At 42.2% G+C, this 144179-nt stretch overlaps 1 protein-coding gene and 1 long non-coding RNA gene across 8 annotated transcripts; both read right to left on the bottom strand.

Annotated features, from left to right (window-relative positions):
• Positions 1 to 39954: 39954 nt before the first annotated feature.
• On the bottom strand, positions 39955 to 95002 carry ZNF462 (zinc finger protein 462). 3 transcript variants are annotated; one of them, XM_052776452.1, is made up of 12 exons: positions 94747 to 95002; positions 88667 to 94155; positions 87629 to 87793; positions 85761 to 86035; positions 82535 to 82653; positions 78139 to 78330; positions 61901 to 62165; positions 57263 to 57399; positions 51523 to 51746; positions 49001 to 49133; positions 43901 to 44015; positions 39955 to 42655 (listed from the first exon to the last, which is right to left on the bottom strand). In XM_052776452.1, the coding sequence occupies exons 1-12, from the start codon at positions 94964 to 94966 to the stop codon at positions 42454 to 42456; spliced, it is 7536 nt and encodes a 2511-aa protein (XP_052632412.1). In that variant the 5' UTR covers positions 94967 to 95002; the 3' UTR covers positions 39955 to 42453. The 3 variants fall into 3 exon arrangements, with proteins under 3 accessions (XP_052632412.1, XP_052632413.1, XP_052632414.1); XM_052776453.1 differs by having other exon boundaries at positions 85761 to 85864; XM_052776454.1 differs by lacking the exon at positions 78139 to 78330.
• A 12876-nt stretch (positions 95003 to 107878) lies between these two features.
• Positions 107879 to 123449, bottom strand: LOC128137396 (uncharacterized). 5 transcript variants are annotated; one of them, XR_008233685.1, is made up of 7 exons: positions 121966 to 123447; positions 121358 to 121447; positions 121015 to 121266; positions 118124 to 119635; positions 112331 to 112911; positions 111226 to 111481; positions 107879 to 110044 (listed from the first exon to the last, which is right to left on the bottom strand). It is a non-coding gene; the product is annotated as an uncharacterized LOC128137396 (long non-coding RNA). The 5 variants fall into 5 exon arrangements; XR_008233684.1 differs by having other exon boundaries at positions 107882 to 111481; positions 121966 to 122035; positions 122286 to 123449; XR_008233682.1 differs by having other exon boundaries at positions 107882 to 109621; positions 109811 to 111481; positions 121966 to 123445.
• Between the last annotated feature and the right edge of the window lie 20730 nt (positions 123450 to 144179).

Below are 144179 nucleotides of genomic sequence, written 5' to 3'. Positions count from 1 at the left end.
AAAAATCAATGTTGTGCTACTTTGGTCTGCATTTTATAAGGAAAAAACCCCACACCCCTTTACTCATGGAAGTTTTTCCTTGCTTTTTCAAAAGCAACGCCACCACACACCAGTGATTGGGATTGTACTGAGACAGGACAACTGCGCACAGTGTTTCACTGTGTTGACAAAGACAGTAGGGAGCAAACATGCACAAGGGGAGTATCTTCCCTGTGAATAAGTTGTAGGGACTTTGTTCAGGAAGTCAGCAAGTCAGTTTCAGAGTGAGCCTGATTCTCACTTTTAAACTAGTTCCCCCTCCTCATCTCACCCTGGTGCAGACCTGAAGAGACCCTCAGGGATGGTGAGAATTGCATTGATCTTGAATGAAGAACCCACCAAAAGATTTGAGCCTCCTGTGGTGGGCTGACCTTGGCTGGCCAACAGGTGCCCACAAAGATGTTCTATCACTCCGCCTCCTCAAGTGGACAGGGGGAGAAAAATATGACAAAAAGCTCATGGGTCGAGATAAGGACAGGGAGATCACTTAACACCTACCATCATGGGCAAAACAGACTCAGCTTGGGGAAATCAATTTAATTTATTGCCAATTAAACAGAGTAGGACAATAAGAAAGAAGAACAAAACTAAAAACACCTTCCCCCCACCCCTCCCTTCTTCCCAGGTTCAGCTTCACTCCCGGTTTTCTCTACCTCCTCCCCTCTCAAGCAGTGCAGGGGGACGGGGAATGGGAGTTGCGGTCAGTTCATCACGTGTTGTCTCTGCTGCTCCTTCCTCCTCACGCTCTTCCCCTGCTCCAGCGTGGGGTCCCACCCATGGGACACAGTCATCCATGAACTTCTCCAACGTGGGTCCTTTCTACGAGCTGCAGTCCTTCAGGAACAAACTGCTCCAGCGTGGGTCCCCCCTGTGACCTGCCAGAAAACCTCCTGTTCATGGGCCTCAGTTCCTGCCAGGAGCCTGCTCCAGCGTGGCCTCTCCATGGGCTGCAGCTTCCTTCAGGGCACATCCACCTGCTCCAGCATGGGGTCCACCATTGGCTGCAGGGGGACAGCCTGCTTCACCGTGGTCTTCCCCACGGGCTGCAGGGGAATCTCTGCTCTGGCGCCTGGACCACCTCCTCCCGCTCCTTCTTCACTGACCTTGGTGTCTGCAGGGTTGTTTCTCTGGCATTTTCTCATTCTTCTCTCACAGATGCTGTTGCACAGCATTTCTTAGCCTTTCTGAAATATGTTATCACAGAGACACTACCAACATTGCTGATCTGCTCAGCTTTGGCCAGTGGTGGGTCCATCTTGGAGCCGGCTCTGTCCAACATGGGGACAGTTTCTGGTGTCTTCTCACAGAAACCATCGCTGCAGCCTGCCATCCACCGCCGCTACCAAAACCTTGACACAGAAACCAAATACACCTACTCTTAATGCTTCCAGTTTCTGTGATACTTATCCTAAAGATCTTCCCAAGTATAACCAGTCTACCTTCCTACTAATATCCTTTGTCAGATGTCTCTCTGTAGGTGCTAGGGCCTCCAAATTTAACCACCCATAGAAAATAGTCCATTTAAAAAAAATAAATAAAAGAGAAGAAAAGCAAAATTCTAGTCCTATTAATTGCAGAGGGAAAAAGATTGAAAATCATAATTCAGGTGATCACAAAAAATCCCAGCCCGTGTTACTCACTAAGCTAGAGACGTTAGCTGATGACCTGCCCCAAAACCTTCCAAGTCCCAGTCTGTCATTCTATTCGTCTTCTTGTATTTCCTGCATTGCCTACAAATGATCACTAAAAGTAGTAAACAGTCAAGAGAAAATGGGCTTGGAATATTGAGAGGCCACAAAGGAAAGAAAAAAAGCCTGAGAGTTTATATTTCTGTTTTAAATGTGATAATTCAAGATCTTGCACCAAATTGGGACAATTACATCTTTTCCTCTAAAAAAACAACAAAACCTCCAACTCACAGACTGATCAAATAGCTCAGGAAAAGACAGATGGTATTCTCTGCCATCGCAGTTAATAATATGCTGTCAAGCCTAACAACAGTAAACAGCTCCAGCATCAAGGCCAGCAGGATTTCTAGTAAACCTCTGGATGCAAAACAAAGTATATCAGGACAAGTGCCCCGCTTTCTGTCACTGGGCTACTTCCCAGCTGCTGCCTGTTAGGGGTGCCCCCCCGCCATGATTCACATGTAGTGAAGATGTGACCCTTTCACCGTTTTATTCCTTTTGAGCTTTTTTGGAACATGAATGCAAAGAAGCTTATCATTCCAGATTGGGAAAACTGCCTGTTTATACCGCCATGACTTAGAAAGTCTTTAAGTCACGGATTAATGGCACAGCTCAAGGCAATGCAGTGGAGTGGTTTTGGTGTTCATGGCCCATGTGGCCGTGCAGACCTCTTCCTTTGCATTGGTCATGCTTAACAGCACAAGCCCTACCCTGATATGCATATGTGACTTTTGGTCAGGTGAATAGCAAAGCCAACAAGCTTCAAAGAAGCGTCAAACAGGAAAAAAGAGCTGACATGGGGCTTCTGCTTTCCACTGAGGGGCACAACCAGTACTCATGCTGTTAAGCCTCCAGGGAGACATGCTCTTTGCTATGTTCAGCTCTTCATTGACTGTGCAAAATCCAGAGATGTGTTTGAACGGAGCGAAGATTTAAGGGGAGGAGAATAATTTTTTTATTCTTTTTGTCTTCTGGAAATTACAGATGTATCTCCCAACCTTTACCTGTATTACCTGTACAGGTTTACACTTCTCCAGCTGTGTGCTGTATCACATTGGGAACAAAGAGCACAGTGGAAAGCATCTTTCTGTCCACCCATGGAGATCTGTGCTATGATGAAACCTGTAAAACCAGTAAGTGACTGTAATGTAATGCAGGCTAGGGTAGCAGGACTGAGAAATCCTGCTTTATATTAAAAGCTCTTCAGGGCAGCATGCTTCTCTTTGCGCAAGGGTGTAAAGGGCTCATCCCGGTGATCCCGTTGTATTGTGTGGGACCTTCAGATAATGCTGCCATAAAGATAATGAGTGGTTTTCATTCTAGTTCTGTCCTCTTCAAACAAACAGCTAGGAAACCTGGAAAAAAAAAAAAAAGCTAAAAAAAAAAGGAGACAGAAAACCCACTGTAAATCTGGGAAGTTATGCTGAAGTAAGGCAAGGATGAAACAGCTCTGTCAGAGCAAAAGCAAGTTCAACTGGCATGCTCCTTTTGAGGCTCCCCCAGACCTAACCAGGTCTCCCTTCCACCTACCACATGGGCAGACCTTCCCAACCACATGGCTAGGAGAAAGGATGAGATAATCTGCTCTACCTCAGCCAGATGAGAAGAGCCTGCACATAGAGCAGCTTTCCTGCAGAGCAGAGAGGTAGACAGGGTTCAGTAGGTCTCACCACAAACATACCTAAGTTTAACAGCAAAATGAAATCTCTTAGCCCAAACATGCACAGCCAGGCTCCAGCCTCAGTGTCTTTCTTGAGGGTTGCCTTCCCTAAACTCCATGGGGTTTTTGCATGGATAATTTCAGTGACCTTCAGCACAGGGCAATCCGTCAAAATCCAATGTAGTGTAATGCTCCCTGTGTCTTTGCTGTCCTTAAATGTACTTCCTTTCTGCTACACTTCTATTTCAATATTTTGTTGCTAATTTCTGTTCAAACAGTAACAGAATAAAAAGTGGCACTTGGAATGCACAAGGAAAAAACCCAAACAAGATCCTTAAAATGGACAAATCCAACATCAGCATTAAAAATCTCTGTGGATGGAGGTTTCTATGGGTTTTTTTTATGAGGATTTAAATAGAAAATACTTCAAATATATGAGGGTGGGACTTCTTTTGCTACTCAAGCAACAGAACTTTGTCTCCTTCTGTGTACAGATCAGATTTTCTTCCTGTGATATTTGAAGTTACCATTGTCTCATAACCATCCTGATGAATGCAGTAGCCTACTAGCAAAATCATATCAGCCATAATCAAACCACCTTGAGTATCTGTCCTCTTTGCATTTTCACAAGAGGCATGATTAAGTTTAATTTCTCTTTTTTTCTCCTTTTCTGGGTGTGAGTGACTTCTAGGGAGAGAGTTGGCTAAGCCTGCTGTGTGGGTAACCCTTCCTGATTTTTTTTGGTAGGAACATTGGAGGTTTAAGAGCACAGCAAATTGCTGTTAAATGCTGCCCTTGTTAGTGCTTGGGAGAAGCGGGGCTGGGAGGAAAACAGTGGTGTGTAGGTCTGTGATCTGAATACTACTGAAAGTCTGCCGGGGCAGATTCACACCTGGTGCATGGCATCTGTTTGATGCGTGAAGGGCACTGAGTGTGCCGAACCCTGCTCCCAGCTCACCTTCCCACGGCCCATGAGGGAGGGCTAAAAGACGTGTGCCTGTTTAATGCGCACACAAGAAGCCCAAGGGGAGCTGGGGAATAAGTCTTCAGTTACACAGAGGTTTGCTGTATGGTGCAGAGGAATACACTACTCTCCATGACTCAACAAAATAGAAATAGAAAATGGATGGGAATTGCAGCAAGAGATTTGGGAGTGACATAATGGGAAACAAGGGGAGAGAAAGAGCAGAAATCATGGGAACTGATTTTTTTTTAAAAAAAGGGTTATGGTAGGTGTGGAGGAGCAGTACAGAGAAATATGCACTGGGAGCAGTCCTGATCTGTTGAGTCTGCTGTGAGACAGGGGGACAAGAAGGTATCTGCTGGTCCTCCCTGGGCCTGTTTTTAGATTTATACAAACCAATGGAGGTGCATGTGTTTATCCATGCCTGTCTGTCTGAACAGTATGGCTACAGCGGGATTACAACTACCCTAAACAAGTTCCTCAAAACTCCTGCCAAAGCAGGAGCACCTCACCTCCTACTGAAGCTAGACTGAGTCTCAGTGGACTGCTTTGGATGCAAGGGAAAGGGGACCCAACCCTCAGGTCCCAAAGGAATGATTGCATATCAGCATTTTAGGGCAGGATTATCACTTCTGTGCACACCAGATCTGAAGCATGCCTGTAAAAACCACAGAGAGGAACAATTTTCAAACACTGCAGAAGGGAAGCAAGCAGACTCAAATATTAGAAATAGCTGTACACCACAGAGCTATAGCAAGTCATCTGTCGCACGCCCCAATGGCATGAGGAAACGGTGAAGGCACAGCCAGGCACCAGTCTCCGTCATAACCTCAGCTCTGCAGGCACGTGGAGTGAGGACCCCACACCAGCTCTCACCCCAAAGCTTGAATGCAGGACCATTGTGGCCAGGAAGGGCAAATGGCTGAGGTCATACAAATGCTCCAAAAAGGCCATGTAAATATTTTGTTCAAGGAGGCATACACCTTGCTTGAGCCAGGAGGGCTGGAGTTGGCAGGCAGTAACAGCTTCCTACTGCAGATCTGTCTGGGATGCTCTAACACAGTAGGACAGTGGAAAAGCACTATTTCTCTGCAGCAAGCAAAGCAGGAGACACACAACAGCCATCCACCAGCAGCATCCAGGGCTCCACCACAGGTCTGCTCCAAGCCAAGCCTCAAAAGAAGAGGGTAGAAGTTTCTCATGCTGTCCAACTTGGTCTCAGCACCCTCCTCACCACAACTTGCTGGGAAGGGAAGGGAAGGGAAGGGAAGGGAAGGGAAGGGAAGGGAAGGGAAGGGAAGGGAAGGGAAGGGAAGGGAAGGGAAGGGAAGGGAAGGGAAGGGAAGGGAAGGGAAGGGAAGGGAAGGGAAGGGAAGGGAAGGGAAGGGAAGGGAAGGGAAGGGAAGGGAAGGGAAGGGAAGGGAAGGGAAGGGAAGGGAAGGGAAGGGAAGGGAAGGGAAGGGAAGGGAAGGGAAGGGAAGGGAAGGGAAGGGAAGGGAAGGGAAGGGAAGGGAAGGGAAGGGAGAAAAATGGGAGGGGAGAGGAGGAGAGGACTATATAAGACAGACCCAGTGCTCACCAGCATTTGCCCAGGATTCTTGAGTTATATCTTGAGGATCACTAATTGCCAGGGATGGTTCATCTGCACCATCTCATGTGTCAAAATGGTCTCTCCACAGTGTAAGTAAGTACCTGACAAACAAGAGGTCATTGTGCAGAGTGCTGAGCCTCTCCTGCTGCAAACTCTGCCATTTTGACACCAACATGAATTATGAAAACACTCCTGAGGTGACCTCCTTACCTGTGCTCAGCTTCATTATCAATCTTCATTGGTAGAGGAATAGGAAACTTGGAAATTCATTTGTAAAATTCCCACAGGTTGTTGCTGATCCATTCAAAGTGATGTTTTGATCAATCAGTCCAATGATTAGGACAGGAATACATGAGTGGGTACTCAAAGGGTTAAACTGCCTGAGAGTCATATGCTTAGCAGGCAGCTTGGGTAAAAGTGAATTCCCTCTCCAAACAGAGTTTTCCCAAGCTTTTGTTTCCTACAGGACAAAAAAGGAGTGAGCGGAGTTGGGAGAGTGATGTAGGCTGGGCAGGGTGGAATAAAGAGGTGAAGGCTGGGAGGCTGCCACTGAACCACCCCCAGCATCTTCTTCCAGATGTCAAGAGACTTCGGGGTTGAGGACTGAGAAACGTGGCATGATTAACCCCTGGTGTTGGAAAGCAGGAGCTGCCACCCAGGGAGCACAGGCTGACCTGAGGGTTTTGCGTATGGCTCTGAGCAACTGCTTGATTCCTGAAAAGGAAGCTCCTGCACAGACACCAAGAGCCCCCAGCATTCTGGTGGCACATTGCATGGAAACAACAACAAAGCAAAAGGGGACAGGGATTAAAACCAAGCAAGCCAGAGATTCCCAGTGTCTGAATCACAAGTTTAACATCCAGTCTGCATTATTATTTTGTAAATCGCAGGCAGCAAGTCTTGGCCCAGATGGTGTTCCTCCTCCCAGTCTCATTTGTACACTGGGAGTGAGGCTCGGAGAGCAGGGCTGTCCTGTTTCGTCCTCTAATCCCCAGGACACTGTTCCTACAGCCTCTGGACTGTGTGAGGAGGCCAGGTGGTGGACCTGAGGTTGTGGTGGGGTGGTGGATGGAGCCAGGGTGAGCCCAGGGGAGGCAAAAGCACAGGCGTGGTGGGGTGAGAAGGCATGCTGGACGATGGCTCTGGGGACAAATACGAGAGCCAGCCCTGTGCTTTTGACACTTCTTGATTCCAGAGAGAGACAGGGAAAATTGCTTCAGGAAAGTCTCTCTCCTGCACGAGATTTCCTCCTACTGTTTATCCTGGGGTGTGACATGATCCTGTCCTGCGCTAAGATCATCTACACACATTGAAGAGGAAGAGGTGGGCAGGACAGCTTTTAAACCGACCAGAGAAAAAAACGTTGGAGTTCAGTAAGTGCCTTCTAATTTTGGTCCTTTAGAAAAATGAATCCAAAGGATGTAAAGAGATTTTCAAATGCCATGAGTTTCAGCCTGACTTTGGTGTCACTGAAGTCAGCAGGAATTTTACTCCTGATTAACAATGTGAACAGAATAAAGTCGGGACTGAGCAAACCCCACCTTTACAGAGCAGTATTGTTCCTTCCCTCCTGAGCCGAGCAGAGGCATGTTTCAGATAATCAGCCAGAAAGCCTGTGTTTAATGTCAGCCAAAGCGGGGAAAGTATTAGAAGCCTCATAGAAACCCTGGGATGTAACACTGAAACAGGAGGCTGTGTTGAGTGAGGGATGAAAAGATAAACAGGGCAAAGGCAGTGTTCACAGGGACTCTGACAAAGAAAGATAGAAGGAGGGAAAGAGAGAGCAGGAAAGCTTGGGGAACAAAAGGATGGACTCTGCTGTTACCCGTACTGAAACAAATCCTGCTGAAGTCTGTGACAACTGAGTGTATCTCCCTGGGAGCAAATTTGGGGAGGATGGGAACACTTGCCTTTTTTGTTTATCACAGGGGAATGTATTTATGCACCTATTAGGTGTCATAGCTGGGCCACACAGATCTGGGTGCAGCAAATAAGTGCTCTGTCCCAAAATGGAAAAAAAATAAAACCCAAGAAGTGCCCATTGTCAAACCAAAAGGTTGATAGTAGGAAGACCAAATTGTATACACCCTAAAAAAGTAGTGACACTTTCTGACTTAACGTCTATTACTGTAAGATGTCCACAGCCACGTTGCATTAGATGTTTACTCCAATACTAACATTGAACAGTAATTAAAAGAAATAAAATCCAGAGAAGAAAATGCACTGCTTGCCTCTCTCCTTTATATTTGTAGTGGTGAATAGACCTCTAGTGGCAACAGTAAAAATATCCTATCGAGTATAAATAAGTTCTTGGGTAAGAAAATATGCTGTAGATAAAAAAACATCTGAACAAAGGTGAAAGTGAGGAACAGGTACCTTGAGTAATCAAACATAAGATTTTTGCTTGTGAATAACAACGTCATAATTATCTCTGTGTGCTATTAATTGTCCAGTGGTCTTTGCTGGTTTTGAGCTAACAGATGTTCGTTCAGAGCGAACAATGTTCGTTGTGAAAAACAGTGGAAAGTTTCCTCCTAATAGCTGTCATTCATTTTGTGCCTCTTATAATTATTTTTTTGCACAATTTCATCGAGATTAGCTTTTGTTCTTGAAGCTGAAATCTATACCTTTGAAATATGAAAGAGTCTGAAACAGTGCAGAAAATCAGCAAAGATTCAATCCATATTCAGGGCAGTGGGTCAGCATTGCAGAGCTGCCCAGCTGAAAGATTTTGCATACTCTATAAACCCAGAAGAATGAATTGAGGAAAGGTTAAGATAGAAATCTATGTAAAAAGACTTTTACCTCCAACTACTTCTTCTTGCCTATCATTGCAGTAACACATGAGTTTCTCATCAGGAACAGGATTGGCCTATGAATTCATGTCATTTATGGCACTTCTTTGAAGGTAGGCAGTTTATGTGTCCTTTCCAAAAGAGAATCAGAAATTTAAAATCCTAAATCCTATTCATTTTCAATAAGGCACTAGATTCCCAAGAGGTTGAGTTAGCTTTGAAAATGGCAGTGAAGCACCTGAGAGTTTCTGTTTAAACCTCCAACCATCAAAAGTCCATGTTTTGCAACTAAAGAAGAAACACAAGGATTAGAAGAGCACTGTTACAGCAAGAGCATGTGTGGGTTAGGAAAGGGAGGCAGAGTGAAAAGCAAATAGGAAGGGAAGATGGAGAAAGATAATCTAACAGAGATGTAAATACAACTATATATATGTATACACGTACTCTAAATGAAGTGTCCATTTGTGCTGATTTGGCTATATGCCAGGGGATATTGTCTATCACTAATATGAATCACAGATCTCTGCTTTGCTTAAAACCAACATTTTTAGGGTCAGATTACAAACTGCCTCACACATAGTCCTGAAGAAAAGCTCATGCACAGGCCTCTCTAAGCTGTAGTAGGCTGGTGTCTTCAGAAGTGACTAACTGGTCTCCCCACCCTGCTTGTTAATGGTACTGGAACAGGGTGGAGTAGGTGGGAATCAGGTCCTCAGGGCTTTGTGGACAACAGCACAGAGAGTTTTGGACCACAGGGGAGCCCTCATCACTGTTCCTCCAGCTTTTCCTCCTCAAGGTCCCTGGCTGGGTTTCTGGCATCTTCTTCTGTTCAGCTACAAAATCTTTGAATGTCAGAGGTTTTATGTCTGGTACTGACCTCAAAAAACAGATCCCCACCTGAAATAAGGCTCCTTTGTGCTACCAAAGCAGCAAAAAGCAGCCATCTAATAACAGAAGAATAGGCCCAGATTGTCTCCATCAGATTACTAATTGAGATGCTGTGAGAGGTCTGTACTGCAGCATGAACAAATCTTGAAGAAACTGTAATAAGCCCAGCTCTGCATAATACTGCTGTGCTTCCATGGCAGTATCTCAGTACCTCATGCCTTTCATTTTCCTTTTGTTTTCACTGAGATGGGGTAGCAGCAATATTCTTTTTCTCAGGTGGGGAGCTGCTGCACCAAAGGACCAAACAGCCTCATGTGAAAGACCCACAGGTGGAGCAGAGAGCTGAGCTGAGGGGGTGGGTCTGCCCTCGTCCACCAGTGCCACTGTCCTCCCCAATGAGCACCCCAGCCAGAGCCAGAGAGGCATCAGCCACCTGTGGTGGAAGCACCTCCACTTGCAGCTGGATTATGTAAGCATGGTTCCTCAAGCCAGTGAATGGCTACTTGGGAAAATATTTGCATGCTTGAATTGCAGACACGGTCCTGCACAGTATCCTTTCACAGGAGTGGAAGTTTGGTGGTGGTGCCTCTGTCCACGCCCAATAAAGTGCATGAGCTGGATCTCTTTTGGCATGGGAACCAGTGCTAAAATGGGGCAAGCATCTGGGTCCCTAAGTGCTGTTAGCTCAGTTCATCCAGCTGTAGACACAAGGAGTCAGTCTACGCTTTCATTTTAGAGAGGTCAGGTTGCCTTTGCAGCTAGAAAGAGCTAGAAGTCTCTCTCCTTAGTTTTTTCCTCACAGGAGAATAAATCCAGACAGTGTAACCTTGCCCTTTAAAATTTCCTTATGCTTTTTCTTTTGTCTTTTCTGCTGGAAGTTAATATCGCACTTGTCATCCTTGCTGGTGTCTTCTCCCAGGCAATATTCTGGTAGCAGAGCTAGCAGAACCTAAGAGCAGGCAGCCCAGCTCAGCTGCAGTGAGTGCTGCAATACGTGCAACAACAGGCTGCTCTTCTCTTCAGCATGGTTTTTCCTTTTCTGGCCCCTTTTTGCTACTTCTGCAGCCCGAAGGGGTGGGAGTGGAGCATGGCTGCCCTGATAGTGACACCTGAGGGACAGCAAGGTCTCTCAGCAGGCACTGAGCCCCATGTCTCCCTCCTCCTTGTTGGGGGCCAAGTCAGGGAGGATGGGTCTGCACTCATGGGATATCGGGAGTTGGCCAGGGCTCTGCTGGCACCTGACCCATAGGCATCTCCATCCACCTTTGCATGTCCGTCCAGCCAGGGCAGCTCACAGTGCCCATCTGGCCACATGGCACGTGTGTCAGGACTGGCACTTAGCTTAACCCTAGTCCAGTTCTTCTTGAGTCTGGATGCTTGTGCTTTATCGTTGGTCTCCAGTCTTGCTTTTCTGCTCAAGTTATCGCAGCAACAATGGGTCTCCCTCCTCTGTCATGCTGCATTTATTTGAATACCTGCTAGGGGATGACTGCAAGGGAAATAATAGCATGTTCTGGCTTAACTTTGGATACGAGTTCACTCTTTGACCTCAAGGGATCCACATCATGTGCATACGTACGCCAGCCAGAGCGCTGTCACACTCTGAAGGCTGCTGTTCTTCTTCCTCTTACCTCTAACTGTGTCACTATTGATTAATCAATAAAGTAGCCCAGATGGTCCTTAAACTGAGAACGTGGCCTCATGGTGCTAGGCCCCGTACAAAGTGCTGTGCTTCCCTGAATGAGCTCGAAGCAGAGGTGTGGATGAGTGCCTTACAGAGCTGGATTTCAGGCTGAGAGCACTTCATAGAGCCACACAGAAAATCGAGTTTGGAGCCCAAAACCAGTTGTCCTAGTACAGAGCTTGTGGCCGCAAACCTCTTCTTTTACAAAACAAAGAGAATGGACGAGGTTGGTTGAAAGAGCAGAATGAGGACAAGCATTTTCCAGCACCTTTCAGTAAGATTTTTCATGGATAGGACCTCTAACAGAATAAATCTTTCAGGAGCTAATTCTCTCTACTCCCACCCTGATGCAAACTGGGAATGACATAATGCTGTGGGCAGTGGGGGCACACTGGGAGAGCCCAGCTCCAGGTAGCGATAAAACGATCCCTATCCATGGGTATTTTCAAGACCTTCCTGGCATGTATTAGGTAATGTGAAACTGCTGTCATAGCTGTCATTATCCAAACTCAGAAAAGACATCAAAGAGGAGAAGCTGAGTGGACAGCCTGCCTCAGCCGCAGAAAAGGCTCTTTCTCAGAGGGGGTGAGAAACGCATCTGGGCAGGTCTGAGGAAACTCACATGGCCTGCTGCTCTTGCTTTGCAGAGGGGATGGTTTTGAATAGTTTGAAGGATGTGGTGCAGATTGAATGCTCATTTCTTGCTGTCGCAAAGTTATTATTAGGCAATGTGCTCTACTGGGTGGAGCTTATCTCTCCCACCCCATCACTGAAAATGCAAAACCTAGTCAACCAAAGCTTTTAGGTCTGCAGCACAGAGCAGTTTAAGATGTAACTCACTAGGAAGGAGATTTTTTAGGAGGAGGAGGAGGAGAGGGAGATCAAGCAAAATGAAGCCTACTTTTGTTCCACTACTGCCTAAACATCACATTTTGATTTCTCATGTCAAAATGACGTCTGTTACCAAAACTCTTTCTGCTTATTTATTTGCTTTCAAAACTCAAGTCTCAGCTGAAAAGAAATGTTTTCATTCAACCCTAAAGATTTTGTTGTCTCTGAACAATTTTTCCCCACTACTTTTTGTTTTATAAGGGAACAGTCAAACAAGAGTTTTAAAAATTGTCACATGGCCAGTAAAACTGAAATAAGTGTAAAGACCTCTTTTTCACAAAGTTCAAGGCTTAGCAAACTTTCATATAGATAAGATACTGCAAGTTTCAGCATCTCTTGTCCTCTCCCTATCTTTAACTGCATAGCTTATTGGCATATGTTAAAATGCACATGGAAGAGCTGCAGATTCAACAGTGCCAAAGTGATGTAGGAGGATAAGCCCCACTGAGTGTCAGTGGGAGCTCAGAACATCAAAGCCTTCTTCAGAATTTTTAAACCTTGATTTAAATCTGCACCTACCTGACTAAATGTTATGTGGCCCTCCTCACTTCAGAAATGTAGTTGTAACAAAATGAGAAAATAACCCCTCCTTTTCACTACATGCTGTCTGTCTTGCAATATGTCTATTATGTACATATATAGTGCACATCAAACATCATTGCAGGGTTGGTGGTGTCAGATACATCACCATATGTATCTCCAATACCCATATCAGGGTTCTGAGACCTATTTAGGTTTCCAGCTTCTTCAGAAATGTTATAAAGAAATAAGCAAAGAGGTTACCAAGCTTCTCACAGAAACACCCTTTTTGGTATTTGTTTGCTGATAAAAGTTTACTAAACCCACTAGTGTTCATAAACTACTGAAGTCCATGTTTGCACTGTAATAATAATTAAAACATCACCAATGGGAATCTGGCCCTGGGTGAACAAATCCTTGTATGACAATTAATGTAGTAGTGAGGTTTGCTCCTAGAAACAATTAAGATATAATTGGATGAGTTGATCCAGAAAGCATATGGTTTATTTATAAGGAGGCGGAGGGGGAAGCAGCTACTTTCAACATGGCACAAATTAGAGCATGAGAATAGACTACATTACTGCACTCTAATTAATTGAACAGTTTAATGTCTATTTTTAATTTTGTTTTTATCACAGGGAGAAAATTGCCTAATCATATGATTTCACAGCCTCATTTTCACCTCCACAACTCCTTGTGCGGCCAGATGATGCCACCCTCAAATAGATCACAAAGCAACCCTTCATTTGTTGCATGCAACACTGCCACCACTACCTCCCTTCTCCTTGTGGCTTCGTTTGCATGGGGCCAGCTTCTCCTAGCACTGAAATAAGTTAATGCAAGGTAGAGCTCATCACATGGTGACAGGTGTATGGTTTGGCAGCACACAAGAGAGCTAGAGCTGTTGGAGGTAACTTAAAGGATGCCCTGAGGACAGCCAGCTACTGGATTACCCACTAAGCTTTCCTCCTCTCTGCCCAGCCAAAAGTCATCTCCAAAAAGCTGACAGGAAGAATAGCCTGGGGATTAACCTGCTCTTCTGGGAGAGACCCCAGTTCAGCTCTTTTGCTATGCCACGGGCATCCCTCCTGGCTGAGGGCTGGATTCACTGATTACCTTCTGCACTATCCATTGACTATAAAGTGAGGTGACCATGTTAGACTATTCGAAATCCAAAGTTAGGCTAAGATCTGTTTCATCTAGGTCCATTACATTATTTTCTTATATATGAAATCGAAGGCAAAGCATTTCCCTCTTCCCAGCAGTTTCTGAGACTGACAAATTGAAAGAAAGCTCATGATGTACACAAACTCTATGACAATAGGGGCTGTAAAAACACAAGCAAGAAGAAGATAGGTAAGGTCTCCAAGATGCCTTAGATAATTTGCTTGAGGATTGCATACATCCAGAAAGGATGAGGAGGTCCAATGAAAACACCTGTAGTTCCAGTGCTGGGAGGTGACTGACGCTGTGCAAAGACAGTATTAAAGCATGGCTGTAGTGTGAAAAGTGCTGGTCTAAATGACCTCCTAGACTTCCTCCCACCTGTGCTTGGACCTCTTGAATTTAAGAACAGTCTTTTCTTTTGGGCCTGGCAGTTACCCAAAATAGGGCAATACCATTCATAGTGTAAAAACACTCATACTCTTGCAAGAATGAGCAATCAAGCAATACCCCAAATCCCACAGTGAATAATGGTCTGAAAATGAAAGGTAGCTTTCACTGAGAAGAACAAGATGAGCTCACAACACCTGGAAGAGTCTTTATGTTCATGATGGGCAGAAAATAACTGGATTCAAAGAAATTCCCCCCTCTTTGATGTCATCACTCCAGCAAGAAAATGAACTGGTATCGTGAGAAGTTAGGCCTACACCACTGCTGTGGATCAGAGCAGCAGAAGCCTGGTGGCCTCCATCCTAGTCAGTATGCACTGGTTTGTGTCAACAGTGCATAGAGCTAGAAACTGCTGGAGGAGACAAGCTGCATTCGTATTGTGCTGACTTTGGCTGACTGGTATCTCCTGATACCTGACTCAGTACCAGAAGAGCAACCAGAGGTGTGAACAGTAGTGCATTTTGACACTGGGCACTTCAGCTACTGCTTCCTGAATCTAAGGCAATTTTCCAATTGAAAGAAGCACTTACTGTCTCAGTCCTTACTAGAGCCTAAAGAAAACTTTGGATTACTGCAAACAAAAAATTAGATAGAACCTATTTGTCTGTCATGTATTTTTAACTGCTTCTGTCTCCTGCACAGGGTACAATGTAAGGAGGTTATGAAGAGTTAGCTATGCTGGCACCAAACATTTTCCCAAGCAACACCATCAGTTACAGCTTCAGTGCAGTTTTCCAGCCTGGGTTGTTTAAAAGGACAGAAGTCTTGCCTACATGCTTTCCAGGGGTGCTTATTTACAAGCCCAGCAGAGGCAAATTCCAGCATACATCAAAAATGTGATTCTTGAAACATCTGGATGCCTGCAAGATACACTTAATAGAGTCAGTATCCCATTGGAAATCAGGGTTTAATTACTATTGCATCAAGAAAAAAAGCCACCTTTATATATAATTCAGAGCTGAATCAACAACACAGTCTCAGGCTGGCAGGGTAAACTGGATCATCTATAACTTGGTGCATTCTGTTAAAAAAGTGAGATTAAAACATAGGTACCACTGCTTGAAGAAGTTCTGAACTTGAGCAAACTAGTTCAAGTCCTGAAAAAGTTGGAGGTTTCTTACATAACAAATCATCAGCTAAAAGAATCAGCAATAAATAGGTGTCTTAGGCCATATCTTTGGCTGGTAGAACACGCAGACACATCCATTATCACCTTTTCTTTTTTATACGAGCCCTTCCACCTCTGGCTGTTGCAATAAGAATGGATTCAAGAATCAAAGGAATTCATAGGAGCAGTGGGGAACATAAAGCCCTGTATTATACATATGAAATACTCGTGGTAACAGATAGTCTTGGGCAGTCTGTGTAATTATTGGTGAATATTATAGGAAGTTTTGGATCACTGACAAGTAGTAAAAGAAAGTGAAGGAATGACACTTTTAAAGTTTTGTCCCTTTTCAATGCCGAGTGAGTCACTGTACTCTGGCAGTCTATGAAAGTCGCATTCCTGGTTATATTGCTTGGTGAAGAAGACATTCCTAATGTCTTTAGTGAGGTTGGTGAGACCCAAAGCCAGCGTGGAACCTCAGCTATAAGCCAGGCCTGCATCTAAACTCTGTCTCCTTTCCTTACACAAATCTCTGTTCCTATGATGGATGTCTGAAATCAGCATTTTCCTGCATGAGGCAGAACTGAGACATCTTTGCGTGCCTCCTTTTAGGGAAAAGTTATTCAGTGAAACAGATTACCTCAGCATAATAAAAAGTCAATCATCTGCAACAATATTCACGTAAAGACTGTGTTCAACATTTTACTATTCAATATTTTTATTGATTTGAGGGACTTGAAAGCAATTTCAAGAAAAATGTGAATCTATTGCAGTAAATGCAGAGGAGAATGAGAGTGTGATTGAAAGGCTGGAAATCATGACCTGCAAAGACAGACTGAAAGCGTTGGTGGTTGTTCAGCTCGGAGGAGACCAAAGGGAGCAGTCCTCAGCTATGTCCTAGGCTGCTCTGAGGAAGAATGGAGTAACATGTTTTCCACTTCCATTGCAGATGGGACACAAAATTATGCTGTGAATTGCAGGAAAAGGCCTTTATCTCTGGCTTCAGGAAACAAACATTCAAACAGCAGGAATAGCTGAGCCCTAGAATATATGTATCACACCTCCACCTCTGGAGAGATGGAAGAAAAGATTAGACAAACATCCATCTTGGATAACTTGGGCAAGGCTGAACCAGCCTTGAGGCACAGTGATGGAGCAGATACCTCTTCCAGGCCTGTATTCTGTGCTTTCCTGTTTACAAATTGACTTTTTAAATAAATCGCCTTCATCAGAAGATTATTTTAGTCTTAGCTGTATGAATGGGTTACTGACACTCAGATTCACTTCCTCCTTTTTTTCTCAGGCTCATTTGTGGATTTCACATTGCAGACAACCTGAGAGCAGACTTTTCTATCTGTCTGATCACTGCAAGTGTGTCCCTTGTTTGGAGACTGACACAGCTGAAGATGGTGGCCTCAGAGCATGACACATGCTCACAATATATAAGGTGGATGTATTCTGAAGTCTACAAGATCAATCATCACATGGTGACATTACTTCTGCTTAATGAGTTGCTCGGTGTCAGCCTAACCCACAGTAAAAACAAAAGTGAGAGAAGACATCTGCTGTGAGGAGTCTAAGCTGGCCAGCCTGACCCCTCTGCTGGAACAAGCCAAGCATGCTCAGCTGTGAGCTACCACAAGCTCAGCTGGTACGAGGCAGCATCTCCTCAAGCCATGGCTGGTCACATGCTTGAGCCCCAACTATCCTGATGTTACCTCCCCAACTCTATTTACTCATGAAGAGCTTAAAAACCTTGGGGCAGCCGGGTTTGGAAAGATCACACCCCTCTCAACCCTTCAGTGCTGGAGGTCTACATGAAGGCAGAGCTCTAAATTTCACTTATGTTTAGTAGCAGTTAATTTCTAATTAATGAGCCTCTATTCCCCTCTCTAAATATCCTCACATATTTCAACTCCTACTCCCAGGTTTTTTGAGTCTAGTAACTGGGAGTGCCCAACTCGGAAATTACGGGCTTGCTTGCCAACTGCAGGGAAATCAGTGTGAAATCAATAGTTTGAAGCCCTGTGGACTGTGTTCCTGCAATGGATCATTTCCTCTGTGCTGGGCATTCAGATGCAAGATCACACATGGTAATTTAGATAAGAAGGAACTTTGCAACAGGGCCATGTGATAAGAGGATCCAGAAACCAGTGCTGAGGGGACAAGAAGGTTCAGAAGAAGGAAGGGGTAGGAGGAATTTCCTGTTGAACACACAGACACATACACACACACACAGAAAAAAACCCAAAATAGCTGCCTGAAACCCACAAAACATATGGCTTACCCAAAAGCTGATATTCACTTTTACTATTCCTTATGTGACAGGAGGGATGGATGCATATATTGTATGGAAGGATGGCAAACCATCACCCTATCCAAAGGCATTGCTGTTAACGGAAAGATACTTATCCACATCAGTAGTCGTGGTGTTTTTAAGGGCTTGATCTGATTTGTGGCAATTGTTGGATAGGAAAACTTCTGTTCCATCCATCAGTCTGTGTGGATAAGGGCCCACATCCTTAGCTGCTGTCCAAAAGCAGCGTAGCTCATGATCGTCTGTACAGATATGCTTCCCCAACACAAATCTTAGCTGCCTGCCAGCAAAGTTCCCTAACTCTAATTTTGGACTACAGATAGGAGAAACATTCCCAAAAGTGTTGCTGTGGCACTTGGATCAAAATGAGTGTTATCAGGGGAAGGGGGAGGAGGAATCAAACAGCTTTTTTCCTAGCATCTCTTTTTTCTCCTTATCTTTTTGCCTCACAGCCTAAAAAGTTGTAGTTAGAATATGTTTTGGGGGTTTTTTTAAAGAAAAAGATAAGCAGGAAAAAAACACTCCAAAACACTAGCCCAAAAAGCAGAGCAAACATTCTGCTTTGAGATTTTCTTCAGGAAAGAAGTTTGTAGGAAACCACCTTTTTCAGTTCAGAAAAGCATCCAACAATCCCTTCTTTCCCTCCAAATAGAACGTTTCTCATAGCCAATTGTTGTCATGTTTAAAGCAACTTGAAAAACACAGCAGCTATCAAGAACTACCCCAAATGTGTTATTTCTTCTTAAGAATTTCAAAACTCTGAAGTTCTTCTTACACCGCATTTGATACTATCACTATTACTTCATTTCTCTGGCAATAGCACCTAGCAACCTCAGTCATTTTGGCAGATGTTATGCAAACATATAGGTCCATTTACACTTTTTGCATGTCAGCCACTGAGCTCTTCTTTTATTGCTGGGACTTATTTGCATAGCTGGTTACTGTTACTATGCCACCTACCTTTCAGACACCCTTGTCTCAGCCAGATGTCTCCGAAAGCTTGTCTAAGTATAAGCAAGCCAAGACTTGGTTGAATCTCTCTTCAAACTGTCGTACTCCCCAAGACAGTTTTTTTTCTTGCCTCTGGGCTGCCCCTTTTCAAAATTGGATGTACCAAAGCAGATAGATCAAGAGAGCTCAGTTCTTTCTAAGTGCTTGCTGGGCAGTATGTCATTTATATTCTCCTCACTTTTAGAAACCCTTCTCAGGGCTTTGTTTGCTTTTCAACTGCTGCCAAACATTGTCCAGATGGTCTTAATGTCACATCACTGTAGGTCTTTTATTTTCTAGTCTGTGCTCTGTTTTGTCCTTCCTTCCAAGCTAATGTCTCTAGGACTATTTTTGGCCCCTTACTTCATTTCCTCTCCCTTCTGTACATCAAGCTGGGTGAGTCACACTCATCCGTCCAGGAAATCTCATTTATTACCCCAATTGTTTTGGGCTGAAAGGAGGAGAAGAGCAGTCATGTCCAGACAACTTTGTTTGTGCTACCCCAAAGTGGCTCACCAAGGGTTTAGGTACTTAACACCAACTAGTTACTCTGCACACACACAAGGCTGCCCTAAGGCATGTAACAGCACTGACTGCACCTCCAGGAATGTGCTTTGGAGAGGGAGCATCTTGCCAGGACCCTGCAGTTATCACATGCTGCTGTATTTTTTAACAGTACCAGGAGATCCAATTCTCACCTATACACACATGCAAAAGGTAGCCATGTATGCCAACAGAAGACAGTATACAAATGTTGAAGTGCAAACATTCAGCTGATATTGCTCCACATGCAGACCAAATAAAGAAAGATGCACACAATCTTTGGATCTTAAATTCAGACAAGTGGACAATTTGCTTCAGCATTTTCCTTACCAGCATGATCATTAGAAACCTTCATTTCCCTTCTTCTTCTTACTTTCTCTCCTGTATTACAAGGAACTATCCACTCTAAGTATAACTCCACCATAACGATTCCTTTTCCATTCCTTTGGTCCCATTCCCATTTTCAGGGAAGAAAAGTTTTATGACTTTTACTACTTCCTTCCAAATTCTGAGATACCATTTTTCCAAACCTATTGCTTTCATCATTGTCCTTAGTTTTGATGCTGCCCTGTCTGCTCAGTTTTAAAACCAAATCCTATCTAAATATCACATTCCTCCAGAATAGGCAGCTCATTCTCTGGGATGCTACCATCAATATCAGCAAACATGAAGGCAAAGAAGTTATTTAAGCCTCAAGAAACAGCTACTCCCACTCTTCAGAGGTGCAGTAGAGGAGACTTGTGGGTTTTGGAAACAAGGCTGTGCATGGTGGCAACCTAAAGTTGTAGACCCATTTTCAACCCTTAGTTTAACAAACCTGATTCATGAAGGGAGTGAGAAAGATTTCTGATTTAAGAAAGAAGAGTCTGTGTTCTGCCTCTCTTGAGGAAGGACAATGTCAGGTAGGTCTCTCAATTGTTTGCTATCAAGCTCTGAGTAACCAGTGCCACACTCTACCCCCAGCCTCTAGTAACTGAAATGTCAGGTACAATGACTGGTACTTATCATCTGAACTTGTTCCTACTCCATAAATCCATGAATTGAGACAAAATGGCGGAAGGATGATGCAGTTCTTCATTTAATACAATCAATACAGTGTGAAACAATACTCAGCACCTGAAGCTGTGGATGCCTTGTCGAATTTTGATAGCCAGATGGGGTGAATTGGTGTATCCTGGAGAAAGTCTAATGCTCTGCAAGTTTAAACTCTGGGAAGATGGGGCCCATTTGTGTAACTGAGACCAAACTTGTCATCCCTCTTGTTGTTAGCTGGTCTATTGCACTGTAACCAGTTGTGTGAGAGATGTCAGGTTTGCTGAATCAAGCAGTTGGGTGCAGTTCAGAGATGTTCAAACCAGTGCCAACCAACTTCATTCTGGCATTGGAATAACCCCATCAGTGTCATACCCAAGATAGCACAACTACGGGAGCTGAAAACACTTTGTAAATGGAAGAGTTGATTGATAGCACCTCAGGAGTCCCCATATTGTGTTCAATTGCCAGTAGACTTCGTAAGACACAGAGCCAAATTCTCGCACTGCATACCTACTGGTGTAGACAAAATCCCCTCTAATTCCAGAGAAATTACTTTGGAGCCACATACTGCCATGTTAGACAGTTCCCAAGAGGAGAACTTGGTGTTTGCTCCCTCGCCCAGCTCCAGAATTACAAAACCAGCTCACAAGCACTGCAAAAGTTTCAATGGGGAAACAGCCTTTGTGAAGAATGTGAAGAATGAGAGTGAAACTCTTAAAAGTCACACAGCACCTTGCCTGCCCACCAAGATGAAGATCTGGGACCTAACAGCTTGAACCACAGAGATGGCCACAGGAGCTTATCAAAGCCATATTTAAAGCAGAGATATATTTTACAAAATTTAACTTAAAGGAAGTGCAAAAATATATACTTTAAAAAAAAAAAAATCTCTCCAATCCCACCCCCATTTCTCAACAGGTTGTGAATGGTGGGGGAGTACAGTGATATAGGTTGGGGACTGCAGAAACCAAAATCCCCAGGCACAAAAATTGGCCTTGCACTTATTGCTCCCTCTGTCTGTAACACAGCTTTCATTTCTAGAAAGCAGAGGCAACTATCCTGACAACTTTGGTAAAATTCTTAAACTCCAGAAATAGTACTGTTTGGCACTTGGAGCCTCATTCAGGGTCCTGGATCCAACCATACTGGATTCTGTGCCAAGGTTGCAGACAGCCCCACCTACGGAAAGCATCAGTATCAGTGCAAGTGTTCAACACTAGAAAGGCACATATAGACGGGGAAGAGTACAGAAACAACAAATCCACTGGTCAATGTAGGTCAGACAGTGATCTCAGCACGGCAGAAACCCAAGCACTCTGAAGTGGGTTTTAGAAGACTCTGTGGCAAAAAATGTTTAAGGAAGCATTTGGAGGAGAAGAGGGGGCAGTTTTGCAGGCAGTGCAGCAAGTGGGAAAGGTATGGGAGAAAGCACTAAGGTGCCTGTTTAAAAGCCCCCCAATCAGGAGTGTGTGCTGAATGCGGTGTTCAGCAGAACCTGAGAGCCAGGGGAAGCAGCAGTCTTGTGTCTGATGCTAGGGAGAAAAAGCAGCTAATGAAAAGGTGCAAAGACAGCTAAATAGCTAAACAGTCGCTGCAGCAATGGTCAGGACAGAAATTAATAAGGCAAAGTAGTGTTTGTTAAGGTCAGAGAAATGTTTTGGTAGTAATTGACACACAAGATTTTTATTTGCATGGGTGGGTAGAAAAGGCTGATTTTTTTGAGGTGTTATGCAGACTGAATAGGAAAAGTCAGAGCACGGCCTAAATGCACAAGTCTGGTGAGAATCCCAAATCAAAAATACTGATGAACGGTTTTCCCCCCACACTAATAACAATAATAATAATAATAGTTATTATTATTGTTCTTGTTGTTATTTCATCAGTTATAATGGTTACATTTATTCTCCATCTGTCAGGCAGCTGCTGCAGAGCAGGGATCCTCTGTGTATATATAGCTACTTTTGTGACCCAAGTAATTATAGAAATACTTCAGAGTTTTTTTATTCCCTGGGCACCAAGGAGATGACATCCCTGAAACAGCAGGATACAGGTTTGGTCTGTGACTGTGGATCATCGCTAGATTGTTTCCTGAGCTCCTGTCACCACCCTGTAAAGATTAATGTGAGTGGAACGGTAAGCAGAGTTTTCCTCTCAGACCCTCCACTTCTGCTGCTCACAAAGGAGGATGGACACATCCCACGTGATCTTAGCACTTGAGGTAGAGCACACAAGCCTGGCAGGTGAGAAATAAGGGACATGTCATTGCATGTTGATGCACAGTGGATTGGGAGGTCACCAGCAAACTGAGCATGCAACTCCACAGTGCACTTTTCCAGGCACTTTTGAGAACAGTCGTACTTCAACACGGCAAGGCTGACCCTTGGTCAGGGACATCTCTTTGTCAAGAAGTACTCATTTCTTGTTTTCACACCAGCTAGAAGCAGAATACAATGCAAGTGCTACCATTGTCCTACCATGCGTTGAATTCTTTGTGTCAAGTTGCACTCAACCTCAGAAGGCAATGCTCAGACACGGTTGAGTCCATACTACTCATTCCACTTCACATATAGATGCTCAGCACCATTACATGAGGTCCCTTAGCTTAGCAGAAACGCCAGTGGTACTCTATGCTTTTGAAATGATGTATGTAGCGAGTTCCTGAAAGATGCTCAGTTTTTTGCACTCCAGATACCAGGAGCAACAACTCCCAGACCTTCACAGATTTATAAGCCACAATTCACTTCACTGCAATCACTGTTAGAAACATTAAAGAGCTAGATCTAGCTTGCTATTTATAGAACGACATCTGAGCACTTTCCAAATCACTGAAAAAGCTCAAGGCTGACTCATTTTGTTACTGGAACCAAAGGATGGAATTTCAAAGTACCTGACCATGCAAATCTGCACCCCTGCATATCTGACAGGGCAGCAAAGGGTAGCGTGTGCCTCTGGCCAGATTCTTGGGGGACACAAAGTGAAGCAAATCCATCAGAATCAATAGAGAGGTGCTGATTTATGCCAGTGGAAGAGCTGATGCCTTGGGGGAACTTCACAAATGCTTTAGTCACGCATTCCAGTTCATCAAGAAATTTTTCTTGCAGGGACACTGCAAGATGCATGTATGTGCACGTGTGAAGTTAGCAAAGTCTGTTTTTTTAAATCTTTTTTCTGCCACTGGGTGGGAATAGCTTTATCCAGGCTGCTTATGGACTGTATGGCAGCTATTAAAACACTAGGTCTTCCCCACCTAGTTCCATGCTCTGGTGTTCATGACCCCTACTAAGCCTGTACCTGCAGGGCCCTCACCTTTCTCATTTTTCCCTGCCCAATGCATCTTCTTAACATTGTGTCCTGCACCACCTACATGCCATATCACTGTCATGCAGCACTTTTCTTGGAAATGCCTCAGGCACCACAGAACATGATATAGAACAAAAAATTCATGCCACAGCTGCACACAACAGAGTTCAGCAGCTCCACTGTCACTGCCATACGTTGGGAAATATCATTCAGGAGGTGTCCTTCCATTACATTAGTTTTTCTCTTTTTGCAACACCTTTTTAGTAGTACTCAGGGTTTTACTGTATTTATTCAATCTTCCTGGAGGTAATTTGACAGAACTCAACATATTTTTCTGCACCAGCATGAAGTGCTAGAGGAGGCAAGAGCTGACCAGTGTGAGTAAGGAAGGACATGCTGACAAAACTTTTGGGGTTTTTTTCAGTCTCCTTCACTGAGAGGAACAGGCCACAGACATGCATTTGAGCAAGACAGGTGTCATTGCAAGGGAGTGTTACAGTTCTGGGCACCGTGTGATCCTCAACCTTTCCTGAACTAAGCAAACCTCTGTGTAACAAGAAAGACTATTGAAGTAGCGCAAGTCCACTGACAGCTGAAAACTCTGTTTATTGCCCTTAGTTATATCTCTGGCAAGGCACACAGAGAGGAAGAGACTTCCATTTTTCAGGCAGGATCTGGTGGTAGGAGACAGTAGGGAAAGAAGACAACTACTGTGTGGGATGATTACATGTCTTAAGGCATGCTCCAGGTCCCTGACACATCAGTATTTTTCAGCAAGATAGTGTGAAGTGCATGCACTTCTTCAGGATCCACTGTTTGTGTAACTCCCTGGTATCCCTCCTGGGCTTCAGAAGGTGAGAAACCGAGCCTAGTGAGGTCATGGAAAAACACCAGGGAAACATTGCCTGACATGCCCTGCCTTTCCTCAGCCTGTGCTGTTTCTGTAATCCTGACCTCATCCCTTTCTCTGGTGTCCAGCCTGGATCCAGAGATGGTAACAGAAGCTTGTCATCTCAGTTGTCCTCCACTTTACCAAGCTTCAGAGGAGTTGTCAGTATGAAGGCACTGACTCCTTGCCTCCTCTGCTGCTGTGGCTGAGACGCCATCAACCTTTAGAGCCCCCTTCTCCCTGCACCTTCACTCCAGGCCCACAGGGATGAGATAACATGGCTAAAGCCATGTGCCTCCTGTTCACTCTGCTCCCATCAGACCCCCGCCCTCTGCTCTACCTTTAACAGAAATTGTTAGAACACAGATTCCTACCGCAGAGTATCTGTTTCACTTTAATTAAGTCTCCAGTTGTTAAAGGGTATCAAGTGTCCCCTGCACCGAGACAGGCAGATTTGTGGGACTCGGTGAAACAGGAATGCGCAAAACCAAACAGGGCTGTTTGGTCGGGGATAGGTGAGAGTACAGTCAGCAAGGACCTGCTTAGATTAGGCTGCCCGCTGCCCTGGCAGGGATACTTTGCCCTGCAGGCTGCGACAACTTCAGGGAGGCTTCAGCGAGGGGAGGCACAGAATTTTGGGTCCCAATTATTACAGGCACAAGGCAAAAAGCGATCAGACCCTGCCAGCCTGTCGTGCCCCTCCCCAGTTCTCCCCACAGAAAGGACAGGAGGCCTCTGGGACCATGCCTACAGCAGGCAGTGGGAAAGAGAAACTGGAGTCCCCAGCCAAGCCGACAGCAGGTGCCAAACTCCAGGGAAAGAGAGACGGCAGCTCTGTGGCAGGTCTGAGCAGGCAGCTCTCCCCAGCCAAGGACCCTGCCAGCCCAGGCGGCCGGTGTGGATGTGGGGGTGACGTGCCACACATCCACAGAGTGAATCCTTCGGACTGCTCTTAATCCTCCGCCACCTTGAGATGGAGCTTTGGCTCCTCACATGTGCTGACGAACAGCTGGAGCCTGGGAAAAGGTGACAGGGTCCCTCCCTCCCAAAGAGGAGAAAGGAAACAGTGTGTTTAAATCAAAATTAAAATCTTCCATTTCAAATTGAACTTTTAGCAGTGTACTGTTTCTAAACAAAGGCCATCCCTTTCAGGACTTCAAACAATTGAAACCAATTGTTTTGATTCGCAAGGAGATTCCAGCCAGACCAATGCTCTTGCATGGCAGGTTTTGCATTCATTGAATCAGCACCTCCCAGCAGAAAACCTTGCCTTTGGAAAGTTTCCAACCATCTCTGCTTTGGAAACAGTGCTTTGGGCAAATCACACTACCACATCAACACTGAATCATAGTTTAGATGGAGATAGAAACCTAGAGGATTTCCAGAGCAAGCTGTTTCACCACACCCTTCATGCAAAGTCTTTTTTCCACTTCCAGTTCTTGCAAAGGGCAATGAGCATTGCTGTAAGTGTTTGCATTGTTGCTCTCTGCCAAATTAACATGATCACTCTCACCACAACAGGAGCTTTTAGGTAATGCTAATTACTTGCAAGAAACAATTTTAGAAGCACTAAAGCCAACCAGGATAAATGGTATAACTCCAGTGAAAAACTCTACTCCAACAAACAAGCTTAAATTGTAAATTTTGTGAAAATGCCAGATTATCAGATACTCCCAAGTTTTGTAAAAGCAAGTTACTTTCAGCACATATATCATTGCTCTTTGCTCTTTCATACATCATTTCACGGTCACTGTTGTATCAGAAGGTAGGTAGTGAGAAGTAAGCGAAGAACCACCTAAAATACCAGTCCACGTTGTGAACCAGGTTTACACAGACCATTTGATGACCACCTGCTTTTCAAAAGTCACTCTTTGCCTGCCTTGAACCTCCTAAAAAATTTACTTTCACCACATTCCTGCTATGTAGGATAGCATTGTCCCCACTGACTTAAACGCAAATCATGGTGTGGTGTAGAAGACTGAACACAGTTCATCTGAACCTTAGCCCCAAGCCTGACCTTTAAGACGGTCTTCCCTCTTTCAGTTGCGTGTGGCAAGTCTCGATATATCATCATCAGTGGGAAATATGTAACTGCACCGCTGAAAATAACTGGGAGACATGTAGGTAACTGAGACAATGCAGAACTGCCAGAACCATGGCAGCTGCTGAGGGCAGCTTTACAGTTTGACATTATGCACATCCAGGTAAATGATTATTTTTATATGCATTTTCCTGTGGGCACAAGAACAAGCACAAATACACAAGGAATTTTTTATTATTATCACTTTGTGGAGAAAGTATTGAAAGCTCCATTTCACCAGGGACTGTTTCTGGAAGGGGAAGAAAACTGATGGAGTCTCCCTCCCAAAATCTCTAAAGTGGGTTAAACGAAGACATTCCTTCAAAAATGTTAAATCTACCATGATAATACAGGGAAATACACAACCCCTTTCCTGCCAGAACCTCGTTTAAATTAGCTTTTCCAAACTTTTCTAAAAGCTTCTATTAGCTTTCAGCAACAATAACAGGAGCCTAAACACTGCAGACAAAGTACTTTCTCCATGCTGAACAGTTGAAGAAAAAAAAAAAAGAAAAGAAAGAGAATGGGGAAAGCAGTGGAGCACCAAGGCTCTCCCTGTTTCTGTGGGGGTAGATCCTCATGCTTGGTCCGAGTGCCTCGTGGCTTCAGCAAAACTTTGGATCAAGCTCTGAACTTTGTCAAACAGCTTTTTGGTTGGTCTCAGCCTGTGCTGCTTCATTCAGGCTTCAGCACCCTGTAGGAGAAAGCACTTTCCTTGCTGCTTTGTGCTGAGTGACTTCCTACAGCTTCATTCAAGCTGGAGCAGCATAGCCCTGAGCCTCTGCTGAAACACGCAGTGCTGCATAAGGGGGTGAGTTTCCTAAGTCTTGTTAAAATCAATGTCTCAATATCATCCAGCCTGCCTGGAAAGTTTTGGCCAAGCTTCATCACTAAGATAGGATGAAATATACCATCTTGTAGTGGAAATATTAATTCGTTACTGTTTCTGAAGTGTATTGAACATGAAAATATTTCATGTTATTGTATCTCTGTCTTTTCTTATCTGCAACATGGGCTTTCTGGCCCCCCTGTCTACCCCAACCAATATTTTATATAAACCTGGAGTGCAGAGCCTGCACTGACATCTTAGAGGATGAGCCAAGTGACTATCATTCAAATATTTATTTCATGAGAAGTTAGAACATTTTGCACTTTCCTCCACAACTCTTTCAAAAGCAGTTCATTTATTCTTGCTGGAAGAGTGCCATTGTTCATCTGATGCTAAAGATAGGGCTTTGCTGTTTTCTTTTAAGTCAGCGATTGGAGGGTGGAGAGCAAAGAGGGAGTTAAGCTTTATTATGCTGCCTTGTCAAAAGGATACAACATTATGCAAAAGGAATGATGTGGAACAAAAAATTGCTTTCTTTTCCATGCACTCTCTCTCACTGGCATACAGATTTCAAATTATATTCTTCCTTCGCTTTGTCCGGTAGGTTGGAATTCAGATGGCCATGTCAATTAAATGGCAGGCACTTTGTGCACCTTGCTGCCTCAGTCATTTAGGAAGCAGCAATCAGTTTTCTGTTGCCCCAAAACTTCCAGATTAATGGGGCAGGAGGATGGTGGTGTTTGTCTGGTTTTAAATCTATCTTAAATATGCATTTGATCTCTTTAGCATTGAAGCCTGTAGTCTGGAATGAACAATACTCCCTCAGAGTAAAGACAGGCAGAGCGTTACATCCACAGAAGGGTAAGTAAGTGGGGCACAGGGGCACTAAGTGATTTGCCTGGGCTCACACTGAGATTGCATGGAGAAGCAGGGACTCCGGCTTACAGCTTCCCTATCTTTAAACTGGAGGCAAACACGGAGGGACTGTGATCTACCAAGAGAAAAGAGGACAGCCAGTTTCTTTTCTCTGTGGCTTCACAGGATTAAACCAGAAAACACTGAGTGATACCCCTCCTGATTTGTTTTTCTCGCAATGTGTACCTACCTCCCAGCTGCTCGCCTCACTGCAGCATGTTGTGCAGCAGGATCATTTTATAGCCAATAAAGTGTTTCTTCATGTGTGTTTATCATCCTTGAAAGTGGAATCCCTCATGGCTGAACGTCGCTTGCACGGTGCGCAGTGGGGAACGCGTGGCAGACTCCCAGCGAATTCCAGCGTTGAACGTGATTAGCTTCCTTGTACCTCTGAGGAATAGTACCAGGAAATTGCTAACACTGTAAATTGTCTCAAATATGCACTTACTAAAGCCTTTAAAGAGCAATTACTGTATGTTAACTGAACACCAATCAACTGTAAAAACAGCAGTTATGTGGATTTAATAGGTATATAAAGGAGAAAATCTCACCACCCTGTGATTAATTCTAAATCACATAAAAAGTGTAACTTGTACACTTATTGCTTATTAATACATAAAACATGTACAGCATGTTAAAACATTTAATTAGCACTTAAATAACAGGCTAAAAGTTAACTATCAAATTATTACTAAAATACTGTTGAGCTCTTCATTAACCATGTGAGACAACCCCCCAACATGCAGTGCTTAGGTCATTCTAGCAACTACGTGCTTTCAGTTATCCGTCAGTGATTTTATATCAGCTGTGTCCCATGCTCTGTCAGGAACAATGATATATTATCTAGTTTCACTGTCTCCAGAATCACCTTTCTTACAATACAGGACATTCCCGAGAAAGCCAGAAGACAAAGAAGGGACAGCAGGAAGAGATGCTCCTGAGCAAGGTCTTCAGCTCTCATTTCCATGAAGCTGTGTTTAAAAATCTGGCCAGTAGAAGATATGTTAATAGCAATTCTCAATGTGGAGAACTTCATCAGTAGCTATAAGCATCTCGGGAGAGACAGGAGAGTAAATCTGCAGCAAAGGTTCTCACATGGAAGAGGAGATCAGTGGTAAATGACAACGGGGTTGTGGCAGAGGCCAGGGACGAAGGGAGCCAAAACTAGAGAGCTGGAGGCCTCCAGCATCGCCAGGAGGAGAGCAAGTGACTAAATATTACAACAGGAGTTTGAAAAAGTAGAAGAAGGGGGGGGGGGGGGGGAGGTGCACCTTAGACTTGACCTGCAGTCAAAATGGATGTTTACTAGGGATCCCAGAAGGAAGGAAAATAATAGCTGGTATATGCCATTGGGAACTTCATCCAATCAGGCAGTCTGTTGACAGAAGGAAACCAGAACGTAGAATTACCCTTTGTTTAGTCTAAATCAGCTGCCAGTATGCACATACACCACATGAAAGGTGAAACCTGAACATGTTCCCAGAACGTCTTCCTGAAAAAGCCATCTGCTGCCCAAGCTAATGTTACCACCCTCCCCATCACAATGAGTTTTGAAAGGATAAATTCCATTTTCCAGGCAAGATAACATCCTCACCTCAGCAACATAGCTTCAGGCTGCCAAGTGCAGTCAAGAGACTGGTTTCTTCACAAGGCTATCAGCTATTGCATGCAAACTCACAGAAAAGGCACAGGTGTAGAGGGGTTTGCATGCAGCCAGCACAGCCCATCACTCTTGTGGGTTTGTGAAGGGCCGTGGACTTGCACCACAGCTTCAGAGAAAAGGAGGGATTGCTAATGGCCAGCACAGACAAAGGCAGAGCTGCCAGCAAGCTGGACAAGTTATTGGAGGGAGACCTGTGCTGTTGTGCTTCTCCGCTTGCAGAAGGAGGTGGTAGAGGAAGGACACCCAACCAGCCCCCTGACTTCTGTGGGACAGATGTGAAAGTGTTTGTTCAAGAAGCAGGGCCAACAAGAGGAGGCCATCTCTTGGCCTCAGACACGAAGATGCATCGTTGCTTCTCACCAGAGTGGGTAGAAAAGCCTCCCTTTCCTCAGAAGTATCATTTAGCAGACCCCATGGAGGTGGGCAGATCTGTTCCCCCTCAGAAAAAGGATGTCCACTCACTAACTTGGCCTAAATTCTTTGACTATATTTGATTGCATTTTTACTCAACTTGATTGTAAATCTGAATTTATGGTACCCCAACAGCTTTAAAGATATGTCATGCAGAAATTAAAAAATTTTGTGCCTTTCACACAAAAAGGTTTAACTTAAAGCAAATATTTAACTTAAAGCATTTTCCCTCTTGTTACAACTATATCTGTGCACTTACCAAGAGGACAGATTTAAATGTGAGCAGTTGTGGGTCCAAGAGATGGATAGCTCCTTGTGGTGGGTTGACCTTGGCTGGCCAACAGGTGCCCACAAAGATGTTCTATCACTCCGCCTCCTCAAGTGGACAGGGGGAGAAAAATATGACAAAAAGCTCATGGGTCGAGATAAGGACAGGGAGATCACTTAACACCTACCATCATGGGCAAAACAGACTCAGCTTGGGGAAATCAATTTAATTTATTGCCAATTAAACAGAGTAGGACAATAAGAAAGAAGAACAAAACTAAAAACACCTTCCCCCCACCCCTCCCTTCTTCCCAGGTTCAGCTTCACTCCCGGTTTTCTCTACCTCCTCCCCTCTCAAGCAGTGCAGGGGGACGGGGAATGGGAGTTGCGGTCAGTTCATCACGTGTTGTCTCTGCTGCTCCTTCCTCCTCACGCTCTTCCCCTGCTCCAGCGTGGGGTCCCACCCATGGGACACAGTCATCCATGAACTTCTCCAACGTGGGTCCTTTCTACGAGCTGCAGTCCTTCAGGAACAAACTGCTCCAGCGTGGGTCCCCCCTGTGACCTGCCAGAAAACCTCCTGTTCATGGGCCTCAGTTCCTGCCAGGAGCCTGCTCCAGCGTGGCCTCTCCATGGGCTGCAGCTTCCTTCAGGGCACATCCACCTGCTCCAGCATGGGGTCCACCATTGGCTGCAGGGGGACAGCCTGCTTCACCGTGGTCTTCCCCACGGGCTGCAGGGGAATCTCTGCTCTGGCGCCTGGACCACCTCCTCCCGCTCCTTCTTCACTGACCTTGGTGTCTGCAGGGTTGTTTCTCTGGCATTTTCTCATTCTTCTCTCACAGATGCTGTTGCACAGCATTTCTTAGCCTTTCTGAAATATGTTATCACAGAGACACTACCAACATTGCTGATCTGCTCAGCTTTGGCCAGTGGTGGGTCCATCTTGGAGCCGGCTCTGTCCAACATGGGGACAGTTTCTGGTGTCTTCTTACAGAAGCCATCCCTGTAGCCTCCCTCAGTACCAAAACCTTGCCACATAAACCAAATACACTCCTAATCTCTGGAAACTGAAACATGTCTTCAATAACCATCAGCAAGAGTACCAGCAATCCTGATATCATCTAACCTGTAAAGTAACTAATTTCTGTCCTTACCAAGTGTTTGGACAATATGAAGCTGCTGAAAGTAAACAAATATTTTGTGGAAGGAACATATTTCTCCTCTATCCTGCACCTGAACATGTCTTGAAAGTCACTGGAGAGAAGTGGATCTTCTTACTCTATGACACAGCATGTCAGGTCTTCTTTCTTCAGGGGGTTTTATTCTTGGCCTGGCATTTGTTTCCTAGTTCTGAGGTGGGTTTAGTGTCCTTCTACACACAGGAGAGGACATTCAGTGCATTTTTCAGGTATGAACCAGTTTTATGGTTAGCTTAGTTTGGCTAACCATAGCCAGGAGCCAGGATCCAGCTCCATGATGCAGACAGCCCCTTCTGGTTTTACATTCTTATTCTGGTAAAAGAGAAGGGAATGTCTTCAGGCTAAGGCCGTGGACAAGGACCTAACTTACCAGAATTTATTTTCTGGTTATGATAGACTTCCCCAGGACAACATCATTTCCTTCACTTCCTATACCAGTTCTCCATCTAGCAAATGGAGACATTAAAACCTTCTGCTCCTACAGTAAGCCATGACTTGTTTTTCCCTTAGATGGTAAGATTTTTGGTGAAGGGTTTGTGCTCTGTTCATATTACAGCAAGCACTACAAAAGTACTTGTGTGATGTGCCGCCTTTATGCTATTGTCATGTACAAAAAGATTAGTGTCTTGTTCCATTTTTTATTCCATCCTCTGCCTATAAATTACGCTCTTTGAGAAAGCATTAATGACAAAGGATACTAGCATAAAATTCTAACGGGCTCTTGCTCAAATTATGACTACCATTAGTGAAAAGAAATATGAGAATTAAAATAATTTAAATATTTAATTAACAACAGAAGCCTTGCTAGTGCTATGGATCCTCCATGAAGGGGACCTTGAAATGGTGGTAGGAGACATTTATAAATAGTTTTAAGCCCTTCTCTCTCACTGGAATATAAACAGGAATTAAGGTTTAGGAATTTTGAATGCAAGTTTGTACAACTCTTCCTGCTTTGAGCAGACGCAAAGTCTAGACATTATCGTTTTAGTGAATGTTATTCACGACACAGGGAAGTTAGTTAAGAGAGGAGTATCACTACCTTTAAAAGAAAGAAGTCCAAGCCTGAAATTGGACACAATCTGGACTAATTGAAGCCATGCTGGTAACCTGCTGTTGAAGAAGCAAATAAGATTCCTCACTGCTCACAAACAGCTAAAGTTGTCTGGAAAACTTTGTGCAGAACAAAACAGTCCAGCAATGAAACAGCTGCACAGAGAAGTTATTTAGGAACCATCAATTTAGATGTTCAGATTAGAGATAGATCTGAGCCACGAAGTTTTGATCAGGATTCAGACATGCTGTAAGTAAGTTTTCAGTCTGACCTGCCATGGGGACTGGGCAGTATTGAGCTCCTGACTTCTCCAAAGCTTATGCACAATTTGGATCTGAGAGGATAGCTTGCTCCTAGCTCCAGCTCTCAGAGGTCAGACACCTCAGTGCTGAAAAGAAGTACTTGCATTGCACCTCACTTCATCCTCTGTGCTGAGGTCTGTGAGGAAAAGCACTATGATGTCAGCATGGGTGGTAGGTAGTTACAGATAACGCCGTGGACAGAAAAAAAATTAGGAAGTGAGCTTGTACCATGACTCTTTGGGTTTGCATATTCCTTTTTCTATCATTAGCTTTCAGATGACATTAGACATCTGGAAAATATAAGCATAATGGCCAGGTTTGAGATACTTAAGTTATCTTAATAAAAAGGCAACCCACCTACATGGGCATAAGAACAAACCATGAACTGGAGTTCTTGTTATTTGCAGAAAGTATGACTAAAACACAGAATCAGTCAGTAAACTCTCATAACTCAGTCAGAAACTCACTTGAGTTCTAGAGAACAGCTCATCTGTATTACACCCTTGCTATTACATTTACAGCCTTTGCTAGTGTTCGTATTAAGATGGAGCTCTCTGAAATCGAATCTGAACATTCTAATTGAGAAATCTTGGAGGCTTATCTTATTCAAGGTTCCCATTTCATATGAAAAATCAAAATTATCACCTCTTCCCTGAGCAGTTTAACCACCTGTGTGCACGGCACTTTTCCATTGCTAACTCATGGTGGTACCTGATCATACTTCTACTTGAATGCAGAGTGTATAATCACAGAGTTTGCTCTCAAGGATGACATTGAGGAGGAGGTCTACTTTTGTTCCCAGGCAAAGACCAAAAGATCTGCAGCAGATGACTGAAGTCCTCTGCTCCAGGTGAATGGGGGCTCCCCATGAAAAGCAACTCTTCCATGTCTGCAGTCGGAAAGAAGTGCCAGGAGATCCTGTTGATCGCCAGCACACCTATAATACAAACTCCAATTTTAAGTCCTGAACTCACACCTCCTGCAATGGTAAGCATGATTTCTAGATGTTTTCAAAACCACTCAGATGCCAACAGGCCCCCTGAGACTTCTAAAAATCCCACGCTGCTGTTATGAATGTTGAAAGGCAAGGAGGCTGCCAAGGAAGTAATGCATTTGCTTACTTTTGCCACCATGTGTGTAATCATCATATTGGTTTGGAGAGCCTTAGCCCTTATTCCTCTTTTCCGTCTCACTCTAAGGCTCTCCCAGACTGCACAGTGTCCCTGGGAACACTCCATTTGATAAAAAGTAATGGGAAAAGAGCATCTCCTTGTCAGCTTTCCAATTAAATTACATGGAAAGAAATCTAAGTTACAGCATGAATTCCTGCAGAATGAGGTCCTAATTGCTAAACATTTACGTTAAATGGAATAAACAACAACATATATTTAATCTGATGATAAGAATATAATTATATTTTTGTTGCTGCTGTTAATTGAGTAAATTACATGGAATATGCTATCTACATCCGATCACCTGTCCTTCCTGCTTTTGGTGAATAGGACAGAAGACCAACCAGTTCCTCAGAGAAGGATCAGACATGTTTAAATTCATTCACCCCCAAGAAGCTTTTTTCTGCAACTGAGCCAAAAAAGCACACATCCTGTTTGCACCTCCCCTCCAGAGCAGATCGTAAGGACTGATGAAGGCAAGCACAAAGATACTCTTTTGACTGCCAGATGGATTATGTCTGGTCCCAACCAAAGCCTAGCAGACAACTCTGTTTTCTTGCCTTGCTGTATGCTCCTCCCTTCCAGGCAGGGATGGTGTCTGTATAGTCTCAGTCTTGCATGTACATGAGGCTGGGTTTCCTTTAGCACAAACAACCATGATAATGTTCTCAGTCTCCTAATGCAATAGCCCAACTTCTACCAGATCCAGTATGGCCAGAGTTTGTTGTCTGGTTACTAGCAGTAATCCTGCAATGGAAGGTGGAAGAGGTGATTACAGGAGCAGGTGAGGAACAGGGGAAGCAAATCTCATTTTCTAACCTGTTTTCCAGGAGGAGACTCCTATAGTAATAGGAAGAAATACCCTGCAGCTGCAGCAAGATGGCTCAAAGACCTTACTTTCTGCAGGCAACATGCTTTTAGTGCTATTTAATTACCTTTGAGAAACCAAATCCTTTCTACTTCTGAACGACTATTTTTACTTAAATCTTGTGGTTTCAACAATCACATACCTGAGGTCCTGAACAGTCTAAGCAGAGGAAAACATTTTCTCTGGAAATAACACATCAAAGACTCATTGCTTTATGGAGCTTGCCTTCTAATTATCTACTGGTTCATACAGACCAAAACTACCACTCCTTTTACTGCAGCATCTCTGCTAGAAGTCTTTCGTGACTTCAATCTAAATGATTCCACAAAGACTTGAAGCATCATTTGGCCCAGTAGCTTAATATGATTTCCTTCAGTTGCAGAGAGAAGTTGAAATTTCAGTCCAACATTTTCAACACAAGCTAAATTAATTTGAGGCATAGCTGGTAAACATATTTCTCTCTTTAAACACTACTGAGAGCACAACAGAACAGCTGCAAAGAGACACATTTCACTTAGATTTGGAAGTCATGCATGTACAGTTGGCTAGTCTGAGCTAAGTTCTTCATTAATAGAAGTGTAAACTCAATAAAGAATTCAAGAATCAAGCTGAGGCATATTTGCTTTTACACCAACTATTCAAAGAGGCAAATTATTTGAGAAGAGAAGCATGTCTCTTCTCATTCCAGCAGCTAACTTCATTTTTTTCTAAGCATCCTAGCTGAAATGAATCAATTGGATTTCTTGACAGATTATTTTATGTACATGAAAAACACATTTTATGAACAACGTAAGAATAACAGAGATAACACAACTAACTTAGGAAGCATTTCTTTTTAGGAGAATAAAATAACAATTTTTTTTTAACACAAAAGTATTTTACCTGTCAGTTCTCATCAGAGAAACCAAGAGTTCAGTAAAATTTAAAATGGAATTGGTAGCAAAAGTAGTGTAACTTTTATTACTATAACATAAAATGAATATGAAATAGGTAGGGCTCCTTCTGCTTCTGTGCATAAAGCTATCATCAAAACAGATTAAGATGAGACTTTCACTAGGGACAGATTATTCCCTTCCTGCTCACCATGGGATTTCCTGCTTTTTCTTCAGGAGTCAAGACACTGAACTAGACAGGGAACAGACCTGATCTGATCAATTCCCACATTCTGCTAGAAAAAAACAGATCTCAAATGCAGTAAAAGAAAAGCCAATAGTGCTACCTGACACTTAGCTGCACTCTCCGTCTGTTGCTACACAATGGAGTGCATTGCATGAGAAGTTACTTTATTTTGCTTATTTTCCATGCTGTTTTCCTCATTTTTTTTCTAAGTTGACAGAACTTTGTATTGGATTCCTCCAGCTGTAACAAGCAAGAATACTGGCTCCATCACAAAAGCAAAGCAAAAACAAAACCCCACCACACTGACACTATTTTGTTGGGTATATTTGACTTGATTTGTAGCATATTGTGGGAGTGCTGGAGAAAACGAATTGTAGAATTGAAGTCAGAACTAATTAAATAGTTTGGGCCAAGATGAAATGCAGGAATACAGATCGGTATCTTCTCCTACATGATAGCCATTTTCTACATCTAAGAGCTGGTTGGTGCTGTCCCCTGCTAATGATGCATATAAACCCATAGAGAAAGCCTGATAAAATTTGCTTTGATCTTGCTAAGACATCATTGCCTTGGGTACATTATATGTCACTAAGCATGCATTTAGACGGAAGGCATGCCTTTTGGTCAAAAATGATTGGACATAGAACAGACAGAAATGCTGGTCAGAGAAGAGTCTATGAGTCAGTGAGCACTTACTTAAAGTAGTTCACACTTCACCAAAACCATGGACTTGCAAAAAGTCAGAGACAAGCTGGAGATATCGAAGGTTAAGACAACCCTGAAGAAATAGGAAAATTGGAATTTGAAATAGGAAATGGGCCTGGGAGGTAGTTCTGGAGGTCTGTGGTCCAACCTCTTGCCAAAAGCAGGTTTATTGCTAACACTAGACCAGGTCAGTCATGGCTTTGTCTGTATGAGTCCAAAAAACCACCAACAGTGAAGACATCACATGCTCATGGGTTGACCTGCCCCAGTGCTGCACCGCTCTCCCAACAGAAAAGCTATCCTGTTGTCTTACCAGAATGTCTTCTCCCTTTAGAGCCACACACATATATGTCCTGCATGTCCAATGAATCATGCTTCCTTCTCTCCCTCTACCCCTGCAAAATATGTGCTGTACTTCCACACACGGGTAAGCAACTGCAAATGGAGCAGGAAAGATAATGCCTTCAGCTAGACTTTCCAAACCTCAGCTGATCCAAATAGGCATAGCTTGCTTTACCAAGACTTTGGCCAGGATGCTTGCTCTTTGACTTATGCCACTCAGCCCCACCTTTGGTTCACAGAGTGTTTGCACCCATCCATTTATCTGAGGACAGTTTGGTATGTGACAGATGAGAAGGCAATAAAAGGTTTACAAGCTGCATCCTGGAAGGACTGTAGCCTTCAAGGCTAAACTTTGTACTCCAGACTGCTCAAACCGAAATCCCTGTTTCCAGCAGTGGCTGGTGTGGGGGGCATGGAATTAACCATGCTGCAAAGAAAGAAAGAAAGGTTTCTCTAACATCTTACACCTATCTTGGACTAAAACATTCCCTTTTCCAAAATCTTCTTACCCAGAATCATTTCCTATTCAGTAATCTTGTTGCTTTGGAGCCAGACGTCTGGCTTTCATGATGGAAAAGTCCTGCATTATCACAAAAATATTGAAGAAAGACTTCAAGGTGAGGAAGAGTGGAGAAACTTGGGGCAGTTTTCATTGAAATGTACTGAACAATTGCAACTGTATTTAGATATTTTCTTGAAGCCAGGAGATTGACTTTTGCTGCTTAAGTTCACATGAAGTCTTCTGTGCAGCACCAGTTTCCAAAATAACTGAGCCACAAGTATCAACATTTCACATAGCCCCTATCACTTCGCAAAGAGTGGACTTTCCACTGGAAACCCTACAGTTCCGGACTATAATCCTTACTTACCATGACCCTGTCAATCCTCAGTGTTGGTCTCTGAGTCACAGGGTAACCCCAACTGCTCAACTCTTCTCCAGGGAGGTTGTGTGTTTGCAAGGGAGGGAGATAGCGGTCTCCCTTCCCATAGCAACTCCTGCAAAGCCTTTGCACTGGTGTGAATAGGAAAGCAAGATCTTTGCATGGAGAGCATTCAGGCACTGTACCTCTAGACCGAAAGAAAATGCCAGCAGTCAGCTAGCAATAACGTGGCAAACATTTACCCAGACTTCTTAAGAAAAGGAAGGACAATGAGCCTGGGAATACAGTGTGTGCAGAACATCAGTTGTCCCACAGCACAAATGCTCCCTGTGAAGCCCAGGACTCCCAGTTAAAAGAAAGGGAATTGTCCGGCAAAGCAGAGAAGTAAAGTCAGCAAAGGATCATGTTGGTAACTCTTTCCTTTGCCTTTTCCCTCCCACTCCCTTGTTATATTTCAATTCAGCACAGGAATCTCAAGGCAGGTGATCCAGTCACATTCAGCCAGAAACCTAAAACTGGGACGATCGAGGGTGTTGGTTCGAAGTCACACAATCCTGCCACTGAGGTGAACGGGATAATGCACTGTAATACTCTAGAAATCATCCCAAATTCTTGCATTACATCAGTTATGTAATTCTTGTTAGTGATGTACCACTGAGCAACCCTTTCCCTTTTTAAATTGGTCGAAGTGCAGGTTACCTCTGGGCTAGAACATACAACATGCAGATTATTTGTAGGTCTCCCTCATGAACAAATGTTTCCAGACACTGCTGAAAAAAGGCAATGTCTAACAGACTAAAATGCATCCTCCCCTCCCCCCTTTTTTTTCCTCTGTAAACATAGGATCAGGAAATTAGTATTTTAACAGAGAAATATTTTGACTCCTAGGGACAAAGGTGGAAGAATGTAAAGCTATCAGGTGATTCAAGCTTCCATACTGTTTAACATCATACACATTCAGTTGAGATCCAGTTCCAGTACAATCAAAAAGCTACTTACACTGGAAACAGGATCTGACCAAAACACACCCAGAAAAAAAAAACCTGACATCTTCTGAATGTGCATTTAAATATCTATATTTAAGCAAAGAAAGATTCCAAGACAACCCCACAAGTATAATTTTAAGTTTTCAGTGGAGAAAGAGGAAAAAATAATGCCTCCTGCTCCATCTTACTGGGTGTATATTCGACTCTAATTTAAGTACAGCCTCAATGCTGGATCCAGTAGGTCATTGGATATTGGAGCATACAGTATCCCAACTCACAAAGAGACTGAGTTGCTAATCCAAATACCAGCCTGTCTACATCTATTTTGATCTTTCAAGACAGCTTGCAAAATTCCTTCATTTCTATGTTTGTGTTCAGGAGTCAGCAGACCTTGGCAGTGTGCCCTTGACCTCTAATGGATGTTGGGCTGGTGGATATTCAAGGTATTCTTTGGGGAGGTGGTAGACCCTAGACCTGTGTAAGCTTGGGGAAGTTACTCCCCCCAACCTGTAAATCCAAAGTTCTCAGTGAAATAGGGGAGGAAAGGGTGCTTTGCTCCCTCCCAGAGCTGCCAGTTGCACAACCAGTAACTTTTACAGACCCATCATCAGAGTAGCCAATACAAAACTACACACACACAAGCACACACTCTTAAAAAGTTTTTATTAATTTTCATTGTTTTTTTTTTTAAAAAAAACAAACCCGTCAGTGCAACAGTTCAGTATCCCCTTCCTATCCCCCATCAGTAAGCAGTAATTTTAAAATCAGGAAATACCGAGTGCTGAAGCCAATGGGTTAGCATTTTGCTATTATTTCCTTCTGTCAAACTCTGAAAAAGTCCTCTGTATAAATTAAACAATGAAAAAAATGTTATTTTCAATTCTATGTCATTACAGTCAACAGAATCATAATAATGCATCTATGTGTGTCCACAATATATCAGGTATACATTTTTGGGAAAAGAAAAAAAGGAAAAAAAATATGACATTCTAGGCTTGTTAAAAGGATAATGGTCCCATATTTTTTATTAACAGGTTAGCAAAACAAAATCCAATGGATTACAATATTTACATGTTATTTGAAAAATAAAGTAGTGATAAAAGCATGTCACAATCATTATTTCTTTTTTTTTTTTTTCTTTTTCATTTTTGGTAGCCATTACAAACACCCAATCCAGGTATGGAACTGTTTAAATACATTTGAAATGAGGCCAATTAAAAACAAATACAGACACAAAATGTGTATTTATACTTGTCCCTCCAATGTGTTTTTCCATGACGTTCCCTCCCTACTTCAAAAAACAAAATAAAAAAAAGCCAACAAAAAAATCAAAAGAATCCCCCTAACACACAACTGATGAATCCCCAAAAGCAAAACACCATGCTTCTCAAGTAGCACTTATTCCACAAATGCAACATTTTTGCCATCAATTTTATGTGAAGCTCTCTAGGACACCGTTTCCTCAGCAGCTTCCTATTTTCCCCCCTCCCCCTCCCACAGATCCCCCCCAAAACAAAAAAAACAAACAAAGACACATGCATTTCTAAAACTAGGTTTCAGTCAAGTACTTTCTACTTTTTGGAAAGAAACTCTTTTTTTTTTTTTTGTTCACAATCAGAACATACCACAGGCACCAGATCCTGTATTCATTGCTCAGGCAAAAGTCCTGTTGAGTTTGGTAGGCTTTCCACCCAAGAAGTAGTGCAGGATCAGCCACTTAGGTATGCAGGTTCCTATTCATTCTACACTGCTCCCCTCATGCTAAAAGCTAAGGAGGAGGGGAAAAACTTAGCAACTCCATCTGGAATCGAGTAAAAGTAGTTCTCCAGGCTCAATGTCGTATGTAACTATTTCACCTCCGCTTGCAAAAGATGTGTTAACAGACACCCCTCCCTCCCACCACACCAAAACAAAAAGAAAACACGCACACCACAGACGGAAGAAAAAAAGGCAGCCAATCTTAAGGAAAAGTTACTGGTGTGAGACTGATAGATGTTAGTATGACAAGCAACAGAATGGTTATGAGGACCTATGTGTTTGGCCCGCGAGCTGCATAGCTGTGCCGTAAGTTTGGTTCTTTAGTTTTTTAAAAAAAAGTTAAAACTTCTTTGTTATTTCCATATGTTTAAAATTAACAACAACAAAAAGTTCTATTCACAAGATCTAGTCTCCTTTCCCTGTCCCCCCCCTTGAAAAGAAATAACTCATTTTACATGAGAAACTTAATTGTGCTGTATTTGTAACACCTCAGGCTGATAGAAAATAAACATGTGGCAAACAAAACCGCACAATCAGTCACATGAAATCTATCAAATCCTAAAATTATAACTGAATACTAACAAACAGCTTACCTGGAATAAAGGATGACAATTCACAAACAGTTATCTAGGAATTAAAGTCTCTCTCTCTTTTTTTGTTTTTTTTTTTACTAAAATAATTAAAAAAATCACAGTATTTTAAGAAATAAAACCCACACTGGGATTTTAAGCACAATTTGTTTTCCTTTCTTTAAAACTTTTTTTCTTCCTCCATTCACCACCTTGCCCAGCAGTCTCTCTACATTTAACCACAACAATGACAGGTAGTACTGACAAATGCAGAGATCTCCCTTGGTTAATTGAGGTACTAGGAAACAGGTGACTGTTTTAAGCAAAGCAGTTTCTGTTTTGTTTTTGTTTTCCTTTTTTTTTTTTTTCCTCTTTTTTTTTCTTTTGTAAAGCAGTTGCGTTCAGTCTGGAAAAGCGTTATGTATTAAAACTAGAAAAACGCACACAAATTTGTGCGTTGAAAAGTTGTCCCCCCCACTTCTTCCATGCTCACGATGCTTCCATTCACAAACAATCCAAGTCTCCACTGCAAAGCACGATGTGTAATGTAGGAATACGGGGAGTTGCTTCATTAGTCCAACATGAATATAACTTCCCATTGTCAAGATCCAGAAGAAAAGATGCAGTGATGTAATGGAGCCACTTATTCCATCACTTAAATAACTTTAATATACACACACTCACACAGGTACCAGTGCTTTGAAAATAGATCATTCAGTCCTAAAAGCAGCTTTATTTCTTCCTTCTGCCCACCCCACCCACCCACCCCACCCCGTTCATCACTGTTCAAGTACGTTGATTAGAATCACACCAAATGCTTATTCGTTTTTGGCCTCCGAGTTGTCTTGGAGAGGTTTGTCAGCAGCTACCACACTGACTGCTGTTTCACTGTTGTGGGAATAGTCCACCACCATTTTCTCAATGACTTCTTTTTCTTCTGGCAGTGTGCTAACAGTTTCTTCTACATCCTCCTTTGGCTGGCTGTCCTCACTGGTCCTGTGCTTGCTTTCGTTCAGTGCCCTGGAAAGCCAAGCAACAGAAAACAGAAACACTTACAGTCAATATGGAGAACAGCAAAGCCAATCTGTGCGTATCACACAAGAGAGAAAAACAGATCACTTTCTAAAAAGGTAGACGCAAGCAGCCACACCACTGCCACCTCATGCTCAAAAGGAGAGGCAGTGGAATGAAGCTTACCTACCAGTGGGACCCACGACATTCTAGCTTTGAAACCAAATCTTTATTTGCTCTACACTGGGACAGATAGAAGATGCGAGGGAAGAACTACAATTGTGACTTTTAAAATTTTATTCTCCTTTTCCCAGTCCCTTGTAAACAAGACTTACAAGGCACCAAACAAAGGCACAGGAAAAGAGTACTTTTCCCAAAGAGTTAATGATCCAATAAAAATTTTTATAGGTTGCAACATTTCAAGTACTTGTATTTAGGCAGACAAGATTAAGGGTAAAAGAAGTAATATTTCTCATCCCATCACAGTTAACCTACAATATTGTATTTAAATGTCTTCCACATGTCAGCAACCTTGAATGAAATCTACTCTTTGAAGAAACTCTGGTCAGCAAAGAGATCTCTGCTACAGGCGAGATCTTCATTAGAAGAAGGAAAATGATTCTTCCAGAGATGCCTATCTTATCTGTGATGCGTATTATGCCAGTGTGCAAACTGCTATAGAAAGGCAAAGATCTTCACTATGAAGATGAACTAGTGAACTTCACTGTGCACATTTTAGGAGGAGTTCATTCAGATTGATTTTACTTCCCTTGAAGGTCCTGACATTTCTCTGCACATAATTCTTCGCACTGTTATGCAAGTTTAGCTGCAAGCATGCAAAAGAGATATAACAATAAAGGGGAAAAAAACCCCAGTTCCTTTGTAGAACATTCCATCTAATTTTCTGCCATTTTTATGCTGCTCTGCTGGCAGGCAAAATCAACAGTACGCTTAGATAAAATTAATCCTGGCCAAGTGGTATTCATCTTGGCACAATGTTAAATTTTAGAATCACAGTTAAACCCTACAGTCTACAGCCACCCTGGGCAGCAGAGTTAAAAAGGATGAACAGGACTTCCCATGCAGAGACATCTGATGACTGTATCCACACTTGTGAGAGACAGAATTGTTCTTCATAGAACTGTGTTTGCCTTCATCACAGGGCTTTTTGAGAGGCAAGGAATGGGGTGCAAGGAACGCACAGAGATCTACTGTTACTATGGCTGTTTGGCAAAGGAATGTAAACCAACTTACATGCCATGTCTCAGCACATGTCGCTCCCACTCAGAGCCTTCCATAAATGATCGGCCACAGAACTCGCATGGGAAGCGTTTCTCTGGAGCACCACTATCAGGAAACATCATGGGATCTGGAAAAAGACAGCATAGCCCATGAATTCAGAAGTGCCAGGGCAAGAAGGGACCACTGTGATCCTGCTCTGATCCCCTCTGCTGCACCTTCTCATCCCTGAGAAGCAAAAGACTTACCTATCAATTACCTGTGTTTGTGAAAATGCAACTCCCCCAAAGCAAACTGACACTAAAAGCGACAAATCCCATCCTAAGTCTTAAATCATCACTGCAAATAAGGGTAATGAGTTACTACTCCCTGTTCCTCTATTTCAACAAACGAAGAGACTGTGGAGTTTTAATTCAAAACCAAAACTGAGAAGTTTAGGGCTGAAATGGCTTGAAAGCAAAATAAAAAACCCACTAAAGCCCATCTATAATTCTTTAATTCGTAGTACAAATTTTAGGAAACAAAGACTTCGTATATTTAATGTGATCCTCATAATAATTAGATATCCCTTCATCATGAAGGCTTGTGGGTTAAGTCCTGCATCTTAACTGCATAGGTGTTTCATCTCATCCTAATCTTTTATACATTGGGACCTCATTTGCAGAAGTGTCAAGCACCTAGTAATACAAGAGAATTCACTGGCAGCTCAGGGATCGGTATTTCTGAAAGCCAAGCTCCATGTGAACACAGCCAGCTTTAACAAAAGATGAAACATTTTCTCACAAATTAAGAAGATCACCACATAAGCCATTAAAAATAATTGCATGGACTATCTCACTTGATTCTTTTGCTGGAAATGAGACAGCACCATCTGCTCAGAACATTAATTCCTTAGCAGGGATTATCTTAAGCAAGAAATCAACAGAATGTCTTTCTGACTCCTCCCAAACTACATAAAAGAAAAGGGATTTTGCTTCATTTTGGTTCTGATCTCTGCTTGCTTGATTTCTTCACTCTCAGATTTACTCTGTTCAAGATCAGCCTATGAACTTAAAATTGCCCACACATTCTCTATCATCCATATGTAAGTCCTGTAAATGTATTTTTGTGACACACTTCTCACTAGCCTTTACTAAAGTTCTATATGGAATGGTTCTTAACATAAGTTTTTGCCTCTTATCCCTGAAAGAAAAAAAACCACTTTGTATTTCTTACTGTCAGTGATTTATTATGTGGTTAAATATCACAAAGCAAGGTGCTGTGTCAAGAGGAACACCAGAAAGTAAGTCAATGCCATTAGTTCAGTTTACATTTGGATTTTAATACCTTATGTGTGGTACAAATCTATAAACACACTGCAACACACAGACTAGTTATGGTACAGGGACAAATATTTATGGAAGGTAAAAGTTTTAGAGGCAAATGCTGCTGTTCTGTACAAGAACATACCTACTGTATAGTACACAATAGGAAGTTTATTCTGGGCCTCTGCAGAGAGGAGATATGCAACATAGAGGCTGTTTTGCTTAAATAGGGAGGAGTTAGGGTGGTTCAGCCTGGAGAGGAGAAGGCTCTGGGGAGACCTTGTTGCAGCATTTCAATTCTTAAAGGGGGCTTCTGAGAAAGATGGGGAGAGACTTTTTACCAAGGGCCTGGAGTGACAGGACAAGGGGTAATGGTTTTAAACTAAAAGAGGGTAGGTTTAGATTGGACATAAGGAAGAAATTTTTTAAGATGAGGGTGTTGAGACACTGGAACGGATTGCCCAGGGAAGGTGTGGATGCCCCATCATTAGAAGTGTTCAAGATCAGGTTGGATGGGTCTTGAAGCAACATGATTTAGTGAAAGATGTCTCTGCCCATGGCAGGGGGGTTGGACTGTATGATCTTTAAAGGTCCCTTCCAACCCAAACTAGTCCATGATTTATACTTGCAACTCCCATTAAGATTAGCAAGTGCTAGTCTAGTCAATCCATCACCTCTTCAGAACACACTATCGTGTTCACCCTACCGCACGATCAGTTTTGTTCCTAGGGCTGTGAATTTGGATGGCTTCTCTGGAGCAGTATCAGAAGCTGCCCTTCTCTGAGACCTGCAGAAGAGAAGTAACAGACTGCACAGACACCTGACCTCTTTGCGGTTTTCCTGCATCACACATACAAGCACTCATGGACATTTATTTTTGTCTGCTGTGGAAAAACACCTCTTGATTCCAACTTCTGCTAAAACCAAGACATAAAGATCAGTAAAGACAGGCAGTCCCTCTGGGATGCAGGGCCTACAAGGGGGAGCTGTTCTTTCCACGGTGTATGCCAGAGACCCTCTTTTCTCTCCCTCATCTTCTTCCTCCCAGGTCAATATATTTTCTACCGTCCTTTACCAGCAGCCAATGACTCCCTTCCTCTCCCATCCAAGATAGCAGTTCAGCTCTGCTGAACTCTGCTGCTCAGCTCTGCCTGTTCACACGGGCAATAGTCCTTCTTTGGTCCACTATCCAACCGCCCATTTGGAGAAACAACACACTGTTTGAACCTGCAGTACTGCACATACCAGCCAGAACTCAAAGTGGCGAATGTAGGCAGCTGTTTGACTCACGGAAAGAAATCCTGATTCTGCCAAAGTCACAGACTTCAGAGGGTTCAGACAGCATTTGATTCCAGATACTTGGAGCACACAGAGGCACTCTCAGCAAATCCCACTTCCTGCTAACACCACAAAGGCTAGAATTGTCAAAAGCACCCGAGTGGCATACAGGATTACACAGTCTGATGTGGTTTGAAAGCTGTGACAGCATTAGACACTGTGACAGGCTATTTAAAACCATAGGTCTGGTCCTCTGCTAACAGGGCAAACCATTTCTGTGTTAGAACTGTCTTCTGAAAATCCATAGGGAGATGTCAGCATGCAACTCAGCATCCAACCATGCCTTCAGTTCCTGTCTCACCGGGACATTTTCCAAAAGCGTACCTTGCATCTTGCACCTTATAGTGGTAATCCACAACTTGTTGAGAAAAATATAATCAATACAACTGGATCTTTTCTAAATACCCTTGCTATACTAGGCATAATGGTTTTCTGCATTTTCTACCTATTTTACTATAATATATTACAAATGGTAACAGATTAAAAAGAAGAAATAACAATGGTGAAACATTGACCCTACAGGCCAATCAGGAAAGAATAACTGCAAAGCAAACTTGAAAATATGCATGATTTTTTTAGACTGGTCAACTGAACAAGCGCCCAGAAATCATTTTAGCCAGTCACAGATTTAAAAAACACAGATAAGGTGAAAAAAGTACAAAATAAAAATTAGAATTATGAAGATACTATCCCTTGCTTAACTATTGATCACATGAAACATGGGGATAACACTTATCTATTATCCCTGCAAATTTAGATCTCCAGCATAGAAGGTGGTATTTTTACATTTTCACAGTGTAACCTAAAGCCAATTTAAACAATGAACTTCACCTTGGGCTGTCCCCCTCCCCATGGTGCATTTACAGGGATTTGTAAGCTTGGCAGATAGCACCTTCTTCTCCTTGGTCTAGATGCCATGGCTTGCAAGGTCACTTCAGCACCTGTGTTTGTATGTAATGCTAAGGTAATCCTCACAAGGACAGCATGACTCTTCATCCCCTGCTAGCTGTGGGTCTATACAAAATATTAATCAGCCTGCTACATCTGCAGCTAAGGTGAGCTGCTCCTTTAGTCAAATCATTACACAATCATTGGTCCAGCCATGAAGCTCTGAGGGTCGAAGCTGTCCCCAAACAGACACCCAAGCATGTTTGCACATGAGTTACTAATGTTGAACTCTGAAATGCACATAAAACAAACATCCCTTTAGGTCATCCTCTGATTTTTCTGCTGCTCTTGTGAAGGATATTTTTCATTAAAACATAAATGGTTTCCTATCCAACTCGCTTCCTTTCTCATTTAAATAAAAGCTATCACTAACCACACTTGAAGTGAAGTGCTGGTGATAAGCGCAGACTGAATTTATGCTGCAGGGACACTAAACAAAAGCCAAGACACTGGGGTCTTGCTATGAAAAGGTAAAAGCATGATCTGAGCCCCTCCTGTTCTGTAAAGAACCTGTGAACCCAATTGGAATTTTTCAACGTCTGAAAATATGTAGGGAGACATGTTTTCTTTTGTGAACTCACTCCTGAGTGAGTTTGAAAGCTTAAAATTCAGGAGGAAAAAGGTAAACATGCTGGTGTACCTTTAGTTAAAGTACATAGAACTTGGCTAACTGCGGTCATCAGCATCAAGAGGGTGGGTGACCCCAGCAACCTGACATTCAGACATCACAGGCCTAAGGATGTTAGAGTTGTGAACATACTGCATTTGACTGATGAACTGTGCACGAGAGCAGACTAGACAACACACAGTTTACACCAGATACTGCAATAACCTGATTTTCATGGGGGAAGGTTCTTGGAAGGGAAGGACAAGAAACCTTTAGTTCAATTTACAGAGATCTTACTTTTTCCCTGCTGATCTAACTTCAACCAAACCAAAAGCATGAGCAAGCACATGGCCTAGCCTTGCTGAAGTCAGTGGGACTAGTCTTAAATATGAATTTAGGCAGATATTTAAATACACAATAGCACAGGTGGGGCATGGACCTACCCTGGCTCCAGAGCTGCCAACTGCAGCAACTGCAACAGGACTGACACTGACAAGGAATGCTGGACACAGTTAAAAACAGACCCCTTCATCCCTTGCTTGAACAATGCCAAGTGAAAAGCTGAAAATTAGTTACCAAAACAGAAAATCTGACAGACCACTAAAATACTCCACTTATGTAGTTTTCCAAGCCCTTATAGATGTTATCTGCATGGGCAGAGAAGTCACAGATGCGATCTGTGTTTTCTCATAGTACGTATTTTCCAAACAGACAGAAAACTTGTAATAAGGATTAGAAACACAAGATTTCCCAGGAGCATCAGTGTCTTCACAAAAGCCCCATTCTGCTCCTGCTGGCATGCCTGTATGGCTCTACAGGAATGTGCTATAGAGTCAACAGCTGACCTTGCTTGGTGGGACTGGTAGGGCATGTTGCAGTGCCAAAAAAAAAAAGAAAAGAAAAAAGGGCTGCACTGACCTCTCTCTTCAATCTTGGGGCTTAACTCTTCTTCTTTTTCTTCTTCATCACTGCTGGAACTCTCTGTTTTCCCCTTCATTTGTTCCAACTGGTCCAAGTTAACCCGTCCAACCAGCTCAAAATTACGACTCACCTTTGAAAGAAACACTTTTGTCAGCAATCAGCACAATCAGTAGCTAATCAGAAAAATCATCACATATGCAGAACAAAATCGAGTACACCCCAACGCCTGCTCAGCTAGACGTGACATGCAGTCACCTAATCAAATTAACACACATTTCTTTTCAATGATAGTGATTCTTCTTTTGCTGTTTATTTTGCATTTCTCATTTTTGGTTTTCAAAAATTAATGACATTCAGTAAACCCCTCTCGTTTCTTCCTGGTTTTGATGTGTTAAAAAAAAATATCCAAGAAATGCAAAACGCTTTAAGTTGTATCCTCTTTTTATGGGACCATTCAATGGCTGTGATCAAACACTGCTATTGCACGTCCACATTGAAGGAAAATTCTTTGTGACTGGTTCATTCAGCTTCATTCATGAAAGGATGGGTCTTTTACTAAGCACACGGCTGCTGTGTGCCACATACACTTTCACTCATTAATAACAGATTAATTTTCATTATGAAGGGCTGCAAAGTGCTTTGCAAACTGATACACAGACTATAATGGGAACACTTCACCCAGCAGTCAAATTCAGCTAACCCTAGGGTGAAATGCACCAGCTACTTAACAGCTCACAGCAGCAGTATGAAAGGAGCAGCTTAGGGCATGGAATTCAGGAACTCCACCACATCCAACAGAAACAGCAGAGGAGCACTCCAGATTTACAGCAGAGGCAGAGCATGGAGCATGACACTAGGGCTAGTATTTGTTGGATGAGAAGCGCCCTCTGAGCTCATTGATTACTGCAGGGAAGGATTTTGGATTCATCTTTCATGCAAAGAGACAGCCCTCCAGCAGCACAGGCACTCAGCCACAGAGGCAGACAGGATGGAGATGGAGGAATGAGCGCAGTACAACACCTCCTGCAAGATGCTGAATGAAATATCAACACCCACTAACTATTTTTTATCCCTCTGTGGGAAAGGGAATGTGAATAAACCTAAGGAGCATGTGAATTAGACTGTAGTATACCTTCAAATAGCAAACTATCCTAAATGCAGTGGTGTGCAGATTCCTAGCACTACTCTGTACAGACAGCTGTGATGAGGTTCTCTGACTTAACACGTTACCCACTGAGATTTAAACAAACAAGACCACATGCAAGGCTCTTAATTCAATGCAGCTCATGCACAGGAACTCTTTAAGGTGCAATGTATCAGTTGGGTATCTGAGCCCAGAACTTGGACACAAATTAGAGAGATATAAATTACCAAAGAGAAATGGGGAAAAGATACCCTAAACTACTGGCACTGTCACTGCAGGTCCAGATTGGAAGGGAGAGCTAAGGGAATCATCTTCCCAGCCTGATGCACTGTGTCTAAAGAATGAGAACTAGTGCCTCCTGGATATGCCAGGTGCCTAGCTGTGGTGACTAGGAGACGTGGAGCATCTCATGTACCATGAGAAATGCAGAAGATTTTCCAGAAGTAATAAAGAGGGCAGATAAGCATAGCAGGCCAACATAAGTTTACAGAGTTTGTTTTTATAAGACAGCCAAATATTTTTTAAGCATGAAAAGTTTTGCTGGGACTGCTGCTGCTGTCAGCATAAATGTATTTGGCTGTAAGGGAAGTGTCATTCAGTCAATGAAGTAGGAGTGAGTTTTTAGCAGGGACCTGGGCAGCTCAGCTCCAACAGGTGGAGGCATATAGCTGCGTGCCCTGGAAATGTGACAAGGAAGCACTCTAAGAAATACTCCAAAACACATCTCAGTTCTAGAACTTAAGTGTCTCTCAGCTACACAGCTCACAGTTGCAGAAATTCAAAGCTAACAGTCTGTGGAAAGCCTCTAATGACTTCTCAAAGACTGGATCAGGTCTGCACTCAGGCACTCCACAAAAACTCCAAAGCAATCTTAACTTAGGACCTGGTTATACTTGCTGTTTATCTTTCCCTTGTTAAATGTAAAAGGCGATGTATTGCCCTCTTTGTTATTAAAAAATGCATGGCATGTCACGCTGCTGAAGTTGCCAGAGCAATCTTATGTTTGGAATCTCCTGTCTTTTAGAGGGGCTGAATCACACAGCCCTGATATTGATTCACAACCCTTTTTTTTCTCTCTTTAAATAAACCTAGCATAAAGTGCCTCTTCCAGATAATCATACTCTGCATACAACAGTCTGCCAATTCTGATCAATCTGAACAGCTTTAGAAACCGTCAATTTTGAGTTTCTAAAGAAAAAAAGAAATAATAGAAAACAATGGAATTGAAGCCCAACAAGGGATTAGTTTCCAAGATTTGGGGAGGGAGAGAAAAAAATCCAACAGCAAGTTGGCTACTCAGAGTTGACATGCAAGTAAACTAATACAGCATTTGCAAAGAGTAGATTGCTACAGATTAAAACTGTTTGGATGTTACCTTGTGCTCATCTCGAAGGTGAGCGTCCAGCTCCTCTGTGTGTTTGGTCTCATAGTAGCAGAGTTGGCATTTGTAAGGTTTCAGTTCATTGTGCTTCTCTATGTGCTGCTGCAAGCTCTCATCACTGGAGCAGGTAAAGGTACACTTATCACAGCGGAAAACAACTCCCTGCAAGTACTTTGACAGTTTGGAACGGCAGACTTCAATGGGAACGACCCGCTCTTCTGTAGGGACAGGACAACATTCACTTAACAAATTTTATGAAATATCAGTCCCACATGCCAACAGTTTGGGCACTACCACCCACACAGGGAATAGGGTCTGTTATATGGGTAGGCAGTCCATCTATAAAGGAATGGGAGCTAAGCTGGACCAACACAAAAACCACAAGACAACAATTCTTCGTCCAATGACAGGGTTATTCCTCCAAGGCTACAAATGCAGGTGTCCTCAAAAATGTAACTGCTTATTGGGTGAAGAGGATGGGAATGGAGGTTTGGGGACAAATAAAACTCCATCTGTGAGTCAGAGTAGCAGAGCCTGGGAATACAAAAGCAACCATAAATCAGCCAGACCGGAAGTCCATTTTCATTCAGTACTTGACAACAGCCAGGAACTGCTGCTAGAAATGTAATAAACAGGGAAGCTGCAGGGTGCTTCCCAATGCATCACCCTGCTGGCTCTATAAAAATTGTAGCTGGTATCCTCACCATCACATCTAAAGCTACTCTCTGGGGACTGAGAGGGTAAGCAAGGCAGCACCTTTCCCTGGAAGGGGCTGTGCAGTTCAGCCAGGGGCAGAAACTTCCCAGCACACCCACAGCTTTCAGAAAGCTCAGATTCAGAATGCACACATGATGTACTGAAAATGCTCTTGCTGAGTTTTTAAACTCTCCACTTCTCAAACAAAGCACTGACATTTAACAGAACAGCAATTAATTTCAGTAATTTGACAGAGCCAGAATCCAATGTGTGTAACACTCATCCACTGTGGTTCCCCGAGCTGTGCACACAAGGGAAACCCCAAATTTGATCCTTCAGCTGAGGGTGACCAGAAGATCCTCATTATGAGCTTTTGTTACTCAACTGGCCTTTTGAACTAGAACACTGAAATTTAGTATTGTTACTCCTTATGGACTGCAAATTAAAGGAGGAGTTTGTTTCTCCTCGTGCAGGTTCATCCCTCATGACAGACTAAAACAAACAAATGAAAAAACCATGCCTGAATCTCAGATGGTAGACATGAAGGCTAGGGGAATGCCAGACGTGGCAATCCATATATGGATCTGAGCCAATGGGCGTTTTTCTTTAGTGAGGAGGGTAATATCACATCCAAAGACAACTACAGAAATACAAACTCCCTTAGGGTTTCTGGAAGGTGGCAAAAGCTCCACTGTTCATTCACTTTTGGCCAATCCACATGTTACCAATGCTCACAAGACTTTTTTTACAGCCCAACAAAATATTGCATCCTGCTCAGCTTCTCCCTGAACACAAAAGTTATCCTATCTCATAACTTCCTCTTTGGCTACTTCAAAAAGCAGCAGTTTTTCCCAAAGCCATGCCTTAAAAAAAACCCCTGTGGACTTGTAAATTTTTCTACACCAACAATAACTTCTCTAGCTATAAAGACACCAAGTTGTGGCTGTTCAGGGTGGGAAAAGGGGAGGGGAGAATAGGGTCTAAGAGACCACAGAATTTAAAGCTGTGATTCTGGGGTCATAAGAAGACTTTTTACAAGGTGGTTGTAGCTGTGTGCTTTTGAACGCACTGAAATAAGTGACACAGCTGGTTTCAAAATTGAAAAAGTCAAGTGAAGTTTTCAAAAAGAGAAATACTAATTAAAATATTTGAAAATTCACTTTTGCTCTAGTACCTGGCATAGATTAAAAAAGCTCCAACATGGGATGGTATAAAACTTTTTATCTACCAGTGTAGAGTAATGCAGCATTCCCTAATTCACATTAGCAAACCCTATTATCTCACAATCACACACACACTCCCCAAATCAAAGGCAGCACAGTAACATGAGAAGAGCAAAATAAACATCAATTCTAGCCTGAAGGATTTCACTTCCAGGGGATGATTTAAAACTTTTACATGATGTATTCATGTCAGTGAGCTTCCTGCAAGCAAAGACTCTGGAACTTGCAGGGTTATTTGGATCCAGAACCTCCTATTTTGTAAGGTGATGCTCTCATCTCCAGCTTGCCCCTACAAAGCTCTGTTTATTTAATTACTCATTTAGAATGCACTTATCATACCTGGGCAACTGACAAACTGACAAGCAAACCATAAAGCCCCACAGACAAATTGAAAGAGGTAGCTTCTTCATCTATGTGTAGACTTCTTCAAAGTTCAGCAGTGTCTAAACAAAGACTACTGTATACGCCTCACAAAAAGATGTCCTGAATTGTGGAACTTAGCAAGAGGTGTAATTAAGAAACAACAATAAAATAAACACCAAAAAGCATCATCTTGGTTTAAGAAACCAAATCCTTCCATTAGACTGAAATATTCAGGCTAATTGTAATGCAGATCAGGGATTAAATTGAAAGGCCATTAATGCACTAGGTATTTGCAATACAGTAGCTCAAAGCAGACATGTTTTTTTGCTCGAGGCATAAAAGAACCCATGACTCTATCAGTCCTTAGTTGTAAAGAAAAATCTTTACTCAGCAACACACCACAGCATATACAAGTTATTTCCTTCCCTTAAAGGAAAACCAAGTACAAAAACCTAGTTCTACTATCTAGACACAGATCAATTATTTGGTCATGTTGGGTGTTTGAAAATCTGCATTTTTGCCTGCAAATCCAAGCTACAGTAACAGAACATGTAGCATTTGCATTCCAGCAGCCAAAAGCAAGCACAGCACAAGGTTCTGCATGTATCAATGAAGCTGTGTGTACAAGGGATGCCAGAAACAACCACGTGCAAGGAATCAGGATATGTAGCAATGAAGCTTTTGGGGAGGTAGGTGAATTTGAAAATTTGACTTTTTTATCTTAAAGTTACTACTTATTCAAGAGAAGCGTGTGTGATTTCTCTTAAATGGAAGAACAAAATCACTATGTGTACCATGAAGAGAATAAAATGATTGGTAAAAGAAGAAAAAATAATGCCCCAAGGATTTTAAAGTAGACCCAATAGTGATCTTGGTAAGTTGCATTCAGCCCTGGAAAATACCAATGTGTTCCAAAATGTGTGATGGGAATGCTACTGAAGGGATAATGAAAACTAATTGCATTGTCCAGACTAAATTAAAGGCCAGCACCTCTGTGCTGGCCACAGAGCAAGCATTCACTGTCTCCTCTGTATCTCCTCTCCCCAGGCTCACCTGTCACAAAGGTCAGGAAGAACTCGAGAGCCAGACTTACTCTCTTCACATTACCTGCCCCTAGCTATGTCAGTTGCCTGCTACAGGCCACCTGTAATGAGTCTGTGCTCCATCTGTACCCACAGAAGGGATGGTGAACTGCTTTTACACGGATGAGGAATAGGTGATACATGGAAGAAGGCTCTTGGAAGCTTTCTGTTTGCCCTCATTCTTAATGGCAAGCAAATTCCTTGCTTAATTTTTTCTCACTAGGCATTCAGGCTTCTAGCTGATAATGCTTTAGCCCTGTAAAACACGGCTTCCATAGCCATTCATTAAGAGGCATATACTCTCCATTTCAAGCACGTGCTGTTTCATCAAGGATTAGGGGTGCAGCAACTTAGAAGTAATGTAAGAGTCATGCATCTGTAAACATGCCTTTTTACACAGGAGGAACATTAACTATGAATGGATCAAAACTTTCACTCTTGATTTTACACACTGCACCACTCCATCTACCTCAAAACTAAGTTTCTTGGACCACAGCTCAGGGCTATGCCCTTGTTTTACCAATGCAATGGCTATAAAAGAGGAAGGCTATTTATCTCAGACTACATTCACCATCCCTTAGTCTCTCTTTCAGTGCATGTTAAATCTAATTGTCTGCTTCGCCTGCCACACAATTAAACACAACAGTAAAGGGCTTTTTTAGCTAGATATATGCACCAGGAAGAACTTTAAGGAAGGACCCTACTTCCTTTACTGCCTGGATGCTTGACACCAGAGAAAACCCTTGTCCATTCCTCAGTGGCCTCTGAGATTCTTTATCAGCTATAATCCCATTTGCATTAAAACTTCTTGTACTCTGTTTTACCTCTCCCAACGCTTTAGTGGGTATACCGTTATGTCCTTTGCTATCAGCTTTGTTTCAGCAGCACAAAGGCTCAAGGTTGGTTTGTGCAACTGAAGCAACAGCTCTGCAAAAGAACAGACCCACAGTGTCACTCAGGAGGTAACCACCTCCTTCCAATGCTGTACAGGCAGTACAGCTCCTTGAGCTCTTGAAGTGCTCTTCTACTTCAGCAACTGGACATTCCCAGTGTCAAGTCTATGCATAATGGAAAATACCCTAACTAAGCCCATCCAGTTCTCCCTCAGCCTGTATGTATGTATTGTAAAGGTCTGGCAGTGTCCACTGGAGCCCTGGCACAACCGCAAAACAAAGCACACCTCGGCAGCACTTGGAACCGCACAGTCCTCTGCACAGGGGTTAACTAAACCCTCCTCTCCTCTACAGTGAGCTAATTCTGGAGTATGCCCTGAAGCTGGGTGAAATCCAACATAGCAACACCTTCAAAGACAGGAAGTAAAAGCTAAAGCATCTACAAAAGCCTTACAACCAAATAAGGCAGCTTTGTAATGTGCTTTCTGAATCATGGCAGGTCATTTTTCCCAGATGCTCCCTCTGAATAGCCCTGCTAGCAGATAGAAGTTTGTACGAACTCTGCCAGCCTCACTGCTTTGGTACAAGTTGGTTTAAGCTACCAACACTGAAAAGTGGTATGTTACAAGGCATTACGATAGCGCTTGTCACACCAGGATCTCCTCCAGGAAAAAGATGGCACGCAAAACTTGTGTTTGCTCACCACCAATACCCTACTGTGAAACTCGGCCCAACCTGCAAACAGGCAGAGTGCCATCCCAACACATGGCTTTAGATTTCAGCAGCCAACAGACCATCTACAAGCATCAAGTGTGATAGCTACGGGCAAGAATCCCAGCCCAGAGAGCCCAAACAGCTGTCTCTTCTGAGCTAGCAAGCCTGCAGTTAATAGAATATAGAAATCCCTAATCCCGCTTTTAGCTGGCTTTAAAGAAGGGAGAGGTGGAGATAGAAAAGGAGTCTTAAAGAAAACCAAAAATTTTATAATTCTTATTTTGATCCTAAGAATGCTGAAGAGAAAAAAATCAAGCAAGTAATCAAGAGATATTTTGGGGCCTCTGATTAGTTGATATACCTTGTCACAGAGTTTATGATAGTAAGGCCTTTATGATAACAAGCACATAAGCAGGAAACAACTGTGGCCTAGATCAGAGCTGTAAATTAGGGCCTCTTGCTAAACAGGTGTTTGATGACTGTTAACCTCTCTAGAGAAAAAGCTTAAAAACAATTTTAAATCTGCCCTGTTTCAGCACTGGCTAACTTTGAATTTTACAGGAGATAAATAAGATGCATCATTTAGAAATGAAACAAAAGATACTCAAGGGCTGATGACTTATTTAACGTACTTGTCCTCATGTACAGAGGGGAAAATTTAATGATGTACAGAGGGGAAAACTTAATGAAACCAGTCTGAAAGACAAGGGCGTTGTTCAGCATTCCCCTCATCAGATACAGACACATACGGCGATATTGTTACCTCTGTGCAGAACTATATGGTCAATCATGTTGCGTTTATATTTGGTATGATATAGGCAAAGAGGACAGCGAAGGTCTTTGGGTCCTTCCTCAGGAACTGCCGAATGCCCAGCTTCCACGTGCATAGTAAAAGCAGATCTGTGAAACAGGAGGGAGAGATGGAAGCAGTCAGAAGAGGTGTGCAGGGAACGATGAAGTGTCACAGCTCTATAAGGGACGTGTTGTGTAAAATGGTACAGATACCACTCAGTCTTGTCTTCACAGTGCCACATGGCATTTCAGCGGGGCTACTCACATGAGTAACACATGAGCAGAGGTATTTGCAGGCTTGTATCCTCAAGTAACAAACATTCACTCTGACAAGATATTCTTTTGCACGGGTTGCTCTATAGTCACATTGCTATAGTTAAGATAGCAAAAGAATTCCCATCATTCATGGTCATTATTTGTCTTCAGGATGAAATATTCAGTGTACCTTCTCTGGCAAAGATTAAATTTTTAGCAAGTTGAACAATATCTACTGTTCTGCACTTGCAGAGGTGAGGACAGACTTATTTCTGGAGGCAGATAACATCCTTAACCACCTCTGTCTTTGTAGGACAAGCCCAAAACCAGCTAAAATCTTTAGATTTGGGATACAAACCAGACTTGCGTTCACAGTGAGTTTGGCACTGAGTAGTTAAATTTTAAAGCATCAGCTATAAGGATCTGAAAACCCAAGATTAAGAATACTCTAGTTATTAATGTGGAGGAATGAATGAATACTCCACAGTACTTTTGAACAAAAAATTTCTTGCTGGCATTACATTGGCTGCATACTTAAAAGTTGCAAGAGACATGCACACAGAGGAAATTAACTGTACACCAATTTAACCACAAGCTCAACTACTGAAATAAGAGGTGTCTGTAAACTTGGGGCACTTGGTCATTTTTTCCTAAAGCAGTGGTAAAGCTTGCAAAAGCTAAGGAGCTTGCCACATTGAACTAGAGTTAGAAGTCTCTTTGAAGTTCTTCAAGACTGTTAGCTTGACACAAAGCAATTTCCTAACACAACTGGCTTTGGGCCCAGTTCAGTGATCACTGAATTCTACAGGTGTATTTCTATCAAGTTCAGTGAGTGCTTTCATGCATTTAAGCTTCTATGGTAAGTTGAAGAGGGGATTGGTATGTGGTTTTTTTGCCCCCTCCCCCCTTTTTTTAAAGACAAAAAACATGCTGTGTTTCTAAAAGAAGCAAGACTTAAACCCTGAATGTTTGAGACACCACATGACACCGCTACTCCCTTATGCAACTATGAACGTGTGTAAATGTTGCTTGATTTAAGATGATTTCATTTCATTTCAGGTAGAAGAAAATGGCACTCGCAAGACACAAACAGAATGAACAGACCTGACAATTGCTGGTAATCTTTAAGACAGACAGCAATCAGGATATAAAGCACAAGCAGCAAATTTTACCATAGAGGCAGCAAGGGGCTGAAGCAACAGAGGCTAGAGGCATGAAACTAGAGGTTGCTCTTGTTTGGACTCTCTCAGGTTTGTGCTCAACATTTTCTTCAACAGAACCCCTCCCCTTTACCCAGTCATACTGCTTACTGTGACCAGTCTCCTAAGAACTTAACAAGTCTGAGACCTCAAATTCAGCTGAGGGTGTTATGCTCGAGGGTCCAGCATATCAGGAAGAAATGATGAACAGCATAGGTGCACAGGCCTTTATTTTCCTTACGGAACAGCAGCTAAAAACACACACACGAACACACACAGCACCGAGTTTTTAAATTTTGCACATCTAATTGGATTTCTGAAATGTCTCTATATGCTGTCAGATATACTAGAGAATGCTTTGCGTTTCAGCTAGATAGATGGTGGGAGAAATAAAATTACATGAGAGAGGTTTTTTTCAGAAAGGTGATATAAATTCTCCTGTCTCTGGAGGACACTTGATTGTTCCATGCTTCATATCGATTGCACCAGAAAATTACCTTATTTTTGTAGAGAAGATTTGCACACCTGAGGATAAGGATAGCCCTCTAATTGCCTAAGCCAAGGAGGAATTACTACCTGTACCATTTCCTCCAGCAAGTAAATTGCCGCCCCACTGGACCTGTTGTTCGTGAACAGAAGGACTTGTGGGTGATGTGATGGTTGGAGGCCATATTGGGCACAGTGATCATGAAATGGTAAGAGTTTTCGATTCCTGGAGAAGTAAGGAGAGGGTCAGCAGAACTGCCACCTTGGACTTTCAGAGGGCAGACTTTGGCCTGTTTAGGGGCCTGGTTGACAGAGTCCCTTGGGAGGCAGTCCTGAAGGGCAAAGGAGTCCAGGTAGGCTGGACATTCTTCAAGAAGGAAATCTTAAAAGGAGCAGGAGCAGGAGCAGGAGCAGGAGCAGGCTGTCCCCAGGTGCCAAAAGGTGAACCAGCAGGGAAGAAGACCAGCCTGGCTGAACAGAGAGCTTTGGCTGGAACTCAGGATAAAAAGAGAGTTTATGACCTTTGGAAGAAGGGGCAGGCAACTCAGGAGGGCTACAAGGATGTTGTGATGTTATGCAGGGAGAAAATTAGAAGGGCCAAAGCCCAACTAGAACTTAATCTGGCTACTGCTATAGAATACAATAAAAAATGTTTCTATAAATACATTAGCAACAAAAGGAGGGATAAGGAGACTCTCCATGCTTTATTGGATGTAGGGGGAAACATAGTGACAAAGGATGAGGAAAAGGCTGAGGTACTTAATGCCTTCTTTGCCTCAGTGTTTAACAGTAAGAGCAGTTGTTCTCCAGGTACCCAGTCCCCTGAGCTGGAAAACAGTGAAAGGGAGAAGAATGAAGCCCCCATAATCCAAGGGGAAACAGTTAGTGACCTTCTACGGCACTTAGACACACCCTAGTCTATGGGACTGGATAGGATCCATCCAAGGGTACTGAGGGAGCTGGCAGAAGTGCTCACCAAGCCACTTTGCATCATTTATCAGCAGTCCTGGCTAACTGGGGAGGTCCCAGTTGACTGGAAGTTAGCAAATGTGATGCTCATCTACAAGAAGGGCTGGAAGGAGGATCTGGGGAACTACAGGCCTGTCAGTCTGAGCTCAGTGTCGGGGAAGGTTATGGAGCAGATTGTCTTGAGTGCCATCATGCGGCATGTACAGGACAACCAGGGGATCAGGCCCAGTCAGCATGGGTTTATGAAAGGCAGATCCTGCTTGACTAACCTGATCTCATTCTATGACAAGGTGACCCACTTAGTAGATGAGGGAAAGACTTTGGATGTTGTTTACCTAGACTTTAGTAAAGCCTTTTGACACTGTTTCCCACAGCATTCTCCTGGAGAAACTGGCTCATGGCTTGGATGGGTGTACTCTTCCACTGGGTGAAAAACTGGCTGGATGGCCTGGCCCAAAGAGTTGTGGTGAATGGATTTAAAGCCAAATGGTGGCTGGTCACAAGTGGTGTTCCCCAGGGTTCAGTACTGGGGCCAGTTCTGTTTAATGTCTTTATCAATGATCTGGATGAGGGGATCAAGTGCACCCTCAGTAAGTTTGCAGATGACACCAAGTTGGGCGGGAGTGTTGATCTGCATGAGGGTAGGAAGGCTTTGCAGAGGGATCTGGACAGACTGGATTGATGGGCCGAGGCCAACTGTATGAGGTTCAACAAGGCCAAGTGCCGGGTCCTGCACTTGGGTCACAACAATCCCATGCAATGCTGCAGGCTTGGGGAAGAGTGGCTGGAAAGCTGCCTGGCAGAAAAAGACCTGGGGATGTGGTTGACAGCCGGCTGAATATGAGCCAAGAAGGCCAATGGCATCCTGGCTTGTATCAGAAATAGTGTGGCCAGCAGGACTGGGGAAGTGATTGTCCCTTTGTACTTGGTGAGGCCACACCTCAAATACTGTGTTCAGTTTTGGGCCCCTCACTACAAGAAAGACATTGAGGTGCTGGAGTGTGTCCGAAGAAGGGCAATGAAGCTGGTGAAGGGTCTAGAGCACAAGTGTTATGAGAAGCAGCTGATGGAACTGGGGTTGTTTAGCCTGGAGAAAAGGCAGCTGATGGGAGACCTTATTGCTCTCTACAACTACCTGAAAGGAGGCTGTAGTGAGGTGGGTGTCTGTCTCTTCTCCCAAGTAACAAGCAACAGGACAAGAGGAAATGGCCTCAAGTTGCGCCAGGGGAGGTTTAGGCTGGATATTAGGAAAAATTTCTTCACTGAAAGGGTTGTCAGACATTGGAGCAGGCTGCCCAGGGAAGTGGTTGAGTCACCATCCCTAGAGGTATTTAAAAAACATGTAGGTGTGGCACTTGGGGACACGGTTTAGTGGTGGACTTGGCAGTGTTACGTTAACAGTTGGACTTGATGATCTTAAAGGTCTTTTCCAACCTAAATGATTCTATGATTCTAAAACCTACTGTAAGGACTTACTGTGCTTTCGTCTGCAGCAGATGGTACCAGCTGTTGTAGGAGAGAGGAAAATGGATTACATGGATGCTGCTGTGATCTGGCATGGCATTTCCTATGTTCCTCTCCCTGGTCAGCAGTGGCCATGTTTCTGTTAGCTACAGCCAGCTCTCAAAGATCTCAGAAGTCTTTTCAAGTGCTAAAAAACCCCTTATGAGTTCAGTTTATCTGTTTTGCACAGTACTTACTTAAAGCCTGTATAAAAGGAACAATCTTTGCACTTGAAGAGCTTCTTCCCTCCGTGTTTGTCACGGTAGTGACGCCGAATGCTCTGTATGTAACCCGAGGAGAATTCACAAAATTCACAGTTAAGGATGGCTTCTGTTTTTTCCACTCCTGCAGCACTCCCGGAAAGTGGGATTGGGCTGATGTTGTTGTTGTTCCTGGCCAAAGCTGCAGACTGGTAGTGGTTCAACTGCTGCTGAACATCAGGAGGCTCAGAGTATGAAGAGTCTGTAGAAAAACAAGAGGGAAGTTGTTATTCCAGGTGGATCAACAAATCCAAAAATGTTTGAGGCCTGCTCCAGCACCTATTGGTTTTTAGAGGGGTTGATCAAGATGTTGGTTATGAAATCCGCCGACAGCTTTCTGAAGGGATTAAGAAAAAGAGGTGTAGCACTTCTTAATCTAATCTAATGTGTATTCTACAATTTAAAAGGTGATCAGTATAAATTATGGTCTTTAGATCTGATTTGGGGAGGAAAGAAAGTGACAGATTTAAATTTAAAGTAGTCTAAAAAGAAGTCTGGTTTTAAGACACTTTTAATTTGTGAAGGTAAAGCACATTAATCATACTGCCAAGTGTTTATGTGTTTGGTGCATAAATCAGACCAGATACTCTCAAATGTCTTATGCCAGTTTACACCAGATGAAGGTACAGCACAGGATACACATAAATAGCCTACCTAAAAGGGAAAAGAAAAAAAAAAAAAAAAGAAAGGAAAAATAAATGGATACTTTTCCCTACTCATTCATGGAATTATTTGAGAAACCCACATCAAAAGTTAACTTTAGTGAAATGATACAATTTTACTTTGTCACATTTGAAGCAGTCTTCACAAAAAGTAAATTCAAGTTCTCCTATCTGATGATGTTTGAAATGAAATCATTGGAAAAAAAGATATTTAATCATAAATTCCAGTAAAGCAAACTTCTAAACCACATTTCCTTAGAAGCTGCTAAGTTTTGCTATACTGAGAAAGAGATCTCTTTATACAGATATACCTGTATAGACGCATCCCTTCTAAAACCCAGCAGAACTGTGTCACACCATTTTAATGGCATGTGGAGAAACACAGTCGAGATGTCTCAGTACTGAAACTGAAAGCTATAATACTTTAGTTGGACCCCTCCAAAAAGGAGCGGGGGAGGGTGGTGTTGAACCTTTACCAACACACTGCTTGAATGTGGAGGTTAGGAATTCATCTGCTTTGTCCTATATAACCCACAGCTGCCCATGAATGACACAAATGAAAGCAGATGAATAAAGCACAGATGAATTTCAGTGTAACTTTCCTGAAAAGAAGACAAAAGGCTCTTTTCTTAAGCTTTCTGGAAGAAGGGAGGGAGTAAAGGGGGGGGGAGAACGGAGTCGGGATACAGACTGTACCAGCCACCTCCCGCTTTGATGGGTACTTCATTTTCCAAAGCTTAATTCCCCGAGGCTAGATATGTAGGAATTCTCTAACAGAGGTACTTGTGGGAACTTAACACCATCCATTCTAACCAATTAGTACAGAGAAACAAAAGGCAAACAGGCCTATACAGCACTCAGTGTGGGGACTTCTCCACCTGCCTTCAAAAGAGTAAAATGCTTGCTTTCTTTTCTCACTACCACAGAAGGGGGTTATACATGCCTGAGAAATGAAAAACAAACTAAAAACACAACAACAAAAACCAAAGACACAAACAAAACACAAGCAGGAGATAAATGTCTTCAGGCTCCCCTGGCTTCATCACCAGGTGTGTAGCAAAGACAAAGGCAGAGACATGAAAGATTCTGGTAAAATGAATGAAATACTTTTTGTTTTTCCTATCCAAGCCTCATGAACTGAGGCTAGATTACAGTGAAGCATTTATCATCTCTCATTTCCACCACTTCTACAGCAGGTTTGCTAACCATGAGGGCTCACAGTGAGCTCCACCCGTTCAAATGTCAAGGCTTTCTTTTCCTTGTGTTTGAAACAGGCTCCCCATTTCCTTTACTTTGGCACACGAACAGGCCTGAGGAGCTGTAAACTTCTGCAGAAGTCTCTTCTCCCTCAAAGGCAGCAACTGTGCTCTCACCCTCTTTTGGAACTGGACCTTGAGGCCCAAAATGGTGCATGGTTCAGAGCTTGCATATCTGCAGCCTGGTGTCTGGGCTACCAGGTTCAGTATTTAGGAAAGCTAAAGCCCTGATAGAATTAAATCTGGCCAGGGACATCAAAGGCAACAAGAAAAGCTTCTGTAGGTACATCACTGATAAAAGGGAAAATGTGGGCCTTCTCTGGAAGGAAATGGGAGACCTGGTTACCCAGGACATGGAGTAGGCTGAGGTACTCAACGATTTTTTTGCCTCAGTCTTCACTGGCACGTGCTCCAGCCACACCGCTCAAGTCGCAGAAGGCAAAGGCAGGGACTGGGAGAATGAAGAACTGCCCACTGTAGGAGAAGATCAGGTTCAAGACCATCTAAGGAACCTGAAGGTGCACATGTCCATAGGACCTGATGAGGTGCATCCACAGATCCTCAGGGAACTGGCAGATGAAGTGGCTAAGCCACTATCCACCACATTTGAGAAGTTGTGGCAGTCTGAGGAAGTTGCCACTGACTGGAAAAGGGGAAACATCATGCACTTTTAAAAAGGGAAAAAAGGAAGACCCAGGGATCTACAGGCCTGTCAGTCATACCTCTGTGCCCTGCAAGATCATAGAGCAGATCCTCCTGGAAACTATGCTAAGGCACATGGAAAATAAGGAGGTGACTGGTGACAGCCAACATGGCTTCACTAAGTGGAAATTGTGCCTGATAAATTTGGTGGCCATCTACGATGGGGTTACAGCATTGGTGGATAAGGGAAGAGCAACGGATGTCATCTACCTGGACTTACGCAAAGCGTTTGACACTGTCCCACATGACATCCTTGTCTCTAAATTGGCGAGACACGGATCTGATGAGTGGACCACTCAGTGGATAAGGAATAGGCTGGATGGTCGCACTCAAAAGAGTTGCAGTCAATGACTGGATGTCCAAGTGGAGACCAGTGACAAGTGGTGTTCCTCAGGGGTCAGTACTGGAACCCATGTCAGTGACATGGACAGTGGGATCGAGTGCACCCTCAGCAAGTCTGCTGACAACACCAAGCTGCGTGGTGCAGTCGACACGTTGGAGGGAAGGGATGCTATCCAGAGGGACCTTGACAGGCTTGAGAGGTGGGCCTGTATGAACCTCATGAAGTTCAATAAGGCCATGTGCAAGGTCCTGAACATGGGTTGGGGCAATCCTAAACACAGATACAGGCTGGGTGACGACTGGATTGAGAGCAGCATTGCAGAGAAGGACTTGGGGCTACTAGTGGATGAAAAACTTAACATGAGCCAGCAATGTGTGCTTGCAGCCCAGAAAGCCAATCGCATTCTGGACTGCATCAAAAGAAGTGTGACCAGAAGGCTGAAGGAGGTGATTCTCCCCCTCTGCTCTCATGAGACCCTACCTGCAGTACTGTGTTCAGCTCTGGGGCCCCAAACATAAGAAGGACATGGACCTGTTGGAGCAGGTCCAGAGGAGGGCCACAAAGATGATCAGGGGGCTGGAGCACCTCCCCTATGAAGACAGGCTGAGAGAGTTAAGGTTGTTTAGCCTGGAGAAGAGAAGATCCTGGGGAGACCTTATAGCAGCCTTCCAGTACTTAAAGGAGGCCTACATGAAAGATGGGGAAGGACTCTTTATCAGGGAGTGTAGTGATAGGACAAGGGGTAACAGTTTTAAACTGAGAGAGGGCAGATTTAGATTAGATATTAAGAAAAAATTCTTTCCTGTGAGGGTGGTGAGACACTGGAACAGGTTGCCCTGAGAAGTTGTGGACACCCCATCCCTGGAAGTGTTCAAGGCCAGGTTGGATGGGGCTTTAAGCAACCTGGTCTAGTGGAAGGTGTCCCTGCCCATGGCAGGGGGGTTGGAACTAGATGATCTTTAAGGTTTCTTCCAACCCAAACCATTCTATGATTCTAGGATTCTATGAAAACCAGTGAAAGCAGTGGAAAGATAGCAACTGACTTGAGTTTGCTTCCAAACATGCGTTTTAGCACACAGCACAGAATGAACTGCCAGCAAATAAGAAACAGATGGTGGGGTTGAGGTTTTGGATTTCTTTATTTATTTTTCAAAAGCAGTACCTGAGAGAAGGACTAGGGAAGCAAATCCACAGTACAGAGCAACAGCACTGCCTTAAACTGGCAGAGCACTCCTACATGGGCACCTCCTCTACTCCCAATAGCTCTGCATGTACTTCAGTGCTGGGCTGACTTAAGTTGGTGACCAAATATTATAAGAGCCTTCGCATTTATACAAGCCTTGAGCTGCTGTGCAGCAAACTGCTGAACACCTTCTGGCAGTGTTGCTGCAACAAGATGCCTCGATGAAAGAGTGGAGAATGAAGGAGGAAGAGAGCAGAGCTTTTCCCTCAGAACTGACCAACAGCTGAGTCATGGCTGTACACAATTCAAGTTCCACCTCAGCCTTTTTTCTGCACCTCAAACACAAAGGGTTGGGAGCACTCCGGGAAAGTTTTACAACCTTGGCCTGGAGCAGGAAGAGGGTCTAGCCATCCATGTCTGAAAAAAGTAAAATGGCCTTAGAAGCCTACATCAAAGTCCAAAAGCAGAAGAAAGACATTAAAAGAAGCAAAGGGAGTTAAGAGAATTAGTATTCAGTAATGTAAAACACGAAGGCAAAGAGAAAACATGAAGGGGAAGAAAATGAAGAAAAATGAAACACCAGGAAGTACTGATTATAGGTTAAGGAAAAAAATGGCATTTTTTCCTTTGAACAGCCTCGAGGCAGCACAAGAAAATAAAGCATGCTCATATATGTAATGCAAGGAAAGAAAAAGGAATAATTAGCCCTGACTGATTTAAAACAATCAAACAAAAAAAACCCACACCAAAACCACCTGAGATCTGTTTTTAAAAGTAATTTTATCCAAAATGAATGGAAGGACTTCACCGTGCAACTCCAAAAGCAAGGTAACTCATGGGATGATCTGACATAAAAGGAAGGACACCTACAGTCATGCCAAGAGGCAAAAATTAACAGTAATTGATGTAGTCAAAAAAGGAAGAACAGTACCAATGCTGCAAATCTCAATTTTGAGATTTCACATATCACATCTACCTACAGACTACCTGCACAGGAAGAATAACAAGGCTAGCTAGTAGTGTAAACCCTGCCAGCACCTACAGATCTAAAAGGCCACAGAAACTACACTCAGTATACAACAGCATTGTCAGATCCAAATGCGGAAATGACTAGTTGAAAGGAAAGCAGTAGAAATGAATGTCCACATGATGACTCATCAGCACAGCCATACCTAAATTACTACTGTGTGCTGGTAATAATACATAAGTCTCATAGTGTCTCTGCATGGGGTGAAGAGAGACAGCATTTCCAGAGTGCCTAAAACACTTAAATGCCTGGTAAGTGATGTTGCCACCCTGAAAACTTTATTCAGAGTACAGACACAAAGACTGGCACAATGAGTCTGTCAACAATACTGGAAGTTACTAGCTCATCCAAAAAAGCATTCACAGTCTCCACTACAATGCAATACAATGCAATCATGAAGATGCAGCTTGACACATACCTGCATACCTTGGGTTCATGCACTGGGGAAAAATATACAATGAAAATGTACTACAGAAGCAAAATGAAAATCAAAGTTTTCATGGATCCTCTGCAGCATGTAACATGTTTCAGATACCTAAAAGAAGAAAAACTTGGGATCTTTTCAGAAGAAAAGAGTAACTAAAGATTCTGATCTGGATACATAAGTTTACTCAGAAATTAAATGATGTTTTAGTTATTTGTAGGTATTTTCAGAGCTATTGATGAACATGTAGGCAATGGCAAAACACACTAAAACAATACACCTAAATCAAACAACAGACCAGAAATATGCCTGGACACGTCTAGGTAAGAGACACTAAGCAGCAGTTGAGAAACCAGAGGAAAAAGTACCTATTAAAGGAAAGAAATCAGACCATTGCTTCATCCTTTTAGGGTGAACAGAACCAGACACTTCTAATACAACCATTTGCATGCCTGCACAGTGAGGGACAGGGATGGGGGGAGAAACACTGTTCAGCAAAAGCAACTCTTTGATTACACTGGAAAGTGAGCTTATTGCATGTGCAAACTACTAATAATTGAATAGCTTTATGGCCAGAAGGAGACAGTGGGAGAAAAAAATGAAGATGTCATGCTTTCCTGGTACATCCACATGGAAACATCAACCAAAGTCAAAAAGAGATCAGCATTTGTATGACAAATGAAACTGGGAAAGGGGATGTTTGGCTCCTGAGATAAGAAAAAAACCAAAGAGAAGGTACAAATAACAAGTGCTTAAAAACGCTCGGGGGGGGGGGGGGGGGAATGCAGTAACAATACAGGCCTAGGACATTATGGATCTGTGAGAAAATGTACTAAAGACAGTAAAAGGAAAATATTTGGAATGCTACTTAATTTTCTCTGAATTTATTCACATAAAGCGAAGATTCCTATGAAGAACAACAGAAAAATTCCAAGGCATAAGATAAGTCTGAGTGGCACTTATGACATTTAGGAACATAATCCCTTCTGAAATTCAATAGGACTCAAAATTACAAACTCACTGAGTGGTAGGATAGCATATAGTCATGAATGGCAACAGCTTGAAAAGTGGGAAGGTGGCAAAGCAGGGTGTCATACAAAGATTGTCAAGACTACACACATTTGTTCACTTTATGCCATGCAGCACTGACCTGGAAGGAAGAATATGTGGGAGGGTGAAATGTTCTGGCAATAAATTAAGCTGAGGGGAGGGGAAGATAGAGAAGACTAAGATTCAGAGGGATGCAACAAAACATTAATGAAGAAGCTTAGGGAACCATACAGTACAAGGAAATTTTATTCACTTCATGTTTAAAAACAGAATATGAACCTACTTCTCTACCCATATTCTGATTTCTACTAAAGAACCTTTACATTGCTAGGATGTTGTGAATGAGATGTAACAGAAACAAACTTTGTGTCATTGTTTGCACACTCCAAAACACAAAAGAAAAGAGTCATCACAGAGGAAAGAAAATAAAACCCTGGAATAAAATTGCCATTTAAAGGATTTACACCAAAAAAAAAACCCCAACCCAAAAACCTTGTTGGAGGAATTTATTTCAGCATTATCTGTAAAGGCCATTTCTTGGATCATTTTGGACCAGCTTTTTGAGAAAGATATTACATATATGTCTAAGACTCAGAAGAGGGCAACCGGAAAGATAGATGGACTATGCAAACTTGTTTATTCAAAAGAGGTGAGAAACTATATCGATGTTTCTTTATAACTTTGAATTCCCTTTTGAGCTATGTGCACACACCTATCTCTGAATGGAACTGAGACAGGATATATGCTATGCAGCTTCTTGTACTAACATCAAAATCATTTCAAAGGGACATAAATTTCATCTAAGAAGAAGAAAATAATAAGTAATTTTATCTTCTGAATTCCTTTACACAGAGAGTTTCATACTGCTGCCTATTGAAGAATCTTGGAGTTGAGATCAAGGAGAGAGTGGCTATAATACTCTGTGTAACAGATGCAAAGGAAACCAGTAGGAATATTAGGACTTAGGAAGGACTAACACAATTGATGAAGTAAGTTACACCATATTATTTCCATCAGAAGAGAAGGGTTGGTCCAAGAGCTCCCCATGCCCTCCTGGTTTTGAGTATCCAGCACTACCAGTAATTCCTATTAGCATTAGCTTTCGAGACAGGCACAAATGTTCATGAACACTGCCTGAATCATTACCCTGCTCTGCTAAAGCTGTGATTTGGAAGGATCCGGTTTAGGGGTCAGGAAACACTTCATCATATAGCCATTTAATTTCTTGCTATCCCTTCTCTTCATCTGTCCTCCCCACAACAAAATTTCTTTCCTGGCTTCAATGCAATTTAACTTTCCTACAGCTCTTTAGGTGGCTTGGCCAATTACTAGTCACATTTAGGCTGCAAACAACCCTCTCATTATAAACTAGGCTCTTTCAGTAGCTGCTTTACCACTTGCAACTTTGCAACATCAGTGCGAAGCCACTAGAACTTTCTAACCCCACCAGTTGCTTTGCTCATTGCTGTTTTTGCTTGCAACACAGAGATGATGTATGGGGACTGCATTGTGTTTCTGTTGCTCTGGCATTCGTGTTATTTCACCTCTGTTAGTCATGTTTCAACCCTATATTCTTATCATTTGTTATTCAAGGAATAAAATTCCATTGTCTAAATACAGGGTGGCGCTTAAACCCAAGAATTCTGATACATGTCAAACACTGGGATGTCCATGTGCTTATATATTTCCATAAAATGCATAAAATAAAAAGTTGCCTCAGTATTCCGTATTCTGTTGAGCTAAACTCAAACCTCATAAATGGAAGTGAACTTACAGAAGAGAGGAACACAAACAGATCTGCAAATAGCTTTAGCAAGACACTGATTTAACCAATCTGCCAAAAGGACTTACTGGTAACAGGTTCTCTTGTGAATTTACAAAGATTTCCTACTTCAATTGATTCTTCACTCAGACAGTAATCTACAGAGGAATTTTTTTTTTTTTTTGGCACCAGTAACTGAACCATTGTCATGCTATTATGCTCCATGATTTCCTTCTCATTTTTAAGGGTAATTCATCAGATATTTTTCAGGAGCACTCCACATTTTCTTCTCTATTGCTCTGGCCCTCTAAGTATTTGTATTAATACAAACACACAGCCACAAACAAACATCCTGCTGTCACCTAAATGCTCACTTGCATCTAAGCTTGCAATGAAGAGGGGAAAGAAATCCAGCTTTGTCAAGTGCTACACTTTTGCTTTCTGCTGTAAAACTGGCCCTAAAATTACAGTGACAATATATGGGTACTGTGGATCCATTCTAATCATAGAGCTCAGGAACTTGTAATTTGTTCTGGAGACCTCCAGCATACATCTTGACATTATTATTATTATTATTATTATTATTACTACTACTACTACTACTACTACCACCACCACCACCACCACCACCACCACCACCGCCAGAAAGGCCTCATCTCTATCACCACCTCTGAGGTCAGATTACTTTGGGCAGTGTTTTCAAGCATTGGTACCGAAATGTAGTAACAATGTCTCTTAAAGAAGAAATAAACCCAGCTATTTTAATGTCAAACTTTGGGCTGTCAACCATGATGATGATGACATATGTCCATTTCAACAGAGCTAAAATGAGCAAAGGAGTTTTACCTCTCTGTCAAGTACCAAATCCCTCTAGCAGGTTTTAGATCAGTGGAAAGTAACTGAAGTCTCAGGGACTGGGAGAATATCAGCTTACACAAGAAGGCTACTAGCATGTGGGAACGATAGCCTGCAGAAACGCTCTCTTGCACAGCATTGGTCAAGTCATACCACATATCCCTTCACAGCAATAGCATCCTTTTTTACTCTGTATAGAGTGATCACAAATTCCAGGGACAGCAGTAGTATGTGACACCTAAGACAGCATCACCTACCACTTTGTGCCCTATCTTGAACATAAAAATCAAGAGTCAAAAGAAACCAAAAACCTCAGGAAAAAAACCCAACAGGAGTCTAGATATGCTTCTTTCTTTCCGCTGTGGGTGTAATCAGGTCATTTCTGTATGCCCGGAAGGAATCCAGAAGATGTTTCTTCCTTCACTTATTACTTGATCCACCCAAACAACTTATTCTGTCTTCTCTCTACCCTAGTCAAGTCTTTCAGTATCACAGCAATCCCATCACAGCAGGCTGGCCAAATCCATACAAAGACTGACAGCAACCTTCTCCCAGCTGCATGAGTTCCTGTCTCTACCCTGTTGAATCTCAATTTTGCCTTTACCCTTTCAGTTCAAGCACAAAAAGCTCAGGACCAGAAAAAAGCACAATGAACAGCACATTGATACCCCTCTGAGCACAGCCAGTAACAGAATAAACATCTCCCTCTGTTCCACCAGGCACAAAACTGTTCTCAACACGCTGTAGGAAAAGGCCAAAAGCCAAACAACTATACACCAGTGGAAGACAGCTGCACAGAACAAGGTCATCCCCAGTGCCCTAGGTCCTTGAAACAGTGAGGAGTTTGTTCAGTAAACTTAGAGGTGAACAAGTCCTGCACTTGTTCTACCAGTCCCTGCCAATCTGATGCAGGAGAAAAGTTCCCATCTGATCCAACATCTGATAATTAGTTTAACGCTGCTCACAAGAAGTAAGACGCACCAACAAGTACCAAGAGTTTTAACAAGCACTGGCAGGCAGTGTGGCTACTGGCAGCACCCCTGGGAAGGAAAGATAGGCAAACTCTGAGGGGAAAGCAGAAACGTGCTCTAAGTTAGAGAAAGAAGGAACACGGCTGGGGTAAAAAAAGCAGCCTGCAAGGAAGAAGCGTTAATCTGATACTTCAGCGTGAGCATGCAGCATCATTCCTATGGGGCACAATAGCAGGGAAACAGGCAGAGCAAGTAGGCAGCTCTTTGCAGCCTGACTGTAACTACAAAAGCAGAGACTTCTTCTGTTCTGCAGTATGCAGATCACCATCTTGCATCCTTAACATGAATGCTATCCTTCCAACTCACCTTGCAATTAAAGCAATTAGGTATTGAAGCTTTGCCTGAATTTGCCCTGTAGTCACTACTGGCTCTCTGCCTCCCCAGTCAAAACAACAGTCAAATAAAGGGTCTCAGACAAAGAAAAGGGTGTCGTGTCGTCCCCCCCCAAAAAAACCAACCCACCAAGCCCCAAACTAAATACAAAGAACAGGCTATTCTGCTCCAACACAAGGTTTCCGGGCTGTGAGGGCTCTGACTGTTGTCATCTTCCCCAAACAGCAGCAGCCATAAAACATAAAGACACAGTAGCAACAAGAGAGAAACAGCACCAAAGGTGAAGAGACAAGTCTTAGGAACTTTCTGCCCTGATTGGAAGGTTAGAAAAATATCCGTTATCAAGAGCAACAGTGCACATCAATAGAAATAAACAAGTCAGCCACAAACTATGGTAGGGATTAAAAAAAAACACAACAGCAGCAGTATGTCTGAGCATATAGAAAGTTTGCATCTCTTCTGAAAGGTGGAAGGAAGAGGGAGATGTTTAGCTCTAGGGCTGAGTGGATCACTGTAACAATCCTGCCTCACTGGCACCAGCTGAGAGGATTTTGTGGAAGAGGCTCCTTGCTTCCCACTGTTCCGATAGTACATGAAATGGCTTTAGCAAACTTGCTAAAGGCCCTCTGCACCCCTCAGGATTTCAGCTGTCAAGCAGCACAAAAGACACACATCCTGATTATGCATTATCCACTTTAAAAATTGTACAGAAATGGGAAGGGATTTACAGTTCTTAAACAACAGTCCCAGAAGCAGAACTTAGTCAAGCAGTTTTGTACCCAGCCTAGCTCTGGCAAAGCAAGCAGATGTATTTATATTTCAGTCTCTAGATGAGGCAAAGTTCTTTTCCACTGGCAAAGGCTAAAGTTCAGAAAAAGCTGGAACAGGGCACTGGGTGTTTCACTTAGCAGTTTGCAATGCATTTGCTGCTGCAAGTAATTAAATCTAATGTAGATGTTGACATACCATGTACTGGGAAACTCAAAAAATCTTCTAGTTCTGACCCTGCATGTGTTTTGTGATGTGTGCTGGTATTAATGATAGATCCCGTCTGGTTTGCACAACAGTGAAAAGCATGATTATTGAGCTTCAAGGGCACACACAAAGTGTGCTGCTTTCTACACTCCAAGAACTGGTTACCACTATAAAGGAATGGTTTTGTACAATAGCAGCATGACTGAGAAGACATTGAAAGCCGCATCCAGGTCTGTCTAGTCTATCACTTGCACTTTACTGTTCTGTTTTTACAATTCAATATTCTTAATCAGTAAAATTAAAAAACTATTATTTTGAATTACTGCACATAGTCACGATACAAATGAATTTATGAGGCTCCAAATCTGCCAGCCATATGCGTAAAGAGTAGTACTTTGCTCTACAACGCAGTTAGGCCAAAGGGGTTATTTTCACAAAATAAAGAGCTACTCAAAAAAGTAGTAGTACTAGCCAGGGCAATTTAGGGCAAGTATTTTACATGCTCCCAAGAAGCTTTTGCTGAGGCTGAAGTCATAACACAGAACTGTTTATCAGTCTACTGAGTCATTCTGCCTTATGGGCTTTATGACAATAGGTCGCACTCATGGATTTCTCCAGTTTATAAGAGGAAGGCAGTCCACCACCACCACAGCCCTTGAATACAAGCAAACATGCGTAACACCAGTGCTTACACAAACGTCTGTTACCATGTGCTTTCTCCTTAGCTGATGATCACTTTGCAGGTAACACCTGTTGCTATTGTTCCTATTCCTGTTTTCTACTCTTCAATCACACAATTTTTGTGTCTGCCTTGCTTCCAGCTCTTCCTTATTGAAGAAAGAGACCGTAGTCCTCTATTGTTATGCCTTGACAATGCAGATTATGGGATTCCATTGCCTTGCACTCAAGTCAATAGGAACAGAGCTGACCCTGCACAGTGCAACACTGGAAACCCTTATCTGTGACACATACTGCCCCATAGGATGACAGTATCATCAATAAATCCATACAACCCTTCTGAGCAGAGATTAACATGAATCTAAGTTCTGATTTTCACAAAGACTGTGAAAGAACACGGAAACAGATCTTGCTAGGGCATTCACCCAATCCTCCTAACAGCTTGTAATATTTCAATTTACACTGAATTTTTACTGTGTAAGTTCTCAAAAGTGTTAAGCCACATTTCTGTCTAAAGGGCAAATAAGTAAATCCAAACAAACAAAAAAGCCAACCACACAAATGCAAATAAATAGTCAAACATCACCACTTCTTTCTTGCAAGAGGAAAAATACCTGTAAACTATGGGGAGAGCAAAAGAACATTTTACCACAATGGCAACCTTATCATTTCAAAAGAGTTGGACACCACAAACCATTCAGTGCCCCTGTGCTATGCAAAATCGAGAAAAGTTGCACTGGTGATCAATATTTGCTGGTATTTTGTAGCTGTTTGTAAGACCCCGTCCCCCCCAAAACATCATCACCCCACCCCCTAAAAAAACCTGAGTCCTTTACCTCTAGTCAGATTAGGATACAATGAACACACGTTGCTTACATATGAAAATATTGCCAAACACACAAAGAGAGGCAGGATACAAAGAGCAGCATCTTCCAATGATGCCTCTGTAAGAAAGCCTTCTCTGCTAACTCACCGAGACTGTCACAGTCACCTTCTTACATTACTGCCTTGAGAGAGGCATACAAGCACTAAAGTGGTTGTTGTGCTTTCTAATGATAATGAGGTTGCCAGGGATGGGCCTACCTAAAATGTTCAGCATCTCCACTTTAACTTCACTTCCATGAAAAGTATACCAAGCACCCAAAACATCTCCAGGACATACAGCTGAATGCTTCAGATACACTTGCTGCTACCAACACAGAACTAAAAGAGATGAGTCACAAAAATTTAAATATATTCGCATCTTTTAATGAATGGATCAATCTATAAGAACAAAAGAAACGTTCTAAGGGAGGCCCCTCAGGGAACAATTTCTGCAGAAAAAAAGAAACATCAGCAGAAGTTCCACTGGGCTGTTGTCCCAGAACAGTTCTATTCAGACATGCACTCTGCTATTACAATTCAGTACCCTTTTCCATCTTCTCCATTTTTACAGGGCTCAACAATTGGCAAGATAAGTTCTGCTAGCTCCTCAAATCTCTGCAAGTCATCCTGCTTTATTTCCTATTCCAACCACAATATTATCCACAGACAAGAACAGACCCCTTCTGCAACCATTTCAATTATACTAGCCTGCTGCATACCTACCAACCTACAAAACAAGTTCATAACAATGTGAGGCAACCTTTTGTCTGCCTTTCACTCCAGCCCTAATTCAATTTTGCATCCCCAGTGAATTAACTTGATCACAGCCCACACTGCAGGTTATTTATACATACCAACACAGGCAAGATTCAACTATGCCACACCATGTTAGCCCCACTTAATACTGGCTCCAGCTAGACAGTATAGTGCCTGTCACACAGACCTGCATTTCCTTTTATCGGGACCAGTCTTTTATCCAGCCCTATGTATCACCTGCAACTTGCAGGCCTAGGCCACAGAGACACTGATTTATTCCCTTCTAAAAACAAAAAATAAATTATGTCATAAGAGAAGCCACCATTAACTTGATCTGCAGCCAACCTCCTAATGTAAAAAAAATTCCTTAAAACAGGTTATTCCTTCCTCAAGCAATGCTGAAAAAGTTAACATGATTATTGTAACACCTGTACTCATCTGGCTAGCTCCCCAGTGGGTGGCTTCTATTATTATCAAAGTGACTTAGCCATTAACCCTGTTTAAAGATGATCAAGCTAATTGGGACAAATTCTGCCTTGGTTTCAGGCTGCAATACAGATGTAGGTAACAGAGTCAACCTCATGACATGCTTTTGTTAATAGAGTCATCATTTTATGTATTTTTAGGAGGAGTTCCTAAAGGCTGTAAAATTATCTTCTACAGAGATCTGCACTCCAATTTTAACTTCACTAATCATGACTTTGAGCTCTGGGAATAAGCAAAAAAAGGAGTAAATGAACCATCCTTCCCAAATTCAAATATTGTCCTTCTGTATCTCTCAACAAACCATTGCTACCAAAAAATTGCTAACTCACAGGAAAGACTAGGACAGCCACTGAAAATTATTTTCCACTTTTTAGTCAGTAATGGAACATTTTTTTTAAAAAGCAATAAAAAAGCAGCAGAATACATCACAATATGTACTCTACTTGTTGGATTAGTTTAAGCTAGCATTAGCAAAAATAAAAGCTCAGTTAGTAAGTCTTCATTGCACTGTTCCAGACATCCTTTGACAAAAGGTAGTCTGAGAGCAGCTGGTCAAAATCTTTTTATAAGATTCTGATTCTGATCCCAGAAGTGACTTGCTGAACCACAAAAACATTATTCACGTCTCTCTTTTTCTTCAATAAATTATTTCTATGCTGATTACTTTTTTCTTTAAATTACTTTCTGACATTTTTCTGAACTTACTTCTTATCTTTCACTCTTTCTCCTTTCACACTTTTTTCTGTTGAGAAAGGAAAGAAGGGAAGATGGGAGACCAAAAATGCTACAAAATGATTACTGATAATATTTACCTCCCATCCGTAGTTCACCAGTAACCCAAGCGAAACAGCAACAAGAAAAAACTCTAAGAACCTCTCAAATTTCTGGAAAAAAGTGGGGGTTTTTTTGCCTCTTCTAATATGCCTTCCATCCATCCCAGTTTCTTGAACACCTGCAGGTCTGAACCTTTTATTTATAGTCACCTACATTCTCCTCCCATGTCAATGCAACTCATCCAGGAATTAAGATTTTTTTCCCCAAAGACCAGCTCTTTTCTTCGTTGGCAGGAAGTGACACCCAAAACGTGCCTCATAAGCTACCATTTAAAAGGCCTTAACACGTGCTGTGATACCACACACCACCTCTTCTATGAGTCTGCATTTTCTCTGTTAAGTGTTCCTTCCTCTGCTGCTTTCCAAATATCTTCTGCATACTCCTCCAGCACAAAGGGATTAACAGCTTTCAAAGAAAGCATGGAAAAGAAAACGGTTCTCAGATTCTCCTTCCTGCAGATGCAGCTTAATATCTGCAGGTACTTTTGGTGCCCTCTGTAGCAAGGACAGGAAGAATAATTATGTTTACTATCATTACAGGTTCACATTTTAAGCTTAATCACATGGTTTCACTGAAGTGCTCTACTAACAAGATAAAGGGGTGTTTTTCAGGAGCATGGATGGAATTAGACGATCCCTTTCCCACTGGCTATCACTAGAAGCCCTGCCTTTGACAATTTTCTACAATTTAAATCTCTGCTAAGAAGTAAAGCCAGCATTGACATATTCCAAAGTCAACTGGTGACAGGACAAGTTAATGTAGTATGAACTGGTGAGCATCTAAAGCAGGTCATGCCCTACAACACCATGTTTACTCTTGTTTTTGATGCAACTTCTGTTTTTCTTAATGATCAAATTAATCTGCTTTTTGGGCAAGCTGCCTACTGTAAGTTTTTTTGTAATAAAAATATTAAGTGGCACCTTAGACAAATTCTTGCTCTGAGGCACCTCTTACCATTAGAGTCCTCCACTTCTTCAGCAGGAGTGTGGTTCTTGGAGGTGTGGTGGGCGTGTGAGGCTGCAAGGTTGACAATGCGGGGTCTTGGTAGTGTCAGTGCTTTCCCATGCACTTTCAAGGAGTGCTCTTTCAGCTGGCTGATTGTCATGGTGGAAAATGAGCAGGAGGAACATTTGTAGGCATGTTCACCTGGGTGAGCGAAATACAGGCAAGTCATCAGCTCACAAAAGAAACAAAATGGGGCCCCCATACTTCTCTTACTGAACTCGGCAGTAAAATTCCCATGGACTCTTCAGCGAAAGACTGATCCCAAAGAGAACAAGCTGTGTGCATCTCCTTTTTGGAGCAGTCTGGAGTCTGCGGGTACAGGCACCTGCTTTGGACCAAAGTATCGCTTTCTGACAACTGCAGATCCTTGTAAAGTGACGGATGCCAAAAAACAGAGACCAGACTCTTAGCATGCCTGTGTTGCATGATATGAGAAGAAAACAGACTCTGGGATGAAAATGGAATCACTTAACTACAGCACTTCCAAATTTCTTTGGGAGCACAGCAACTAGAGAGGGTGAAGTCATCTGTTTCTGCATGCAGCACATCCAGCATCATTATTAATGAAGCAAGAAGGACACTACAAAATGCTAACAAAGGTCCCTCCAAAAAAAAAAGGGGGGGGGGGCAGGATTTACATTTGGGAAAGGTCACATTTTCCTTATGAAAAACCTGCCATTAGGCAGAGGTAATCTTCATAGAACTGGTAACCAGGTCAAGGTTGGTTTACTACAAGAAGTGAACATGGTAATACCAAGAACAGTGCGTATCTGTAAGGCTATGTGAAAGTGTGTTATGAAAAAGCACTAAAAGAAGTGAAAGAACAGAAGTAATGAACAGTAGTGAATTTAATTTTTAATACATTCTGAGCCATACAGACAGCAAACAAGGGGAAACAAATCCTGAGACAAGATTTGTTTTGCATTAAGCATGGAGGCAATTGGAACACAAAGTGAAACTGTCCCAACACAAACAACGTGATATTATACAGGTGCCAAGTTATTGTTTTGGAAGTGCCACTTCCATGTACAGGAGTAACACCGGCCACGTATGAGTTGTACATAAAGTGCCAAAAGTAATATAGGAGTGAAATATTCATGAATAGTAACAGAAGAACAAGAATTCTGGTAATGAATGAAGCAGAACATGTTTTTCATCTCTCAACAAATTTAGCAGACAAGGTTCTCAAACAGCATTGTTTCTAACACCGGAAATAAGTGAACCAAAAGAGAATGTGAAAACATACATATTGCAGCAAGTCAGAGTAAGCACACCTGAAAAGATTAGCAACCATCCTACATAAAAACAACTCCCGCCCCTCTCTTCCAGAAAAACTATGCTAATCATGGGGACACAATACAAACTCTTAAAAAGCCTCTTTTGGTACATCTGAAAAAGAACAGATCACTTAGAGTCTGAAATGGTGAAACAAGAAATTGTCCCACATGTTTTTTCAAATGACATTCCTCACCTGCATATCATATCAATTATATATTACCTTTTTACAAATAGAAGAAAACATTTTTGGGTACCACGTACAACAAGTTGCTCAATGGAACAGGATAGTATAAGGACAAAAGAAACTCCAAGGTATAAGATACCAGTGAGATACAGATACAGACTTTCATGTTTTGTCAGTATAAGAGATTCCTGGACGACAGTAGGCACCAACCGTTAACTTAAAAGCACCACAAGACATTAAAGCAAATATAGGATGAATACACATTAAGCAGCCTAGACACAACTAATAAATATACCCACTATTCAGCCATAACAGTTCAGGTGGACATCAGCATGAAAGGATGTGTTTGATTGCAGAGGAAAGGCTACAGTTTGGCTTAACAGAAGCCTTCTGCACTTTTTTGACTGCTAGCTTTGCATTTCATAAAATGATTATATTAATACACATACAAATAAATAAATCTAAAAATTTACGTAGTGGGTCCCAACACCCAATATGTACTCAAACCATTATGTTCCAGATGACACAGAAAATGAGGAGGGCCAGTACTGTCTCACAATCATCCATTTTGTGCATGCAGCACCTCCAGTGTCATTACTAATGAAGCAAGGGCACTAGAAGATGCCAACAAAGGCCCCTCAAAAAATATAAGAAAAAAACCCAAAAGAACAGGTGAAAAAGTTCAGATGAAAACAACAGACAGCCCATTTAGAGATGCTGTAAACTGTTCTGATCCATGCCAAAGGAGATGGCAGATGAAAAACAAATGCCAGAAACACTGACTGGTACCAGCTGTTAGGCAAGAACACATTTTATAGTCCATTGAATTTTGACCCATCCCCAGAAAATGAGGGAGAGAGGCAGACTGTAAAAGACTTCAGGATTCAGGATTTTATTGAATTTTAAAGATCTCCAGGAGACTTCAGAAAAATTCAAGGGGATTGAAGTTTCCACTGCTAAATAAACTGATAATGAGATGATTGACAGGAGACAAAAAATGGTAACAAAAGAGAGGTTCAGAGAACCACCGTGTTATTGAAAAACTGGGGAGTCTGAGGAAACGTCTTCATAACACGTTTATTCAGTAGTATATATTTCTGAAAGATTGACTCAAAACACAGCAAAGCAAAGCTCTGACTGAAAAACATACAACCAGTTTTTCTGTGGTGTGAATATTCATTTGGTAGAAATGGACTGAGGGAGAAACAAATCATAAGCCTTTGGAAACCCTATTACACAAGTCATTGTGCAAGCACTATCTAGGCAACCATGAAATTGTGTTCTTGTATGATGCAAAACATGGTCCTTCAAGGAGTGTCCACTAATCGAGTTCAAGAGCATGAATTCATAATAAATAAATCAAGGACTTACATGAAGAAGAGTGTGAAGTAAATATTAGTTGCATGCTAACTTTGGCTCTAAAAATCTGGCAGGTTCAAACAAGGTAACACAAAGTAGCCCAACTATACAATAGCATAAAGAAAACATTATTTTATGGTTGGCGAAGATAAAGAACCATGTCACCTCCATACAGGATGTGGGACTCTGTAAACTGGAACTGCTGCATACAGTTGGATTTCCTAGAAGGGACAGAATGGCATGGTCCCATACAAAAGTAGGTTGGCAAAAATTAAACTAATCCACAATACCCATGCAAGTACAGAAAAGGGTCCTGGCACAAGCTCTGTGAAATCCAAAATCAATACAGGAAACAAAGTACAAGCGACCATCAATCCCTCCTACATTTTTGTAGATGAAAGGTGCGTTTGGATCAATGTTGACAATTACCTTTTTTTTAATCAGCAGACAGCTATAAATTCCTCCTGCCTTTCTTCCCCATTTTCCCATCTTCCTCCTCCACCCCAACCTGAGTATATGACATAGCATAGACAAATAATAAAGGAAGGAACATACTTCTAGCCCTTTTGTCATCTGTTTCAGGAGTTTCTACATGCAAGTTTTTAAGAACTGGGCTAGTTTGCAGTTTTTTAGATTGGTCAATATTATGTTATTTGCACCAGAGTGCATGTTTGGACTGTGGTTTGAGGGTTGATTTTTTGTCCTTTTAATCAAAAAGATGCAATTGTGGAGCCAGTGGGTTTTGACTCCAACCTTCTGATAACCTTTCAATGCATGATGTGTGACGGTGCCAAGAGTCTAGGGCCAAGGAATAAAGATGAGAAAATTCTGAATCTCACACTTTTTAATAATCAAAGGTGCAACAATTTGAGGTGACCTATCCTGTATGGCACATCACCTTCCCAATTCCTGTTCATCAGAAGCATGTCTCTTTGCTTGCTTGTATGGATTCCGTACTGCAATACAGAGATTTGCAAGACAAATTTCCATGTACGATAATGGAATTGTGCCATTCTCAGCCTGCTGCAGAAAGACCCGACTCCCAAAGTTTGCAGTGTTTTGTTTTAATATGAAAGCCAGTGTAAGAGTCTACCAAAACCAAGATGCAATCCACAATCCTTTTCCCAGAATCAGCTAAAGCACAAACATAAAAACAAACATAGCAGAGCAAAGCTCACTACCAATCCGTTAAGACACCAATGGTATAAGCAGACTGATTAAATTCTCTTGGAAACAAGCAGAAATAATAAGAAAAAAAAAACATTAATATAAAAGAAAATAGAAGAAAATGAAGACATTCTTGAAGTACTCATCACTGTTTTAAATTCTTGTCCTTCCAAAAAAATTATTCAAACTCCCGCTGATTCCAACAGGTGCGTAGGCTGGCCAATCCTGCCTTGGCTTTGAAAATCTTACCCAAATTTGGTGACAAAACACGTGGTTCAAACCAGCATCTCTGATCAGCAGCAAGAATACACGGGCCATTTCAGCTGCTGCACTGCAAAACTGACAGAGAGAACTTACCAGCATGAGCCTTGAGTATATGGGTTTTCAGGCGGCTATTATAAGAGGACTTGAATGGGCACAGTTTGCAACGGAATGGCTTATGGTGTCCATGATGGGTCTGCATATGACGATCCAGACTTGAAAAGAAAAAGACAGAAAAGGGAAACAAAAAATGGTAAATAATTTCAACTATTCCTTCAGATGCAAAGCAAAACACTTAACAGCAATAATAAATTAAATAAGAGGTAGACCAGGCTCAACTATCCTTTCTCATACTCTCTCTTGAACTTCAATAGGTCTGCTTAAAGAAAAAAAGTAGAATCTAATCTGAGGAAAAGGAGCAGAGCTGACACCAATTCTGTTAGCAGAAAGCAAGCCACTTAAATAAACTTATAGGGCAAGATTAGTATAAATTAAATTATACCTGATCCAGATTTAAAGGACCAGTTGAAGAAACAAGAAACAGACAAGAACAGTAAAATTATCATTACAGAATTTTTCTCCTGGCAAACATTTTTGTCAAAATATCCCCTCTTTTGTCTTGTTGATGCAGGGGGAAAAAAAAGTATTTCTGACCAGCTTTACTGAGGAAGCCTTCTTTTGGTTACAGCAGCAAAAGCACATTAGACATCCTGCTCTGGGGGGGGTGCCAGCAGGCTGCAGTCGATGAACTCCAGGATTAAAAGGCAGCAGAGTTTCAGAAGTAACTGTGTGGGAGACTCTGCATGAAGCTCAACAAGAGAAAGGGTGGCAAAGACCAGCCTCCGTTTTCTTCAGGGAAACTGGAAGATAGCGACAGCCTGAATACTGGGGGCTGATCAGAACCTGCTCTTTCCACAGTTTCCCGTAACAGCTTAGTGAAGTTTGGAAGAGAATAAAGGATGTTTTCCACATTTTCTAACAAAAGATCAAATTCATTCTATCTGTGTGAGTCCTGCAGAGCTCTGCAGTTCCTACAGTGTGGCTGACAGCCACGAATTCACAGTCTCCAGGTGGCAGGCAGGTAGTTTCAGCTCGGGTTGTAAACATTTCCAGTACAGCCTCTTCTTTGGGCACATTCATTCTTTGTGAGCTACTCTTAGTTTGAGTCATCTTATGCATGGTGATGGAACAACAGCACAGCAGATACAGCACACTGGAAGAGTGACAATTTGCCAAAACTACCCCCCACCTGCCACCTTAATTCTAGATGTATTTCAGGCATATTTCCTTTTATTTTTCCTAAATTGTCCTGTTCTTTTTTTACTGAATATCAACACATAGATCAAGTGGCAGTTGTTCCAGCCCTCTCACACTACACAAGATTGCCACGGGATCTTTAGTCCCACATTGACAAGAGCTTGAGCCAGAAAATCCGTGTTTACAAGAGCTAACACTGAAGTCTGTGTATTCAAAGATCTGATGACAGCAAAAAAATAAAAAGTGAACTTATGTCTTCTCTCAGGGCCACTTCATACAAATACAATTTAACAGAAATCCGGGATGGAGTTCGTGGCAAGATAAAATGTACAGCTTTTCCAGAGAAATGGGAAAAAAGTCTCCTAAATAAGACATTGAACACTTGCAGTGAATAGTCCATAGAAAAAAACTTGTTTTAAAGAGCTGACAGGGAATGAGCTTACTTAACAATTAAAGCAGACTGCCAAAGATACATATAATACATACCAAGCTATTCTAAATATGTACCTTAAGGTGTTCTACACAGTAATAATTAAAACTATATTCACAACCACATACTTTGCGAGCAAAATTCTTCCAAAGGCAGTTTTTTAAGTTTTGGTCAGATTTGGGAGAACAGTGGGCTGTTTAAACATTTGATTTGGTTTCTTTCACAGACTTTATCTCCCAACAGAGTAATTGCATCAGAAACAAAAACAAAAGATGAAGCAGACAACTTCAACAACAGCGACAATGCCTATTATCAAGTTAGATGATACCTGTAGAGTTCTTCCCTGCCATCCACCACTTTCGACTTACCCGTCCTTCTACTTGTAGGACATCACTTTATTTGCTTCCTAGGTAGGAAACAGAGTGACTAGAGACCAAACACAACACAAATCTGATTTTGGAAGCAAACTGGTTTACTAGGCAAATAGCAGGTTCTGTAAGCTATGTGAGGTAGGGGTGTCCCTCACTGTCAGCCTTGGCAAAGCAGGGTGGGATCTACCCAGTAGTACCCATCCTTCCCCTGGTCCCTTTCTTACTGTTGGCTGCTCAATCCCACGGACCTTTTCAACAAGACAGACCAAACTATGGCATCAATTTGCAACGCTGTGACACTAGCCAAAATCTTGCTTTTTAACATAAGGAGTTAAATGCTTTTTATCATACTTTCTCTCCCACATGCATTTGACTGCAAAACAGTGATTGCAATACAATTCAACAAATTTAAGAGCGCTACTGACAGTGCTCTACATCAAATAAGTACCTGCATCTCTCTTCTTTTGTTAAAACAGTAAATAAGCAGCTCTCTCCCCAGAAACTGGAGAAGACATGTACCCGTGAGTCAGTCCAAGATGCCAGTGGAAAATACCCCACAAGCCCCATTTTTGGGGGGCATGCTTTATATATATGATTAAGATAATTTTAAAAACTACCCAGCTTAAAGAAAGTCAACCTTAGGGAAACAAATCATAAGAAACGTGACTATTGATGATGACTACGTATTTTTCACATGCTACATCAGACAAGAAAACAGGCTGAGGGAGTCACTAGTATACCAGACTGGTGTGAACTTGAAATATTTGTAGACTGAAATAGCATACCATAATTAAGAAAAGAAAAAAAAAATCTAATTTTAAGGTAAGTTTATAACAGTTAGAGTTGTAGTAATTATAAACAAGGTAGTTATATGCAGCAGAAGTTCCTTATATATGAAAGATTAACATGGCAAATACTTTTCTCTCCTCTTCTTGGCTTGTTATGTCTTATGCATTTGACAAGGTTGCATAAGTGGTGGGCTTCACTGTTTGCCTACTGAAAGAAGTCTTATTCTTTTGCTTGCATGCTTTTTCCCTACACACACACAAAAAGGGCTTAAATAAACTCAAGAAAATATAAAGATGCAACTTTTTATAAATAGCTACTCGTAACAGCCAAGATTTTGCAGCATGGAAAATACCTAAATGCTGAGAGAAATGTTGCTCAAGATCAAGTTGAGTGCACTCTTCTTCAATGTCAACCTACAAAACAGTAGTGCTAGTTTGTGCTTCTTTTGAAAACAAAAATAAAAGCCACAACTTACTTGTGCCTGAAAGCAGAGACAAAGGAGCAATACTGGCAGCTGTACTTGTCTTCCCGGGTAAACATGGCCAGAGCCAAATGACTCCTCTCGTGAGATCGCAGACCCTGCATAGACATCAAAACCCGGTCACACTGGCTGCAGTGGTAGCCCCCAGGCCTGGTATCATCTTCCAAGGATGTTCCAGATTCAGCTTCTGTAAATTCCACAATGCCAGGGTCTTTGGCTCCCTCACAACCCTCCATCAAAGTTGTGTTTGAAGGATCTTCAGCTTCCTGCTAAAAAACACATACCCCCCCAAAGCCATCAATTCTCTCTCCCTTCTGCCCCTCAGTCTTTCCCATGTGTTCATTAAAATGCCTAGGTTTCCCACTGCATTATTTTTCTAAATATATCCCTACACAAACTCTAAATCAATGGCTTTCTGAAAAAAGGGCCTACTCATGGGAGGGAAAAACATATCTATTATATACATACTTGCATATGTAAAAAAAGAATCTCACTCCCTTGATCAAAATTGTGTCAGGTAATGCAAAAATACAAGAAACCAAATCAACTATCTTTCAATAGTCTTGATATGTATCTTCTAAACTTGTTCAGATAAACATTAGTAAGGCATAGAGCAAGTACATATTAGTTTATTTTGCTCTAGCTTACAGTGTAACTATACTACAGACTAATACAGTAGTCTAGTCTGCAGTAGACTTTGTCTATCAGTGTCAAATTCACAAGAAAGAAGCCGGTACTCTAAGACCCTAGATTCCTTTCTAAAAATAAAAAGCAAACAGAAAAAGTCTTTTTTTTTTTATTCCCTTGCCTTGCCTTAGCCTTTGCCTTGCCTTGCCTTTCCTTTCCCTTTTCTAACCAAAGCATGCATTTTTGCTGCAACTTTAATAATCTGTAAGACTATTTCCATCATGTTCTTTAGGCTATGGATTTCAGCTTTTGCTCCCTGCTGCAAAATTTCTATTTACTCGAAAGAAAGCACTGACCCTACATATACTTCACTTGAGAAGCAAGGAGAAGAGGAAATGGTCTATTAGGAGGGAAGCATCTGAACCTGTCAGTAGTAGCAGGTAAGGTAAAGGAAGGTCAGTGGTAGGGCAATGAAAGCTCTCGCAGGTAGCATGAGTTAGGCTATGAAGGATTTGGCTTCCTCACAACAAGCAGACAATGTCCGAAAGAAGCACCCTTAAGTCAGCCAGCAGGTTCCCACAGCCTTGTTGCACTTTCACTACCCTTGCCAATATCCTGGAGATGGGGCTGTGGAGCATGGCCTATTCTTGGAGATGTCCTAGAAGGCATCCCTTTTCACAGGGAGAAAAGAACAACACAGTTACACCTAATCACCTGAATGGGACCAACAGCCGGCCGTTGAATGTTTTGTTTGGAGCCAGCGTGCAAATTTCATGTGGAAAGGTGAACCACAAGCAACTTTGCACATTTGCATGTGCACACTTCCTCTTCTTGAAAAAAAAAAAAAAAATTAAAAGAAAAAAAGAAGACAAGCAGCTCCTTTAGGGTTTAACTAAGCAGAAAAGTAGCCCAGAATAGCTGAGAGAAAACCTCCTGCTCATAAACCAAGTCTTTCGGTCATCAACGACATCAACTCCTTTGTGGCTGAGAAGAAATGAGAATTAAATAGTCTTCGTGCCCCTGGATTAAGAGTGGAAAGAAGTTAAAACATCTTAAAATAAACCAAATGTACTTCAGAAACATAGTGTTAGATTAAAACATCATGCTGAACTGGAATACCCAGTTCAAAACCCATGCAATTTCACAAGAGCCCTCCATAGATTTTCAACCAGTCCTTTATTTTAAACAATGCAAGAAGTTGCAGTTAACTTCAGTCACCTTTTTAAAATTCATACCTTTACTGTAGCTGACACAGAAGAGACATTCCCATACTGGACATGCTTGCGAAGGTGATTACAGATGGCTCGAAGTGTTGGATGGACTTCCACGCAAAATTTGCATTTGTAGCCAACCACCTTTCTCTCCTTAAGTTTAGAAACATCTTCCAAATGTCCAAAAGCCTGTTTGAGTACACAAACATAAATCACTGAAGTATGCTTTGTAACCTCATTTCTAGGAACGCAGACCAGATTTTACACCTGAAGGGAAATTATGCTTGATGTACACATGTCCTGTTTTGCAGAACTGCAAGGTTGATTTCTGCTGATGTCTATTAATGCCTCCAGAATAAGTGGACAAGATATCTGTGCAGCAGAAACCTTCAGTTTCTGTGTAACACTGGTCCTCTAGAAGACCATTCAGTTTGGCCTGAAACTGTGCTCTTCCATAACACCATGACTTCCCCAACAGCCATGTGGAGCTTTTCCACAGCAAGTATATTTCAAACTGAAGCAGAAGGAAGGGGCTAAGCAGGCAAGAAAAGGAGCACAATTTGGTCTTCTGGTTATGAGGTGCTTGCCCAAAGCTTCAGTCACCATCATGTTGAGTGTTTAATCAGAGAAAGTACTGAGAGAGAGAGAAGGTTGAGAAGGAAACTGATGTGTTATTCAGAGGTACACGGAAGAGGGGGATGGCACATTTTGTAAAGAATCTGCAAAAAAGTATATGGCAGCCTTGCCACCAAAGAACAAGTAACTGTCAGATACAGATGGCCTTCCAGAAGGGTGGGAAGAAGGAAAGAAGATACTGGAGGAAGCAGTAGGAAGGAGCAGGGCTTCCTACAGAACCTAGGGAGATGTGGAGGATGGATGAGGAAATTAAAGCCGAATGTGTAATTGACTTATGGAGCTCACTGGCACGCTGACTCATTCATTAGCCTGTGGTCATTTGGCTGTCAAAGAGAACATGCAAGTGGGCATTAGTGGGCTTCCTGGCAGGGAGCGGGGAGCAGGGAACAGAAAGCAGGGAAAGAGACCAGACACAGAAATCCTTACCCTCTCTTGTTTGAAATCTGCAAAAGCACCATCTGCATATTTCTGCTTGCTCAAAAGCTGCTTCCTCCTCTCCTGACGTTTGGCACGCTTCTGGAACTCCTCGTTGTGACCATTCAAGTGTGCGGTCAGCTCTGCCGTGCTATGCAATTTCGTATCACAGTGCTTGCACTGGTAGACAGGGTTCTGAGAGCGGGTGCCACTTCCCAGTATGGTAAAGTCCCTCTTCAAATCCTTGCTGTGGTGGTCAGTGTAATGCATGCACAGCAGCTCTGCTGTGCTGAAGGACAGCTTGAAACATTTTATGCACCTGAAGGGAAGCCACTCAATTTCCTGAGCCTCAGTCTCCACCTCAGGCTTTTCAAAGTCATTCCTCTCCTCAGCTGGAGTTGGCTTTTCATGCTCATCGGCATACACTGCAGTGAAGTAACCCCCCAGCTTGCTCGCATGCTGCTTCTTGGGGAAAACACCAGGGTGACGCTTCATGTAGTGGGACACAATACCCTTTTTGCTGAAGGACTGGAAGGAACAAAGAGAGCATTTCTTCTTCTCTACGGCCCTCCTCAGCTCCTCACTTAACTGAGGAGTGTCATCCTTGGGAGGAGATGGAATGATCACTTTATTGGGTTTGTCGCTTACCGTCCTGGAGGCTGCTAAGCAGTGAGTGTAGTAAGCATCAATGTCATGTCTTTTCTGGTAGTGTGCCGCAAGCCCTTTGCGGATAGGGTTGGTGTATGAACACAAAGCACATTTGAAGAGGTTGTTCTTGCCCTCTGGCTGTGCCCGGACGTTGTTATGTTTGATGCGGTAGTGCCTAGCTATCCCCTTCCGGGTGGAACAAAAGTATTTGCAGAGCTGACACCGGAAAACAGTGTGAGACACTAAATGAGAACTGGAGAAATGAGGTGCTGGCACAGAGACTTCTCCAACATCCTCAGCAGCAATTTCTGGGGAGGCCTTGATTTCAGTCACCATGTCTGGCTCCACTGACACAGACACCTTTGGTGGTGACTGGGCAAAAACATCAAATTCAGGTTGATTGTGGTATTTCTCATAGTGAATTTTCAGCTTCTCAAGTGTTCCATGTGTGTATGGGCAGAGTTTGCACCGATAAGCACCATAACCTTGCTTGAAAATCCTACTTGTCTCTTCCACGTCATTCTGAGCAATATCATTTGACTGCTCCACGTCATGCACAAAGTCTTCAGCAGTGACCTTTACTGATGGGTGCCGTTTCTGGTAGTGTGTGAGAACGCCATGAATACGTGTATTAATGTATGGGCAATGTCTGCATTTATATACAGCCCCTGGGTTAATGTCTATATCCTGAGCAAAGTCTGCAGCTTTCACCTTCATGCCAGGATGCTTTTTGCCATAATGTGTCAGGAGACCATGCAAGTTGTTGTACTCGGACTGGCAAACTGTACACTGATATGGAGTGGAGGAGATAGCAGGGTTTGCAGAAGCCAGCTGGACAGTTTTTTCCTGGGAAAGGCTGGGATCCTCTGCACACTCTGCATCCTGATCCATCTGTGATGTTGTTATCTGGTCCTCAGAATCCATCCTGGCTCCAGCTTCATCGGGCTGCGGGATGGATTTCTCAGCAGCATCTTTCTCCTTAATGATATCTAACAACACAGATTCATCTCCATTCATGGCCCAAGGGTGAAATGCTTGGTAGTGATTAGTAATATCCCAAATGGAAGATGCTTCAAAAATGCAGTCTCTGCATTTATAGGTCTTCATCTCTGTTGGCATCACTAGGGCAGGAGGGGAAGGATCGGGACCTGCCCAGAGTTTAGTTGCCATATACGTATAGTCAACATAATGCTCGGGATGTCTCCTTTGGTAATGCACAAGCAAACCACTTGGCTCTGAGTGTGAATAAATGCACCATTCACAGTGATAACCAGCTTCTATCAAGCCATCCAGAAATGCCCATCTCAGAATGGATGTGACCGTGGCCTTCAGATTTGGATGGTCTTTCTTAATATGCTTCCTCAATGCATAGAAGTAAGGTGATGTGTAGCTACACTGCCTGCATTTGAGGGCTCTCAGCTTTGACTTGTCCCGTTCAGTGCTGGAGGTGTGAGCAGGCACGCTGCCAGTTGATTTCTTCTGGCTGCGATCACAAAGGCTTCTAATGGTGGCTGTATGCTGCCTAATCACATCTGCATTAGCTTTGAAGTCACGATGCTTCTTTTGATAATGAATGAGCACACCTTTCACAGTCCGATTTCCATAATCACAGTGTTGGCAGAAGAACATTTCATTCTCGGGAGGATTCACAGAGGTCTCAGATCCACCCCGGCTCAACTGCTGCATTGACACTGGTGGCCTCTGAATACCAGGTGGCAACTCACCAGCCCTCATCATTGCTGCGGTGGGGGGTGCCTGTCTGATATATTTGGCAGTGACCTTTATCTCTGGGTGCCTTTTCTGGTAGTGGACAAGCACTCCCACAACTGAGCGGTTGCTGTATGAACAGTGTTTGCAATAGTAGAGTTCAGTAGCAAGGTCTGGGGGTGGTGGGGGTGGAGGTGGAGGTTGAGAAGCCAAGTTGGACAATTTTGGGGAGACGGGTGTCCCCAACTCAAAAGACATCTGAGCCAGGGCAGAGCCCCTGTCAACCGAGACTACACGCATAGTCTTCTGAATTCTGAAATATGATGCTTTTTCTTCAGGGTGCTTTTTCTGGTAATGCACAAGAACCGAATGCATGTTAGGGCTTGCAAATGAACACACATCACAGTCATAAACAACCACAGTATTGACTGAAGGTTCCTTCTGATTTTCACATTCAGAACTAAAACTCTTGGCGGCACTTTTGTTAAAACCAGCTGGCACACCAGCCCCGCGAGCCACGGGGGTGGAGGTTGCCATAGTTTTTGGAGCAGAATTCAAGATCTCTCTCAGTGTCTGAGACTCCGTGTTCAGCCCTTCTTGCTGCTCAACAACGTAGCTTGAAAATATCATTGCATTGTTAATTTTCACTGTGGGATGCATTCTTTGGTAATGTGGCATCAGGCTTCTAACATTTGGGCTTGTGTAAGAGCAGAAGCGGCAGCGGTAGATCAAATCAGAATGATCAAAGTTCAGTACATTCATAGCTTCAGGATGATGCTCTCCATAATGCTGCTGCAGGTCTTCAAAATTTGTGTAGTCAATGTAGCACTCAAGACACCGGTATACTGCGCTGTGATCATTGGGATCCAGGATATACCTAAAGCTGAATTTAATATAAGGATGCATTCGCTGGTAGTGGGTGCTAACACTCCTGGCAGATTTGTTGCTGAAATCACAGTGTTTACAATAGTAAAGCCTGCCAGAGTCATTAAACTCTGAATTCTCATTGTTCTGATCAGTACCATACATGTTTGACTGGCTCCCCAGAACAGAGGCATTTGGGCTCTGATGGTCCTTCATGCTGACAGAAGAGTAATAATCTTCCTCATCTTCAGATAAAGTGAGCTCAATCTCTGCTCCATTGGTGGAATTGTAGTCATGCTGCATGCTTCTAAAGTTTGTCTCCTTCTGGGAATCATTAGCCTCTCTGCCCCACATTTGCTGGGGTGCATAAGAACTGGAAACCTCTATCATTGGTTCTGTTTGCTCTTCTTCTCTGTCTAACTCCACTTCTATCTCCACCTCATTGTCCTCCTCCTCTTCCTCATCATCCTCTACATTAATCACAGCATCTTCTTGCTGTTTGTTTTGGTTGATTTTGCTCTGCAGGTTGCTCGCTATTTCATCAATTCTAGTTCTCTTTTTCACTGGAGAGAGATCTAGAGGGAAGTCATTTGACACCTTCCGAGGGGCTTTTGCAACAAAGTTATTTTTAGATGAGAGCCCAAGGATGGAGGTCTGGCTCTTCTTCACTGTGCTGGAAGAGGGGTGAGCATCTGCCTCACTCTCTTGTGGTACGTTCGATGGCGGTCCATCATATTTTGGCAAGTTGTCACAGAACGAATGCTTGTGCTGCTGATGAACCCTGAGGCCTTTCAAAGTTGTGGTGGAATAATTGCACATTGTGCACTTGTATGGATGCTGTGAATGGGGCTGGGGTGACTGTTGCTGCTGTTGCTGCTGTGGCTGCACAGGTTCCATCATCCCAGTTGACTTCCTGCCATTTATACTTCCACTCTCGTAAGACACTGTACTGTCATTCAAAGAAGAGGCAATGCTTTCAGTCTGAGAGTTCATAGTGTCCCAGTCTGATGCTGTTCCTGTGTGACATTGCTTGTGGGCACCAAGCTTTAACGAACTCTTGCAGGTGAAAGGGCATTCATCACACTTGTATACAGCTGTCTTCCCAGACAGGTGAATGTTCTCAATGTGACGGGAAATGCTTCGGCGGTGCATTGTCAGGAAAGGGCAAAAAGGACACTGGAACCTGTTCATATACCTTCTAAAGGGAATTCCCTTTGTTTCCAATAGTTTGTTGCCATCAGATCCCATCAGCTGCTCTGCAGACATTCCTGAGGTCTGGTGATCCATGGAGTTCAAGCCATTCTCGCTGTCCATTTCATTTAGCTCTTCATCTGAGCTGGAGTCATTTAGCATACTGCTTGTTTCCAGGTCAGCAGAAGAATTCGTCATATCAGCAATTCCATAGCGGGATCTGTCAGACAAATTAACCATGCCCGAGTTGTGAGGTGACTTAGGCTTCATTTGAGGGTAAGACACAGAAGAAAACTTGGAAGATGTGGAAGAGTTGGGCCTGATAAGGGAATTGCCTACAGAGCTCCTGAAGTTTGAGACATTAGCATTCGACATCTCACGTCCTGTTGTATTCATGGATATATAATTGGAGTTTGGAGAGGGATTCTGGGCAGTTTTACTCTGTACATCAGGTGCACCAGTTCCATCTTGTTGCTGCCTCAGGCTTGACAGTATTTTTACCATGCTGCGGTGCTTCTTCATCATGTGGTCACACCAGCGCTCCCTTCGAGGTGTCTGGTAGCTGCACCATTCACAGCAAAAGTTGCCCCTAGACTTTGTCAGGGGCTTGACCATGGATTCCAAAATGCTCCGCTCTACCACCTCTGCAGGCAGTTCCTTGCAGGGTTCCTGCACTGACACAGAAGCAGACGTTGATTCAGACATAGCAGCGGCAGCAGTAGGAGGAGTTGAACTCTCTTTCAGGTTGTTTTTGTGATACATTTTCTGGTGCTTAATAATCCTTGCACGCCTGGGTGACTTGTAGGTGCAGAACTGGCAACTGAAAACTTTGCCAAACCCTTCATGCATCATGATGTTGTAATTTAGGGAACCAGCAGTTGGTGGCCCCACTGAGCTCCCCCCAGCCTGTGCTCCATGAACCTTGCGTGTGTGCTCTATGAGGAGGTTTTTGGAACGGAAATAACGCACACAGAACTTGCACTGGAAAAACTTGTTGGTTGGTTTAGGATTTGGAGCCATGTGCTGACCATAGAAAGTCTGGCTCTGGCTATAGTAACTTCCAGTCCCCATCTGACTTGTTGCATTTTGCCCTAAAATGAGAATTAAGATGTATATGTAAATAAATAAAATGAAATAAAGACGCTTTTTTTCTCCACCCACCCTGTATGCGTAAGAATGCAACCACATCCTGAATAGATAATAATCACACCAGGATTCCCTCATTTATTTATGGTGAGACCTACATATCTGGCAATGGTCAGAAAAATGACCATTATGCACAATTTCTCCATATACATGACCGTGGTGTACAGTTTGGGATAGGTAATTTCCAAAATAATCTTCTTGAGGAAAAAAGAAAGCTAGTACACTAATAAAGTTGAAAATTTTAAGGTGGTTCATGGTAGCAAAGAACAGCCATGAAAATCTGAAAACCCAAAAGCAATATGAAGAACTACATGAAAAGCAGCTGGGAAATAAAACGATCCTTCATGCTTGCATGTACACAAAAAGCCGTGGTCAGAACCAATATGGCTGAAGCTAGACATCTGCTTTGCTGACACAGCAATAAAGATAATGCGAGTTTTTTTAAATCACATTAAAAGTAGAAACTAAAACACACTGAAATAAGCCACATGTAAAATAGGGCGTTAAGAGTTGAGATTAATCCAGTTGAGATTTACCTGCTATTTCATCTGCAATTGTAAATTCATCCTTTACAGACGAAAATTCAACCTCGGTCTGGTTGCTAGCATTCATGGAACCAGACCTTGGCTGGCTAGGACTTTCCTCAGAGACATCAGTTGGCTGCAGAAAAGCAGTGTGAACATCCTGAATGTGAGCTTTTAGGTCTTCATAAGATGGAGCTCGAAAATCGCAGCCATCACACTGCAGCACCTCCATGGTTCAGGGATGATCTTTTACATTAGGAAACTGCAAGAAAAACAGGTGAAGGAGAGAAAAAAAGAGATGTTTTACAGCAATGCCATTGTAACAGATCCTGAAAACAGGTAATACCAAGCTTATGATTACTCAGTCATTTCCAGAGATTCCACAAATACTGTGGTGTAAAAGTCAGTCTTTGCTTACCATATTAAGAGGCATCAATTCAGATTCACATAAAGTCCTATCTAAGTAGCTCAGAAGTTGCTGACTCAACTCTACAAAGTCAACTTTCTGACAAGTGACTATTGATTCAATGGACTTTGTCCTCATGGCTTTTCTATTACACAGGATAGGGCTTTTGCTCAGAAGTTTGCCTGTTCAAAGACTGCAACCCATATGCTAGAGAAACAGTACATTACTGCCAGTCTTGCACTGAAATTCACAATCGGAAGACAGTGGCTTCGAAGTTGCTTCCTGGAAGTTGCCAAGTCCTGTCTAATTCACTACCATAGATCAAAAGCCTTCACAGAAGAAACTTGCCTTTCTTCTCAACATCCTATCAGTCCTGACGTTGATGGAAACCTAGACATAACTACAAAGTGAGATGCAGCTATGTGAACCCCAGGCAGAATGCTTTGCTCTGCCCTACTTCCACCAAGCTTTGTAAGGGCATCTCTGTTCTTTGATAAAATGTTTACATTTTCATTTTAGTCTATTCTGGGGACATGACCTTTGTGCATTAGCAGGCAGGGGGCTACAGGGGGCTGGAGAGGGCTGGAGAAGAGAAGGACAGCAACAGGAATAGGAATACTGAAGATGGAAACAGGAGTTACAAAGACTCATGACTTCCTCGATTTATGCAAAAGCCCTGCATACCTCGAAGTACAAAGCAATATAAAAAAGGGTAACATGAAGCATGGTGGTTCAGCTTGTGACCAATTAATCCTGCAATGCAGTTGTATGTTTACACACCATCATGAAGGAGAAGAGATAAAATGCACAAGCAAGACAAAGACTTAGACCCTCCTACCCTATGCAGTACTTGGGCACAAGAGCAACCTTCTAATGTTAACACAGGAATTACCTCTTTAAGCATCCATGTGCTGCACTGGGAAAGGATGATAAACTGAGCATTTCACAAGGGCAGCCCAAAGCACTGAAAATTCCATGTGTTTATTGTATGTAGGGTATGAAGCTACTTCTACAGTGAGGAGAAGGCTCCAAAAATTAGGGCACAGAAACAAGTGAGGGTAATGCATCAGGATTTTATATGAAAGAATGCTTCTTCTGATAGCCTGGTAAAACAAACTTCTAGCAAGTCAAATTCTGGACAGCCTAAGCACAGAGGCTCTCCACATATTTACCTACGTTACTGTGCAGGCTGCACTGTGTCCTTTCTCTCCCCCCACTCCCCCCCCCCCCCCAATAAAGAAAATGAACGCTGCACCAGCTTCTTTTCAGCTAACAAAGTTACAATAATCGAGATACTCAAGCTTTTATGTGCAAGCACCAGACCAAATTGTGTGGAAGAGGTTGCTATCTGTTCTGGATCAAATTACAGCAGTGAGTGAAGCCCCACCCCACGTCTCCTTTAGCACAGTCCATTAGACCTGAAAACAAATTTTTCCATGGAGCAGACGACTCCTGCATTTAGAGCACTTCACAGAAAAGCAGATCATCCAGTTTTCACTACCCATCCCCCAAGCTTAGTCCTTTCATCTCAGCCAAACAAGCCACAGCTCTGCTGAATGTGTTTATCACACTTTCAAGAGATATGAGCCCCTGCGTCACTGAAGCTTTAAGACTCACTAAGCTGCCCTAGTCCTCTGAGCTTTGGGAGCAGCCATTTTAGCTCAGACAACCCTGCACTCAGAGGCTCAGAGCTTCTCGCCTGAGCACAACATGGCCTCACTTATCTCAGCTTCATCTCAAGCACACCAGGCTTTTTCTTTTCTTCCCCCTTTTTTCCTCCTCCTCCTTGGGTGATGCTTGAAAAATCAGCATCCCCAGAACACATCTCCCCTTCTCCTGCATGACTTGTCCCCCAAATTGTGTTGCTGCAGTCGCCCTGCACTGCCCAAGGCAGAACCTTCTTTCCCTGAGCAGATTGCCTGCAACCATCTCCTAGGGTTGGTTCCCCTGTCCCATGGATGACAAATGTGATGGTTCATTCCAGAAACACAGCATTACAGCGTCAGGACACTGGTCCAAGCTGTCTTACAGGCAGAGACAACACATAGCTGAGCCTCGCGGAGGAGCGGGTGGCCGGGGGGGGGGGGGAGTAGGCGAGGGGCCTCCAGCCTGCCCTGTCACTGGGGAGCCCTCCTGCTTGGCGCATAAGACACACCACCCCACTCCCCTGCCAGATTCCAAAGTCTAATGACCTTTGTTAATCACCAGCCAGCCTGTCTGCATCAGCAAACCCTGCCAGCAGACACACCCTTCACACAAAGGCTGTAGCTATGCCTTTTAAGAGAGGTTCTCTGAAAGCTCCATTGTGTAGAAAAGAGGAAAAACAACACACACACAAATCTCGCTCTTCCCCACTCATGCCCCCCCCCTCGGAAAACTTCAGACCCTTTAGAAACACCACCACAAAACACTTGAAGCTCCTTTCTCTACTGGAAACTTCCTCCAGCTTACAAAATAGAAAACCAAAAGGGAGAGCAAACCTGAGGTTCTGAAAAAAGATAATCTTGGCAGCTTCAAGAGGTAAAACCCACCACCATCCCATCTCCAGCAGTCATGATACACTGATCCTTGAAGAAGGTATCCTCACGGATGCTGGCTGCTGTCTAGACAATCTTAAACCAACAGTACCCTCCCGCTGCAAATCAGAAGAAAGAGTTGAGAGATCATTAATTGCTGCTGATTACAAAAACTGATCGAGACTTTCTAATGGGTTCCAGCTTGAATCTCAGCATGGTCTGTATCACAAAGTCAGCACCAAGTCAGAGAAGAGGTTAATCTTACTGCAGCTATGAGGAACAAACATCAGGTACAGCTGAATGGACTTAAATTCGATGTTTTCACCATGCATCACACTGAAAGCAGGATGAAGCATTTTGTAAGGAATTCTGCTCTAGCATTTCCACATTCTTCTTCAAAATTCAGGCATTGCACAAAGGTGAAGAAAACCACAAACTGCTGGTTTGAGCTTATATATCAAAAAACCTGAAATACAACGTGTGTCTTTCTCTCATCTTTTTTGTCTGCATGGGATATGAAACTGAGAGAGACCCATCTACGCACCAGCAAAGAGCATTTTCAAATGCAGATGTTAATACACTGGCAAGACACACACCCCAAGCAAAGGAGACAAAGCAAGATTTGCATGTTTCCATCATGACCAGCTAAGACAATGCATTCCATAATCCTTTAAATTTTCAAACAGCACAATAAGAAAATTTAGAGGGGAATGGAGGTGGAGTGAGAGAGGAGTTACCAAATCCGCTAACTCAAGAGCAGAAAAGGAAGTCTGGGAAAAAAAACCCAAACAACCAAACACAACCACCATGAAAAGAATCCATAAATCCCACAAGCCCTCTAACATATTCACAACCAATCGCTTCAGACCACATTGCCCACAGATAATGTGACTTCCAAAATACCCTTACTAATGCAATGCTAACCTCACCACACAGATTATTAGAATGCCATTCTCTGACTAATTTGCATTTACAACCTCTTAAAATATATGGCTTTAATGCTTAATATGGAGGTTTTCTCATTTTCCTTATGAGGGGAAAGCTTCCAAAACATTGGGCAAAGCCACAGTTCTGAAGACCTAAGGTGAAGTCTCAGATTGTCTTTGACATCCTCCTCTACACTCATAAATGTGCGAGAACATCAGAGACACAGTTGCATTAGATTTCTAGGTTTTTAAAAATCCAAAACAAAAGATAATTGTGCTTGTTGAACAACAGTCATTACAGAATTTGGCAGCAGCCAAAGTAGTACAAATCATTATGTTTAAGTTTGGTTTAAAGCTTCAAAATACAAAATTAATTGTGAAGCCCAAGGCACTGACCTCAAAATTGAGCTTCTGTGGTTTGAGTACCCATCCGTTATATTTTGAGATGGAGTCAGCAGAGCTTCTAGAAGTTAAGAATACGCACATGCACAACCACAACTGAAAAGGTCAGTCAGACCACACACACTATGTGAACTTCCAGCTCAGTATTAGTAACATCTCATGTAAACCAAAGAAATCTTCAGTTCTCCAACCCTTCCTTCAGTCAAATCATCAGAGGCATCTTCAACCCTACCTCATACACACAGGTTGCACACACAACTTTCATTTTACTTTGTGCCAAGGTGGAGCTGAAAGAAATTTCTTCACCAAAAGGGTTATCAAGCACTGGAACAGGCTGCCCAGGGAAGAGGTTGAGTCACCATCCCTGGAGGTATTCAGAAGACACACAGATGTGGCACTTAGGGACATGGTTTAGCGGTGGACTTGGCAGCGTTAGGTTTATGGTTGGACTCAATGATCTTAAAGGTCTTTTCCAACCTAAATGATTCTACGCTTCTATGATGTTACACACCCCATCACACCAGCAGAAAGACTCCCAAACCCCTTTCAACTGGACAAAGTTCCCCTGGAGATGCAGTGTGTGTCGGAGCCCTGAGAGAACCCACAGACCCTGCTCTTCCTCAACAGCCCTCCTGGGGCTCCCCCATGGCCCAGGATCCCATTTCATGCCCTAGCGCCATCAGCCCCTGCCCCAGCAATGCCGCCCTGCCTTGGGCCCCCCGCCGAGCCAGGCCCACCCGCAGGCCCGCAGCCCTGCTGGGCCCCAGGGAGGTTCCCAGGGCCCAGGGTGGAGGCTGCCCCTGGGCCTGCCCTGCTCCCAGCTCGGGCAGTGGGAGAGGCCCTGGCTGCCAGGCGCTGACCTGCCTCTCCATGGGGACCCCCAGTGGCTTCCATGCGGCACACTGGGTCAAAGCAGACTGGCATGAACAAAATGTCTTAGCAGAGGCTGGAATCACGCACTGGAGTAATCTTTTTCCTCCAGAACATGCAGGAAGCTTCAGTGTTGATCTAATCTCCCTGCTGCCTTTTTCTTCCTGTCGGAGATCAACCTACCAGAAATAAACTACCAAACACTACAGCAATGTGATTTACAAGCAACTAATTACAGACATGACAAGTTTTCAAAATTCCTGTAACACCACAGACATTTTTCACTGCCAGAGAAGCCTGGGTTTTACAAGGCAGCAGTGCCTACAGCTGTGGCAAGGAACTTCCAGCCATGCCACCTGGGCTCCTGGCCATGTTCAGCTCACATATGATGGAGCTGCTGCTGAGATGTCCTTGGGTTTGGGTTTGGCTTGCCCTTTTTCTTTTTGTCTTAAACACTTTTTATAACGTAAGATCACAACAGGGAAAATTAGGACTAAACCAGAAAAATCACAGGAGCAATGCAAACATTTATACGTTTGAGAAACTGGAAACCTGAAGGCTCTTCTACCTGGAGGAAGCCAGCCTCATTTTCATTTATGACAAAAAAACCCCAACCCATAATTAATGAGGAATTCAAAGAATATTCAAAGAATTCACCTCTCAATTAGTGTCAGGCAAACCTACTCAACTCATGGGTCTTTTTCAGTGACCAAATTCCAGTCAAGCCACTGGGATTCTTGGTCCTCCGAGGGTTGTCTGTGGAGTTACTCCTCCAAGCTGGTATCAAAATAAACTAAATGGAAATGTCATTTCTTTTTTCACTTTTTTTTTTCAATTTGATTGAACTGGATTTTGATAGAACTCCGTGGGTTGGGTTGCAACGGTCCGTTCCAATATACTTATTTTGTGGTTCATATTTTCATGTAAAGGACTTACAGTAACATTTTATCACCAGTACTGATGTCCAGTTTTGGGTTGTTTATTACATTTTGAAACTCAACAGTTACACCCATGAGAAAAATACATTTTCTGATACCTGTGATCCTGTTGCCCATTTCTTCCAGTTAATATTTCTATTGACCTACATGGAAATACGTATTACAATGTAAGATATTTTCAGGAAAGAACTTCTGTTAGAGGTGTGTTACAACTCAATAGTAAAAACAGTGATCTAAATTGAGCAGAGACGGACTCGGTTTTTTCCTAAAATGTATTTATCCAGCCACCTGGAAGACTGTTTGAACCTGAAGTGGGCTCTAGGTCTGATTCCACAGAAAGAGGTCTTCCTACTACACATTCTTTGTACATTATATTCGAAACTTTCCAGAAATCTCCCGGTCATGGAAAACACGATGACCAACTTTGTTGATCCCTATACAGTTTCTATTTACTTACGTCCCTGAATACATGCATTCATTTAACATACCTAATACCATAGTATACATCACTGTAAAGCTACTGCACAGCTTGCAAAATCTTCTACATTTTAAAGGAAATATTAACCACATTACTCTTAAAGCTTGTGGAAGACAGGCCAGAAGCATAGATGGGTTTTTCAGTTCAAGAAGAAAATAAGGATTCACAGAACCTCTGGTTATTTTTCTTTTGGGGAACTTAATACAGAAATACATAAATGACCTGAAATGGGTCCAAATGATGGATACATTGCTATCAGCTCAACCGGTTCTCCAAGACTATGACTTTTCAAAAAATGGAAAAAAAAACCCCAAACACAAAAACCCCATAAAAACACAGTTACTGAACATTAATGCATATTAGCCATCTCACTGTAAGACCCTAGCAGAATGAAGGCATACCATAGATTTTACAAGGAGGTATGAAAGAAAGGAGAATCACAGATAGCAGCACAATATCAGCTTCTGCGAGGTATTTTGAGGAAAAGACTGCAGTCCCTAGCCTCAAGCAGACACAGCAAACTAATAGTTGTCTCACTGCAGAAAACACAAACTTCCCTAGCAAGGAAGACAAAAGTCCAAGATGGAATACTTGATCTTACACCCATGTGTTACTTGCAAGGAAATCAAATCAACAAAGACAATGCAGATATAAGTAACCAAACTACAAAGGGCATCAGGCTGGGGCTTTATTTATTCAAGCTATCTAAATGCTGATGACTCCTTTTCCATTTCTCACAAATAATGTCTTCTTTGTTTGGGCTCCTGGAGTCTACATATGTGTCTGTTCTTTTTAAAAAAATAAATGAGGAGGCCACCTAAATGCCTGAAGGATACTTTCAAACTTCAAAACTTGTAAAATAAAAGCAGATTGCAAATAAAATGCCACAACTTAATTAAAAGACAAATTGAGAGTGTCACACAAAGTATAATTCTGACATTTTTTTGTCTTTCCTTCCCAAAGGTTAGCTGTGAGGCATTACATGATACAGAGCATGGGCAACTGAGTCTTAGGATGAAGAACTTCACCTATGAGAAGGCTCTTGAATATTAAATGCTTTTGCTCCAAGCAAAATTAGGATGGGTTTTTCTGATCTTCTGAATTACTTTCATGGCAAGTTATTAATTCCTACAGAAATCAAAAAAACTCCAAATATATGTGAGAATCTGAACAACTAAATGGTCAGAGTAGGACCTTTTCCTTTATTAAGTATGGCAGGTACTTAATTTACTGCACAAAAGTAATTGTGGAGGTGCAAATACAGACACACAGACAGTTTTGTCAAGTTTTCCTGTGGTTCACCAGAGTCAATACAAATAATACTGCTTTGGCCATGTGTTACAAGAAGATGCAACAACAATTTTACTAGGAAGGGGGGAATTTTGATCAGATACGTTCCTTTTTTTCAAAGAATAAACTTAGTTTCCTTTCCTACCAGAAGGTGAAGAAGAAAATGAAAACACACACACAAAAAAGCATTAGATCATTTTCCTAGTCAAAACCTTTAAAGAAAATATCTGTTTAAATCCTTCCAGGATTTAAGAGGAAAATGGAACAGCATAGGGCAAAACTCTAGAGTAGAAATGTGCTACTTGGTCTGCTACTTCGTTCCCATATTAGATGCTCACAGGAAACAAGCCAAGTCATCCACCTCATTGACACAACCCAACCTCTCAACACTCTTCTGCATAGACATACGTGTTCAAGAGGCAAGTGGACTGGCCCAACCTAGGAAAACAGATACCAGAGCCAAGCAACTTGGCTTTTGTACCCTGCTCCTTAGTGCTCCCCATATGGCATTATGCAACTGAAAGCAGTGGGTCTGGGGTTTCTGATTTCCAGCCAAGACTGTATTGTTCATTACCTCAAGAAATCCAGTTCCTATGAGTTAAGAGAAGTGCACATGGACTTGGGAGAGGAACATGTCAGTAGGTGGTGCTGAAGAACACGGCAGCACTCTGCCTGGGTACTCCAGAAACAACCTAATTCCTTCTCGTGCATTGCAAAAAACATCTTCCAGGAGCTCTTTACACAAAGAATGCATTACCAGCCTCACCCTGGAAGAAGCAGGGGGAGGAGCAGGCTCCTCAGGCTGGCATAACCCCAGCAAAGATCTCTTTCTTGCCAAGAAAAGTCAGAGCCGTTATAAAGGGGTCCTGCCAGTGGCAAATCAGATATGACAAACTCAACCACACACCCTGCTAGACCATGAACCGAAGTGGGAAAGAGCAAAGCTGTGACTGAAGACAGAAGAGATTATCTCCTGATGGCCATCTGCCCTTAAATGAACCCTAAAACAGGCTTGCACAGCCTTTAGTGCATTTAAAAGTAATCTTGCCATTCACCCGAATCTACATGCTCTATTCCATGGTCACTTACAGTGCTCAGTGCTGTAGCTGGTGAGTTGCAATCACGCTTTAAAGAGGACCAATCTTAGTTTGCAAGGAGCATGGTACTTTTATAGCAGCTAATACAGCTTACAAACTGGTGACAGAGCCAAACCATGGGAACGCGTGAACTGCTGGATTATTTTAGGGGTCACAGAATTTTAATCTTAAGAGATCTTAGATCAGCCAACACAGCTCGTTTAAAACACAAGCAGGCACTCTCCATGTAGTCACAGAGGTGGAAATCAAGTTACTAGCACTCACAAACCACAAATGCCAAGGGCAAAGCTCTGCTTTGTGACTGCTCCTGAAAAATGTCTTCAAGAAAGCAAAATAAAGAGAGATTATCACCATCTTGAAAGACGGATGTAAGATGCTTTGCTGGACACATGTTCCTCCTTGCAGAGACTGGACCTATGTCATAGCAGTAGTGACAGAGACTGAACTTGGCTGGTGGGGGGAGTAATCTTCCAGGCAAAGATCATTTTCATAATACTGCTCCCAGTTAGGTGGACATTCAAGACTCTCTAAGTAAGAGAAATTCACAGGGCAGTGAGGAACCAAAGAAGTGTTGCATGGATCAGATCCAAGCAAGCCAAAGCCCACTGCCTGCCTTTCATCCCCAATCATGCAGCACTCTCCCTCAGTCCATCCTGAGATCTTACATGCTCCAGCGGTACTCCTTTAAAGGGTTAACCCCGTGCAGAGAGCACGTGGAGAGGAAAAAAAAAGGCATTCAGAGGAATGGGTTTAACCCTACAAAACCAAAGCGCCAGAAGTCATGTTCTGTACCAGCAAACAAAGCAGAGTAGAACAGCACATCACCTCATGCAGGCCCAAACCCACCTCATGCACGACTCCAATTATAAAGCAGGATCCACGGCTGAAACCCTACTATAGGACAAGAAAATGCTGATTAACAAAGCCTAAAGATTGTTCTGCTTTCCCAGCCTACTCCTCAGAATCACTCGTTCATTTGAGGAGCTCCACTGACATCCTAGCTATTTTAACACCGCCTTTGTCTCCAGCTATCCCTCCCCTTCCCCCAAGCTTCCTGCTATATTTGACATTTGCTGGGCAGCAAGCAGAAGCCTCTTTGTCAGCCAGTTCATTTCCTCAGGTAGTACAAATCCATCACTGACCCATTTAAAATGCCAGACAGAATACACAGTTTTATTTGCCCACTGACTCACTCGCAGTATGGCAGCCAGCATCTCTGCCCCAGGTAGAAGAATATATACTTTTCCAGTATTTGACAGATTTCAGAATAGTGATTACCACTAGGCTGCCACTCTTCTCCCTGCCCTCTCCCAAAAGATCTTTTCCACCTGTGCAAGTGAAGATACTCTGTCTGTTTGGGATGGTGGCAGCAAGATGCTGGTCCTATACTGATGCCTGAAAAATTATACTGCTGAAAGGAGGAACAAAAGTTGCAGCTAACACTTATGTTGTCCAAAATACTTTACTTTGTCCCAAATAACTTTTTTCATATATATATATATATATAGTCCATTGGATTACATGTTGGGATGCAATATATACACACTGGAATGCAATATCCTGGGTCCAAATAAGAACCTTATTTCTTTTACTCCCCCTTTAACCTGCATCTCCACCCACTTGGTCCTTCCAGGAAACAAGTTTTTGCAGCTGGTGTAATATATAAAGCCCAAGTACGAAATACTTAAAATAGCATACTAGCTCAATCATCATCATTTATGTGATACACAGATAGCAGACAGTCTCTAGAAGAAACGAAGGGGAACATTTACAATGCACTTCAAGGCCGGGATTCAGAGTGATCCTAGGATTATGGATCACATTATCTATGAATTGACCAAGTTTAATGGAAGTTCTCCAGCCAGAAATTGTTTGGATCAAAGAGGCATTAGAAACTATTACATTAAAAACAGGAAAAATCTGCTACTCTCTGTCTATAAAAGAAACATACTTTGTTATGCAGGTAATAATTAAAGAACAATCTCCCTCACAAAAAGAAAAAAAACCCCAACCTCTTGTTAACCTTATTTCTGGTCTTTCCAATAATAAACAGTCCTTTCCCCGACTACTCTGGACATACTCAAATTAAGGAGAAAACTATTATTAAACCTGTGGTAAGATGTTGAAGCTCCTAATGGAGTTCTTCCGTCCTAGTTTAATCGTTTTTGCTTTAAATAAGCTGTTTGAGGGTCAGCCACTAAGATATAATTTCTTTTTCTTCCTCCTAAGAAATACCCAGACAGGAAATGGACCATGAAGAAGAAAGAGTAACTAAGACTTTCACTGTAATAAGGCCCATGGCTAAGAGGGGCTGAGATTATAACCAACTGCATCCTTCAAAAGCTACAATCCTTGCAAGCATGTAGACATTAGAGAACTATTGCAGCTTTTTTCTCTTCTGCAACTACACAACACCTTGGTTTTTTCTGCTATCGTAAATGCTTTACATTTAACCATTTAAAACTGAAAAAAAAATCAAGCATTTTAAATAACTAGGAAGGTAACAAAATCCCATTTTAGAACAAAAAAAATCAGTTCCCATTGTCCTAAGAATACTCTCATTTTGAAGAAAGTGGAACCATTCTTGCTTTACCCTAAAGATACAGGGTAAAAGTTCATAAAAGAGAAATTAGTTGTCAAAACTTTATCCCAGAATACATAAACAATTGCCAAACCATATATAAAGAAAACAGTGTCTCTTATGATGAGGGAAGTTCAGTTCAAGACTAGTTTATCAACATAAAAAGGATCTCTCTGAGAAAAAAAATCAAGGGAGACCAGGAACACCCTGTTCTTACATTTTCCAGCCATCCACTCCTTCTATTTAACCCAGTGAATGAAACTAACAACTTCTCATAATTTACAAATAGCTCATTGAAGATTTTAGCTACTTCAGGTCACCACCAATCTGACACCCAGCCATCATGTTTTACTCAAACACTCTGAAATAAAACGGCATATCTTCATTATGGAAAAAGAAAAGCATAGGACAGCCCACTTCAGAGAAAGTCCCTGGATAAATTAGTTTCCTTAACCTTTGGAAATCTGTGTAACCTGGAAACTGAACCCAAATGCTTGATTTTTGCAAGAAGCAGGATGTAGAGAACTCAACACACTCTGTTTAAAGCAAGGTGAAGACTGGAAGAGATTTTCAGTTTTCCTGGCCTAAGAGAAGAGACTTCTTGGGTAAATTCAAGGTGGAAGGACTTTTTAGAAAGTGCTCATGTATGTGCGTAGTCAAAAATGCAACCTTCTCAAAGAGGAAAAAAAAATGCCCTGAAAAAAACACCAAGATTCTTAGACAAATTCAGGAAAAGGCAGCCCAGCGGCACCTTAGACTTCACCAAGAGTTTGGTTTTGCACATAAATACTAAGAAGCAACAAAAAGAAGCCTGAAGAGAAGCATTAGACAAATGGCCAAGAAATGGCCATCTCATAAGCTTTATCCTCAAAAAATCTCTTATTTCATTGCAAATGCAGGTATGGTATTGAAAATTCATGGGACAGTGGTTCTTCAGGACAGGTATTCCGCTTTTGGCTACAACCAGAAGCCAATCCACGCTTGGCTCTAAGAAAGCAGTCCAGGCAGCAGTTCTCCTCTCTCCCCATTGGTACACTAGCCATTGCTTTAACTGCAGAGAGAGTAACTGCTCCAGGGATACTCCCTCTCTGGAATCGAGGGGACAGAACTCCTTAACTGCCAACAGCTCCACAACCAAAACACAGAAATAAAATGAGGTCATTGTGTATCTGCATATGGAGCAGATCCATTTTGTTCTGAAGGATCCACTTAAGTGTTACTGTTCTCACTAGAAGCCCTCTACAACTGACCTCAGCATGTCTTCCTACAAACACTTTCATCAAGCCTCCACACCATCCTGCATGTCACACCAAGCCACGTGGATGAGAAGAACCAGAAGTGAGGTTGTACCCACACTTGGACATGCTTTTGGACTTAAGGAGGGTTATTTGAAACTGCAATAGCTCTGTCTAAATAACTCCATCAGTAGACAAACCTTGACGTTTACTCTGCACGCAAAGTAGATGGAAGTGGGTAAGATATATTTTAAGCTAACAAAGATGGCAAAAACATTTTTAAAAATACCTGAAAGAACCCAGAAGATTCAAGCCCTGTGATGGTTTAAAATACCCAACAGAACTTTCAACCTGATGAGATACAAACAAAAATATGCAATATAATGTGCCTTTTAATTAATCTGAAAACTTCAGAAGTAATGTTCTGAAAGCAAAGGAACAGTCATCTGGCTCACAATGTTTTCAAAAAAGAGAAAGAATATTCACCTATGGTAATGACAAAGACACACATGCTATGTTCTACAGTTCCAAAGCAAAGAGGTACATAATTGAAATTGGTTTTATTGATGATTATAGAACCACTTAAATAAAGGAAACAAAGTTTGACTGAAAGGGAAAGAAGTTACAAACTTCCCAACTTAGTGCTTTTCCTAGAGGTACACATAAATACTTCAGGTAGATAAAGTGTCATTGAATCCTCCAGTTCAAGAGGTTTTAAAATACAGCAGGATTACTTCAAAGCACAACCATATATTCTTTTTTCTTCTTCTTACTAAAGGAACAAAGATGGAAACAAGCAATTGAGAAAAAAAACCCTAAACCACAAAGACCATAGACTCAACTGTTGTAAAATTGTGTGTCCTCAGATTTATGCTGCTTGAAAAGGACAGGAAGCATCTTTTCAACTACACATGGAGAGGAGACATGGACAATCACAGAGATAAACAACACATGTCTCTTTTCAGTAAGAGTCCAGCTAAATGAACAGCCCTTCAGACACAGCATTCAGCAACACCACTTGCCAGTCAGGTCAATCTCCTCCCTGTTTTTTCATCCCAAAAGAGGCATACATGAACCTCATGACACCAAAATACATAATACAAAGAGTATTTTGAGGCACTGCATTTATATTAGCTAACATCCTTTAACACTATGGAAGAGAAAAAAGGAAGAATGCAATGTGTTTTGTGGTCAGTTCTAGACTCTTTTTCCCTTTAAAACTCATTTCAATAAAAGGCATTTGTACTTTTTTGTTTCTTGCAACCAGCATTCATTCAAGCGTGGGTTCTTGTTTGCAGGAATGTATGCAGAGTGAAAGATTCACATTAATTTAGGACTTCATTGACAAAAGAGTCTATGCCAAAAGTATACAATCAGTCCTGCAGAAATTTCATTTTTCCTTCTGCTGTTTATGGAACACCAAAGCAAGACAAAAGACAGTATCGGATGTTTCAGGTTTCCATTCCGTTATCACAAGTCATTTAAGTCAGCGGAAGTGACTTGCTCTCAGAGAGAGAAAAGACTGAAGTATTCCCCTGGTTTTCAGACAGCTTCAAATTATTGAACAAAATCTGAAGACTCACAACCTGTAGGCAATATGTAAGGAACAAAAAGGCAGAATTAAATATATCAAGTAGCAATACTGACACCCTATTCCATGCAGTTACTACCTATTTATTTGACTCATGCAGCTTCAGGCCACACTGTTGAAGGCTCCCTCTGTGTGAAAAACAAGGTGAGTGAGTCTGCATCACGGAGAACCTTCTTCCTTTAGCTGGTAATGGAGAAGCACAGGAAGTGAAGTAGCCTGGCTCCAGGTTGCACAGCTGGTCTGTGGCACAGCCAGGAGCAGAAGCTGGTTTCCAGTCTCCAACCCTTCGCCGTTATGGCACGCTACCTTTCTGTGCCACTGTCCCTGAAATCCCAGTCCTAACTTCTCACAACTACAAATGAAAGGTTCTCCAGCACAGTGGAAGTTAAAATTTCAGGAGCAGGGGTAAATCATACACCACACACAAGGATATTACTGATGCTCTTTATTTATCTTCATATTTACTTCTTAATTGGAGTTGCCATTTCCAGCTTTCTGCACAGAATCCAGGCCTTTTGCTGAAGAATTTAGGTCAACTCAGCAAAACGTCTGCAGAGCTGAGAAGAATACAAGGGTAGACAGAGTTTAGGGATGGTGAACATGGTCTAACCCTCATATTGCTCGAGATCACAGTAGGAGGAGGGACATGGAAAAAAGGGTGACTATCCAAAAAGGGAGCTTTATATGGGGGTGAGTAAGGATATTTGTTCTGAAGGATTGAGAGCTAGAAAAGCTGAAATTCTTACATGGCTTGAAAGGCTTTTCTCTTAATACGATTTTGCCCAAACTGCTGAATCCTTCCACTCTTTTCCCAAACTTTTCTAAATAATGGGCAACATATTAATAATTCTTCTGTTCTAACAAATGTCTGGACAAAAAACCCATCAAAACTTACCAGAAGTCATCAAAGGGAATCTTCTTTATAGCACCTTAATAAAATTATTTGTAAGAGGAACACTCTAAGTCTTCTTCAATGTCTTCTGTATGCAGGAGATATTCATGACCAAAGAAGAGGAAGTTTGATTTAATCAGACTTCTCTTTCACACGTGCTAGCTAGAGCCACAAAGCGTGTGCACACTTCCACTCCACACTGGCTAACAAAATTTATGAGAACAAACCGAGCAATTAGTTTTCACATGCTGACAGTTGCACCTACCCTTCATTGTTAGGACATTACCACAAACAAGATCCAGGTATTTTAAGGATTTAAAAAAAAAAAAACATTCAGACTGTAAGAGAACCAAGTCCTACAAAAACTTTAGGCTACAGCATCACCTTCAGTGTATGTTCAACTAGCATGTAAAGCTAGTATGGTTTCTCTGAAAAACTTCAATAAAATAAATGTCCCAGTTTGAGAGTCTGGATGTCTAAGAAAATACAACTTTCCAAAAAATGGGATTAGCCTGTGCCGACAGCCATGCACAGCCTACTGAGAACTCCTGATACTGTTTAATGTGAACCTGAACTCTGCAGAAGGAGCTCACAGACAGAGCAGTCTCTGTAGTAATCCAAGATACTGCTGGCATTCCTGTTGAAGGAAGCATACTGAGCATGCTTCATCCTATGTCTGCAGAGCAGAACCAGCCTGAGCTCTGCCAAAAGCCAAGTGTGTCATGGGCAGCTGTGACTGTTACTTTTCCTGGGCAAAGATACAAAGTGGTAGCACCTCTTCTTTGTTTTTTTTTTCCCCTGTAGCTGTCAGCTGAGACATACAAACATGCTTGCTGCAGCTGGAAGAAGCCTCCCTAAAATCCAGTTTGCGTTTACAATGAGAAGCATCTGGGGATCAGTTTTTTTTCTGGAAACTGCATCTGCCCACTCCATGCAGTCAAAAGTGTAGGCTCCAATCTTTTAGCACACCAGCTTGAGGCAGCATACAGACAGGTAAGACTGTGCACAGCTGCTTCACACCAGGCCACTGGAGGAACTCTGACCTCCCACCCTTGTCAGCCCAGCTCCCAGTTATCAAGCAAAGTCTGGAAGTTCTTATGACATCAGCATTTTGGGGAAGCAGGCAAAAAAGGGTTAAATCTTTCACCTTCTTCATCCCTGTCTGCCTCAGAAGTGATCAAGAATTGTATCTTCCAATTTTCTTAGACTGTTTGTCTGAGTAGTGCCACTTTTTCTTTCAAAAGATCATTCCTTTCTAATATAACTTACCTCACCTTCCAAGCTGTATTCCTGGCATTAAATCTTAAATTTCTGCTTTTCTGCCATAAGTAATTCTTCCTGGTCTATCTACTACCTCCTCCATAGGCCTCTCCTTCTCCAGGTCTTCTAGAAAGATGCAAACTAATCATCTGCTATTTCCACATCCTAACAGAGAGTGATGCTGGTGATGTGTATCTTCAAGGTAGCTCTGAAGTCAAGGGAGCTGGTCTTTCATTTCTTATGAAGATATTTGGCATGCTGGTCACTGAGCACTCAGTATGAAATAAAAGCCACTGCTTTTATCTCTTAAGGAGCACATTTTCAAAAAAGACTGCTCTGCCCATTACTCATTAGGGCAGAGAAAATAAGGGGACAAAAGGGAGGCCTGGGAAGGGGCTACAACAGTCACCACCGAGAATGACTGACAGTCATCTGGTCTTACTGTCTCTCAACCCTGCTGCTGATGGGGGGCCTCCCATGCACTCCAGAAACTGGTATCTGAGGCTGCAGAAGTCTTAAATTTCTTCCTCTTTCTTTCTGAGGAACAAGACTCCCTTTTTGGTTCTCATTGTCTGTTGCTCTGAACTCAGTAACTGATATAACTGTGGTCAGTCAAGATACTGTGTATGTGTGTGTATGTGTGTATGCTATGTCTGGATCCTCAGGAAGGCAGCCTGGTATTTTATTTTTAAACTTTGGCTCCTGTTGCACAGCCCCACATATAATGGCTCCACTCCTGAAGGTTGGATAGTCTTCTGCTATCAGTTTTCAAAGAAAAACAAAGCCATGCAAGCCAATACCACCAAGAGAACAGGAGCAAAGTTCTCTCCTAAAGATTTTTGTTCCCTCATAAAAAAACAAGAGATCACAGAAAGATTAAGCCATCAGTGTCATTCCAACATTCTGCTGCTGTATTCTTACAAGCTGCAGAATCTTGTGCAAGTCCCAGTAACTGCTGTGCTTTTAGAGATTTCTTCAGGTTTTTATTTCTAGAAATTTGCTGGAGTTCTGCCAATTTTCCCCAGCTGAGGACCAGACCGTTATGTGGATCAGTACTTACTACAGCCTTTTATTATGAAGTGGAGGGTCAAAACAGGACTAATTTTCTCCTTACCTGAAAGCAGAACCTGCAATGGATCTTCAAGGTCTCAGAAGTTGAAGGAGGCAGAACCAGACTTGCTAATCACAGGACTGGTGCTACAGTTCAACCTTCCTGAAAAGCCTGCCCTTGAGATGTGTTCCAAAGCTGACAAACTAACTTGCATCATATACCTCTAGCCACCTGCAGTACAAGATCATTTTGGCAGTGAAGCTTCACTGTCAAAAAAAAAAGTGGTTTACTTTTCAGCTGAGCACACAGGGGCTGTATCTGTAGGCTTGATTACTAGAAGAAAGGAAACGTTCAAGTTAAAGACAAGAAGGCTCCTTTGCACCCATGCCTGGGACAAAAGATTTTACACAGAATATGGGAGAGAAATGGAGAGGGAACTGTTTGCCAAGAGGAAGTTACCTTCTTACCCTAACTTTACTTGCATTTCACAATGGAATACAGCCACTAATCTCAGTGTTACTTACAGGTTAAATTAGTCATCATTCCAAAACCAAGAAACAGAGGAAACAGCTGACTTCTTTCTCCTTCTTTATTCCTGAACTGCTTTGTTCTTCCATTGACTTCTAACTCCTCCAGTTAGAATACTGCAATATAGAGTTCTGAATCTTGAAAGCAGTCTTCCAAAACTGAAACTACAAATTAAAAACTGAAAACAATTTGTCAATTGGGGAATCAAAACTCTCCTTCATCCTGCTGTAGTAATTAGTTTATAAAGTTAAAAAGAAAAGCATTTACAGTGAGGCCTCTACTGCAGCATGACCTTCGAAACCAAGCTAATGTACTATTTTTCCCAGAAGCTGACTTGTTTGTGCATCAGTTATCAAAAAAAGAGGCTCTAATGATAGTGCTTATTGTTAAAGTCTTTCATTAGCACAGAAGACAAAAAGAGTTAATCTCTGTTTCCTAGATTTATCATCCTTAACAGACCAAAGTCTAAGATTTTGAGAGGTGTCTAACAAAGAACTGAAACAGATTACTACTGAAAGGGTCAAGACCCTTGAATCTACTGAAATGCTTTCATAATATAATTGGTGGGATATCTCTAATAGAAAGTTAGGTTACTCTAGGAAATTGACATGTTGACAAATTCTGAGTGGGTTTTTATGCCACAACCACCTCTGTGGTAACTGCAGGACCAAAGTCTCTAGTTCTTGTCTGTAAAACCAGGACTGAAGTTCTGGGTGACCCAAGTGCTGGGTTGTAGAGTCCGAAGGAAGCCAGAGGTCTTCTGCCTGGAGGATTTACTGATCCTTTAGAAACCACAATGGAAAGTCTATAGTAGCTCTGGCAGGACTACAAAAACCCTGTTCCACTCCTTCTTTTCCTCTATTGACCCAACAGGAAAATACATCTAATTTGTAAGATGAAAGCAGCTTCCACCAACCTTGTGCATAGATTCCACTTTGAGAACAAAATGCAAATCATTTGTCCATAGTTTTAAGCCTGAACCAAGGAAATGGAGGAAAACCCGCTACAGATAACCAAGCCTAAACTGATAACTACAAACCTGCTGTCATCCTTAGCATTTCACTTAACTTGGTTATTTGCTTCCCTTTTCTTTGCCAGGTGAGAAAGAGTCTTCTTGCATGTTCTGCTAAAACTCAATCACCTCCTTAGACTCCCTACACCTTCAAGTTACAGCATTCCCATCAGGTGTTCTTTAAGACAACTAATCCCTGACCTGACATGAGATAACAAGTGGGAGTCATCTTGCTGAAAGTTCACTTTCTACAACTAGACAGGTGTCCACGTCCAACTGAACGGTAACAGTCGAAAACCTGTCTCCCACCACAGCATCTGAAGAGAAACTACACTTAGTCTTGATGCCTTAGGACTTTCTACAGAGTCCATTAGTTATTCCATAGCTCTTAATCTTTTTCCACTGTTAAATTAGAAATAAAGAACTATTTATATAGCAAACATTTTCTAGTCTTAGATTCCAGCCACTGCATCTTGTTACAGCTTGGTACCCATTCCAGACTTCTATAATATTGGACATAACCTGGCAAATTAACTGCTTTTAGTCCTCTAAATGTCACTTCTGAAAACCTCTGAAAGGGAGGAACAGACTGTCTGAAAGCTCCCACTGTGAAGCACAATTTTCCAGACTTCAAATCATGACTATCCCCAGCATTGCCATGGTCATTTTTACAGACATGCCAACTTCAGGAATGGATTTAGTATTCCAAGAGTGGTACTTGCACAGGTCAGCAGAGGGATGACAGTATCTCCTGTGTTTATACATCTAAATGCTGTACTAGTCCACTTAGCTATTCTAACCATTTTGAATAATATCTACTACTTTGCAGGATCACTGTTTTCTGATTTAAAAGGAAGACAGGACTCCTAAAGTTCACATAGGCTACAAAGCCAAGACATTTCTTGAGTAAGTCACAGAGCATTTTCTTTTCCACATTTTCTGTCCATTACAGATATAAACTGAATGAGGAGCTTTTAGGTCTGATGTATTTTTAAATAAAAATTACTGGTGCAGAGAACAGAAGGAAAAAGAAAAAGTCTCTTTAAATCCTGTCAGATACCATTCTTGTCTGACCTGTGGGATGCTTTTGTTTGCAATGGAATGGGTCCAAAATAAAAAGGAAAACCCTTGCTTTTCTCTTTGGGATCAAGGGCTCTCAAAGGCACAATACTGGTGTTATTTGTTTGATCTATCAAAGCAAGGTCATTACCTACATTGGTCATGGAAAGCCCCAAAAGTCTTTTCTGATACACTAGAAAAGCCAGTGGCCAATAAGACCCATCATTCCTCTGCACTCTCTGCATGAGATTTTCTCGTCCCACAGTCTCCTTCTCCTGGAACTGCAAAAGCAGATGCCTCCATCTGGATGATCCCTGAGGAACTGACCTAATTCTCAAGCCCTTTTTCTTGGAAAAAATAAAGTACAAAAGGTGTTAGACTCAGATCTAAAGATTGTACAAATACATGTTTTGATGATTTCCCTTCTTCAGTTCGACTCATTTGTGAACATTTGATGACAGCGCAAAAATTTGCTGTTGTCTTTAAGTATAACAGGTAAATTCCAAAATTCAACATTTGGCCACAGGAACTTCAGACATCCACCTTGCTTGACCTGATGGACGACTGAGAAACCAAGCACACTGCTCTTGTTCAAAGTTTCATGCAAGTGAACCCTTCATGGTTCCACTTTTATTTAGACCACAATATAGCCTTTTTTGTGAAAACATTATCAGCTTTATGATTGGTACAGTGCTCTGACTTTTCAGAAAACAGTGATTGGTCCAACTGTCTTATATTTTAAGGAGTTCTATTATTAAGAAAATAATATAAACATCCCACAAAACAAAGATAAGATCTGCTTAATATAAAGTTGGGAAACATAACAGCTTCAAAGGGTGCTTTTCTGAAGATCTCCAAAACTAGCCAAGATCCTCTGCTGTGCCTCCTATTTCCTGAAGAGGTGAGTAAGCAGAAGATAGTAAGAAATTCTTCTGCAGCCTTCACCAGTAGACAATTGACTTTTTATCTCTGCTTAGCACCAGGCTGATACTGTTCTTTCAGAAAGCGCTCACTTTCAGACCCAAATCTTTATCACTTGGGAGAATGCTCCTTGATTTATTTGTGAGATTTATGTCCACCCTGGAGATCTTTCCTCTTGTCCTCACACCCAGGCATTGTTTGAAAGCTCACTGAACTTTTTTCCATCAGACGTTTTTTTAATATATGCATTTTTGATCACCCTGTCCAAATAACACCAATTTAGTTTAGACATGGTGTAACTGTGGTTGAATAAAGGAGGCAAAGCAGCTAGTATCATTATTTCCTCTCCCCAACAGTACTTCCTCTAGGGCAAAGCAGCTGGAAACCCATACTGAAGGTTCTGTTGGTCAAATCCAGCATGGCACATCCTCTGGGATGGGTTTTAACCCTCTCCTAAGAATAAAGAGAGGGAATTTTCACAATTGCTTTTGGATACTGGCAGCCCAGTCACCATACATTTCAACACAGGCTTCCACTCAAGGAGCCTGATGACTTTCTGACATGCTTTATGAGTAGGCTCCTAAAGCAGCATCTTCATCCCCAATGCACAATAGTGATGGACTCTGTCAGCATCCTGTTGAACTAATTACCTCTCTTTTGAATTGACATAACGTTCTGGACAGTATGTGGGAGAACGAAGGATGGAAGGCATCTCATGGATCAACAGGACTGGTTCTGTTATCACAGACACAAATCTAATCTCCATTAACTTAAAGAAAGAAAAATAGCATGCTTGCTAAAGAAATGACAGCTATGGGTCTCTGAGCCAAGAAAAGCTTGATTTTAAAGAAAAAGAGGAAAAAGAAAAAGAAAAAAAGAAGAAAAAGAAAAAGAAGAAAAAGAAAAAGAAAGAAAAAGAAGAAAGAAAAAGAAAGAAAAAGAAAGAAAAAGAAAAAGAAGAAAGAAAAAGAAAAAGAAGAAAGAAAAAGAAGAAAAAGAAAAAGAAAAAGAAAAAGAAAAAGAAAAAGAAAAAGAAAAAGAAAAAGAAAAAGAAAAAGAAAGAAAAAGAAAGAAAAAGAAAAAGAGAAAAAGAAGAAAAGAAAAAGAAAAAAGAAAAAAAAGAAAAAAGAAAAAAGAAAAAGAGAAAAAGAAAAAAAGAGAAAAAGAAGAAAAGAAAAAGAAAAAGAGAAAAAGAAAAAAGAAAGAAAAAGAAAAAGAAAAAGAAAGAGAAAAAGAAAGAGAAAAAGAAAGAGAAAAAGAAAAAGAAAGAGAAAAAGAAAAAGAAAGAGAAAAAGAAAAAGAAAAAGAAAAAGAAGAAAAAGAAAAAAGAAAAAGAAGCAAAAGAGAAAGAGAAAAAGAGAAAAAGAAAAAAAAGAGAAAAAGAAAAGGAAAAAAACTCCAAATTTTCTCATTTATAGAAAAAGTCTTAAATCATTCTTTACTGGGAGGTCACAGTTAATTGGATTTCTACACCCACTGAGCCTCTTTCAAGGTAGGCTTGGTCCCATATTCCAGGCCTCGAACGTTTAATCAGCTTCCTAGTAACAGTTAAGATTTTCTAGGCAGCCTATAGAAGAGAAAGTACTCGTTCAATACCAGTAGTCCATTGCCACACTTTCCTGTTACAAGCTTGTCAGCTTGCCAATGCAGAGAACTTCTAGAACTCCTGCTTGCTCTCTTCCCACAGAACACAAACCAGCATATTCCTTCAGAAGCTCTGTTCAACCTCCCTTTCTTCTCTATGAGCCTGCATCTTTGAGACAATGGATAAGAGGAGGCGGACCACTTCCTCCATTCATTTGCTCAGCCTGCTGAAACGTCAGATCTGTCTGATCTTGCAGCAGAAGCATTATCCTTTGTTCTGGTCAGGTTGCACAAATAGCTGTGCTTGTGTCAATCCCCAGAGCAGAGATTTTTTCATGGCCAATATGATTACAGCTCATGCAACACATTGGGTCCTACTAAAAATGTTGCAGTTCATTTTCCCCCAGATCCAGGAGTTCTCCTACAAAAATACCATTCAGTGTTAACACACTGAGGAAGAAGAGGAAACTGTAATGCTGTCACTACAGGTATCCTAGCTAAATAAGACAAAATATTCATAGCCTCACCAAATGAGCCCAGAGGCATAAGCAGCACATGAAGGGCCTCGAGTTGAAGGAGTTACAGGGATACAAGACGATTATGACTCCCAAGACATCCCACCAGTTCTCTGCAGGTTAGGCACTCCCCATGCTGATCAGCAACAGCTGCCTTTACAGGTCCTTACAGCTTATTTCTTCCCACACAGACAAATTGGGCTGGCCCCAGCCACCCCCACCGCTGTGGTGACATACCTTTGCCCAGAATTCACACCTGGACTGCTTGCAAGCCATCTGCAACTGAAGAGACACAGGTTAGCCACTGCCAGGTTAAATGAATATTCAAAGCGGTACGTCTGGTAAGCAGTTCAGTTTCCCACACTGACAGAAGAATAATAAATCACCATATCTACTGATAGAGTCATGAGCTCTCAAAAGGTTACAAAGCATGGCTTTAATTTTCCGTTCCCCCTGTTCTACCATAATGCACACTACTTACGAAAACAATCCCTTCCTTTTCCTAGGGCAGAAAATCAAATTAACCAGAAAACACAGCCCACAGGTTCTTCAGAACTTCAGCCTGTCAGAAAGTAGTCATTCAGGTTGGAGGTTGAACTTTATCTAGTACCTCCAAATTTCTTATATTTTTGCCTAAGTGTAAGTATGCATGCTGTGTCGTCTCTGATATCAGGTAAAAGCCTGAATCCCCATTTCTGGCTTCTAGCCAGGATTTAAAGAGGAAAAAAATTTGCTAATCCATGGTTTGCAATGAAAAAAACACCTACCACGGGGGAAAAATCCTCCTGCCTTTAGCCAAATCTAATCTAATCTTTCCTCACAGCTGTAATACCACTGAGTGCTTCACTCCCTAACTTTAGCTTCACATATGGAGCACAGGGAATTACTGATACAAACCTTTTGTACAAGGCCAGTCTGAAAAAAATACATAAATGAGTCTGATTAACACTCCTGAGTTTGCAAGCAGAACCAATACAGTTCCATGAAGGTATTGGCATTTTTAGTAACTACAATACCCTCCAAAATGCAACAGCATTATATAGTTTCTGTTTTGTAAAGGCTTTGACTTTCCTTCTATTATCCCAGTCTTGCTTTAGCACATATTTTATATTAGAATGCGTTCCAGGAGGCATATGGCAACAGAACTAGGTCAACCATTAACCAAATAACAGGAAGCTGCTCTGCAGAGCACACCCTTCAAAGCTTGCTTAATGAGCTAGCTCTTCAATGTGTCCTTCACTGAGGTTGAAACTAACAGTTCCACAGGATTTTCTTTAAAGCCACAAGGTCACCCAAGTTAGGCAGCTACTGGACATGACAGGCTCTGAACAGCCATCCCGAAGTGTAAAGGCATCTAGGTCAGATGTTAAGAGATGAAGAATGCTCCACAGTCATGCATGGGTCATTGAACATCAGGAACCGGTTCCAATAATTTCTTCATCTTACCTGTGAGCAGAACCCATCCCATCATTAATCTGCTCCCAGAATTTCAGCAAAGAACACAGGAATTTGCCTTTGTAGTGCTTGTGGGGAAGGATACCATCACTAGAGTTACCATCTCTCTGCCTCCTTCCATGCTTTCCTTTCAGAGGATGGCAAATTACTTCCCAGATGAGAGTCAACTCCAAACACTTGTACAGTTTGAAAAAAAGGACTGATATTAAAGGTTGCAAGTCAGTCTCTGACTAAATTCGTCAGGTCCTGTTTTCCCCTTGATCTTGCTGAGATACATACAGGACTTAACATGATCTGTCAAATCAGGGAGAAAAAAATTCCAACGTCATTGTTAATACCTTCATCTGTTCCATCTCAAGCTTACCAATTGCTTCCACTAAATATCCCATTCCATGCTTTTAAGCAACCACAGATGCCCAGGCTTGAAATCTAAGTTATTAGGACTCTGAAAAGCATCAGGCACCGCAACAAGTAACAGAATCCAGGAGTAACATGGAGGTTAGAAAAAGTTCTGATTCATATTATACTGTTAACGAAGCAGCAGAGATGGCCTGATGAAATTGTTTCTAAACAAATAAAGCACTAACACTTGCCAGCACTGTACTTGAAAAGACATTTGCATACAACAGCCATTGATATCCATTGCACAACTGTTGCAATAACACGATAACTCAACAGCCATGTACCAAAAAGCAGTATCAACTTTTCAAACTCAAAAAAGGCAACATCAAGCTATGTGACTACAGTCAAATCTTGACACGAAGCATATATGTGTATTAATATTAGTCTTCCAATACCCTCAGAAAAATGGATACAGCCTCTTATCTCTTTATCATCGTCTTTCTTTTGGACAATATTTCTACAAAACAAAACATTTGGAGATCTTGAAATCATTATTTACCCAAATAAAGCCAACACCAAAAAAATCCTCTCTACACCATAGCCAGTGGTAGACTTATGTTTCTCCACCACTTCTAACAGGAAAGTGTGCTGTGAACATATATGTATCAAGAGTTTCCCCAGTAGTTCCCATCTATCCTTGTGACATAAAAAAAAAAAAAAAAAAGCCCCCCCAACCATGTCCAACAGACATTCTCCTACTAGTGCCTCCATAACTGAGAACTGCTCTGTAACCTGATGTTTATAAGATGGGAACTTAAGTCCATCTTTCTGGTGCTAGATCCTGCTGGTCTACCAGATAATAATTCCAGTTCCTAATTATCAGACACAGGAAATGATGAGGCATCCATGATGACGGAGAAAACAGTCAGTGTGTGTGATCATATGTCCCTGCAGATTGCTTTGTATCTTAAGCGACAGCTCCTTGCTGAAACAGGCTAACTCAGTGGAAGACTGCCAAGCATGCTGTGGTGAGATTATCATCTTAGTTGTTATTTATAATAAACTATCTTCAGCAAATAGCACCTTTTTCAGTATGAAAAAGTCATGTACAATGTATTTTCTTTGCAGTAAAGAGATGTTCTATGAGAAAAGGTACAGACAAAATCTAGAAGCACTACTCATTTGCATATAAAGAAACACTTCTGATGAATGCTCTCCAGTGTGTTCTAAAAACTGTTCAACACCACTAGAAAAACCACAAAATTACCAGCTACTAGAAAATAAAACCTGCAAGGGAAATTACATGGACAGACACAACAGAGCAACCATACTTTAGAAAAAGTATCTTGGTTTGCTTGCATGCTTAATACTTTTGATGCTGAAACAGCTACCACAACTTGGAGTTATTTATGGAACCAAGAAAAAGTTCTACCCTGAGAGATGGTGTTTGAGTTTCACATAATTCTTCAGTGCGATTTCTTTTCAAGTGTCCTATGCAGAAGTGCTAGACTCCCATAGCTTCAACCAAAAAATCTCCTGAATGGGGCCAATGGAGCAAGGAGGACTGCGTAAAGATGAAGTTACTGCAGAACAGAACAAACAGTCTCCACACACAAGCCACGTTTTATATGCATCCCCTCCTCCCATCACCAAATTGCAACTGGGAAAACATACCTGTGGGTTGACTACTCCCACACTCCCACTCCAGTTCTTAGGAACGTATGAAGAAAGTCATACCTTTGCAGGGCTACCACAGAACAGCATCTAAGACAAGGATTCATTCAAGGGGAGCTGTAATATTATTCTTTGAAAATCCTGCTGAACAGGCAATAGAAACCATGAGAGCTCTGATTATGAAGTTCAGCTCTGCCATGCCTGTCAGGAAGCAAGCTCTGGTATTCTAGAGTTTCCCAGGCTGCAGCTACAGGAAGATATCTCCACATGTTTTGGGGTAAAAAAAAAAACAACAAAAACCCCCAAACAAGTTGACCAGTCTGTGACTGAGCTGACAGAAGACATATTACTAGATTTTTAAGTCCACTGAAAGCTTAGCAAGCTTATTTAGAAATTCTTTTTCTGCAGATTTAGACAGTCGTGTAACAGTATTTGGCTCTTAAAAAAATGGTGTCACAGCAATCTGCTACTAGCTTTAACCAAATAGGAAAAAGAAATTCTAATAGGACATTCCTACTAAGAAGAAAGCAGAAACAATAGCTTTGTACCGTTTCTTAGTAATTACAGAGTTTCAAAGTCTACACAGTATCACTTAAAGTATTTCCTACCTTTCTGCATTTCCCAGCTGCAGTACAATGTTCTCAAATGGTTACAGCTTTTGAACAAACTGTCTCTGCACTAAAGCCAAAAGGATGTACAATGAAACTTCATCTGAAGCTCAGGACTTTCACATGACTGAACTGTTCTTTCTCCAGATCTGCTTAGCCCTTCAGCCTCCCCCCAGCCCCTTTTATAATCCATCAGACATGCTTTTGGAGTGCACTTCACTTGTTTAAAAAAAAACCAAACAGGTTCAAAACCAGAAAGAAATTAAACCCTGCCGGGCTGAAGTTTTCAGATGACAAAGCAGAAGGTAATCGTTTAATACCAAGTATGAAAGCAGCATAAAAGGACAAGATGCAGAGGGGAAAAATCTATTTCGGCTTCCTGCACTGGCATGAAATGGCTGCTTTCCTTCTTACTGCCAGCTCCCATGCTTCATGTTGACATTACACATCCTGTACTGTAGATCCACCCCCATGCTGATGCTTGCCCAACAGAATTATCTCCTGCGTCACAGCAGTGGTAACAGAACTGCTGGCTCTGCAGATCTGAAAGCACCATTTCAGTGCTTAATAGATGCAGCAACTGGACACACTACCAGATATTCTGGGTTGGTTTGTGGCACTCTCAGCGCTGTATTACTTGGCCTAACCTTCTGTTAACCAGATGGTCTGTTCTCCCCTTGGGACCAAACCATTAAACTTTATTTTATTAATTTCTACCCAAATGCAGGGACAGTTTACAGCACTTGTGTCTGGTTTATCTCCAACAGGGTTGCTAAGATGAAAAGGACCTAAAAATAACTGGAAATGCTGCTTCACACCAACAGAGAACAAGATCTTTTGGAGTAAATATTTAAGTGATCTGCCAGATGAACTACCATAGCAGTATGAACCACATGGATAGCAACTTGTATTATGTACACATATGCAAAGGTACATACTCCTGTCATTGTAAAAGGGCCTGGGCTGCATTTTCCCTGATCCAAAGCACCTCTGTCTTGAACAGGCAATTACCATATTAGTACCTATTCAAACCAATCCCTTAAAAAAAAAGTGTGAAAAGCCATGGCTTCCAAAACCACCAGTTAGTGATGGGACTCCAGAATGCATGAACATCATCTACAGGCAGCAGAGCAACATGAATGTCCTCACTAGAACACCTACAAACTCATATGAAACCATATTTCAGGAACATGCCAGCATTAATTAAAGTCAAAGTTGAGTATTTACAACATACATGCTCCCCCTATCAAAATAGAGTGAGAACGAAAGAAAAGGAGCACATGAATGAAAGTGAAAGAATTATCTAATGCATAAGCTCCTGTTGGCTCTTGCAAATCAGCTACAACCATGCCCTCACATGCAACCACAAATGAACATCTCATGTATGTAGGTGGTAGTTGTTGAAAGCTAAGGGCATCTTCTATTCAAGATGTAATTTCTAAACGCCTCCCTGAAAACTCCACAAGAATTAGTCCATGCAGCTAAGGATTTGATCTTCAAATGTTTACTCACGCAAGTAGCTGCAGTAAAATTCAAAATCAAATCACAGCAACTATTCACATGAATAAGCTTTTACAGTATAAGGGCTTTAGCCCCCATCTTCTATTATCTGCCAAATGTACTACAGCAACAAGAAAATGCAATGGTAGCTGAGGTCTGACCTATTAAAAAGCCTTTGTTAACATTCCTAACAGTGGCAGTGAGGATTTATTAAATAAATAAATAGAGCATACATGCCTACACACAAAACAAAATCCTGGGAATGTAAGAAGAATCCTGTAAAAGTTGCTGTTTTACTGCCTTCCACACAAAATAGGAAGCCAATCCACATAAAATCTAACCATAATAAATCATTAAAATCTGTTCTTCATGGCTACTACTACAGAGCAGTGCTTCCAAAGCGAGGCTGGATTCACTGTTCAGATTGCTGCATGCACGCATTTGTCTGAGGCAGTCCTCTCAATCTAAAGCTCCAAATCTCTGCAGGTTGGCATGTCAAGTATGTTTAAATAGGACAGCAACTTCCCACATGTGACTAACTTCTGATGTGGAAGAAGATCACAAACCATATTCTTCACGCCTCTCAGGCAACTAAAACACTGTTTTGGTCACCCATCATTACTAAAATTCTTATTCAGACATGAATAACCCTCCAATCTAGATGTCAACAGATCAGCAAGCATTGCCTTCAGCTCATAAGCAGACTGCTTATTTCACCTGTAAAGAGGATTAGATGTCTTCAGCACATCAAGGAAACACGCATGAGAACAGACTGTGTGGCATTTTAGCTCCATCTATCTTTAAAATTTCCATAAAATTTTTTTATGTCCCATTTAAGTTACTAACTCATCATCATATGACTGGCCTCCACTGCCATGACATACAAAACTTCAGTGTATGGTGACAGGCCCCCCAGAAAGTCATTCCACAACCTGAAACATCATCTACCCTTCAAACACACTAAAAATAGATTCCTCACCCCCTTGAGGTCTCAGCAGCCCATCTGATATTACAGTACAGTATTAACAAACCTATGTAGACACGAATTCTTAAAATAAATATCTTCAGAGATAAGACCAGAATACCAGCAAGCAAATTATATTCCTGTATACCACTGAAGTAACATGGGCGAACCTGTGGAAGCACTAAAGAACCATGGAGGGCAAGGAGCATTTCGTGTTCATTTTGCATGAGCACACCACAAGCAACCTTTGGTCAACCTGTCTGTCATCTTGCCAAGCAACTCCTGACTCAAGGCTTCTGGTCTGAAAGACATTTTCTTAGTGCAACCTCAACAGTTTTTATGTGGTTCCTTGGGAGAACAACACGCTGAAAATCTTGTATTCCCCCCCTGCTCCACAGTAGAAGGAGAGAAGCACATTTGTAGAGGGTGCAGAATGGAAAATTCATTGTAGTATGTTATCACCTCTGTAATCTGATAATTTAAAAATAATTCAGGTTTACTCATTTATTCATGCAGCTGGGAGACCCAAATATATTGACGCACTCTTTCAGCAGCTCCAGTGAGTAATACAGTTATGCCCTTGGAGCCAGGGATTTCAGGTCTCACACATGCACAGATAACCTGGCAGAAGAAATCTGCATGCTCTTGAGAAACAACAGCTTCTTCTCAGCCTATCAGGGTGGAAACACACTAGGAGCCAGCACCACCAAAGGGTTAAATACACGAATCCTGCAAGCCCTGAGCTGAGAGCCATCATACATGCTGATTCACAACATGGCCTTCAGTCATATTTACCTCCAGAAGGCCTGATAAAGTCCTCCTCTCCCCAGGTCCTGGTGGTATCGCACACTGGGCTGTTTTACACCATATGCTTGATCACAGACAAGAGAACTTGACCTCTATACAACCTGACATAGCTGAAAGCCGATATGCTTTCTCCCCACTGCCCTCCCCCAACGAAGATAAAAGGTCATTTAGACCAAAAGGAACCAGTCCACACTGACTTCAAGTTACATGAATTCAACTTTTGAGATGCACTCCTGGCCAGGAATCCAAATCCTTTCTCGCGCAGGGCTGCAAGCCACAGCCATATGAGAGGGTAGGAACAATTCAACAGTCAAGAAGCTAATTAACCAGGCTGAGAGCTGTCTGGCTGCTCTCAATTCTCCATCAGCCATTTGTTAACATTTTTACACTTGTCAAGTTATTTAGCTGAGCATGATAGAAGCACAGTTTCAGAGTCCACCAGTGCTGGAGGTCCTATATCCTGCAGCCAGAGCCACCCAGATGTAGAAAAGGAAGGGAAAAACTGAAATGCAAGATCAGAGCTTCCAATCAAATAAGGAGAGAAATCATTCCAAATTTGTTCATATTGGAACATTTATTTATTTTTCTGACAGTACAACTTTTCACACAATGCAGAAGAAAACAAGATGACTCCTTATGGCCATTGCCTTCCAAACTTTGCTGCATTACCAACTAAACTAAGTAGATATTGTATATATAGTCTCTTCTTCCATACTCACCACAAGCAGCAACACACCTGAGAATCAGTCAGAATCAGTAACATTGTAACAAAGTGGCAGGTAACCCTAGTTCCCATCTCTCAAGTGCTTGCGAACAGCAGAGCAGGTCTGCTCCAGCCTCACACACCAGAACCACTCCCAAAAGGAGGTTTTTCTTATCTACATATTGGCTTGTTTCAACACGCACAGCAACAGAATCCAGCACCAAGGTCTTAATTTCCAACATCCTTCTTAAATCCTAATTATGCCTATTTTACTGGGTAGAGGGATGGATGGTTGAAGTAATTAAAAAAAATAAGAGCAAGGTTTCAAGGGCTGTACACTAATTTTTTGGTCTCCTTAGTGTTTGGTCAGAGAGGCCTAAAACCCCATTATAAAGAGCCACATGCCCACAAATCTAACTCAGTCTGACTGGAACTGAAGTTCCAAGTGTGAGTTAAAACAAATAAATATTCAGGGGCCTCTCCAGAAGCAGTTTGCTCAACTAGAGATGCACACTCATGCCTAATTCACTGCATCCACCTCAAGACCAGCACTCCTCTAAGCTGTCTCACAAGTTTAGCAAAGACTGGACTGTCCACTTTGTTTAAAAAAAAAAAGGGGCTGGGGGGGAAGGGAAGGGGAAGGTGAAGAGGAAAGGGAAGTGGGAAGAGGAAAGGGAAGTGGGAAGAGGAAAGGGAAGTGGGAAGAGGAAAGGGAAGTGGGAAGAAGTTGTTAAACAACCACCACCAACATAAGCCATCTTCACCAATCCCTACAGAACTTCTGACCTAGAATCTATTCAAGCTGTCAATTTAAGAACAAGAGGTAGGCAGAAAGGAAAAAACCACTTTTCAGCATCATCAAATAGCTGAATTCTGGCATTCGGACCACAGCAAGGCCTTTATTAATGATCTCTTTCCCAGCTAGACACTAAATTAAAGTCTTCAGCAAGTCAAAGTCAAAGAAACGTAGATGCACCACCCTGCATGTCACACTCATGTTGGACTGAAATCTTCCAGCACATGTAGTCTTCCCTTAGCTACCCTGTTTATCTGATAAAACTCCAAGTATGGGCTGCTGGAGCACAGGTTCTGTGTCACATTCCCCCATTCCGCTCTTTGCTTTGCCAGCAATGAGAGGTCTAGGGACAATGTGTGTGGGAGGAATGTGTTTGCCTGGTTCCTGTGATAAGTAGCTATTGTATTTTGAATCCATTTGCATGACAACAGTCCAATCAAGTACGACCCATCTTCTTCCCAAAAGGAATATCCTGTGATGCCTTCTTTCCACAACCACTGATACCACCCTGAAGCAGCACTATTTGAACCTTAAGAGCTGCAAGCGGGAAGGAAGACTTTGCTCGGAAGGAAGAGTTTGCTCATTCGGGCAGTGCAAAGAAGCCCCTATTGTCCTACAAGGCCACGGAAACAGTGACCACATGTACATCAGAAGATTCCATTTTTAGCATCTTTCAAAACAAAGTCTTCTCTTTCACATTGTCACGAGCACATTGAATCCTCAGTCTTCCTATATCATTCTCTGCAATGTCTGCTTTGTTTTGTCTTGAAAAATCATTCTCCTGCCTCTCTACTCCACGCAATTGCTCTATTAGCAGCAAGTTTCCACTACACATAATTACGGCATGCCTTAGCCTACTTTTCTGTTTGCTGAATAGCTCTGCCTATTTTCTACTTGTGCTGATGCTACCATTTACTTTTCCTGACACACTAATCCTTGTATCCTTTGAAGGCCTGACTTCCTCCACCCAGCAGCTGGGGTTCTCAGGCCCCTTTCCAGAGCTTTTTAATAGCAACAGTAATGCCATCGCTGAACATCCCACTTCTTAATCTTCAGGTCAGCATAGAGCCTGTACCTGTTACAAGCACTGCAAATACACCATCCAGTGCTGCTTACCACCCATTATCTAAATGACTAGCAAGTTATTAATTGTATATCCCTGGCATTGAAAGAAGGAAAAACACAGGCACACAATGCAAGCACTTAGCTTCTTCTCCCAAAGGCATGAAATAACTCTCCAATTTTCTGCATAATCCCAATTAGATTGTTTTCTCTTCCACCACGAAGCAACATACTTCAACAACTGAGTTCTTAATTTAACTAGTTCAAAACTAACAGAAGTAGTCCAGTGAATCAAGTGTTTTCTCAGAATTATTTGTCCTCAACACACTGGCCTTGCAATGATTGCTACCCCGATAAGCTCTCAGTAAGTCCCTTCTAATCACTCATGACATTGATGCTGTGCCTACAGCTCTTTATGCTGACATTATTAAACATGTATTCTTAAAGAGACTGTATTTGACTCCACTCAAGAACAATGACTGCACATTCCGAGATGTCTCATTTCAATTTTCTTCAAATTACCAAATAAACATAAACTGATTGTTTTTCTTGAGGGATCTTACCATCTTCTACCCAAAAAGCTGCTTTTGGCCCAAGCCAAAAACCTATGGTATTCCCTGTTGACAGCAGTTGTGGAGGTCCATAATTATATCGCAAAGACTAGACAAAAATGAAGAGACTTTTCAATCAAGGGGAAATAAAAGGCATAGCACTGTTGCTAGGTCTGGGACTCATGTTCTGATAACCAATGTGTCTCAAAAATTACTACAAAGCAATTACAACCAATGATGAGGGAAGGCTCTTTTCCAAACACTGCTTAAAGAAAAGTTCCTTCAAGTAGTGATTACGCAAGGATATTTTGAGTTACTGCAGTAACACATGCTGCCTAAAGCTGAACAAAGCAACCGTACCAAGATCTTCAACTCCTGAAGAGCTGAAGAGAACACAGAAAAAATTAAAATTGTACATAAGACTGTGTGTTTCAAATATAAGACACCAGAAATAAAGACACTCCTTTCCCCATCTCAAACCCTCTCTTTCAAAGCCCTTCAGAGTTGTTTGTACTGCAACATCTGGCACAGCTTCATAAAACTCAAGAGATGAGGGGCAGACTTTAGATCTTTGGTATTATTTTTAAAGCTAAAAGAACAAAATGGAAAAAAAACCCAAAACAATCTCATGTGACTTTTTATTTACCAATGTGTTCAACTTCCCAAATATAAGCTGAAAGCAGAAGAATACTTCCAAAACTCAGGACACAAATGAAGACTGCATTCTATTAAATCTAGTCCCCTCATTTGGAAATTTCTACTAAAGCCTTTTCACTACAACCAACAAGATAATTATCATAAGTTGAGCTATCTCCCTTCCTCCCCCCTTTTCTTCTTTCAGCACTGGCATACAAACCATGCTATTTTAACTTCTTTCCTGTTCTCCCAGTTCTTCTGGAACATTTTATTTTCAACAGTCAACTCATTTGGAGAAGTGCCATGCTGAAGTTCAACCGTTTACAATGTTAACTGTGTCTCTGCCAGCAGCTGAAGACTTGCATCACACCACCTTCTCCAGCACCTCTTGATTAAACAATTTGAGTTCCTCTCTCTGAGAGGTTAGCAGATGTTTAAGCAGCCTTCATTCTCATCATACTCCTTTTTTTTTCCTTAAAAATTATCCTCACTCTCTGAAGAGTAAGGTGGCATTTCTCATCCCCTCCTCAAGTAACACTTCACAGATCTCTTGCTCACATCCTATAGACCCATATTACATTTTAACACTACCTGAAAGATTTCTATTAAACCCTTTTGGGCAGATTGCTCGATTATTTAGTACTCTAGAACAAAGCAACTGTTTGGAAAGCAAGCATTTAGACTGATGAAGTTCAACATTTTTACTGAAGCCAGTAATTAGAAGTTCATACTTGATCACATCTTGATCAAGTATGCAAGTTAAGCAAATCATACAGTTCTGGCACTAGCAGCAGACCATCTTCATCCAGAACAAGTTCACAAAATACATTATTTCATTTCAAAATAGAGAAATATCTGTGAAGAGAGAGTTTACATTTTTCTACTACAATGGATTGGAAGTATAACGAAGGATAAGGAAACAAAATATGTGAAAAGACACAAAGACATAATGGCCTTTGTAGATCTTTCCTGATCTGTCAAAACAGGATCTCCTTCCTCTAACAGTATGCTTCTTCAAATCACTCTTTTCAATATTTCACTGGGGGTTTTTGGATACTACACGTTTTGTCCCTAAGTTTGCTTAGTGATAGGTTCTTAACAGGGCAGTGTTAGTTAATGAATACTGCACAGCTATTCACCAGTTTCACACTTTTAACTCCTTTTTCTGCAGTTTCTTACTACAAAGCAGTGTTCTTCTGCTCAGTTTAAGAAATTATCCACACCATGCAGAGAAAGTGTTACCGCAAACTGGAGCAATCTCAGCTTATATTGTAACTCTACACAAGTTGTTTGGAGCAACAGGAAAACTGAATAGGAAAAACTCATTTACACTTGTTCCTGGGAGTTCCAAATTTCAAAACATATCTTTGGGCTTTTCTGAAGTAACCTTCCTCAAACTGTAAGCTGTACTATTATAAGACTTTAGTTCTTCCCATTTCCTTTTTAAGGCTAAAATTAAACTTGTCCATTCCTTGGGGCCCAGAGTAACATCTGCCAGATGTCCAGACATCTATGTTGAACACAGTTCTCCTCCAATACTTATCAACTCTCTTTTCAATCACTCATGTCTTCATAAAAGTCAATCCTCCTTTAAGTCAAAGTTCACGACACTAAAGAATGTTATAAAATTTACTGAATTGAAATGATCATCTTTTTTTTTTCCACTTCCACTTGCAGTTGTTCTACTTTCCATTTCCAGCATCCAATTATGTACTCATATTCTTCATAGTCTGAGCATACACAACATATTTTTAGTTTTCCTCTTGTAACAAAATAATTTTTTAAAATTATGGAAGGAAATTCTAAACATAACCTTTTAAATTTCTCAGCAATATAATCCATTATGAACCTAGTAAAAATGTATAAGGAAATCAAATCATTGCTTAAACATTTTTAAGCACTGGTCCATAGGCTATGTATAATAGGGTTGAGAAAAGTGATTAAGAAAAGCAAGTTTATATACTGAAGAATAAGTATGCAGAAGAATATGAATGCAGTTTCTGTTAGAGCTTGCACCATGAAAAAGTTCTGGGTGCCCACAAACCAAAAGCAATTGAAAGCCATTGTCCGAATGAAGAAATTTGTGCCCAGTTACAAGAAACATTCAAGTCACCACCATCTCATGAATTAAGATTATCTTTCTAGATCTCCTTTAAAACTCACTGTTGGGTTTGGGGTTTTTTTAGATTTGTTTTGTTTTTAAACAGAAAAGAAGACCCTCAGCTCATATTTTAACAGCTAGGTGAAATTCAGTTTATCTGGGCAGAACTACAGCAAGTAACATCATTAACAAGACTATCATTCTCTAAAGGGATTTCACTCTCACAGTGAAGAACTCGCCCCCCCCCCGCCCCAAGAAATAACACCACTCTCAATCCAACTCAAACTATTGCAATGACGTTTGGTTTTCTAGGGTGTCTGTCACCACGGGAGAGAGGTAAGAGGCCCTCCCATAAAGATCCTCAGCTTAAATCTCAAACTTTTTCTTGGATTGCACATGCCACATTCAAGAGCTATATATCTGTAGGGCACATTGTAGTGCAAGCACTGAATTGACCTCTCAAGAAGTAAGAGGAGATTCAAAATTCTGAACTATGAAAACAAGCAGATACCTAAGAAGATGGCATACAGTCTTCTTATACTGGAGATGGGTATTTAGGATCTGACCCAAACAATCAAAGGTCAGTGGGGACTTTTGCAGTTTCTTCAGCGCCTGCTGGTTTAGACCTGTGCAGAGACTGCAAAGGGCATCAAAGAACATCTCTTCAGGGGAAAAAAAAAATGAACAGTTAACGTCCCTCTTTACTTTGTCAAAATGTAATATCAAACATACCTGAAATGGTATATTCCATGGCCCACTTCTGAAAGATGGAGACAACCACAGTATCTCAGAAATTTGGGTGATATTATCAGCAACCAGAACTTAAGAAATGCACAGCTGATAATGCCATATCCTTCCCAAGTATATTAGATTATATACTAAACCATTTCTTCCATAGCAAAAATAAAACAAGGGCATTGATTTTAACCTTGCAGCAGCTGGATCTCAAGTCCATCGCTAGTCATTGCAATCCTTATATCCTTCTATTCTCTTTGCACATCTGGGAGCATGTTCTGATTCAGATTCACTGGTCCCCTGTCACTTACACCTCCATATGTAACACATTCCTTCCTAAACTCTTCAGAGTAACCTATGTATGAACATTACTGACACCTTTCTATGGAGCTGTGCCTTCAAGCTCAGTAGCACTGCACCCTTGTACCCCCCTCATGCATTTCAGCATGTAGTTTGAATTTGGGGGGAACTGCATCTACAGTGCAACTGATGTGCAAATTTAGGTTGGTGGGAAAAGAGTGAGGCTTGTTTTGAGTCTACTCAAAATGGTTTCAGATTAAAAGGTGGGTTAAAAAAAAGCAGACAAATTCCTGTTCAACTGCTCTCTCACTTTAAAGATCTTGGGTTTCCATAATGACATTAAAATCATAACAAGAATGTTGCCGTAAGTTTTCAGGAAAAAAAAATTTAAGACACCAAAAAGACAGCTGTGAAAACCGTTTCTTTTTTTTTCTAAGAGAAATTATGTATGTTATGATGCTCTGAGGAACCTACTAAAAGCCTGTCAGTATCATTTTAATGCAACCAAGTGCGTGGGGAGAAATATTGCATCTTAATTTAAAATACATCCAAAAGAAGGAATGTTCTTGAAAATCAGATGTTAAAAATCCCCCAAAACAAGCATCACCATCATCATCTAGAAAAAAAATGACATTTCATGACGTTCTCTGGAAGAACCTGAGCAGCCTCAAGCTGCGTGCACTTACCTCCAAATGCTTTCAAAAAATCTATAAATATATGCATATATGCACTATTTCTTTGGCCAACTGATCAACCTCCTAAATTCTGTGGTCTTTAACCAAAGAAAAATTTCTAGAAAGGTGACCTCCACATGAAAGCATAAGAGCAAAAAAGCCTGAGGATGTGTTTCTCTGTGTGAAGGAGAATCTGAGCAATTTCCTCCAATCCTCATTTCCTGATAGCATGAAGTCAGAGAGAAGACCCATCACAATGTTGTACATTGAAAAAACTGAAGAAACCTTAGGGGGAAAAATCATGATTAAGCCAGCTACTGCCAGCAAAGCTTCAAAACATGGAGAGACATCCACGATGTTAGGAGCACTTCCCATCTCAGCTTTGTCTACTCTCTCTCTCCTCCATTTTCTGGTGGAGCTAGAGAACATGACATGGCTTACCTGACTCAGATCACAGCTCTCTGCCAAACTAGTCACTTCCTCTTAGACATGCAAGCAGCTTCATGAGACAAACAGACCCCCACAGACACACACACAAAAGCAGCAGCAGAAAGCACTCAAACTTGAAGGTCTTTCTCCTTCCAAACACCAGAAAAACGAATGAAACTTTTCCTTTTTCTCCCCCAAAAGAGGGAGGTGAGAGGGGGAGAAATCCTATCAGATCACAACTACATGAAGCTCCAGGAGGATCTGTGTGGAGAATAGAAACCACAATGCTAAGAGGAGCCGGGGGGGGGGGGGGGGAGTAGAAGGTTACTCCAGAAGACATAAAGAGCCTGTAGACTGTGTGTGCATGTGTGCGAGAGCGAGGAGAAGCTTTGTGTTGTGGAGCCTGGACTGGAACCAAAGCAGACAGCTTGCAAATGGAGGACAGGGAGATAAAGAAAGGGAAAGAGGGGGAGAGATAGGGAGAAAGCTACTCCGGGTCGTTGAGAAAGGGGCAGGGGAGAAAGCGCCTTCTCCCTCCCCTGGTTTAAAGGTAGGGACATCGGGGAACTGAGCAAGAAGAAGTGGGCTCCTTCCCCTTCCTTTCTTCCCTTCTCTCTTTCTCTCAAAGGAGAGCACAAGCGTGTGTAATGGCTCCTGCTCTCCAGCTGAACGCTGTCCTCCTCCAAGCAACCTCCTGCGGGCACCACCAGCCCCCCAGCCCCGACGCCGCCGGGGACCCCCGCATCCCAACTCCAGGAGAGCCGCGGTGGGGGCACCACCGCCGGGGTGAGGGACCAGCCTCGCCAGCGGCGAGGAGGAGGGCAGCGAGAGGGGACGAGGAGAAAGAGAAGGAGAGGAAGAGGGGGAGAGCAAGAAAAAAAGAAGGAAAAGAAAGAAAAGAAAGGAAGAAAGAGGTCACCCGATTGCCTGGGTCGTGCCAGCACGGAGCTTTTCTCTCCTCCGTGTCTCTCCCGTCTCTGATCCAAGTCCACACGCACAGCACCATCCAGACCTCACACACACACACATATCCTCTCGGGCACCCCCCCAACCCGAAAGCTCGGCTGATATCTCACTTATCTCCCCATATCTCCCCCCCCACACCCCTTAATGCAACAACAAAAAATTAATTAACCGCCTTCCTCCTCCTCCCACCACCACCACCACCACCAGCAGCACCTCCTCCTCTTCTCCTCCTCCATGCAAGAGACTTCTCTCTCAAACAAAACACCCCGCTCTCGCTCCCCTCTCTTCTTTTTTTTTTCTTCCTTTCTTTCTTCCTCCTTCCTCCGTTGACCGAATGAATGGATTTCAGAGAAAGGTGGTGGAAAGAAAGAAAGACAGAAAAGACCAAACAACAACAACAAAATATATATATATACACAGACACACGAGAGATGATCTCTCCAATGCCAAACCGGAGATGGGTTTTAATTGCAAGAACTTACAGGAGCGTCCCGGCACTGCTGCTCTTGCTGCTGCCTCCTCTCCTCTTCCTCTCTGCCTAGCTCTTCTTCTTGTTATTGTTGTGGAAGTTGTTTTGTGAGTCTCATGTGCTCCTTGCCAGGTCTCAGCAATGGAGGATCGCCATCTTTCCCTGCTTTTCCCCCCCTCTCTCTCTCTCCCTCTCCCTCTCTCTCTCTCCTTCACTGGTTTGCTGCAGCTGCAGATGACCTGAGATATCCGTCTCTCTCTCTCTCTCTCACTCACCCTCTGTGTCTCTCTCTGAATAATGAGCAACCAGAGGGAGAGAGAGAAAGAAGACAATCTCCTCTCCTACCACACAAAACGCAAGAGCACCAGGGGGTGCAAGAATCCTTTCTAACAACAACAACAACGTGTAGGGGAAGAGGAGGAAAAAGAGAAAGAAAAGAGAAGAAAAGAGAGGAGGAAAAGGCAAGAAGAAAGAGAGGGAGGGAGGTGGAAGAGGAGGGGGGAAAGCAAGCAAAGGAGAGATCCAGGAGGCAGACAGATGGAGGAGAAGATGGTAGTGATAGAGGAGGAGGTGTTGAAGATGAAGGAGATTAAGAGGAGGAAGGTGGTAACAAAAAGTTAAGGTTTGGGACACTGAATCACTCACAGGCCAGGGAGGAGGAGAAGAAGGGGGAAAGATCTGAAGAGCTTCCCCTTCCAAGCTGTTGCCTTCACAAAGCTTCCTGTGCAGGAGCACTCAGCAGCTCCTGCGATGCTCAGGGAGCCGCTCAGATGGAGCGCCCTGCTAGGTCATAGCTCTCTTCCAGCCATGGCAAAAACCGGTTTCTGCATGCAGATCTGCCCCTGAGGTGATCCCTCAGACGCATCCATCTAGAGGCTAATCTTCCCTGAGCAGGGTAAAGAACATAAATGGAGCTGGAGGTTGCAAAGTATAAAACCAGATCTACCACGTGGTTGGTTTTTAATCCCCCTTCCAGCTCGCATTTGATGTGGAGAAAGGACACTCGAATTGTCCATTTCTGGCACGTATTTTGAAGTCTACTCCCAGAAATAAAGACAGTCATCTCCAGGTTTTTTATTTCTCACAAGCACTTAGGAGAAGAGAGAGCTTGTACTACAGAGCACCAAAATCACTTCCTACATTGGTGAAACGTTTTTGGCTGCAAAATAAAATAAATAATTCTACTTAAAATAACTTTTGTGCCTTCCAACACCTAATTGTCTGCTCCTTTGTGACTGATTATTTAAAACCGTGGAAACGATCAAGGCTCACAAAGAAAGGTATCTTGGTGATGAAGGCAAACAGGCAAAGACAAAGCGGCTGTAGCCTGCATTTTTATTTAGTCTCGTTTCTATTAAGCATTGTGCTGAGCTGCTTCTTTTGCTTGACACCCCCCCCCCCCAATCTTCCTACAGCACCAGGTCAGATTCTTTCTAGGGTTACGTCTAGCACTGGGCGGGGGGGGGGGGGCGGGGCGGGAGGGGGGGATTAGGGGTTACGTGCAGACTCAGAAAATCAATACACGAGAGTGAGGCAAAATCAATTTGAGCACAAGGGCATGACTGGTATTGGAACATCACTGGGGTTTCTCAAGCCCTCAAGCGCTGCAGCTTGCGTGGGTGGAAGACAGACTAGAACCACAAAGGTCCGGTTCGGGTGAAGGGGGACATCCCTCCCCTGCTCCGAGGAAGTTTTATGTGAGTGGTGAAGCTGAGATGATCTTCTTAAAAGAGTCCAGATTTTACTGGCTCTGGGAGAGGTCAGGCATGTTAGAACTTCATTGTCTGAACTCTCCCAGTTCAGCCGAAGACCAAATGCAGAAATGCTAACAATAGCAATAAAATAAAATAACAAAAATCGGTCGCACAGGTAGGAGTCAAGTATTAAACCCATGCACTCTCCGATCTTCCCATCCACTAGACTGCCGTGAGTACAAAGCACACAGGCAGGATCTCTCCCATTAAATCTTCTCTTTCTTTGAGCCGTGCAAGTTAATCACTAAACAGGAGAAAGATCTTCTCCCTCCTCCTCTCCCCTCTTTCCGCTCCCCCCCTCCTCGCCCCAAACAAGTGCTGTGAGAAATAGGAGGAAGGATAATATCTGGGCAGAAGGAGCACTGTTGGATTTAGAGAATCCTTCTTAAGGAAAAGGGGAAAAAACATCAAAACTGAGGATTCCTACTAAGACTACTGGTTTCATGCAGACAAATGAAGCGGACACCTCCTAAGAAGCTGATAAAAGAACATTAAGGAAAAGGGAGGGACCGTCTTTACGGCTGCCAGAATGTGCATGTGTTCTGCCTGCAATTTTCTATAAATCATCCTCTTCGCAGGAAGAGAGTGCCTGGGCTTTGCAATCTTTGACGTACCATCAACGCCGAGGCAGATAATTTACCTCTTTGTCTCTCAGCATTACACTTTAAATTAAAAAAAAAAAAAAAAAGAAAACAGAGCAACCCCACAACCCCAAACCCCAAAACACCTGACTTCGGACCAGCCGCCCTCCAGGGAAACAACAATCCCATTTCAAAATGAAGGCTCTTGGGAGGAGTAGGCATCAAACCTCGGGGGGGGGGGGATAAAAAAGAAAGAAAGAGAGAAAGAAAATGTATCTTCATGGAGGTAGCCTGGAAATGTTTTCCCGCCCTATCCCCCCGTCCTTTGGCGAGGGGGGGGGGCGTGGGGGGTCCCTCCTGCGCCGGTCTCGTGGGGGACCCCCGTGCGCCGGCGGGGAGCGCGGGTGGCCGGGCCCCCACCCGGAGTCCCGGGGAGGAGGTCGGGGCGGCCAGAGGAACCCCGGCGCTGGCGGGCAGTGCGGGGGGGGCACGGGGCGGGGGACTTCTCCCTTGGGGTCGGGTGGTCCATAACTTCCTTCCGCAGGCTTTCTGCCATCCCCGCCGTGCTCCGAGCGCCGCCGGGGAAAGCCAACAGCGAGATGGACACGCTGGGCTGGGAGAGCCCCACGAAGAAGCAGCCACCAGTGAAAAGAGTGGGGGGAGCCTCCACGGACCGCTGATTTCGCGGAGGAATCGGCGCTTCTGGCTGCCGAGTCCGGTGGAGGCGAAGGGGGCAAGACCGGGGGGTGCAGGACCCTCCACGGGTGGTGGGCGGGCGGGGGAGGGTTTTAGCTGCTGGGCAGCCCCCCTGGCTCGCCCCGGTGCCGTGCCCGGCAATAAAGAGGTTAACCGTGCTGACAGCCCCCTGGTCCTAATTACCCCGGCGGGTTAACAGTCCCATTAAGGGGAACGAAGATAGTTTGCACCTCTCCGGGTGCCGGCGTTTGGGTCGCCGGGGACGCCTGGGGACGTCGGGGTGCAGACAAAGGCGCCGGTATGTCCTCTGGCAGGCAGCCGGGCTGCGGGACGGGAGTGGGGAAGCCCGGACGGAGCCCACGGTGGGGCTCAGCACCCCCGCTCCCCACCCACGGTTGGGGCGGAGGCTGGGGGGGGGGGGGGGGGGGGGCGAGGGCGAGAGGGGATTTCAGCTTCTGTGCGTCTTCCCAGCAGGGGTTGTGTCGCACCTCCGTGTTGGCTGAAGCCACAGGAAGGGGATGCTCTTGGTTTTAAATAAAAAAATTAAATCCTCTCTCAGCGACCTGCGGTAGGTCGACGATGTTCAACAATGTACCCAGAGGAAGGAGGGCCCGGGGTGGGGGAAAAAACATTTTCCAGTCTCTCAGACTGGCTACATCTTTCTGCACCCAGAAAACCCCAGCAGCCTGGGCCTAAGCACTTCATCCCCAGGCCAGATCTATGCTGGTGTGCAATGACCCTGGCTGACACCTGCATCCTGCTCCTACGACCACTGAAAGCCCATGGGGGCTGCACGGTGAGCCCCACGGTGGCAAGGCCACAGGCAGAGGGCTGAGCAGACCGCAGAGAGCTCAAGATGGTGCTATTCTGCCTTCCCGTTTTTTATTTTTTTGGCCAAACCCATTTCTCCATGGGCTCTAATTAGCTCCTTGGGGTGGGACACTGGTACATTTAGCATGGACAGTGAACACAGCCTTAGTGAGCAGGAGACATTAGGAAAGCAATGTGCAAAGTAAGACGCTGAAAGCACACTTCTTTAAACATAGTCAACAGTGAGGCAATGTTGTTAATGTCCCCTCACAGAACAGAAAGTGGCTTCTTTTCTTCCTCCCTAGATTTGGAAGAGTTTCTTCCTTTTCCTGCAACAAGTTTGAGTGAACTTCCTATTTATTCTCCACTTCTTTGTGGCTATTTTATTCTACCAGAGCAAGGTGTCGCAGTCCTTGTGCAAGAGGCAAGCATTGTATCAGCTCACTGAAGAACTGAATATCACTGTCTCTCTAGAATATTAAGTTCTGCAGCTATTGAGAGAATTTCACTTTCCTATCTACGTTTAGAAGTGCGCTGTTCTGACTTTACTCTGGCAACTCACTTATTTCTTTAACTGCCAAGGGCTTCCATATTGTGAAGGACTTTGAGGAGAAACTGGTTGGTTGGAAGCAGAGAAATCCTTCTCTGATCAATGAAAGACGAGGGAAATCTAATCAGCAAAGTTTTCTTTTAGCAAATACTCTCATAGAGGACAGTGGATTCAAGAGGGTTTACATGTAAATAATCCAAATCTAGGCTCTTAAGAACCCTTCAGAAAATTCTTCTATTAAACCTAAGACTTCCAGCCTGCTAATAAAATTTGGAATGTTTTATTTCTGGCAGAGCTCAGACTGAAATCTCTAAGAGCAAACTCTTCACTGTAAGATCACTTTGTTATCTGCAGTGACACCTCATAACATAGTACACATGTTGCAGACCCGTAGAAAGATACATTTTTATATTGCTGGGAAAATTTAAGAGAAGTATACTGGTGAGGACCAGGTTGGGTATTGAAAGTCACTTCCTTATCTGACAGATGCATAGATTGCAACTATTAGAAATACAGTTTTTGCTCCTTTGAGAAAACTGAATCTTCAGCAGTCAGATGTTTGGGCAAACTCATGGTTATGTTTTACACCTGTCCCCAAGCTTCCTCAGAATCTCTACACCAGGACCAGGAGCCAAGAAGCCACTTTACAAAGAGAACCAGTCCCACTCCAAAACCTATTGAGTTAGGCCTGAGTCAAGACTAATGGGTGTATGGTGTTGGAAGGCTATGCTAGACTTCAGGGTGGATTTGGTGAGTACCACAGGTCTTCACTTCTCCAACCTAAGAACATGACTAAAAAGTGCAGGCAGCAGAAAACCTTGTGTTCAGAGCCCACTCAAACTCCCAGTAGAGTTAATGAAAAAAATTCCTTCGGTATTAAAATTAACTGGGTTGAAATCAAACAGAACACATCCTTAGTAACTGAAACATGAATCACAAATAGCCCTAGATCTTCAGTAAGTAATTTGTCAGTATATATCCTCTTTTCAATGATCAATTAGATTTAATAAAAGAATAAAATGCAGCCTAGTCAAAAGGGTGTTTTATCCATCACCAGAAGACAGGCAACAAACTGATTTGGGGGAAATCCGTAATTACCATGACAAGGGTTTGCTAAGCAACTAAAGGCACATCTGGACTTCACTTCTTACTGTTAAAAAACAGTGACCATGCAGCTTTATTAAATTAACTTTGAACTTTTGAAATTTTTAGAAGCAAAATATTCTTTGCTATAAGTGCAAATTAAGTTTTATGAAATTCAGTTTTTCCAAAGACACAGCTGGATTTCATTTAACTTCTGCGTGGTTTTAGATGGAGTCAATGAGATTGAAACTGCAGTTACTTTACAACATCAGACCTTCTGAATCATGACAACTGTTTGCTGGTTAGTATAGGAACATTATATCCCGACATTATATTATACTCGCTACTAAGAAGACTTCAAGAGAGAAGCAGTTTGATTTTGTCTTCAGAAGAGATAGGTACTGAGTGATTTGTGAAATGGTTTCGAATTTATTGGTCAGATACAAATGGTTTCTGGCTATATTTACTGGTCATTTTTCAGTCCCCCCCCGTATATTTTATTAGATTTATGCAATTCAATAGAAAGCCATCTTAACTTGCATACCCGTGAAAAATGCATTTTCCCCTTTTTCTTTTTTTAAGATCTAAACACAACACTTGCATCTCTTGATCTGTCTCTCTAGCACTCCAGTATTTTTAAAACTTAAGCTCTCAAATGCCAGTCAAATAATTTTTATTCTGTATGTCCTAATCAACCTGTGTAATATACAGCCTCTGATAGATTTGAGTTCCACTTCCTAGCCAGTATTTCTGATATCTAATTTTTCTACACCCACCATAAAATTGAACAAGGCCATCTCTGGCTTTGTAGGGAAGTGCCTAGTACTGCTGAATAATCTGTCTGGTATATGCAGTTTGATGACATTTTTATTGATACATTACAAATTTAGCCCAAGTTTCATTTTTTGAAGCAACTCCAGTAGGTATTTTCATTTCCCGTGGAAGCATTTCAGGCATAGTTGATTTCCCATCTTGCATGTCTTTGAAGATATAAAAAGGAAACAATGCATTTTATCTCCTACTTTTGAACTACTTCAGCTTACAGTTTATTTCCTAATGAAGTTGTTTCTTCTTCAGCTTTTGCTGAAGTCCCAGTTGTACATATGGGTCAATTCCAGTTCATTTTCCCTGTGAGCATAGGGATGCACACTGCAGGAAGTTGAACACTGACAAAGTGCATGACAAAACTCTGTTCTTCCAATAATGTTATTTGTTTTGGGCACACCTTTCTTATCTGTGAGCTTGTCACTGCTACTGCTAATCTGGAGATGTTTCAACAAATGCTGTTTCAGACTTTTCTCATGAACTTAAGTTTGTGACCAACACAAAATGAAGGTCTTCCTCATCCATCTGCTGTACATTTATCTCTGTTAAAAGATTGAATTTTTTCTACTCGCATGTATTTATGGCATTTTTTTTTCATTCCACATCTCCACATGATCAGCCAAATCTTCAACTGGTGTAATTTGGCTGGCTTCATTACTCCAATGGATATACTGCTACTTTAACCCTCCTGAATGGCTCGCTCTTACATCTAATTGGGTTAATAATCTTTGCCAATTACTTTCAGTGGTTTAGATATTTCTCTGTTTACTTGTAGGTATTACGTATTAAAATTACATGTTTTTCTGCATTGATGTTTTCACTATGATGCATTGATATCTCGTAAAGTGTTATTCTGTTTTTAAAATTTGTATTTTCTGCTGTCGTTTCTGATCTCTCTAGAGTTATTCAGTTTCCTAATGCCCACCTTGACTTCCTATGTTTTAAACTGCAGCATTTTGCTAAATTTGTCTCTGCATTAATTTATTTCAATATGCTATATTTCAAAGGAGCCTTTCTTCTGTAATATCTCATCTATACTAGTTTTGTGCCATTTATGAAGAAGACATTGTTTCCAGTTTTCATTTTTGCAGATAGCTGTTGTGTTCTCTAGAATTGAAGAGACACCATTTGTAATGTGAATTCATATTTACAATGCCCATTAAATACTGATCTAGTCAGAGGTGGGCAATCATATTGTCATGAAAGATAACTGCATATATAAGAAGGCAAGTGCTATAGTGTAAATTTCAAAATATATTTCATAGCCTATGGCCATTCTTATCTGTGTTGAGATTGCCCGTAATAAAGTTTCTACACTAACACGTGGAAATGTCTTGGTGTGTTTTGCTTCCTTTTTGGCAGGACCATTTTAGTATGAGAATTTTCAAGATCTTTTATGGAAACCCAGGCTACATTTCAGCCTTCAAGGTGACTGGGTGGATCCTGTTAACAGGGAGAAGGTACGACAAAAGAAAGACACAAAGAAGAACACAAAAGGAAGTCCATAAATAGTACCAGTACACTTGGAAAAAATCCTCACCTATAATTACAAAAACATTTCAGCATCCCATTCTGTCTTCAGAAAGGTAACAATTATTTATACATATCAATCTCTATGTAAATGCCACCTGTCCAATCAATATATTAATATTTGAATTAATTTCAAAAGAAGATAGCAGAAAAAAAGCCATCATTTCCTCAGTAATGAACTAATTTATCTGAAAATCTGACAACTGCAAGTGGGTGGTACTCTTTTCTGTGTAGTCTTACAAAAGATATTGCTGCAATCAAGCTGGTACTTACTATTCTAATAGTAAAACATGCCGAGCATCAGAACTTGACATGGAATGTAATGAGAAGTGATATGATTGAGCAGAGATTTAGCAGATATGTTAGTTATATTATGTTAGCACGATTTCAGCTCTGGGTCTTGAAATCTTTATACACACACACACACTTGATGAGTGAGACAATTTCTTGTGGAAAGTGTACCTTAAGGAAAGTTTTGGAAGAGAAAACAAAGGAACTATGGCCAGTGCAGGGAGAATGCTCTGATTTTAAATAGCCAAATACAAGAGGTTGTTATGACATATGTACAGTGCCTAGTTCAACAGGATCCAGTTCCACTTTCCTGGTCCGTCTGGTAATGTACTGCAAGCAATAGGGAGGAGTTCTGCCATGTCAAGTCCTTAAAAATAAGGGATGGATAGGGCGAAAGCATGCAAGTGCCAAAGAAAAGCAAGGTGCTGTTGAAAGGGGAAGAGGAAGAGGAAGAGGAAGAGGAAGAGGAAGGGGAAGGGGAAGGGGAGGGAAGGGAAGGGAAGGGAAGGGAAGGGAAGAGAAACAAAAAGAGAAAAGAAACGAAAAAAAGAAATGAAAAAGAAAAGAAAAAAGAAAAGAAAAGAAAAGAAAAGAAAAGAAAAGAAAAGAAAAGAAAAGAAAAGAAAAGAAAAGAAGAAATAGAAAAGAAAAGAAAAGAAAAGAAAAGAAAAGAAAAGAAGAAAAAAGAAAAGAAAAAAAATAAGAAAGAAAAGTTCAAATTTGACATGATTGTATGGAGTAACCAGAGAAGGGGATTTAGGAAAGCACTGAAATGTAGCTGGAATGACAGGATGATATTTGGCAGTAATATTTGGGACAGATTGAAGGGGACATAGCAGGTATCAGGAAATCCGGCAAAACAGTGATTGTAGCAAAGGTAATCAAGCCAAAGGTTTGCAGAACAGCCACAAAGAAATTAATAGCTTCAGGGAAAACAGTAAGGATTCATGTTTTGGATAAAAAAGTTGAGGGCAACAGGAAGTTTGCAGCTCTTCAGGAAGAAAAGTAGGTGGATTACATATGCAGGGGATATAATCAGGTCTATGCTGCGGCTGGTTAGATCCAGTTCAGTTGACTTTGCATTGATGATTGCTCCCTGACTTTGCTACAGATTGTTATAGTTGTTGCTGCTCGTCTGTTGTGTTTTCAGGTGGTGATTTTTGCTGCAGGTGCTGTTACCTATGGAAGCTTCTCCCTGATGCCCAGTTGTTCTCCAAGGTCTAAGTGTGCATGTTGTGTAATGTGTTTCAAGTCATTGTGACTGCAAAGGAAATTCTGATAAATGTAACTCAAATACCAGCTGATGCAGGTACTTCTTCTGAGGCTGCAGAGAGCCTGAAGCAATAGCTCCAAGAGGTTCGAACCTTCTCATTCATCTCAATATGTTCTTAAATTGTCATT

This window comes from Harpia harpyja, chromosome Z (assembly GCF_026419915.1).
Source record: "Harpia harpyja isolate bHarHar1 chromosome Z, bHarHar1 primary haplotype, whole genome shotgun sequence".
Lineage (NCBI taxonomy): Eukaryota > Metazoa > Chordata > Aves > Accipitriformes > Accipitridae > Harpia > Harpia harpyja.
Note: the sequence above shows the minus strand (reverse complement) of the source record. Positions and strands in the feature narration are given on the sequence as shown.

What these genes read in the sequence shown, in the direction of transcription:
- ZNF462 (XM_052776452.1), bottom strand. Translation starts at nt 94,966, where the DNA reads ATGGAGGTGCTGCAGTGTGATGGCTGCGATTTTCGAGCTCCATCTTAT. An exon ending in GTCTCTGCTTTCAGGCACAA is followed by an intron (nt 82,654 to 85,760) that starts GTAAGTTGTGGC and finishes TTTCTTTTCAAG; the next exon opens with TCTGGATCGTCATATGCAGA. An exon ending in TCCTTTTATACAGGCTTTAA is followed by an intron (nt 57,400 to 61,900) that starts GTAAGTACTGTG and finishes CCTGTTTCACAG; the next exon opens with ATCTGCTTTTACTATGCACG.